General features: G+C 36.6%; 2 protein-coding genes across 2 annotated transcripts; both read right to left on the bottom strand.

Annotated features, from left to right (window-relative positions):
• Nucleotides 1-6,301: 6,301 nt before the first annotated feature.
• Nucleotides 6,302-11,301, bottom strand: SPINK14 (serine peptidase inhibitor Kazal type 14 (putative)). Its single transcript, XM_063084584.1, has 4 exons — nucleotides 11,232-11,301; nucleotides 10,160-10,197; nucleotides 7,242-7,378; nucleotides 6,302-6,347 (listed from the first exon to the last, which is right to left on the bottom strand). The coding sequence occupies exons 1-4, from the start codon at nucleotides 11,299-11,301 to the stop codon at nucleotides 6,302-6,304; spliced, it is 291 nt and encodes a 96-aa protein (XP_062940654.1).
• Nucleotides 11,302-44,724: 33,423 nt separating this feature from the next.
• Nucleotides 44,725-116,607, bottom strand: SPINK5 (serine peptidase inhibitor Kazal type 5). Its single transcript, XM_063087665.1, has 33 exons — nucleotides 116,553-116,607; nucleotides 115,290-115,315; nucleotides 110,741-110,868; nucleotides 109,024-109,096; nucleotides 97,376-97,503; nucleotides 95,822-95,879; nucleotides 94,813-94,940; nucleotides 93,312-93,378; nucleotides 90,309-90,436; nucleotides 88,904-88,991; nucleotides 87,092-87,219; nucleotides 85,611-85,692; nucleotides 84,335-84,462; nucleotides 83,490-83,568; nucleotides 83,028-83,155; nucleotides 81,275-81,317; nucleotides 79,682-79,809; nucleotides 77,710-77,797; nucleotides 74,552-74,679; nucleotides 73,886-73,949; nucleotides 71,380-71,507; nucleotides 69,675-69,771; nucleotides 67,831-67,958; nucleotides 62,949-63,021; nucleotides 61,920-62,047; nucleotides 61,698-61,776; nucleotides 59,327-59,454; nucleotides 58,475-58,547; nucleotides 57,451-57,578; nucleotides 56,543-56,642; nucleotides 50,501-50,631; nucleotides 47,996-48,086; nucleotides 44,725-44,871 (listed from the first exon to the last, which is right to left on the bottom strand). The coding sequence occupies exons 1-33, from the start codon at nucleotides 116,605-116,607 to the stop codon at nucleotides 44,863-44,865; spliced, it is 3,168 nt and encodes a 1,055-aa protein (XP_062943735.1). The 3' UTR covers nucleotides 44,725-44,862.
• Between the last annotated feature and the right edge of the window lie 27,572 nt (nucleotides 116,608-144,179).

The following is a 144,179-nucleotide window of genomic DNA, read 5'->3' as shown; positions in this document are numbered from 1 at the left end:
TCCTGAAATATCTTCACAAACACATATGAGGCATTCCAATCATTCTAAACAAATAGCAAACCATCTGACTTTCCCTTTCAGCTGAAGAAGAATGGGCTCAGTGCCTACCGAAGCACTGAGAATAATTACTGAAATGGTTGAGACTAAATAATATTTTACCAGCTATCTGGGTGTAATTTAGTCAAGTTGACTCCCCAGATCAGTCACCACAACCAATAACTATTAAAAAGACTGAATCACTCATAAAAAGTGTCCCATCCAAGATAAGCCCAGGATGGATGCTTTCAAAGTTGAATTCCAATAAACACTTGAAGAATTAATACTAATCTTTCTCAATATTTTCAAAAAACTTAAAGTCAAGGGTATACTTCCAACTTACTTTATGAGACCAGCAATATTCTGATACCAAAGGCAGACAAGGAAGTTGCTTGGAAGTGGCAGGGGAGAAGAGGGCCATGGTGGCCCCCAGGCCAGGAAGACCACTAATAGGATTCCTGTGGACCCACATAGGAGTGAGCCACGACAACTGAAAAAAAGGAGCCACTCAGAGGCTGGTGAGTCATTGCAAGGGACTGGTGCATGGCGCATCCCATGGGAAGTGTTTGCAGTATGGATGGTAGGTGAAACAGGCCCACCAGGAGACCACTGGGGTGTAGCAAGGACAGCTGATTTGCCTCTCAATCAGCATAGGACCACTCAGAGGAGACTGGTCAGGAATATAGAATTGGATGGGGTGCATTTTGATGAAAAGACTCAGGCCCAGACCAGAGTTTCTACACAACACTCTTGATGGTAATATAAATTAGTACAGCCATTATGTAAAACAGTATGGAGTATTCTGAAAAAACTGAAAATAGAACTACCATATGACCCAGCAATCCCACTCTGGGTATCCAAAGGAAATGAAATTAGCATAGTGAAAAGATGTTTTCACTCTCATGTTCATTGCAGCATTATTCACAATAATAGCCAAGATATGGAATCAGCCTAAGTACCCATCAGCAAATGAACATATTAAAAAAAAAACTGTGGTAAGGGCCAGCCCGTGGCTCACTTGGGAGAGTGTGGTGCTGATAACACCAAGGCCAAGGGTTTGGATCCCTATATGGGGATGTCCGGTTGGCTCACTTGGGAGAGCGTGGTGCTGACAACACCAAGTCAAGGGTTAAGATCCCCTTACCGGTCATCTTTAAAAAAAAATTTTTTTAAATCGGGTATTATATACACAATGGAATACCATGCAGCCTTTAAAAATAAGGAAATTCTGTCATTTGCAACAACAAGGATAAGCCTAGATGTTATTATGTTAAGTGAAATAAGCCAGGCACAGAAAGACAAATACTGCATTATCTCACTTATATGAGAAATCCAAAAAGATTAGACTCATAGAAGTAGACAGTAGTATGCTGGTTACCAGAGACTGGGGTGGGGATTGGGAGAGAATGGAGAGATGTTGGTCAAAGAGTACAAAGTTTAAGTTAGGCAGGAAGAAAAAGTTTATGAAGTCTGTTATTGCACAGCAGGGTGACTTTAGTAAATAACAATGTATTTTATATTTCAAAATAGCTAAAATAGTAAATTTCAAACATCTCAACACAAAACATAAATTAATGAAGTGATGGATGCATTATTTAGGTTAGTTTAATTATTCCATATTATGTACATATGTCAAAACATCACATTGTATCCCATAAGTGCATACAATTACATTTTTTCAAAAATAATATTAATAAAAATAAATAAATAGATAAATAAATGTTAAACTAAAGAAAATTACTGAAGATTTAAATTTGTCTTGTTGTTTTGCACGTAATTTCAGATAACAATAAACTTTTTTGGCTGCCTACACAGGCACACACCCAAGTCATTCCTAATTTATGTTTAGAAAATATACGGAAAATCATTTACTTAAGTCTGTCACTTTGAATTGATTAACTTTCTTGGGATAAAAAGTGTCTAATAAGAAAAAAAAGAATTTTATAGAACTAGAAGAGTAATGTTTAGTCCATTAGTTAGTTAGAAACATTCCATTAGTTAGAAATATTTCCCAACTCTTTCATCCAATATGAGGCCTGAATCAGAGCTCAACCTGAAGTATATTAGGCAATTTCACCTTCCTAGGAAGAAGGATATTTTTAATGTTGTGATGAGAAAGCTGCATCTCACAGAGCATTAGAACCTGCCCCAAATCATATTGTTGGTATATAACAATTTGGACAAAGGTTTTGCCAATCAAATTTGTTGGTCTAAAAGGCAATGCTTTACTGCCACCTCATGGGCAAAGAGAGGTTGCTATAAGCCCTACAAGAATTCATTATGGTTGAAATTGTGCTGTAGAGAGTGTCTGTAGCAGATGACATAAGGTGTTTTATAAGTCATACTAGTATGTTTGTTTCTATTATAACTCACAAGGATAATGATCTTTGACAGGTCATATGTAAATGGTTATAAAATGGTGAAAGAATTATGGTTGGGAGAAAAGAATGCAGGCTGAGCTAACAAGGTGAAACTCAAAATTACCTATTAAAATATGATGAATTGTATTAAATAAATGTTCATGGGTTTAATTAATACTTAAGTTGATATAAGGAAGATACAGAAATTGTACATTGAAATTGAGCGTGAGTGAGAAAGAACTTAGAGAGGGTAATGGCATTAACTTTCATTACATCAGGACATGTGCAGGAGCACATTTAGAAAAAAAACCAGAACCTATATTGGGTCGATTGACTTTAAAGATTCCTTGAGCCAGTGAAATTAAGATGTCCAGTGTCTGATGCTAAGAAAACAGGTACAGTCTCATGATGTGGATATGTGATACATATATAGACAATAGATTCATTGCAGATGTAAGTGGGATTGTCAAGAAGAGGAAGTAAGATGAGTAAGGAGAAGATAGCAACGACAAAAACCTGGGACTGATCAATAACTAGAGGATAAAAACTACGGAGGTTCAGATACAGGGATTTCAAATCACCAGCCAGAGAGACGGAAGGAGGAAGGAAGGGATAAGGGTCAGGGGGAGAGAGAGAATAATCACAGGCAGTGGAGGTCAGAGCTAGGACCATGAATGGGGAAGCTCCTTTTGTATTGGCAGTGATAAGAGATCTGTGGAAATTACCTTTACCGGTTGCTCTGGAAGGAGGCAGTCTTGAATTTAGGTATATGATGACCTCCTTTCCTTGCTCAGCAATGTCTATCAAATTACAGAAGAGAAATATTATCAAAGCCCTTCTTACTGTAATCTTATGCAAATTTAAGTGCTTTTATCCACTAAAAAGATTTGTATTATTATAGAGCACAAGTCTTATTCTTTGGAATTCTTAGGAAAAAAAATAGAATAATGACATTGTACTCTAGTCAAGACTTCAGAAGGTATTAGAGAAAAAAATAAGTACAAGGACATGATAAGGAAAAAGTCAACTTCTGCTTCCATTCATTACGGTGTAAGAGAAACCAGATATACTCTCTTATCTGAAACAACAACAAAAAATCAGACAAAATATGTGAAACAATGACACCAAGGTGTCAGGCACTGAAAAGCATTGATTTCTGAGAGATGGAAAGTAAATAAGTTGAGTCTATTATCGGCCTTGGTTTCTGCTTTATGAGAGATTCTAGGAAGAGGGAAGAGGAACTCAGGTGAAGCAACCCTGAGTTAAGTACACAGAGCTGAGATGAAAGAGAGACCAAAGTGGCTAGTCTGCAGGATCATAACACAGGAGAGCTGGAAAGAGGGCTTGACAGATTACTTATTGGTGCTAGTGTGTGAGGAAACTACTCAAGGCCAAGAAAGAATCTCCGAAGAGTATTAGAGATGACATCTCAGATCTCATACAAAGCTGGTGACAGTGCCTGTTTGAGATGAAAAATCCACTGGATGACATTAATGGAAGATTAATTATTGCAGAAGAAAAAATTGGTGAACATGAACTTAAAGCAATAGTGCTGGAAAACAATCTTCCCTGGAGTTCTGGGTGTTCCTGCACAGCCTAGGACTTGGAGCAATTGAAGTTGACATACTACAAAAACAGAGAGCTATCTTTCCCCAGAGCTATTTGCTCCTCATCTTCTAAAGGTAATAGACTAAAGGTGATTATTTCCTTTTTACTGGAGCCATGTATTCACCATGTAATCAACATGGCAGTGAAGGTCAGAGAACTAACAGAGCATATGCACACTCTGACCACAGCCTTACAGGACATTAAGAAGCAGAATATATACTCTTTTCCAGGCCAGCAGAGAGCAAGCTGCTGAGGGAAAGGGAGCATAGTACTGTATACTAGTCTGCTGTCCATGTTAGGAGTGTGTGTGTGTGTATATATATATCATATATATATATGTGTGTATGTATGAGATATACGTGTGTATATATAATTATATGTACATATATAGTTATATACACTTTTATATACATATACACACACATACATGAAGAGGAAGTATACTGGAGAGAAAAACATGTCCCTATATGTTTCAGAGGTAAAAATGTGACCATAGAATTTAAGAAAAAGAGTTATGACCAATGGGACATTTATGGATACCAACAATGTAGGCTTCCTTCTATGGAGAAAAGTAGGGCCAGTGAGGATGCGGGGCCCTGTTGATCTAAGCTGGACGTGTGTAAATGCCTCTCCCTCAATGCTGCCTAAAAGTGAGGATGTTTAATGAGCAGTTTGCAGAAGCTGGGCTACAGGAATTGGCCAGGCAGAGCACAATGCTCCATTACTCCTATTAATTGGTTTAAAAAATGCCAAAGGATCTGTTTGATTTTTGGTTTGTTTCTATTTGATTTGGGGACCTCGGCTAAGGAGCATACTCCAAACTCTTGGTGTTATCCTCCTGATAGTCAGAATAGTACTCTCTCTGGTGGGCTGTATTCTCTCAAAAGTTTTAAATGTTTGCATGCAGCCATTTGAGGATGTGAAGTGGTCTCTCTTTGAAAGGAATGACAAAAAGTCAAAGAAATGCGTGATCATGGAGACCCCTATAACCTATAAATGATGTGTTGAGACTGAAAGCCTAAAACGATGGTAACTGAGAATAGTGCTAATGCCCTAAGTTTTGGTCACACTCTCACCCAGGTGAGAGTGTGACCAAAAGTGGGGAGTTGTTAAACATAAATTATAGGAGGCCATTGTTTTGGACTGAGCTCCTGCATTAGTCCCCGACAGATCAGACCAAACTAAAATGGAATCACTTATGTTAAGTGCCACATAATCAAACTGAAACTTTAAGAAGCAGATGGATCCCAAAACAGACCATTTTTTTTTCCTCTTGAAAACAGGACATTCAAGCATAATAAGTTTCCTGTGCTCTAACCATTACGAAAAAGTAACCTGATGCTAATCAGTTTTTTTTTTCCTATTGTTCTGTTTCCTTGATCCCACCTTGTAAAATCTACTGTTCTGCTATTTCCCAGTGGAATTTGAGATTAAGTAAGTCCTTTTACAATGGTAACAGAGAGTGATGTCAGTGCCTAAAGTTTTGGTCTATCTCTCAAAATCAAGATGTTGACCAAAAGTGGGAAATTGTTAAATTAAGTTTGGCCCAAAGTTTTCTTTAAACACAGGAACTGTAACCTAATCTGATGTGTAAATAGACTATAGCCTACTCTTATAACAAACAAGTAGGCAAGTGTCAGCCAATGACAGGCAGCCAACTATTCAAGTAAGAAAAACACCCAGCTGTAACCAATCCAGCTGTTTCTGTACCTCTGTTCTGTTTTCTGTATGTCACTTTCCTTTTTCTGCCTCTAAATCTTAGCCGCCCACGTAACAGCCCCAGAGTCTCTCTGAACCTTTTCTGGTTCTGGAGGCTGCACAATTTGTGAATCATTCTTTGCTCAATTAAACTCTGTTAAATTTAAAAAAATAATAATTTAAAAATTAAAAATTAAAAATGCCAAGGGAATATGGAAGAAATTTCTGTTGCGTTCCATGGAAGACAACCTAGAGGGTTTATGTAGATTACTTCAATGTCCACAGTATTAGACAGCTGATTAATCCCAATGTTTGTCTTTGGTCCTTGGCTCAAATGTTCAATTTGTTCTGTTTCTGAAATTTGAGACACAGATCTCAGATCCATGTCAAATCAGACTTTTTAAAAAGTTTATTTATTAGGAAGAATATAGAAGACATTAATCCGTGAGGGGAGAGGTCCATAGAAGGAATCTTGAGCTATCTGCTACAAGCTCAGTAGGGGCAGCCCTCTGTCACCAAGGAGGGCTGAGGGGCAAGAGGAGAATTGTAGTGATGGAAAGAAAAAGAATATATCTTGTTTCCCATCCAAGTCCACTCAGCTAGCATCTTCCATCGTGGAAAAACTTAATTCTGCCACGAGATTTCCTAAAGGAAGAGTTAGAATAAACATTTCATTGAATAATAGAATATCGGAATGACAAAAATACATTTAAAATCATCTCATACAGAATCCTTATTTTATACTTGAAGAAACTAAGATCCAGTGTATAAACAGAATTGACTAAAGACAAAAGACACGTAATTGGATTTCCTACCCAGTTATCTTTCCTTACTTACTTATCTTTCCACAATTACTCATTAGTAGGGCTGACCCTGGTTTTACACATTCCTGTCATTACTCCTTGCACAAAATTACAAAATGATTGTTGGGCTGAGGGCTCCAATCTGATACCATGGGGAAAGTTTTTCTCCTGTAAAACTGTTAAATGCATTGGTTCATATAGGAATCAAAGCCAAAATCATTGTGCTGTGAGATTTCAGGGTCTAATCACTGATGATATGTCATGTAAATTAAAAAAAAAAAAAAAAAACTAAATCCTGACTCTTCGCTGAAGGACCCAAACTTTTCAGTAACCTCATCCTAGTTCAGAGTTTCAGACACATAAGGATTTGAAGATATCCAAGAGAAGACAAGAAGATAAAAACAGATTTCTTTTTTTTAAGTCAAAGAATTTTAGAACTTGAGGAATTTGAGAGCTTGAGAGCTTCAAGTGGAAATCCATCGATTGGCATATAGGAATATGAGGGTTCAGAGAGAAAAACAGACCTGAGGAACACCATTCAGTATAATGAGTCTGCTTTCTACCCCAGTGGGCTTTCTATTACCACATGCTCTTCTGAATGGGGGCTGATTATTATCTATGCAAACTGGAGCAAATTCCTGGTTTCAAGTCTGATGTACTTGATAGGACAGGAAGATAGCCATTGCTATGGACAAACTTATCCATACCTCTCTTCTTTTCCCTAAATAGTACTCACAAGCTCTCAATACACAGGATGCAGGGGTTGTCATAGGTTACAAAATTAGTGCCACAGATGGGTTGATATAAGCCAGGGCAGGGATTCGCTGTTTGATTGTACCAACTCAGATTTACTTTCTTATATGGACATTTCACCTGAAATACAGTTGAAAAGAATGATACAGTTAGAACCACACTCAGACAGGTAGGACACCTTTGGACTTTATTAGAAAGATCAAGTATAGTCAGGATCATATCCTCGTCTCACAAAAGCTCTCACAGACTCCACCTCCACAAAGCAATGGAACTAGATAGAACCTATGTTTATGCCATCTGATAACAATGTTAAATCCTTGTTAATTGTCAGGACCTCCTTAGTAATTGAGAACAGAGACCTTCTATGCTACAGTGGGAAATAGAAGAGCAAATAAATAGAGAATTCATTTGGGAAATTCAGCTTCTCTATCTCCTTTATGCCCAGAGAATTAGGTCTAGAAATTTCTTTTTGAGAGTTTCTATGCCAACTTAGCTATGAAAACTGAAGCTCAATAACTGGATAAGATACTTCACTACAATCCACATGCCTTAATTTAAATGTTTATCACATTTTATCCACTCTCAAAATCCCCAAGCCATCTCCTATTTTGAAGCTGTGAAATGTGAAATCATTTAGAATTATTTCCTGATTTTGTGGGGAAAACTGAAAACAAAGGAAGGGACATGTCTCATCAGGAACTACAACCCAAGTCTGCTTGCTTTCAGGAGTTATTTCCTGGACCATGCTGGTGTCGTTGGCTCCATAAGTGCCATAAGACTATTACAGATAAAGTACCTCAGATGCAAAGTAGGAGAGAGTTTTGACTGGGTATTTCTTCCCTTATCCAGCACCACCATCACGGCCAGGCAGCATTATCACCCAATTCCTCCCCCCACTTCCTTATTCCCCATTTCCTATAGTTTTACAATTTAAATGTCAATTGAATCATTTTATTCCTTTGATTAAGATCTTTTAATTCTGCTTTATTGCATATTTTTTAAAAAGACAACTTTCTTATTATGCACTAAAAGGCCATGTGTGATCTGTACCCTCCCAAATCTTGCAACCTTACCTTACATCACCTAGCTCTTCACTTTTTTAATTTGTTTGTTTGTGATTTTCCCAAATGCTCCATGTTTCCTCCACCTCTAGGTCTTCTGGATTATCATGATCACCCCACCGAACATTATTTTTTCTCAAACTAAACTCATTCTATCTTTAGAGCTCAGGCTATAACCCACTTTCTCAGAGATATTTCTTAAAATGCAGTTATGACTCCCTGTTTCTTTCTTTTTTATATTTTAATCCAGTTTGTAATAAGGCATTTTTGTAATTACCTGACTAATTCCACTCCCCCCAAATACTGTAAGTCTATAAAAGCAGGTTTGTGCCTAATTAGGCTAACCATTTTGTGCCCAGCACATATATTGGCATTTAGTCATTGGTTTATAAATATTTGAAAAACTAATAAATGATATGTAAAATTTCTCAATCTGAATAAATACAGAATTACAAATAAAAGAGTAAGAATAGTCAGCTTCTTTTTCTCTTTCTCTCCTTTGAGCAGGATACAGTCTCATCGGGTGAGAGTCCCCACCTGCTGCTCTAACTGTGACATCTGTCGCATCCCCTCCCTCTCTGTGCTCCAGTCACATGGATTTGTAATCAATGACTCAAGTAGGCAAAGTCTTCCACAGTGGTCTCCACCTCACTAGCTCCTTTCTATCTTTCAGTTCTCAGTTTAGATGTACCTCCGACAGAGAGGTCTTCTTTGATCACGTTGCTTGTAGTATCTCTACCTTCAATAGACATTCTCTATCTTGCCATCCTATTTCTTTTATTTATAGAATTTACCATTAATTATAGCTGCTTTCTTTCCTTTATTCTGGCTGCTTGTAAGTTTCATGAGAGAAAGGAATATATCTGTTTTCCTCAATATTGTATCTTAAGGCACAGCAAAGGTTATTAATAAATATTTCTGAAGAAAATAAATAAAAATGAGTAAGTATATTACTCTTTATGAATTGATGGGCAAGGGAAGGACTACTTCTACAGGCAACCTTCTGGAGAGAAAAATTCTAGAACTGAACCCTATGAGACTGGAATATAAACCCTTGACAGATTCTACAGATGTTTTGCTGGAGTTGTAGCCTCTGACAGATTCTGGACTCTGATCCATGGGTCTCTTGAAGGCCAAGCTGCCTTTAAAATAGCTTTCTCACCAGTTCTCTTAAGGAGAAATAAAAATTTAAATTTATTAATAAGAAAAAGCTTAAACTGCAAATACTTCTGAGGTGAAGGAGCACAGTGATGCAAATCTCAACAAAACGAAAAGAATAATTTCTCATTTATCTTTATTCCAACTTATTAAACATCTGTTGACCTCACAATACATGCAATGCTTAGAGAGGTAGGTGAAAATGTAAAAGGTGTCTTCATTTTTCCGTCATACAAGTTGCAAACATGGTCTGAGGCCCCATTTCCTCCTTTCTCATATTTTCCTCCACCCACATCCCAGAGGTTGCCTTCCCTAGTCACAACTGCACAGGCATTCTCTGCGCATCTCAGGGCATTTGGGAGTGTTCCCTCCAGCCATTTCCTCCACCAAATTGTGAGTGCCTAGAAAGCAGGAGAAACCATGCTATATCCAAGTTTATGGGCTCTTAAGAACCTGTCATGCCCCTGGTAATTGACAGTGTTCATAAATATTTTTCAGGCATTTTGGACAATTCTCTGGTTCCCAATCTGGATCACTTTACTCTGAGCTCCTATGACAACAGTGCGCCTGCCGCACTCACGTGAATAAACATTGAGGAATGCTAAGAATGAATGTGCTACCAAAAGTTTCCAAAATAACAAATCCAAAGAAAACTCAGATTAGAAATCTAGTGGAAGATTACCTTAATAACTCCACGCGGTGGCCACCATTGTCGAGGGGCTGAAACCAGAGAATACACGAAAATAGTTACAGAATGTAATCCCTGGTAAATCATAGCTTAATCTGTTGACAGGTTCTGATATATTACCAAGGAAGTTTGCAACCACCAAAAACATTTCATTTATACATGTATTTATTCATTTAAAAAATAATATGGAATAACTCTACTATTTCTGGTAGATAATCAGCAAAGGACTATATAGGTGCATCACTGCTCTCATAAGAATTGCCAGTCCAGTGTACCAAATAATTTTTTTGATTAACACTAATTAGCTTGGACTTGAGAGAATTCAGAGCTGGTAGCCAATATATGAAAGAAACAGGAAATGCTAGAACTTTAATCTTTTGGCCCAATCCCCACCTATTACAAAGAGGTAATAATCAGAAATTTATGATAGATGTGTTCAAAACAAGATCACAGTCCTTGAGGCTGTTTCTTTATAACTGCCTATATGACTTCTTCTCCAGAATAGGACACAAAAGACAATGATCCACTCAAATAAATGGCAAAACATTTTCAAAAGTTCTGAACTTTCGAGATGTGCTCTGATGTAGGCATTTACTAGCCACTTTTGCACGTTACCTCGCTGAATCTCCCAAGCCTCCTTGCCCCATGAATTAGGTCTCATAATCTGCATGAGATAGATGGGAAAACAAAGGCCCTTGCCCACTGGCCCAGAGTCTTTTGGACTACACTCCATTGTCTTTCTAAACATAGATACAGATATATGTATATATATGAAACACATGTCTTGTATATATAATCTATTTAAAGAAATTCTTTTTAAAAGTTCAAAGCATAGTTTTGTTTTGTACACATTAGTCTACCAAGACTATGCTATCTACCCAAGTGAATCATTGTGTGGTATATGCATGTATTGAAACAATACACTGTACCCCACGAAACATGTACAAGTAAATGTTAAAATTTTAAAAAAAGAACAAAAAAAATTCAAAGCATTCTCTTTTAGATTACAATGTCAAAGCCCACAAATCAACCTCACATGCCTGCCCAAACCAGCCAAATTACTCACCAGAAAGTAACACCAAATGTATCATGATGAAGAACAAAAGGAAACAGAGTATTGGGAAAGATTTGGCCATTTTTTCTCCCGGCGTGACCCTGGAATGATGTTTTGAGATATTATCTCAGGGCGTTGTCCTCTAATACAATTGCCAAAGTAGAGATAGTCAAGATATTAAGACTACTTTTGAAATGAATAGCCATGTCCAGTCTGTGCATTGTATCCTCTGCACACCGCAGTGGGAAAGCCTATTTCACCTTTGTCTAAGAACAAATGCTCAGAAAAGTTAAACCTTAATTAAACATCTTAAAGATTAAAAGCATAGAGCTGAGTGACAGATCTATGAATACCCAGAAGACAGAAGTAAAACAGAAGTTACTCTATGGGCATAATTGTATTATTTTAGTGTGGAGGTATTTTATGTCTTGAAAAGGCAACTCCTTACCTGAAGTTTCACCCAAATTTATTCTTTGAGAGGATACAAAGAAAAAGATGGGGCTACTAGAGGCTTCTAGACAACAAAAGCTTCTCAACAGAGGAAGTAGGTCTGTACTTACTTGTGAAACAGGGAATGGATTAAGAAAAAGATATCTGATGCTGTATTTTAGGCATGCTTGGCTGTGCTGAGAATCTTCTGACTTTGAATGCTAGACTCTTGGGGCATTCTGAGAGACTTCACACAGAAAAACCATTCTGTGCCATCTCATGGGGGGCCCAAAGCTATTTTAATCCAGACACTGAAAGGTTGAAGTTAGTGAGCAAATCCTCCCTCTGGATCCACTTCCCTTGTAGCAGCATTTCTGACCCCAGAGAATGGTACCTGTAGGTTCCAGGGCCTAACCAAGGACCATATTTAACAATTTCTGTGTTCCTAATTTTGCAGTAGTGACCTGGTTCTTTCTGTGTTTTCTAAGCCTTTATCTCTACTCTGTAGCACATGCCAATAGGTAATTTACATAAACTCTGCTTCCATGCTATGGTGTGGCATATGTTACTCAAGACGTTGAAATGTCTTCAGAGTATTCAACTTCCCAGAGTGATTGGACATTCTTGGCACAAGATCCAGGGCTGCCTACTCCACCTGCTGCTGAGGCAATCTGGGGCACCATGTTTTTGCTGAGCATACTCCATCTTATCCTGACATCCTCCCTAGATTCCTCCAGGAATGGAGCAGGAGCAGTAGAAGCTCCAGCTGCAGCCAGAAGCCTAAGCACAATGCCAGAAGCCCACTCTCCCCATCCCCCATGCCACAGTAAACCCACCTTAGAAAGAGAAGAGGAAAAGGCATGTAGTGTACTTTTTTGTGGCTGGTGCCTCTCCTTTAAGGAGCATGTGTTAGGGCCTCAGGAGGGGATAGAGTAGCTGCGTAGGAGAGAGAAGGCACTGAAGCATGGTGTGCTGGGCGGAGCAGGCCCTGGGAGGCCAGCCATCAGGTTGAATCAAGATCAAACCTCAGCAGGGGAAAACTTGAGCAGGGTGGGAACGGATCACTGGAAAGGGCAGCCCTTGGCAGGCAGTCCAAGAAAGGCAATAGTGTGAGCAAACGTACCACAGTAGGAAAGAGCACAGCAGAAAAAGCATAACGTGTTCCACAGAGGTAATTAGTACCTTCAGCCAAAATGAAAAATGCATGGAAAGACCTAAGAAAGAGAAGACCACAACAGGAGATTGCAGTGACAGATGGATGCCATTTAAGGGGGTCCCCTGTAGCAATTCAGAGCCTGTGTAGTGTTAACAGGGAAGATATGTTACCATCGCACAGTTTCTCCTGTTATCTGAATTTCTTGCTTCTACCTTTCTTTCTGCAAAGAACATTGCTTCTTATATAAAAATACATGTTCCCTTAGAAAATTTGGAAAATAGAATTATAAAAAAAATAAATAAAAAGGCATGAAATCTCAGAACTCAGAGGTAACTTTTAAACATATATTGAAGTATATTTTTCTAGTTTTTAAATATATATAAACACACACATATACTCATATACATGTTTTTATTGTAATATTCAATCTTTTTGTAATATATACATTGTAATATACATTGTTTTCTGCTTTTTTTCACTTAGAAATATACTATTAGATTTTTCTAGATCTCTAGTCATATAGAAAATGAATTTAGAGGCCTGGTGTAATATTCCACCACACAGATGGACTTTGATTATATTAATATTCTTCAGCTGTTGTTCGATTAGGGTGATTCCAATTTTTCATTGTAATTAACAATGATGAAATAAATAGATTTTTTTATCTCCCTCAGTTAATTTATCTCTTATTATTTCATTTTAATAAATGCCTGTAAATGCAGGGAACTTCCGGAAAGGATCTAGGTCACCTAGAATATGAAAGAGATGGTTTTCATCCAACTTGTGGATTCTATACATGTAATCTAACATGGAATATCTTCAAAACACTCTGTCGTCTTCCTGAGTGAATCATTTTTTCCCCCCAGTTCAGAAAGGTAGAGGCACTTCATTGTTTAGAAAGGATTCTGTATGCAGAAACAGAAGATCTGGTTATAATGTTTTCTCAGCATGGAAAGTAATTTCTTTTTTCTAGACCACAGAATTCTCCCATCTGCACTATGGGGTAGTCACACCTTCCATATGGTGCTCTTTGGAGATTTCATTGAGCAAACATTTAAACATCTTGAAAGACTGCTTGACCCAGATTAGCTGCCAATAAATGCTATTTTATTTTGGCTTCTTCTTAGCCACTACTATTGATGTGGGTGTTGCAGGGTCAGAGCCAAAGACTCATTTCATTGTATTAAAAAATAATAAGTATGAAATTACTTCCCACCTGAGAATTAACAACTTACAATTTTTTCTACCTTGTTTTATTGCAGATTTTATTAGCAGAGCATCACTGGTTGGGTGAGGTCCCATAAGCCTTCTATAGTCTGGTATTCTGATTTTTCAGGAACTGTGAAATACAGCTGTGGAGAAGGCTGGCATCACCCTTCCCCTAATGGAGCTCATACCAGGGTAGGGGAAAGTCATTAAACAAATTATTACTCATGGAAGGTAGACGTGAGAAAGCAGCTTCCAATATTTGAGTTTTCTGGATCTTGTGACATTCAGGTATTAATGATGGCCTGTGTGCTTTTCATTCATATCAGCATTGAGAAATCAAACAATAAAATTCCACAGATCCAATATATTAACTACATAAGAGTGAAGCAAAATATTCTAAAAAAAAGGGATTGCATATTATCATCATGTAGTTCTATTTAAAAGACACCAAAAAAGAAAATAGAAAGATATCTATAAATATTATTTAATCTTGAAGCACACAGAGGAAAAAGGAAACCTCATAGGAAAGAAATAGTGCTAAAATGTCTTTAGCTTTTCCAACCCCCCCAAATTCTAGTTTAACTAATATTGGGAAAGAAGAATAAGTAAAATTAAAGGATCACATCTGCCTTAGAGAATCCTCAGTCTACGACATTGTTATCATCTGCTGCACTCATGGTCTAATTACAACAACCACAACTTAGAGCTTTCTCACTGGATTCCAGACTTTCTACCTATGAATAATTCAAATTGTATGTTCTGATGTCACCTCAAACCAGTATCTTCAAAAACTAACTCTTCCTCCTATTGTCCCAGCAAATTACCATCACCTTTCTGGAATGCAAAAACCCTTCTAGTATCACAGGATTGATCTGAGGCTCTATTATCCTCCTGCAGAAAGTCTCAACTCCACTGCTCAACTTTATAGAACTTTCATAATCTAGCACATTCTATTGACCAATTATATTTCCATCATAGTACTGAGCTGCCTTCCTTTAGATCCCAACAAATGTTTTCTCCCTCAGAGAAAAGCCACTTGACACCATACAAATTATCGTTCCCACCCAGGCTGGAGGATAAAATCTTTCCTTTCTTGGGGATTTTATGGAAGCCCCAGGACAGCATTAGCCACACTTGCATATTTTCCTGCTCTGGTCTTGACCATAGGTTTAGATAACAGAATTTGTGACCTGTTCTTTGGACTGACCAAGATGGCCTTAATAGCTTTAATCTTCCCCTTAGCTTGACTAAACTATAGACAAGTTCTTCTTGATTCTAGTGCCCTGACCACCTTTTTCTTAGAGCATTTACTTTAGAACTTATAGCTAAATTCTTTTACTGTCCCTTTGAGTTGAAAATCCTTATAGAAATCTCTTGCCAGTTTTACAACCCAGCAATGTTTTTCTCAGGGACCTGGGAGCCATCCCTTTAAAATGTAATCATCAAGAAAAGTAGTATTCCTATCTCCTAGTCCCTGTGGGAGGGAAGTGAGCCTAGGTAGGTACCTTGCTCCAAGATGCAAAACTACCTTCTCTACTAAAAATTTGAGAAGTTTAGTTTTCCTTTGGATAAAGCCAATTAGCAAATACAGACGGTCTATGACTTCCCCCAATACGCTTCACTACTTTTTCTCTAGTTCACTCCAGCGCTTAAAACCCCTCCTCACCTCTTTTGTTTCAGCAAAATGAGTTCAGACTGAGTTCTGCCCTCTTTTATCTACTGCAATAGCCTTGAATAACATCTTTCTTGCCTCTTTAACTTTGTCTGGTACATTTTCTGCTTTGACAGGACTACCTCACATCCTAAATAAGGATTTTTTCTATTTCTTTGAATGTTTTCTTTTTTCTTTTCTTTCTTTCTTTCTATCTTTCTTTCTTTCTCTCTCTCTCTCTCTTCTTTTTACTTTTCCTTTAACTCCTTCCTTACAAGGCCAATATCCCATCTTGTTTAATTCAAGTGTCAGCCTCCCTCCCTTTCAGAGACACAATTCTTCTAGCATAAAATGGAAACACTATCTTTAACCTTACTTCTTTCTGTCCTAAATCTGAACTACTCAGTCACCGCCCTGCTGGTCTTTGCAGGGTAACTTCCTGGTCCCAACTGCCACAATGTTGGAGTGAGCAGAACTGAAGCCATTTTGGGACCTAAAACTACCTGGGATGTGGGGGAGTGGGAGGGGATTTTAAAAAGGACAGTTTTTTTTTTTTCTCCTCTCTTTCTTCCCATTCCCTAACTTTCTTTTCTTTTTTTTTTTTTTTTTTGCTTGCTAAATAGAAATCAAGGCTGAGAAGCTAATCAATACTTTGCAAAGCTAACAGTTCTTTGAGACTTGCAGAGTTTTGAAAAGTGATCGAGGCCAAATATCTAGAAGCTGACCCTGGGCACCAGCCAAGTCAATCAGAGCTCTGTGAAGCTGCACGATAACTTTGCAGAGAAGCGGATTCCACTCCAGAGCAAATCAAAATCCTGCAGGACCCTGAGGTATCAGTGAAGGTGAGAACAGAAACCAGACAAGGTCTTGGAGAGACTTTGCACCTGACTCCTAGACATGGAGCCCTCTTTGTAGTCCATGCCACCTTTCTCTCTTACTTTTTATTTCCCACATTCCATTCCCTCGACCCTCTCCTTAAAAACCCCTCAGTAAATCTAAGTCTTTGAAATGGGATAGCCTACCATCTCCTTCAGCTGAATATATCTGCTTTTCTAAACACAAAGCATTTGACTTATGGGTCACTTGTTTTCTTTCCTTCTTGAGGGGGTGGGAACCTGGACCTGAATTAGGTAACAAATTTTGACAAGCCAAGCCAGGAGCTGAGTGACCTCGGTGGCCTAGCCCCGACACTTCCCCACTAATTTCCTACACTGCTCATGAACTAGCTTGGTGTTTGGAGATAGCTGTAGGACGTAAAAGCCAGCATTTTTTCTGCTTGTTTGGAAGCACTTTGTCTGTTTGTTTAACTTCTCTTTGTGTGTGAGCGTGAAAGTGAAACTAATATCATGGGTAATTTCTCCTCTCTCCCAGCTCAAAGTCCTTTGGGCCATGTTCTGGAAGATTGGGAAGCTTTTAGTTACACATCCATGACTAAGAAAGAAATGGTGTCCTATTGCAATCACGTGTGGCCTGTTAATCTGTTAGACTCTAGAGAACAGTAACCACTAAATGGATCTCTTAATTATCACACCTTGGTACAGTTAGAATTATTTTGCCAAAGACAGGGAAAATGGGATGAAATACCTTATGTTTAGTCTTTTATGTTTTTACATAATCGAGACTCTCTGAAAGGAAAATTGGGGTCCAAATTAATGATGCAATGAGGCAGCTCCTCCAAACTATCTGATAAGCCACCTTGTTATCCCCTTTTGCCAGACAGTGAATATGAGAATGTAATGAAATGGAAGATTAACAGTTGTTAGAGACTTTGAATTCTGTGGGACATGGGGTGTCTGCCGTGGCACCCATTCCTGAGCCACTGCCTGAGGCACCTCAGTCTCAACTGGTGGTCCTGGAGCTTCCTGACGGTGAGTTAGTTGGAGCATCAGTCCCTCTCTAATATGATCAGGACCCTGGGTGGTCTCTCCTTCTAAGACCCTGCAGGATACCCATTTTGGCTCAGATGCATACCTGACCACAAGGGGGCAATTTCTATTCCGCCAGTTCCCAGTTGGTAGACTGAATGCGCACGGCCAACCTGCAAGATTTTACTGGGCATATATGCCTTTCTCTACATCAGCTTGTTAAATTGGAAGCATTCAAATCCTCCATACAGAGATGATCCTTGGAAAATGGCTAACCTCTCTACCAGTGTTTTTAATACTCATCAGCCCACGCGGGCAGAAATGCAGGCCTTAATGAACATTTTATTAACGGCTGATGAGAGGTGACTTGTCACAGACAAGGCAAAAGATGAGGCTCATCACCTCCATCAAGAGGATCCTAATGAAACCCCAGATTCTGCAGGGCCTGTGCCTCTGGTTAACCCTAGCTGGGACCCAAATAATGGTGGAACGGAAAGGCTGGATCACTACAGATGGTGTATACTGGAAAGGGTTAACCTAAAAGGGAGTATACCTAAGCAGAGGAGACTAAATAAAATACAAGATTTACGATTAGCTGTCAATGAAACTCCAGCTCAACTTTTGGAGTTTCTATACCAGGTATATCAAAGTATTCTGAAGTGGATCCAGAGGCCCCAGAGAATATGAAGTTGGTAAATATGTCTTACTGGGCAGAGTGCTCCAGATATCAGCCATAAATTACAGAAGCTTGATGGGGCTGTAGAAATGAATCCTTCACAGTTAGTGGAGGTAGAATATAAGGAGTTTAGTGCCAGAGAAACTCATAACGCTAGGCAAACTACAATATTTGTTGAAACAATGGGAAAGAGAGTGAAAGGAAAAGGTGAAAGAGAACAGAGGTAAGGACAAAAAGAGCCACTAGGGGGTAATCAGTGTGTTTTTTTAGATGTGAAGGACACTGGGTACTTGATTGCCGGAAGCTTACGCTAAAAGTATGCAACTAAAAGGCAAATGATAGAATGAGAAAGTATCTCTGATGATGAATGAGGGGGCTTGGGAGTTCCACTAAACATTTTGGAGCTACTAATTCTTTCCCCACAGGAGCCCAGGGTACAACTGAAAGTAGGGAATAAACTAATTGATTTTTCTGGTGGACACTGTTGCTACTTAGTCTTAAATACTGAATTAGCTCAAAGTGCTGGGAAGACATTTCCCATAATAGGGGTTACAGGTAGACCCCAACAAAAGCCTTTTCTTCAACCTCGGGAGTACCATCTGGGGGACATGATATTAAGACACAGCTTTTTGTATATGCCTGAGTGCCCCATCCCTTTGCTGGGAAAAGACTTGCTATGCAAATTAAATACACATGTGACTTTTTCTCCTAAAAAAATAATATATTCAGATATGAGTGACTCCTGAACAAATCTGACAGATCCAGATGCTCCTTGCCAGAGGCAGACCTCCAAAACGTGAACTGTTTCCACCCGAAGTCTATGAACAAGTGAGTTAAACCATTTGCGTGGACGGGGTCCCTGGCCAAGCCAAAAAGATAACTGCAGTTATCTATAGAACTGAAGATGGGAGTAGAATTTCCTAGGAAAAACCAATATCTCCTGTAAAGGGAAGGTTTAGAAGGTATTTAGCCTGTGCTGCAAAAGTTGTTAAAATATAGACCTATTCGTCCCTGTCGGTCTCCCTATAACACTCCTATATTGCCAGTGAAGAAACCTCATAATAATGAGTACACTTTGTATAAATGAGAAAGTGCAAGATATCCACATCACTGTTCCAAGTCTTTTACTTCATTGACAATCATACTGGGAGATTATGTTTGGTTCTCAGTTTTGGATTTGAAGGATGCATTTTTTTGCATACCAATAGAAGAAGAAGCAAAATTATTGTTTGCCTTTGAATGGCAAGATCTTGACCAAAAGACCATTTTCCAATATTGTTGGACTGTGTTGCCTCAGGGTTTCAAAAATTCTCCAGCAATATTTGGTGAAGCACTAGCTAGAGGCTTAAGACAGCTTCAGCTTGATGGAGGAATATTATTACAATATGTAGATGATTTGCTTATTGCTAACCTTACCTATGACAAGTGCTTAAAGAACACCATTATCACCTTAAATCATTTGGCTGAAAATGGATATAAAGTTTCTTCTTCCAATAGACAAAATGTAAGGAAAAATTTACCTACCCAAGCTTTTCACTGAGTAAAGGAAAACAGTCTTCTCACTGAAAGAAAAAAAGCTATAGCAGCGATCAAGCCCCAAACAAAAGGAGACAATTCTGGAAAGAACAAGGTCTGGAACACCAGCTAACAGAAAAATGGCATGGGCCTTTTGATGTCTTACAACTCATATTGCTTTAAAGCTTGCAGGAGTCAAACTGTGGATATATTACTCCCAAGTGAGGCCGGGTCCTGAAGAAGAGTATGATGACCCAAGTCTGCCAATCAGTGGGCTTGTGAACTAGTTGAAGATTTAAAGCTTTTTCAAGAAAAAGGTTGAGAAAATATTTTTGTGTGTATCTTGTAGCAATGTCCTCCGCCTGGAAGGACAACACTGTTGTTAGGCTCTCACAAAGTCTCATGACTGGGGGGAATGTAACTGACTGTTGGATATGTCATAAATTGCCAAGAGCTATTCAAGACTGATTCATGCCGTTGGTGATGCCCATTATAGAATTTTCTGAAACTCCTAATGCCACTGTATTCTTAAGACAGCCTCCCTCTAACATGACTCTACAATTAGTAGAGGTTAATAATCCTTCTGTTCTCCACCTATTTCAAGCATTCAGAAATTTCCCTGAGATGTATTGTCCATGAGTAGGTGGATCTTCCAAGCTTCCTTTTCTACCCTTGTTGGCAACTGAATGTCCCAAACAGGAAAATCATTCTAGATTATGTCTGCAACTTCCCTTCATAAATTATCATTGCCCCCACTGGGATCCGGCCAGCTTGTAAAAGGGCTGATCCTTGGTTAGATATAATTTTTACGCTACTTTCTATGAATGATCAATTGAATAGAAACACTCTGGGGAGTATAATATGTGCCCTGAGAAGATATATCTTTACTTGTGGTATTGGAACAGATTCACCAACTTAGGGTTGGGATTAAACGTATTTGAATAGCTGGCAAATTGAGGAATGTTGCCTTTTAGGCCACTATATTACCCGCTTATCTGTACATAAAGAAATATACGACAGTACCAGACATAGAGATAAGAGATACTTGCTCCCTGGAGAATACCAGTATATTTGGTGGTAAAACTTTATTAGTACTATCTTTCCCGATTATGGACAATAGATCAGTCGAGGTATGATCTGGAACCTATCAATTACTATGGGTCAAACAGTGGAAGACAAAGCCAGAGCAGTAGTGGCCCAGCAGAAATCATCAAACTCCCTAGCCCGAGTAGTACTGGACAACCACATGGCTTTAGACTTCCTCCTGGCAGAGTAGGGAGGAGTCTGTGCCTTAGGAAACACCACCTGTTGCACTTACATTAATACCTTGAGAGAAGTTGAGACCTGAGTAAACGAAATATTTGCTCATGCAAAATGGTTACAAGAGGCGTGGCCCACTGACAATGGTTTATTTAGTCGGCTACATTTGGGATTAAGAAATTCATTTCAATCTGCATTCCAAATTGTTGTCATTATAATTAGTATCTTTGTGCTCTTCCTTATGCTTCATTGAGCTTTTTATTATGTGTACTACCTCCTATTCTCACTCAACTGCTAAGACAATAGATAAGTAAATGCCTTTGGTCCCTCCACCACACCAGCCAGGTACCAAAAACTAAGTAGACCATCATGTTACAAAATTTCTATCCCAAATTAGCTCCTGTTCACCTTAACTCAACTAAAAGCAGTAAGATGAGTTGGTGGTAAATTCTGTAGAAATGGAAGGAACTATTGACAGTGGAGAAGCAGTGGGAGTGAGCAGAAGTGAAACCATGTTGGGACCATAAACTGCCTGGGCTGCAGGAGGGGGTGTGGTAGGGAAGATTTTTAAAAAGATTTTTTTTTCCTCCTCTCTTTCTTCTCATCCCCTAACTTTCTTATCTTGCTCGCTAAATAGAAAAACAAGGCTGAGAAGCTAATCAATACTTTGCAAAGCTAACAATTCTTTCTTTGAGACTTGCAGAGTTTTGAAAAAAGTAATCAAGGCCAAATGTCTGGAAGCTGACCCTGGTCACCAGCCAAGTCAACCAGAGCTCTGTGAAGCTGCACAAAAACTTTATGGAAAAAACCGATTCCACTCTGGAGCAAATCAAAGTCCTACAGGGCCCAGCAATGATAACAGAAACCAGATGAGGCCTTGGAGAGACCTTACACCTGACTCCTAGACACAGAGCCCTCCCCATAGCTCACATCTACTTCTCTCCTATTTTTCATTTCCCACATTCCATTTCTTCAGTCCCCCTAAAAAAAAAAAAAAAAAAAAAAAAAACCCTTAGTAAATCTAATTCTTTTGAGATGGGATAGCCTACTATCTTCTTCAGCTGTATGTATCTGCTTTTCTAAAGACCAACAATTTAACTTCTGAGTCATTTGTTTTCTTTCCTTCCTGAGGGAGAGAGCAGTTGGACCTGAGTTGGGAAACAATGATGCTTTGCTAATCCCTGTCCACTTGGATTAACCAAGAGGTGGAGAAGAGATGGGCCACCCTTCCCTTTACTGTCCTAACCCTTCATTCTCCCTAAAACCCCCACCCTGTACAAGTGTACACATTTTCTTTATTTAAAGGGTACAAAAAGGGAAATACATACAATAAATAATATATATTTATTATATATTGTAAATAATAAGCAATAATATGAGGGTACTTCAAAAAGTTCATGGAAACATTCTTATTATCTTTTCATTCCATTTCTCCACCAACTCTTTGAAGTCCCTCACATGATAAAATTCTTTAAAGGGAATCATCGGAAAGGGGAAAGTTAAAATGCTGTAACATGGAGATGAGTTTCGTCAAAGATTAGAAGGAAAATAACTAAAAAGTAATCAGTGGAGTTCTGATGGCAAACTCACCCAAGTCTGAACTTCTTTTTCCCTCAAGTTCGTGTCCCTTTTTCAAAGAATTTCTGGCTTCTCTCCACTTCACTTTGGAATGACAAATTCTGCCCATAATACCTTATAGGATGTCAGAGAGGAAAAGCTTCAGCAAACCGGATCTTGATGAGGGCCCAGGTTAGGTGTGAATCTCTGGGTCCACTCTCCTTTGTGAAGTTCTGATCAGGGGGAGTTGAAGATATTTCTGTTTCTTTCACTGTCATACCTGATTCACAAGTATGAGCTCTCGTACAGACATTTGCTTGAGTGAAGCATTAAATTCTCAGGACAGTGAAAAAAGTTTTTGTTTTTAACCTGTAGGTTTTAACTCTTCAGTGGACTGTAAGCTTTGATACCACCACTATTTTTTAAAAAACTGGTAAAACAGAGTAATGTGAAATAGAATAAAAAATATAATGCAAATGTGAAGTGTGCGTGTGTGTCTGTGTGTGTGCGTGGGTGTTTCTAGGTGGTGAAGCAAAATCCTTTCCTCTTTGTTGTTGTGGATCACAGTCAAGACAGTTTAAAGCTCCCTGAACTACACTTACGAGTAATACAACAAAAATTTGCTAGCTGTACATAGCTCTTTCCATGACAAAATAATTTTATTCTCACCACTAGACTAATCTCTCAAGGAAGGAGCTAGAAATTCTCTATCTGCAAGTTGTCCACCTCTTCTAAGGAGAAAATAGATTTATTTTCTTTCAGATTTTCAGAAGGAGCCATGTCATGTCTGCCAGAATTAGAAAAGAGACAAATATCCCCACATAAAATATTTCCTGTTTTATTTTTAAGGTACTTGAAAAGACCCTTTTAGTGAGTACTTAAATTCTTAAATGAGAATCCTTGACTTTCTCAGTCTCCAAAATGAAGAATTAAAGGAGATATTCTGTTCTTCTCTTTGTTTTATTTTCATTTCCTGTTGACAATAATACTACCTTGAATCTAATTCCGTATTTCTTTATCTCCTAGTCTCTCTGTCTGTCTGCTGGGATCTCTCTGTGCTGCTTACCACTAAGACTAATATCCATGAAGGCAGAAATTGTCTTGGGCAATTTCTAGAGCTTTTCTAGAACCTGTATCTCTAGAACCTGCCACAAGGCCTGACAATAGAAGGTGAGAAATAATAATCACTGAAGCTGAGTTTCAGCCTTTCTTTTAATTATTTTTTGGGGTACCAACCTCTCAACGTTTCTCACTAAGACCAACCACTAGCCTAGACTCCCAACCCCTGCAAAATAACAGCTGATGCATATACATCCACAAGAGTTGTATGACTCGCTGAAGTGTATAGAAGACTGTAGCACCTGAGCGAGTGCCCTTGACTCTGGGCATTGCTTGAGAAGACAGCAACACCTAGCTCTCCAATTTTTTTTTTTTCTGTTTCCACTTGGCCATATCCTTCTTCCTAATACATTATTTCTTTGTATATATTGAAATCTGCTGTCATATATGATCTTGGAGCCATTTCTTTTGGTAAAATACTTTTATCTTCTATACATTTCAATAAGCAAGCATCAGTGCCTGATTATCCCGAAATGATAAAAAGTTTTATTCTCAGGTGACAACCGTATTTTATCAACTTCTAAGGTCTTGGGCCATGGCTTCCTAATTGCAGAAATTGAGTGATGGGCACATTAGTATTTATGATTCTATTCTCTGTTCTTTTGTATATGTTGAAATTTTCCATAATAAAGCCCTTAGTAATGCATACGTGACAATGTGAAGAACTAGATAAACAATGGTATGAATCTCATTTATAAAATAAGCATTTCTCACCAACCAAAAAGTAAAGCTTTGAAACAAAAACCAGAGCTTTATTGAGTTGTCATTACTCTTGGAAGCAGCACCTGGGTTTCCATATTCTGTGATCCCAATACCCATGAAATCTTGACTTTCACATACAAAATCCATCCCATCTTACTTTACAAAACCATTCTGAAGCTTAATCAAATAAAGCAACTGAACATGGCAATTGCTACAAACAAGATAACTGAGGGTGGTAAAGCCTGGTGTATCGTATCCTTTAAGTAAAAGTTGCTTTACATTTGGGGCATCCTTGCTTCCTGAGGACAAAACAGCAGAGGAGGCCTAAGGGAACAAGATGAAGACCAAGGGGACGCCCAGGTGGATAAAGGAGTCTTCTACAGCCCGGACCTGGCAGACTGAGCAGCCTTCAACAACTACAATGGAATTGGGTGGGAACCAACCAGGATGGTGTAAACTCTCGGGTGATGTGTGACTACTGCAGTGATGAGGTTGGGATAAGGGCAGCAGCAACTGGTGGCCTGGCAGCAGTGGGGACATGAAGAGGTGGCCATAATAGCCCTGTGAACAGCACTCTTGGTCACCCTGGGGGCCTCCAGGTTGGAGCGGAAGGCGGATCCCATAGGGGGGACGTGTAATGCTTAGACTGTCAGTTCATGGAGGGGAAGGCCTAGACTCACTCCAGAAGCAGAGATTCGACTGTTTAATTTGCAGGGGCTATATATTGGAAATGTATAATAAAAATTGGTTTAATAATAAAAATGTGCAATTAAAATTTTAGTACATTTCTCTGTTCAGTTTTTTGCACACTGACTACCAGTGGTCATGTAACTGTATTGATCATTAGTCCAATTGACAAACCGATAAGTAGGACATTTTTAGTAACTATACATTTTTTTAAAAGTGTTAAAATTGATTTCAGGTTTAACAATTTAGAAGCTGTCTATTCAAGAAATTTAAAAATAAGGAGATATTTGGATACATTTTTTAAAAATGTATTTTTAGTAATGGAAGAAATGCTAAGAAAAATAAGTAAAAACACACACAAAAGTCTAGAGTATTAATGACTTTCTTAAATTTTTAATTTTTGATTTATTCTTTTATCACTAAACAATAGTTTTATGGCTTTAGATTTAAATAATGTTGCCTAGATAATCTTTTTGTTCTCTTGAGATTTGCTTCTCAACTGATGAATGTTGATAAATATTGTCCCAAGAAAATTTTAAGTAATGTGTTTTTGCAATAGAAAATGCTGTTTGACATATAATTAAGATATTATGATTTATTTATATCTATAAGTTGTAGAGTGGATTTGCTTATATAACTGACGTTTTAAAAATATAAATTTATAATACATAATTTTTTACCTATAAATTTTAAAAGTGAGTTTACTTTCATAAGCTTTGTTTTTCTCTAAACAAATTGCTCCCAGTATTTTAATAATGTTTTTTCCTAGAAATGTAGTAAGTATTCTGTTCATTTACTGGCACCACATCTTTCTTATTGTTTTATAAAACATATAATTCCCATCTTTATTTTGCTTACTATATTTGACTTAGAAAGTATTTATTTGATAATTACTTTAAGATCTCTACTTTCTTAATTAAATTGTAAAGGAGTATTCTATGATTATGAATTATTTTACTTATAGCATGTGCTTGTTATGAAATAAAACATGATAAATAGCAAGGTTCATTTAATTAAATAGAAAAGATATAATTACATGTTATAATTGATATTTTTAGTCTGCTATCAGCTTAAGATTTCACTTTACAGATCAGTTTTGTTTTGGTTGCTGTTATGGACTGAAGTCTCTTCCCCTAAAATTCATATGTTGAAGTCCTAACACCCAGTATCTCAGAATGTGGCTGTATTTGGAGACAGGATTTTTAAAGTGGTAATTAAGGTTAAATGAGGTCATTGGGATTGGTCCTAACCCGATATGACTGGTGTTCTTGACCCATTTATATCTCCATGATTTAGAGAAAGAAGGAACACTTTTCAAAAACATTTCATAACTTATGAAAATTTTTAAAAATATTAAAACAGTTATCACTAGTGAGTACTCATTTAATGAATCAAAGAGGACAAGTTAAATTTCCCTTGCATGGTAAAGTCAAATTGTAAGCTTCAGTCTTCCTGCTAGAAATTAACCACAAGCAGGTAACATTGTCATTAGCACCTTGCTCATTAGCTTAACAAAATTATCAACAAGATATAGGAGCTCTTAGAACCACTTTTTTAGTTGGTCATTTTTAAGTATCAATACTTTTAAATACCTTATGAATTTCCATACTTTACACTTTTGTTCACAGACAACATTTTCAGCACAAAATGAATTTGTGGTCTCATTGAATGGATCATTGAATTTTTGACCTGTATTATTACAATTAATGTTGAAAGTTTTCAGTTCAAATACTGTGGCACTTCTGACTTTGGTGGCTTACCTTTCTTTAGTTACTCTCCTCTTTTCAGCTATTCATTTTTCCATATTTGCAGAACCTGAGTTCTCTTTCACATTTTTTCACCTGCTCTTCACTCCTCATCTTCTCTCATATCACTAGATTTTTCTAAGTATATATACGCTCCCAGTTTCTGAATTTCTCAGAGCTCCTTAACTATTCAAATCTCCCATATTCCTCCAATTATTCAAATTCTCTCATTTTTTTAACTTCTTTTGTCCCCAGATCTTTGTTTGAAATGGTCCCTGCAATGAAAATTTTTAATCCTGTCTTTAACATCTGAGTTTTTCTGTTGTTCCACAGAAACTGTAGTGCTATCTTTAGCTGCTTCTAACTTTAGCTGCTTCTCCCTTTTTTGAAGGGAGGAGAGGAGAAAGGAAACAGGTTAGTGGAGCAACGGGAGAAACTTCTTTTGATCTTCCAGGATAAAAAATAAATCTTTTGACTGACCACACTTCAGCCTTCCCAGATCCTTACAAATGTCGCCACTTTTCCCTGTGATCTCATTCATATGCCTTCAGAAACTCATTGCCCTATTGTATGTATCTCTTAAGATTTGTTCTGCATTTGGTTGATACTAAAATTACTCAACTGATTATTTTTGCAGCTGCTCTCTTATCCCATATCGTTCCCATATCTCACAGTAATCCCATATTCTCAGATCTACCACCTCCTCAGTGGTTTTTCTTTTCATTTGTTATTCATATTATTGGCTTTTTCTTCTGTTCCCAGCTTATCATACATATTCCTCCATTCTGCCCTTGTTTCTCTTTTTCCTTAGAAATTGCTCCAATATCATCATTTGTTTACAGCTACCCCATTTCATCAATTGCTTCCTCTAGCTTTTGTCTTCTTGCACACACACACACACACACACACAAAAGAAAAACAGGGCTGGATGAAGTTTTAAAAGCTCTCATACTAATTAAAAATAGTTATTACTTCCCCTGCCTCTGTTTTTCTTCCTCCTGAAGTTTCCTGGAATGCTGCTTCTGCTGAAATTCCTATTCTCCATTTAGATTATTTACTCTACAGGTACTATGAAGACATTGTTTTCTTCTCTCTACTCTTTCTTAAAATTTCCCTCATTCTTGTCCTACTGCCTTCATTTGTATCATGGAACTAGATACAAGTCATTTACCATTTCTTTCTTTTCTGTAAATGCGAAAAATGTTTTGGGATTTGTTTACACAGTTCAGAGGTTGGGACAAATAATCACAAACACATTACTCAGCAACATAACTTGATAGCAAACAAGCAATCAAGACCCTTACTATCACACAAACTCTGAAGATTGCAAGTCTGCTTAACATTATTATATTGGCACACAGAGTGTTCTCTTAAATGTCTTTGCATTTAGGAATTTTCATTTACCCCCCAAAATTCATTTTCCTACACATTTTTTTTTTTTTCTGACTGGTAAGGGGATCGCAACCCTCGGCTCGGTGTGGTCTGCACCACGCTCAGCCAGTGAGCGCCCCGGCCATCCCTATATAGGATCCGAACCCACGGCCTCGGCGCTACCAGCACTGAACTCTCCCGAGTGAGCCATGGGGCCAGCCCTTCCTACACATCTTAATGATCTAGGTAAAATATAACTTACCAAGAAAAATTAAAAATACAATTTTATTCTGTCAATTCAATATTGAAGACAAATAAAAAAAAATCTGTTTACTAATCTTTGCAGAACTGCTGACCGGCTACAGTCTGTATAATAGGCCCAAAGATATAAAGATCCGGAATAAAAAGCCATATACAACATCTAAACTGTGTATTACATTGTGAAAGAGATAATGTGGAGAGTATGTAAAAGGTAGTTCATGCAATCAGATTCATTGGGTTTCTAAATATACCCCTGTTATTCTGCTCAGACCAGTGAGGGAACTGAGGAATCTTGTGGCTTTGTCAGGCAGTTGATCCCAGGCCTCTGTAATTTTTTTCACAGAGCATTAAAGTTGATGGTTGGAAGAGGCAAAATACTCTCTGGACTAGGAAAAAATGAATCCACTCATATTGACAGTCAGGGAGGCTGGCATTGACAAAATAAGGACAGAAGATACTGAGAGCGAGAGGGAAAAACAGAAAAGAGGTCACCTCATGGAAGAGGGAAACAATGAATTAGAGAATGACAAATTGGGGCAGAGGGCTCCAGGTCAAAGGGGACACCCAGTGCAGGCTGAATGTGCTTATTTGGGGCCCAGGTTGGGAGGAGCAGTCAAGAGGATTGTTTCCCACTCGGATTAAGACAGGGGAAGGAGCGTCACAGATACTCAGGAGTGGAAGCGCTGAATGTTTGAGGCAGTGTGTTCACAGAGGCTGAGCTTGGGAAGGAGTCTTGATAGTCCTGGAGCAAGAGGTGTCCCTTAGGGCTGAGAGTACAAGTGGCATTGCAACAAAGATCTCAAAACACCATGGGGCAATATCTAGGGAAGGATCAGAGACCAGGGCTCAAGATCGAAAAGGACTGTATGGATAGGGCAGGAAGGTGCCTATTCACATGTTAAGAAAGTAAGTGGACCTTGAGAGAAATGTTGGCAGGTAATGAAAGAGGCAGGAATTTGCTGATGCACCAAACAAGAGCTGAGCAGAGGGTGAGAAAACGTGAGCTGTCCTTATAGCAACCCCTCCTGCCCCTGCCCCTGCCCCCACCCCCTGCCCACCTTCTGCCATCAGGATGTCAGTTTGGACAGGAATTCAATTTAGAGAAGAATCTCGTCAGATATCTTCAATTGTTTGTCCCAGTCTGAGAAGATTTGAATGACAGGATCCTCTGTGAAAAGAGAGATCATATTAGGCTGGGGACCGAAACAGGGTTGCCCTTTGGTACCCAGAACGAGGAGGAAAAACGTTTCTCTTCAGCCATACCTCTCTACACTTCAGTCCAATTTTGTGGTCCCAAATGCAGTGCTACTTCCTGTTAGCCTAATCCTCCATAATTCTCTCAATGTCCTGAGAAATGCTCAATATTTTGCCTCAGCTTATATACCTACAGAGATGAAGTGCTTACCCCGTAATGCCGAATCCCATCCCTCTATTGACAAGTGTGCTTATTGGAAGTTTATTCCCATTTAGTAAAATTAGGTTTTGAGGGAGATATGCAGAGCCTCTGCCTACCAAGTAACTTACTGGAGGCCTCGTGGTGCTCCAGCTACGCAGCAGGAACACTTTGTCCCTTCACCTTTGTCTCCAGCCCATGTGCATCACCCTTGCCCAAAGTGTCCTCAACCTCTAGTGTGACCTCCCAAAGGAAAGCTATTGTCCAGGTCTTCTTCCCACCACAAATCTCAAGTATAGGATTGGAATCTGTCCAAGGAGGTGACTAAAGAAGCTAGAAAGTACTTATTATTTTCCCTGAATTTAGGATTTAGGTATTCATGATCCAGTTCCCAGCAAACATCATGCCCATACACTCTGGTCTTCCAGACTCAGGCCCCTGCCCCAGACCATTTCCTTTCGATTGTTTGCTTCTCTTCACCTCTATCTGCCCCATTCACCTCACCATTATTCCATCTACCTGTCTTCAAAACTCTTCCTCATTAAACATAATTTCTCACTTGAAAAATAAAATAGAAGCAGATTCCACCTTAATTCCTCTTCACTTCTGCACTGATTGCGTCTTCCTTTCTAACCTTCCCTCCTCACTGCCCATGTTGTCCTTAGGTGCGGATGTTCTTGCTTCCACTGCTGTACTTCTTCTCCAAACCCTGACATCCTGAGTCCCTTCCTTCTCTTACACCACCTAATGCAGGAACACTCTGCTTACCTCCAGGCCCTTGCCCTGTACTCGGTCCTCCCTCTCAACCCCTGTGCTTTTCTTCCTCCCGAAGTTCCCTGGAATGCTGCTGCTGCTGAAATTCCTGTTCTCCATTTAGATTACTCTACAGGTGATCAGAGAGGTTGTTTCTTTTTCTACTCTTTTTAAAACGTTTTTACATGCCAGTCTTCTCACCTAAAGGTCCTGGGCTTTCTGCTGTCACCATCTCTTCCAAGAATCACGCTGGGGTGCTGGTCTAGTATCTGCCAGGTTACATCTCTCCTATCACTAAGATTTGGGCCTGGTCACAGGCCTGTCCTGCTCTAAGTCACTACTGTGTCTGTGTGTATAAACCCAGGATATCTGTTCTAAATTGGAGAGTAAAGACTAGTCCAATAGATCCCTGAGAGGATGCTATTTTTCACATCTGCTGCCAAGCAGCCACTGAGTTTGACTCTTCCACAGAGGACATGGGAAACCCCTGATGTCATCAGCCATTCCAGCTTGAGAACTAAGTTTGAAGAAAAGCTCCTGCGACTGCCCGGGGTGGGTTCTCTTCTTTTAGAGTTCAGGGCCGAATAAAAATCTCAAGACACTGAAACAACCCTAGTTATGCAACAACACTATCTTTAACATCTCACAGTCATCTTTCACTCAGTGATAGCATGATGTCACACTGTCACTATCTGAAACTTGCAACATATTGGATACTCCTGACCTCCTTTCCATTCCCATTTCAGTTCCAGTCTAGTAAAAAGGGGAGTAAAATTAAAAGGATATTTAAAATAACAAAATGTATAAAATTTTGCAAGTGTGAGATAGATATGTTAAACCATCCTAGGTAAATTGACTTACAGGATGAAAAAAAATTCAGACAACTCTATTTAGAAAAATTAGTCTTGTTGATATTTATGAACACTATGTGCAGGGCTTGGATTAGGAAAAAAGACTGTATTCATTGTGAACCCTCAAGAGTCAGGTCTGAGGCATGTTTTGGAAATTAAACCAAAGCTCCTTTGAGAATTTTACGTAAGGATATAGAAAATGAAACATTTAATTACAACACACACATCAAAACTTGTATATAATTTCAGGGAGAGTCTTCTTTCCCTAAATCCTGTCTCTAAATTCAAATTAAGGAACTCTAATCTTTAACAGAAGTTTGAACATATGTATAACAGTTGATCCAGACATTTTACTACGGCAACAAATCCTACATAAATAATATCTTATGTACACAAGATCAAAAGGAATACTGTCTAATTAAATTTAATTCTATTAAAATGGGAGAGGATTCCATGGCAATACAGATTAGAAAAGTATATAACCATCTCAGAATATCATGATATCAGGGAAGCTTCTTCTTGCCCCTTTTAATAATTCTAATTATATTAACCTTTTTCCCTGGATATCTATGTGAAGCTTTTGAACCAATATTTAAACCATGACCAGAAGCACATATATCATTTCTGGCAGTGCCAGATTTTTAGTTGTATTTCTCATGTTAGTTATTTCTAATTTAACCCTTAATAAGCATGAGTAAAGTCAATTAAATCTAAGATACATTAACTGAGTGCTTACTTTGTGAACACTCATTCGTTTTCAGAGTATGATGAGCTCTCAGAGACTCTCTATATAATGTCTGATTTCCTACACAGCACTCCTAATGGTCTCAGCCTATACCAGGATCCATCCACTGGTGGAAAACACAATCCAGCATGAGGAAATATATCCATTGCTGTAGAAGTTTGATTGTTAGCTCCATTTATCTTGAATTCAAATCTGCATTCATGATGCTTTCAACCACCAAAGCCAGTTGGGTTTTTTACAACAAAGGAGATCAGAACATGCCACCCCAAAACATGCCACATTGGTATAAGGATTGGTTTGAACTGAAGAAAATAAAGAAGCAACAAACACATCTTCTTAAAAAGAGCTCTCTCTCCACACCCTATCTGCCTAAAAGCAAGACATAAGTTTTCATTGTGAAATGTTCTCTTCTCTCTTTTGTACCAGAAAGAGAAGAACCATTATCACTGGAGATGAAAAGTTGACATAGAGATGGGTCTACACACAAAAAAAATCTCACAAAAAAAATTCTATTAGTTTTCCACATATATTTACCTCCTCACAATTTACCACCTTTAGGAATCCAAACCCCTTTTCCTTTGTCTTGTCACTTTTTCACAAATTTAGCACGCTTTGTTAAGATAGTATGTAACTACCAAATTCTAACCACCTCTTGGAGTTACTCATCACTGAGTTCTCCCATGTGTACGTGCATTGCATGCATAAATAAACCCTGTTTGTTTATCCTGTTAAACTGCTTTTTGTCAGTTTACTTTGCAGCCTCCAGCTACTGAACCTAAGAGGGTAGATGAAAGTTTGTCCTCCTCTAACAATGATAAAAAAGTTTATTCTCTTTTCTAGTTAATGGGCTTTTAATTATAGATGGCGAGTATTCTATCTTCATTAAAATTCATTTTTTGCAGCAACATGGATGAACCCAGAGGACATTACGTTAAGTAAAATAAACGAGGTACAGAAAGACAAACACCACATGATCTCACTCATATATGGAATATAAAGAAGCTGATTTCATAGAATTAGAGAGCTGAATAGTGATTACCAGAGGCAGGGTAGGAGAAGGGAAAAGGGGGATAGAAAGAGTGGCCAACAAGTACCGAGTTACAATTAGACAGGAGGAAAAACTTCCGGCGTCCTATTGCATAGTAGAATGACTATGGTTAACAATGTTGTGTTGCATTGTATATTTCAAAATAGAAGAGAGGATTTTGAATGTTCTCACCACCTCATACATTTGAAATGATAAATGTATGAGGTGATGGATATGCTAAATACCCTGATTTGCTTATTATACAATGTATATATGTATTGAAATATCACACTGTATCCCATAATTATGTACAATTACATGTCAATTAAAAATAAAATAAATATGTATAAAGAGTTCATAAAACCTGATAATAAGAACACAAAGCAACCTAATTAAAAAATGGGCCAAAAATCTTAATAGACACTTTATGAAAGAAGATGTACAGATGCAAATAAGCGTGTCAAAAGATCCACCACATCATATGTCATCAGGGAAATGAAAATTAAAACAACAATTAGATACCAGTACACATCTACTACAATGACCAAAACCCAGAACACCTGGAACACCAAGTGCTGACAAGGATGTGCAGCCACAAGAACTCTCGTTCATCGCTGGTGGGAATGCAAAGTGATACTGCCACTTTGGAAGACAGTTTGGCAATTTCTTACAAAACTAAGTATACTCTTAGCTTACGTTCCAGAGTTATACTCCTTAGTATCTACTCAAAGGAGCTGATAACGTATGTCCACATAAACACCTGTAGAGATAAATTTATATCAGCTTTATTCATAATTGACAAGCTTGGAAGCAACCAAGATGCCCTTCAGTAGGTGAATGGATAAACAGCAGATTATGAGGACAATGAAACTCTTCTGTATGATTCTGTAATGGTGAATACATGATGTTATTTTTTTTTCTAAAAAAAAAAAAAAAAAAGAGGGAACCCTACTGTAAAATTTCACCACTGTGACAAATGTAACATGTTAATAGGAGAAACTGTGGGGTGGGGGGCAGGTAAGGTGACTATTTGTACTTCTGCTTAATTTCTCTGTAAACCTAAAACTGCTATAAAAAATAGTTTAAAACAGCAACACCAGCACCACCACCGACAACAGCACCTGTGGTACATCAGACAGTGGAATATTATTCAGCAGCATAAGGAAATGATGCTATGAGCAGATGCCCCTCTCACCAGTACAGGTATAATCTCTACCCCCCTGCTTAAATTTAAAATATCGGAAATCTTTCCATGTGACTTCTAGTTTAGGGAAATGCCCATAGATACTCTCCTTAAGAGAAGAATCACATCCACAGAGACAAGTGTGATAGTTTCCTGCTGAAAATCTTTTATTGAAGGATCACATCCATGTTTGTACCAGATCGTTGTTTGCCCTACAGTCATCTTAGAGAAACTGGTTCTCTAAGTGGCATACGTACAAGGGAACTTGGTGTCCCTAAGCATCAGGAATCAGGAAGACTCAGCACGATCCATAATTTGCTGAAGAAATTACACCATGACTCCTCCTACAACAGAAATCATTTTTTAAAAGGAAGGCTTTGAAGACCTTAAATGAAAAGTTTCATATTCTTAGAGTCAGCCAGATGAGTACACAGCACGAAAGGTGAGCAATTAATCACTAATCTTTTCTACATGGTGGAAAAGAGAAATTCTGTGTGGTAGTAAAAGCCAGTGTTAGGAGCTAAAGCATCTGTAAATTATCTTTTAGCTGCCACATAGGAATGTCATGATATTTATCAATCTCTCATTTTCCTAGTGTCAGTGCTTCCTTCTATCTTTTCTTTCTCTCTTTCTCTCTCTTTCTTTTTCTTCCTTTTCTTTGTTTTGTAAAATATTCTGATTATCAGTGAATCATCTTACTCTTTGCTTCATAGTAGCATCTAACCTGTTAGGTAGCTAAGTCGGTTTCCGGCTATTTCTGAGAGAGGCTATTTCTGCAAATAATATGTTAAATTCAGCATTTACACAACAGCATTGCAAAATGGACATTTGCTGGAATACTGTATTCCATCATATCCACAGAGAGGTGTATATTCCAAGGTACAAGCATTAGAATATTTGGTGCACTGAATCTGGCCCGTCAAAAACAAACAAATGAATAACCATTTCCATGTTTTAAATCATTAAATCATAGAAAATGAACGTTTAAAAGGCCTTGAGGGATTATTTAATCCAAAATCCCACACGTGAAGAGGCGTACTCCCTGCAGTTTACATACTCTGACCTAACAGTGATGGGAATCTTGCCACAGCAGGGACAGCTCAGCCCATGTTTACACCCTCCCTCTCACTCATTCCCTGTACATTCCCTGTATCTGTCTAATGATGAACATGCCCTGTGGATTCTACATTGTACTTAATTTCTGAATCAGTCCTCCCTTTGCCACACTGTCATCCACTTTATTCAGGATCTCAACATGTTTTGTCTGAACAGTTGCAATTGTCTCCCAATTTACTGCCCAGCCTCCATGCTTATCTGAGACTTCAATCACCCTACACACTGATGCCAGAGGGACCTCTTAAAAAACAAACAGATCTTGTTCTTCAAATACTTAATGTATTCCCCATCAAAAGATGACCCCCTCGTGACCTGCACCTACCTTTCCAGATGTAGCTTCTATGCCCTTAACCTCTCTCTAGTTAAACTTAAGGACTGAATTCCCAGAGTATGTTTTGTTCCTATGTATCTCTGTGCCTTTGCTTATGATGTTTTTTTGTCTTGCATGACCTTACCCACTTTATCCATAAAGTCAGCTCCTACTATTCCTTTAGACATCATTTTAATTACTTTTAGAACAGTTTCATGAAGGCACTTCTCTCCCTCATCTATCAAATTGGTTTAGGTGTTCCTCCTTAACATTAACTGCCTTTACTACCAACAATCCCATGTTTACAAATCGCTTATATCACATTTCGAACTCTGTTTGAATTATTAACATCCCACTCACATAGCTCTTTACCCCTGAGTCAATTGATTCTACACTTGTTCTTGAACTTCTTTTGTGTTTTATTTATAAATTCCTTTATTGTTAAGAGAATGTTTTTGAGTCTCTAATTTCTCTTGAAATCCTTTTCTGAACTTCTAATTAGTTACAGTGTTAGAAAATAACGATATGTATACCAGTATGTCCCAATTGAGGGCTATGAGTAAGGTTTGTAAATTTCCTCTGCTATAGTTCAAGTCTTCTGTTTAGGCTGGCCAGATTCCTTATCTATGAAGTCATATATATATGTGTGTGTGTGTGTGTATATGTATACACACACACACACACATATATATGTGACTATATAAGTCAATACACACACACACACACACACACATACACATATACATACACAGTCATAGATAACGATTATATATATAGCCATAAATAATTTCCAGAACATGTATTTTAAAATAGTTGTTTCCTATAAAAGTGAGAAATTATTATACCTTTTACACAAAAAATAAATAAAATTGGACCAGCCCGTGGCTCACTCGCGAGAGTGTGGTGCTGATGGCACCAAGGCCACAGGTTTGGATCCTGTATAGGGACGGCCGGTTTGCTCACTGGCTGAGCGTGGTGCTGACAACACCAAGTCAAGTGTTGAGATCCCCTTACCGGTCATCTATAAAAAAAAAAAAAAATTTTAAAAAAAATAAATAAAATAAATAAATAAATAAAATTTCTGTGTATACTTACACTTTCATGATCATAAAGTTTTCTGAGTTGAAATTTTTTATCTCTGGAAAAGAAGATTTTATTGAATGTATAATGCAGTTGAGATTTCATGATCTATGTAATAAAATACAGTCATTTTTTAGCTCTGTGTCATCTGACCTAGACTGAAAATAAGGAATTCTGGTTAAATTAGTACTCTAGTTGGCTAATATTGACCATAAACATCTTTAATAGATGAACATTATTGAAACAGCTAAGAATACAAGAAAATAAAATCAATACTAAAAGGATATCAGGCATTTTTAAAAATAGCACATGAATATTCAGATGACTATCTAGGGCATAATGTGGTGTGAAAACATTCTTAACATTTCAGTTAAGAGAGAAAATGTGCCTAAATCTATTTCTGGCACTTATTATCTGTATGATTTTTTTTTATAGTCATATCTCCTTTTTTAGTTTCCTACCCTCTAAAAACAGGATATAAGATGATATAATCAAAAAGATCACATCATTCTTTAATCTGTTATAGTTGTGTTAGTGCATGAGTTTGCTTGCCCTGAGAGACCTTATTCTGAGTAGCACTTGCTATTATACATGACTGTAAATTTTCAGAAGGGATAGAAAATAGGAGATAAGAGGGAAGAAAAAGATAAGAAGGAAGAGCATATTTCTATGAGCATTTACTCTGTCAGTTGTTTAGTTAGGATTTGATATATTTTATCACAGTGAGTCCTAAATGCCATTATAATATCTATCTTACAGATGAGAACACCGAAGCCTGAAGTAGCTTGGGTATTTGCTTAATGTCGTAGATCTGCTAAGTGCAGTCTGGATTTTAATCCAGATGTCCGACACTAGAACTCAAGATTTTAACCACTAATCAGAAAGTAATGAATCCATACTGCTGGAATGGCTGGTAATTACCATTCTTCCATTCTTCCAGAGGCTCAGATCTTGTTAAAGGTAAAGACTTAATAGTAAATTTGTCGGGCTGGTGGTGGTGGGAATATGATGATTCCAACTATCCATTTGTACCATCATTCTCTTTCCTAGGACTTTCTTGATGGACATGAAAAGCACCATGGATTTTCTCCAGGGCCTAAAGGATAGATCAAAGTCATGTTTCAATATAAGTCCACAAAGTCTGATGAGTCTATGGCTAACAGACTAAACAGAGATAGCTGACTTCTGTGTTCCCATTTTGCAGAAAAAAAAAAGGTGTAACATAGGAGATTCACAGAAATTTGACCAACATACATTGCCTGCCTGAGACCCAATATAATGTGGGCATAAAAATTTCTATATGGAAGAGCTAAGGCCCCAGGAATAGTATATAACGTGAATGAAAATTTGGCTGAATAGAAAAGAAATATATATCCTTAGAGATCCAGTTAAACATTTTTTATTATTATTTTAAAAGAGCAATGTCCAAGGAGTAATTGGAGGAGCATGCCAAAAAGTAGGATTTGTCAAACCATGTTTTAAAAGACCAAGTAAATTTTGGCCCATATGAGTTTTATAATCTTAAAAAAAAAGGAAAAAAGGCTCTAAATCGAGTGTGATACTCACTGGTTTTGCATGTAAAACATGCACTCGTTACTGTAAGTTTTCTGATCTGCACCACATATTGGTCTCCAGTCTCTTGTACCTGCAATCCTTGAGTTTTTAAATCTGTATTTGTAGCAGTTCACCTGTAACTGGGACAAAAAATAATGCCGCACGTTCTCTTCAATTTTGTTGTCATTCTCATATGAAGATGGGGAAAGGAGAAGGGAGTGAAAGGAGTACTAGCCTCTTCAGCTTTTCAGCAAACACATCTGGAAGAACTTCTATGAACCGGGTGTTGCACTAGAGAAATAAATCAAACAAGGACATGCCCTAAATAATATGAGAATTAGCTGCTTAACAAGGAAATATTAATCTCTTTTTTTAGGGTTGTAACGAGAGCCCAATGTAATAATGAATGGGAAAAATACTCAGAAAAATATAAAACACTGCCCAAAGGTAAAAGTTTCCTTTATCTGCTGTTCTCCTTTTGCAAGGAGGTTCCTTTTTCAAACTTTAAAGAAGGAAACACCATCAGGTGACTGAGTGAAAACATTTTTACCTCTTGAGGAATTATTTCAGTTCACTTGAGCCAGTTTATGTCCTTCCACAGCTCCATTATACATGAGCTCTGATTCCATTTTCATAAAAACCACACAGAGAAGGTTGCACTCACCTCTGTCCCTTTTGCTTGATCACCAGAAGAAAGTAGAGTAAGACGCAACGGGAGAGAAGAAATTGGAGAAAGAGAAAACTTCACAATTAGAAGTGCAAAGCTAAATCCATTATTCACAGTAACCAAACCCAATTCCCAACATTCCTTGCCCAGTTCAGTAATAAAAGAGGTCATTTCTTTACTTATGGCCAAATTCAGGATGTGATGACAGAAATGCACCTGGCGCTGATTTAAAAACAAAGCAAAACAAAACAAAACAGAGAGGAAAACCCTGGTCATTGAGAAAGGGCTATCACCGGGGGCCCAGGAGTTCCTGTAGACATGCTCAAAGCAGGATTGGGTTGTGGCCCCAAAGTTACATGGGGTGTTTCTGAAAGGGAAAGTCATCATCCTGAGGGATCCTAATGAGGAACTGAGCAGAGAACAGCATCCTTTTATCCTTCTTCTCAGTCTCTCTTTCTCTCCTTGAAGATCTAACCTACCCTGCTTTGTTAATGAGGCCAATCCAAATAGGTACCTTCTAAATTTCCTTGACTTTAACATTCTATAATTTAACAAAGGCTGAATATACAAGGATATTTCAAAAATGTCATGGAAAAATAGAATAAAAAGATAATTCAAATCCTTCCATGAACTTTTTTAAGCACCCTCATCTTACAGTTAACTTCAAGTCACAGGTATTGGAAAGGAATCCTGACTCACTAGGTGGAGAGGCAGCCCATGTGTTGGCTGCCAGAGAATGGCAGGCAAAAGCAGTGATTCCCATCGTAGTGATGGTCAGTGAAGGTGATGGAGCTGTGCTGCCCCGAGGCCAGGAGTCCAGAGAGAGAGAGAGAGAGAGAGAGAGCAGTCTGCCCAACACATGCATGTGTGCACAAATATATGCAAGGTCCCACCCTCATTAAAAATTGACCTTTTCAGTGATGATTAACTGTTAACCCAAGATACAGCATTTGTTTCTTTTGTCAAGGAAAGTGCCCTTATCATCTTGACTTCTAGACAGTTTAAACAGTTGTAACCTGAAAGTCATCTACCAAAAGATGCTTTACGTTGTGATCCTCCCATTTTTTAGTAAATACGATGACATTGCCATATTTGAGAACAAATTCAATCATAGGTGTAGTAAGAGAAAACAGACTTTGAAATGACATGTATAAAGAGTGTTAATGTTATATCACATACAGGTGAGTTGAAATAGAAAATAGAGGCAATGTGGACATTTCTTTAAAATGTACAGTAGTAGATATAACATTAATAGTTGACACTGATGATATTTTACTTCTAGAGTATAAAAACACTTTGTGGTGTTCTTTGAAGGCACATAATTTACATTAGCTTGTTAAATGATTAAAATAAACTTGTGAAATATGCAGTTTATATTATTGCTATTTAACAGATGGGGCAGCAAACTCAGAAAGATTAAGTGCACTCTATTTAGTTACCGTAGGGAGTTAACCATAGGGAGAGGTAGTTCTCCAACACCCTAGGCCTATATTTCTTTTCTAAAACATATTTTCCCTTTACCAAGACATATCATTTCACAACTAAAATGGATAGTAATAATGAAAAATCCTGGTTTTAGAATACTGTCACTTGTCTCCTAAGGTTATAATCATGATATTATCTAATACAATCCCCTTTATCTGATATACATATTTCTGTTTGTCCACACAACTACTACTTGCACCTTACTTTAATATTTTTTCCATAATACAAGCCCAGTGTTTTCCAGTCTCTCAGCACTTTCACCCATATTATCTCATGTGGTCCTCACATCAGCTCTCCAGAAGATAGAGTTCACACCTCCACTTCACAAATGATAAATCTAGATATTAGATAAGGTAAGCAAATTCCTCAGAGCAGACAGCCACTGACTGATAGAATCTTGACCAAAACCAGATTTTCCAATTTCAGGTCTTGTAATCTCACAGTGAATGATTGCACTGGTTTCTAATTTTTTAAGGTGTGCCTCTCTCATTCACATTTTCTATTTTCCAATGTCACCTCTTTTTCTCAGATAGACTTTTATAATTTTACTTTATGCTATTTTAAAATTTGAACACAATACACCTCATCCATATTTCAATGCCTCATCAACACTTGAACTATGTACACTAAAATGAAGTGCTCCCTAGAAGCTTTTCTGAATGGGACAAATAGGCTGCTTCCCAAGTCATACTGGCGAGCATTGGTGGTTCAGTGGTAGAATTCTCGCCTGCCCAAGTCATACTGAAGCACCTGATGGGACTGTTCATGTTCTACTCGGATGACAGAAGTGGGACAGTGGCTTCCTCATAGCATGTTAGAGTTGCAGAGGCCTCAAACAAGCATCAGCCTTGGTCATAGTCAATCAGCAAGGTCACAGAGAGTAGTAAGTAGAGCATGGTGTATTAGTCTGCTCAGCTGCTGTAACAAAATGCCACAGACTGGGTGGCTTAAACAACAGAAATTTATTTTTTTTCACACACACTTTGGAGGATAAAAGTTCAAGATCAAGGTGCCAGAATATTCAATTTCTGGTGAGGGCTCCCTTTCTGGCTTGCAGATGGCTTTTTGATCACATGACTTTTCCTCTGTGCAGGTGCAGAGAGGATCTCTGTTGTCTCTTCCTCTTCTGAAGTTACCAATCCTGTCAGATTAGAATCTCGCTCTTATGACCTCATTTAGTCTTAATTACCTCACTAAAGACCCTATCTCCAAACACAGTCACATTGGGGGTTAGGGTTTTAACCTATGAATTTTGAGGAAACACAACTCAGTCCATAACACAACACATAGGATTGGGGTACAAATGTGAGCCTTGCCATGTGCTTTTCTGTTACAAGCACATACTAAGTATTCATAAATGACAATTTTTATGATTTTTTCATTATCATTATTATAATCATAGAATGAAGAGTGTGGGTGGTGTTTAAGTGTATAGAAGGGGGCAAAGAGAAGATGTTACAAAGAAGGACAAGAAACAGATACTTGTCCATTACTGAGCTGGTCTACACCAGGGAAACTACAGACCTATAGGCTGAATCTGGCCCACCTCCTACTTTTGTACAGATTTATTAGAACACAGCTGTATGGATTTGTTTGCATAATGTAAATTTATTTATTTACGTTTATTTACACAACAGCAGCATTGAATAGTTGTGACAGAGACTATATATTCCCAAAGCCTAAAACAGTTACTATCTGGCTCTTCACAGAAAAATCTGCCAATCGATAGTTCTAGACAAGTGCTCTCGTTGGGTGTTTATGGAGCCTTGAGAGAGATAGGAAGGCTTCAGGAGAATTCTTTATATGAGGAAATAAGGAGTTTGAAAGAGATAGACCTCTGAAAATTCATATTCTGAAAACAGAGTGTGTAGTATCAAGTATAGAGAAAAGTGTAAGTCTGTGGTAGTGGCCAGGAAGAGGTGATAGATATAGTTTTGTTTTCTTTAGTTCCATCTCAGGATCATTTGTCACTTCCTGGTTTAGAAATTTGGGGCTGATTTGTGGAAGGGTCTGGTTTTCATTTGTATCCTATCCATCAGGATATAGCTCAAGAAGTAACTCAGAATATTCACTTGATATTTAATGTAGCTTTTTTGTTGTGACCATTTTGACACAGAGGACATTTTATATACACCCCTAGTTTGTGTATCCAAGAAGAAAATTAACTTTCAGCTTTTTAAAATCCCAGGTAATGTGTTTAACACATTCACACCTCTCACCACAATCCTTGAGCCTTAATTCATCCTTAACTTTATTTTCCTTGCCCCCATCCTGTTCCTGACCTCGGCACCTCCCACCTTACCCTGACTTTCACTGCTGAGGTCACTGAATCCTTCCCTATCCCTGTGTCTCATCCCATTCCACACTACTGAATCCTCTACCCCACTTCATCCCGAAGCCACATTCTTTCCCTGGTACTCAGAATGATTATCAAGGATTGGTTAAATCTTAAGGGTGGAATAAAACAGTCTTTCGTATATATTACTTGATTATGATGATGTTGATGATGATGATGAAAGAAATATAAAGGGTTTTTTGCTTAGATCTCCATAAAATGTTCAGAATGACATAACAAAATACCTTCCTCTCAAAAAGGCATATGTCTTAGTCATGAAAAGAGAGTTTCTGGATTCCTAGAAAAGAACAGGAAGGAAATACTCTCTCATATGCCGTAGAATCTATAAATCCATACCTGAAATTGCCAGAGAAAATAATTCAACAGGGTTTTCTCATTGTTTTTTGAAATGACTTTATATTTTTCATGCTTGAAAAGTTATTTACAAGCCTTCTTTCATTCTTTTTTTCATGAAGATAGCATAGAAAGAACACAGCACAGGAATTGATTTATTTTCACTCAGTTATAAAATACAATGATCACAAAAGCCTGCTATATAACTGGCCTAGTGTAGACTTATTTAAAAAAAAAAAAAAAGCCAGAGGGAAAACCACAAAATTAACTTTCCAAATCCAAGAAGGTCTGTCACACCAGCCACAGTTCTTCTGTAACTGCAAACACTTTGGGCCATGACAGATTCTCTAAGTGCTTTCACCCTCTGGAGCGTGTTCCACACCAGCCCAGAATTTTCAAGTGAGCAAGGTGACTAGGCATACAGGATACCAGCAGCAAAATTCTGAGAATGACAGTTTCAGCATAAAGGGAGAAGCTTATAAGTTGTTTTATTCCATCCCTAACTAATGCTCAGGTTCTTCCTTGGATTTCCCATGTCCATTAGCTCAGAGTAGAGCTGCATTGTCTTAATATGGTAATTTCTATCCACATGTAGCTATTGAGCACTTGAAATGTGAGTGGTCCAAACTGAGATGAGCTATAAGTGTAAAATATACACAAATTTCAAAGACTTAATAAATAAAAAAAGTTTACACTGATTACATCAATAGTTTTGATATATTGGGGTAAATAAAATGTATGATTATTAAAATTAATTTTACCCATTTCTTATGTAACTACTAGAAAATTTTAAATTGCATATGTGGCTTGTATTACATTTCTGTTGAAGAATGCTGCTCTAGAGACTTGCACACACTTGTAACTCACTATTTTAGTCTTTCCCAGACTGTAGGTAGAAGACCCTGATATAGAAAACTGTCAGGAGGTAACATGATTGGACATGAGAAATTACTGGTGTGTGTCATTGGATGGGGCCTACATAATTGAGAGACAGCTGTGCCATTCATGGAACTATAGAAGCTAGATGGGGTTGCTGGCATGGTGATGGATAGTTAAGGTGAGGCTTATTGAGAGCTGGTTTAGTTTTATAAAGCTGTTGGCTGCCTGGGGGTTCATATCTCCCCACCTCCCTTCTAGACACTCCTTCCCAACTATGACAGGAACTTGAATGTGAAAAAGTGATCAGTCTCTCTCCACCAATGTGCTTAGCAAGACAGAAGGGAAGAGTTTATCTAGCTTCTGTAATAACAAGTTTCTATTATCTAGGCAGTGACAAAGAAATCCCAGAAAGGGTATTCTGCTGAGTTTACTTTTATTGAACAGGCAGTTGGACACACAGCATTGTGATCAGGAGATTTCCAGAACATAGACTGGGTGGAAACATCTCAGTGCTCTCAGATCACAGAGTCTAGAAGGAAAGGGATGGAAAAGACTGAAAATCAGTGAGTCCATTACCAACAGCTCTGTATTGTTTTCTACAGAAAATAAGATAAGCTTTGAAGAATTCTTTGTATGTACAGATGGTGAAGGTAGATGATTCAGAATTAGGGTATGCTTTTTTCCTCGTGACTTTCACCAGTCTTTGCATCATTTGTCCTAGAAGAGAAGATGGGTAGGTTAGATGCTAGAACTCAGGGATACTGCTACTGCAGAGTGTGGGCTATACATTTATAGCTGCAACTTAATCAAAGAAATCCACAGTTTACTGCATTCTGCCATGAACTAACAATTTAAAATTGCTTTCAAATGTTATCCAATTTGATTCAATTGGGCACCTGATATATACTATCTGTTGAGGTGGACACAAAAATGAACAAGCTTAACTCTGCTCTAGTTACATGTAACCCTCATGGTAATGAAGAGAGGGAGGTGTTGCTAACACCAGTTCACAGAGGACAAAATTGAGTTGTAGAGAAGTTTAGTAACTTGCCAAGGTCTCACATTAGGTCATCACTTGAATCCAATTCCTATAATACTAATGCTTTTCCATTATACTTTGTTTTAGGCCATTAGAATATAATCAGCTGTCTTCCTTGCCTGACTCATCCATGTATTCATATACTGTTAAAATCAACATTTAAAACATTAAATTAATGTTTAAAATATTTTAAAAGAGAGCGAGGGCCTTAGGAAATGTACTTCCATACACATCTTCAGCTGGTACCATCTGGGACAGGAGCAACATTGTCACTCTAAACTCAAACCTCCATTTTAGTGCTGGTGTCAACTCCATGAGGTTGCCTTTGGGTTGAAAGTGACAATCTGTAGTCATGTTGAATCCTTGAAAATCTTTGTCATGAAATTGAGAATAATCATTTATTCAACTCACAAAATAATATTGGTATTTTCCTTTACGTAGGAATTTCCTTCCAATACAGCAAATCTTTTCATTGAGATAATGTCTTCCCTAGAGCTCGTGGTTTTCAGAATCTCCTGACAAATAAGGGACAATGGCAGTGCATAGGAAATGAAGTCAGAAGATCTACATTGGACGCAAGATATTATACTTAATAACTTTGATAAATGACCAAATTTTCCTCAGGCTGATTTTCTGTAAAATGGAGACAATGATGACCCCTGTTCTAAACACAGGACTATTGTGAGAATGCAAAAAAAAAAAAAGCACATATAACTCCAAAGAGCTACATAAAGCTTAGTAGTTACTGTAAAATAGTTATTGTGTAATAGAAAGCATTACCTAGCTAATAAGCAAAAGTATGGGTTCCAGGATCTTCAACCTACATTTCCAGGAATGTTGTGAGTACCTGGCCTGTTATTCCATTCTTGGGATTCCAGACTCTCAGAAAATCTTCCACCCAGGAATAAAGCTCAAGCAATAGATTCTAACCCCCAGGATATACATCCACAATTATCACCAGAGCAATGCGGGCCATGACCCATCTGCACCACCTGTACCCAAGATCACACCATGAATCACACAGAGGAAACTGAAATCTCCCCCATGCCCATGTTTTGTTATAATGACCTGTTCCACCAACTAAGCACATAAATAATTCTTATCATTATTAATGCTTGATATACAACTCTAATGGAAAGAAAACACCCAGAAATGAATGGAAGGAACTCCCTTACAAAACCGTGTGTACTAAGCTCTGGCAAAATTCTGTGTTATTCGAAGAAATACATCTTAGCAGTATAACTCTATGCAAGTTCCTCATAAAGTAGTTTTTGTCAAGTTTCCCACACAGGATGAGAATTACAGAGAGATATGGTCTAAGGTGTTGTCTATTGCATTTTTTTTTTTTTATGATGTTCAAGTCAGGATAATTAGTATATTCAACATTCCACAATGTAATCATTTTTTGTGGCCCTTTACCAGTTTGCATAAAGAATTATTTTGAACTCCCTGTTCTGAGATATATGTAACTAGGTGTGTTTGTGAGGAGAGGGAACAGCATATTCTGTCAATAAAACGGGAGTGTGTGTATGTAATAAGGTAGCAAACACAGTATGGGGACTAAAGCAAAAGTTTAAACCTTCTCTTTTTATGGATGTGTAAAGACCCAGAATAGGTAAATGACTTTGTCAGTTCTCAGCCTACACTACCCTGCCTTCCAGCTGCTAGTTTTAAACCAGAAACACCCTAGCTTCTAGCTCTTGTTCTCCCAATTTCCCATATCAAGGCTTTCTGAGTAGTCCTTTTGAACACAGCTTATCTAGTGTTGCTTGACTAAGGCCCCCAAAACTGTCAGAATAGTTTCCTAATACATTATTTCCAAGGCTTTTTGTGGCAGTGGAATGGAGTAAAGATAGTTGCGAATAATAACAAATAATTTTATTAAATATAATTTATTAAAATATTGCTTATTTTATTAAATATAAATATTTATTAAGTATTAAATATAATTTTATTGCAATATAATTAATAAAAAATAATTCACTAAAAATAAGTACTGTGCCAGAGTCTGTTTTTCTAAGTTCATACTTCAGATTCTTCTCTTTCTTTAATTCACTATTTATAATAGTGATGATGATAATAAGATGCCATTCATTTTTCAGACACTGTGCCAAAGGCTTAAAAGTCAGTGTTCAGTGAATATTTTCAATAGTTCGTTAAGATCTTTGGTTTATAGTATTTATGTGATTTACCAAAGGTCTCATATACAAAGAATATCAAAAACTGGAATTTGAACCCATATTTGTCTTATAACAACAATTTCTCTTATTTGAAAATTACTAGTTTTCCAAGTTAATCTTGCCTGAGACAAAGACTCCTCAAACACAGTCAACAGGGAGAATGTCAAACTCAGTAATGTGTGCTGAAACATCCTTGTAGGGTTTAAATGAAATAGGTCAACTTTCAGTGTTGGGCAAAATTTAATGCAGTATAAAGCGTAAGAATACTGGTGTCACATAGAAGTGGGTTAAATCCAGCTCTGTCACTATCTGACCTCTCTTGGTCTCTGTTTCATCTTTTTAATTGTATATCACAAGGAATAAAACCTATCATGAAAAAAGTCATGTTAAATTAGAGACCTTGCTCATAAACAATCTATTAATGAGCCCAGGAAACAGTTTAAAATGTTAACCGCTACATTATCATTCCCACATAGTTCAGTAATTAACTGTCTTCACAGTGAAAATGTGACCTATTCTGGGGTTGCCTTCCGTGGCTAGTGAAATGTCCACCACCCAGTGATAGAGAACAAAAGCAGAACCAACTGCTTCCAGCACCAGTCCCGAAGGCCAGTGTACTTACAGAGGTGGACGTGCCGGCAGGTGTGTTTGCTGGGCTGCTGCTCTCCTCACACCTCCCTTTACTACGTATGTGCGTATTAGTTTGGCGGATCCTAAAACAGAACAAAAGAAACTTAAAACGATGGGAAAATCCGCAGTTACAATGAGGAAAAACAAAACAAGGACTCATGTGGGTGATGTTTGGGCAGCAACCCAAACTGAAATTCGAGGGAAGGCCTGGAGTCTGCATTGAACCATTTTGTAGTAGGCGTCATCCAGGTTTAGTCTCCCAGATCTGCTCCAGATTTGTCCCCTAGCCCTGAACATATTCCATCATATTTTATACACTAATATGCTCGTAGAATTGTGGAATGTTGGAAACAAACTTGGGAATTAGCTAGTCCAAAGTCATTATTTTACAGATGGGAAAATTAGATCCCAGAGAGAAGTTTGACTATATTGAGGACCTGTACTCATAATGTGTCTTGGGGAATATAAATTATAACAAGATACAATAATATAGTCTGATTTTTATAGTTGGAAACAATCTCAAAGAGTTTGAATTTTAATGCCTCTTACTTAAGCAATATAATGAATGAAACGTCTACTTGTTTGCCTCTGCCATCGGGAAACTCATTGTCTATCAAGGCAGTTGAAATTTGCCTTTAGACATTACGTAAGTTAGAATTGTTCCCCTATAACTTTCTCTAAGACCACAGAAACCAATATTGGTTCCTCTTGCAGGGATAACCTAAATCTTCTCTTCTCTATAATATACACTCCCAGCTCCCTTAGCCAAACAATCCATCCTGAAGCATGCTTTATTTATATTTTCATTATTTGGGTTTGTAATTCTAAAGTTCCCTTGAGTAGAGGATCACTTGTTATGGGTCTATACTGTTGACAGAAAGTTTGAAAAAAAATATGGATAATTTAGGACGTGAAATTTATAATAAAGAAGAATTAAAGGATTTCTTGGCTGGAAATAGGAATATATAATAGCTAAATTCCTGGATGGTTATTTCATTCTTTAAACAAGGATTTCTTAATTCTTGAAACTCTAAATGTCCAAGAATACATTTCAAGTAACTCATCAGCCCATAGATATTATGTGTGTGAACAGTTTGTGTCATGTCATTTTTTTTTTCTTTTCTTCAAAGAGATAACTTTTTTCATATTATCAAAGGACTCTTTGGTCCCCACATGTTTAAGAAACTACTGCCTTGAATATAACAGTGGGGGAGAAAGAAAACTGTGTTTAGACCCAAATCAACAAGGATAAAATCCTGTCTGATCTACTTTCTAGCTTTGTGACTTTAAACAAATTACCTGGACTCTCTGAGCTTCAGATTCTCCTTCTGTATAAGGAAGAAAATACCCCTTCGTAACAGGTTTTAGGGATTCAGTGAGTGAATGAGAAAGTGCCTTCCTTGTCTACCATACTTACCCGCAGATGGGAGAACGTATGAAGCACTCATATTCATATTTTACGCTTTGATATATATGACCTGAGGAGTGGCTTTTTCTTTTATGAGTTATTTCATTCAAAAAAAAAAATGTAAATTCAAATATTGTTTCAGGATTGAAAGCAGGATACCAAAGAGTCCTAGTCTCACACACTGGGCTTTGCTAACAGTATCCTAAGAAGGATAGAGTATAACACGGACTGCAGTGGGGTGGGATGGAAAAACCAAGGTTTGTCACCGTGTCTCATTGAAAGTTCATCAAATGGAGGCTGGGAGAGGGTAAGAAATGTGGGAAGAGGCAAAGAGAAATTATTATATAGCATTTGAACAGAAAAGCAACAGCAAAGGTAAAATCTATAATAAAAATATTAAAACGAATCCCTTATATTTAACTTAAAATAAAAATAGTTTCGTATCTTGCAGTTCTTTTTAATAACTTGTGAAGTCAACTGCAAAGAGAACTGTCTCCACTTCCACTTCCAGTGAAGAAATTGAGACTCAGAATGGCGAGATAATATGCCTGGGATACAAAGTTAGTAATATATCTAAGAACAGACCTCAGATCGGCCCTCTATTCTGGTGCACTTTCTTTTGTTTGGTATGACTTTTCTTTTGCATGGTACCACTTCCTTCAAGAGGAAAACTTAAAGAAGATGGGAAGTCAGAGCTTCTCAACTGTTTTTCTGTACTACACACAGGATGGATGATGTTCACATGCCCATGAATGTACACAGGCTTAGAGAGATGTTCTGTGATTGTTGTAACCCCCCCTGTTTTCCTTTCTCTTCTATTCAGTAAAGTGTATGACAATGTAGATAAGCAATTTTGCTAAAGGGTTAATCTAAAATCCTTTCTATTTTAGATTATCTAAGATTATTCTATTTTAGATTATCTTAGATTTATCTAAGAAAGATAATTCACAAATTTTAAAATTTTAACTGATATGATTAATAAATTACTTGGAACACACCTCAAATTGATATCTGTGCAATACCGCAGGTTAACACTAGAGCTGAAAACCTCTACACAGGAAGACATGATGTTACAACTAGTATACTTACAGGTTTTCATGACAGAGCATGCAGGGATTATTATAAGTTTGGCCATCATCACCACAGACAGGCTGTAGATCCTTTGGGCAAAGATAACCTATCCTGGGCAATACTCGGTAGTCTTTGCACATCTCAGAATCCTGAACAAGCAAAACAGAAAGTAGACTTGCTCAGTGGCATTCAAGGGGAGGGATGGGCCTGGGAAACCTTTTTGTTTCCTCCATCACATTTGAGTAAGCAGTGACATAAGCCATACAAACCCACATATTTATTTCATACAATATTAGGTGAATTTAACCTCCTGGATTTGGCAATTTTTAACTAAGGAAGATAAGCATTTAAACAAAGAAACAAAGAAGATCAAAACGATAAGAAATCAGAAACCTTACATAACGTGGGACCCCATAACAAGCGAGGGCATGCCTGCAGGAAAAAAGTGAGGATGATAATCATGCTAGAAATAATGTTCATTTTTTAAAAATGAAGGTACTGATTATTGATAATCTAAAAAGAGAAGGCTCAAAGGCAAATATTAGTTAATTGAATGTGTTTTTGAGTCTTAGCTCTGCCACAAACTAGAGAATTGATTTATCTAACTTTTCTGAATCTTATTTTTCTCATTTGAAAAATGTGAATACCTTTATTATTGTTTTAGGAAATTAAATCAAATACTGCTTTTAAGTGCATGCTTAACACAGTGTATGTCACCTGCTAAGTGTTCAGTAAATGTTAGTTGTCAATATGGTTTCCATGGTAAAATGAAGAAATATTTTCCATGTAAAAGAAGGGACATATTTGTTCCTGGTAGTCTTTTGGAAGGATGAATTCAATAATTAATAATGATAATAATAACAACAACAATCTGATTAATCAGAAAAGAAGGCAAAAAAGTAGGAACAAAGAAAAAGAGCAAATTCAAAAGAAAAGACTTAAATTCAATGGTTTTAATACATTATAATATTACTAGGTAAGTACTCTAGTTAAAAGTCAGATATAGTCAAACTGGAAGAACAAAAAGATTTAACTATATAATGTTTACAAGAAATATACTTTAAATATAAGGAAACTGGCAGGTTGAAGGTAAAAGGAAGAATTATAAATAAATCATGACTCAAGGTAAGCATAATAGAATTTAGAAATGTTTTGAAATAAATGACAATAAAAACATAAGCTATCAAGTTCCAGCAGCTAAAGCAGTGATCTGAGGTAAAGTTATAACTATAAATATGCACATTAGAAAAGAAGAAAGTTCTAAAATTGATGATTTAAACTTCTATCTCAAGAAGCTAGCAAATACTGAGCACATTATTCCCATAAAAAAAAGAAGGAAAAAAAATAATAAAGAGGAGAAATTGAAGAAATAGAAAACAGAACAAGCCCAAAACTTAGCTGCTTGAATAGATTAATAAATTGACAAGCTGTTTGCAAAATTGACTTAAAAAGCAAGAAAACACACATTACCAATATTAGAGATAAAAAAGATATCACTATATAAACTATAGATATTAAAAGGATAATGTGAAAATGTAATGAATAACTATATGCCAATAAATTTGCTAACTTTGATTAAATTAACAAATTCCTTGAAAAGCACTTTCTGATACAGACACAAAGAAGAAATTAAAATGTAATAGTACTATATCTGTTAATATTCCTTTCAGAGGAGTCAAGCAGTATTTGTTTGCTTGGTTTTTTTTAGTTTGCTTTGATGAATAACTCAAACATCTAAATGGATGCTTTAGGTTGTGGTGAGCTCCATATTTATGTAAATATTCAAAGACAATTTTGACAAGCAATTTTTATGAATCCCTGGCAAAGGTAGGACTGAATCATGTTTATCAATCATATTTTTCAGGTAACTGCTGCTACAACATTTAAAAAGTACTAGGGTCTGAAATAAAACAAGGATGCTCACTATTCTCATTCTTACTCAACATAGTACTAGAAGTTCTAGCCAGCCCAATAAAGCAAGAGAAAGCAATAAAGGGCATTCGAATGGGTAAGGAGGAAGTCAAACTATCCCTATTTGCAGATGACATGATCCTATACATAGAAAACCCTAAAGACTCTACTAAAAAAATTACTAGAACTGATAAATGAATGTGGCAGGATACAAAATCAACACACAAAAAATCAATAGCCTTCCTATATGCCAATAACAAAATAACTGAAGAAGAAATCAAGAGAGTAATTTCATTCACAATAGCTACCAAAATAAATAAGTAAAATGACTGGGCTGGCTGGTTAGCTCAGTTGGTTAGAGCACAGTGTTCTAACACCAAAATCAAGGGTTTGGATCCCCGTACAAGCTAGCTGAAAAACAAAAAACAAACAAAAAAACCCCCTAGGAATAAAATTAACTAAGGAGGTGAATCTCTACAATGAAAATTATAAAACACTGGGGAAAAAAAATTGAAGAGAACACAAATAAATAGAAAGATATCCCATGTTCATATGTCAGAAGAATTAGCATCATCCATAATACCCAACATATCCATATTACCCAAAGCAATCTACACATTTAATGCAATCCCTATCAAAATTCCAATGACATTCTTCACAGAAATAGAAAAAAAAAATCATAAAATTTGTGTGGAACCAAAAAAGACCCCATATAGGTAAAGCAATCTTTTGAACTAAAAGAACAAAGTTTGAGACATCACACTTCCTGACTTCAAAATATACTATAAAGCTATAGTAACCCAAACAGAATGATACTGATGTAAGAACAGAAGAGTTTTTCAGTGAAATAGAATAGAGAGCCCTGAAACAAACTCATGAACTTACAACCAACTGATTTTTAACAAAGGTGCCAAGAATATACAGTGGAGAAAGGACAGCCTCTTCAGCAAATAGTGCTGGGAAAGCTGGATAGCCACATGCAGAGGAATGAAACTAGACCCCTTTCTCTCACTATACATAAAAATCAACTCAAAATTTAAGACCTAAAGTATAAAACTACTAGAAGGAAGCGGGAGAAATGCTGTAGGAAATGGAAGTCAGCAGCAGCACTTTTTGAGCAAGACTACAAAGGCACAGGCAACTAAAGCAAAAATACATAAATGAGACTACATAAGACTAAAAAGCTTCTGTACAGCAAGGGATGCTGTCAATGAAGGGAAGAGACAACCTACGGAATGGGAAAATGTCTTTTCAAACTACACATCAGACAAGGGGCTAATGTTGAGAATATAAAGGGAACTAAACTCAACAGTAAAAAAACAAATAACCCAGATAAAAAATGGGCAAAGTACCTGAACAGACATTTCTCAAAGGAAGACATACAAATGGCCAATAAGCATGTGAAGAAATGCTCAACATCACTAATCATCAGGGAAATGCAAATTAAAACCAAATGAAATATCTTCTTACTCCAGTTAGAACAGCTATTACCAACAAGACCAAAAAAAAAAAAAAGTTCTGGTGAGGATGTGGAGAAAAAAGAACTTTCCTACATTGTCGACGGGAGTGTAAATTAGTACAGCTACTGTGGAAAACAGCATGGAGGTTCCTCAGAGAACTAAAAACAGATCTATTTTACAACCCAGCTATCCCACTACTGGGTATATATATCTGCAAACGAAATGAAATCAATACGTCAGAAAGACACCTGCACATTTATCTTCAGCACAGCACTATTTACAATTGCCAAGAGATAGAATCAACTTAAATGATGAATGGGTTAAAAAAATAAAAAACTGTGGTATGTATACACAATGGATTACTACTCAGCTATTAAAAAATATTATATCCTATCATTTGCAGCAACATGGATAGAACTGGAAACCACATGTTAAGTGAAGTAAGCCAGGCACGAAAAGACAAATATCCCATGATATCATTTCTATTTGGAATCTAAGAAAAAAAACAAAGTGGTTCTTATGAAGTAGAGAGGAGAATAATGGTTGCAAGAGGCCAGGAGAGGAGGAGTTTGAGGAGGGGGAGAAGTCATGGAGTAATGGGTACAAAACTATGCTATCTACCCTAACTGAGTCATTTTACAGTATATGCATGTGTTGAGACAACATACTGTATCCCACAAATATGTACAGGTAAATATTAAAATATTTTGAATAAGAATAGCTAAATGAATAAATAAAAATAAAATAGACTAGGTCCAAAAAATAAATTAATTAAAAGTCTGGTTGCCCACTTCCCCTCAGTAAGTACTAGGATAAAGCATTACAGAGAAGAATCAGAGCCAACAAAGACAGAATGTTTTTCTTTTTCTTTCATAGTACATTAACAAATTCTGTTGAGTCCACCTTTAAAATAGACCCAGTATCCAACTGCCTCTCATGAGCTTTACCACCACCGCCTGGTATAATCTTTCCATGGATTACTGCAATAGCTAACTAGCAGTCCACCTTCTGCCCTTGCCTCCCTTCAGTGTATATTCAATACAGCAGGCAGAGTTATTCTTTTACAACATAAATCAGCTAACACCCCTCCTCTTCTCAAAACCTTGATTTAGAATAATAGCCAAAGTCTCTAAAATTGTCTACAAAATCCATTATAACATGGCCTCCCATTACCTTTCTGACTTCCTCCTCTCTTCATGGTTGCTCTACTTTAACTGCACTGGACGTTTTGCTATTCTTTGAATCCTTCCTCAAGACTTTATTGTTTTCTTCCTGGAATGCTCTCCCCTCAGGTATACCTATAGAATCAATCCCCTTAGGCCTTGATGCAAATGTCATCTTCTGAGCAAATTCTTTTCCATACATGCTACTTAAAATGGAAACCCCATCCCTCCCCATCCCAGCATTTACTGTATCATTTTTCTGCTTTATCTTCTCCTTGGCATTGCATGTTATTTATTCATATTATCTATTGTCTCTGTTATTCCAGTATAACATAAACTCCATGCCTGTAGTGAGTTCTGTCTGTTATGTTTATGGCTTTTGGTATAGAACACATAAATAATGCCTGGAAAAATAGTAGGTGCTCAGTAAATATTTGTAGAATGACAAATGGGCTGGTGAATTGATGAAAAGATAAATAATGAATGTGACTTGTTTCTCCAAAAGAAATTTTGCTTAAAACCAAATTGTGGATTAGGGGGCAGCAGGAGGGAGCTTCTGGTCTGCTGGTGATATCTTACTTCTCTACACAGATGCTGGTATCACCAATGTGATCACTCTGTGATATTTCGTTTAGCTATACACTTAGAATATGCACATTTTCTATATGCCCATTATATGCAATAAAATATTTTTTAAAAAGAACAGATTTTGTGAACAGCACCTCTCCAAGCTGAGGGATCCCTGATGTAGAGCTTAATTTACCACAAATATCTAGTTAATGCATATTTCACTTGTGCAACTCATCTAATCCTAGTTAAATTGGGTAAATAATTAGATAATAATTGATTTCTTCCTCCTTTTCTGGATTATCAGCCTAGATGCTAAAATTCTCCTCTTAGGGCCCAGTGTGAGATTCCACTTCATGGATCTACTTCATTCTCTCATGTCCCCTTTCCTTTTTCTGCTCTTTACCTTGTCAAAGCTCTAAAAAGGAAATCCTATTAGGCTAACTTACACTAAGACATACATTACTGGCGACCATAACCTATACTTTAAATAAAAAGTTTTAACTGCTGTGAATTACTGATTGGTGGAAATCCACAAGTGCAAGCCTACTCAGCTCAGAGTTCTAGTCTACTGGGAAAGGATTTGGTTGGGGGAGGGAAGTGAGCAGAAGCTAGGTGATAATTTTTGGACTGCTGAAATTACAGAATTGAGGCACCTGACTATGTATTTGACCACATCTGAGATTAGCCACTCACGACACACCCACTTTTTAAAATTTCAAAATGCACTAAGTTGGAGCAGGGCTAATAATCTCAAAGAGCACAGAATAACCCACTGATGAGTAATCTCAGAACTCTTACAAAGCACGAACTACATTTAGCCCTTGAAGGACTTGAGGCTGCACTGAATTAGCCTCCCCCAGACTCTTCTAGGGAAATGGGATTGAAGGAGGGCAACAGGTCTAAAACTTCAAGCAAATTAAGTCAATAAATAGTTTTTCAGAAATAGCCATTCTTACCAGAGAAGAATTGGGGGAATCTGGGCTGTCTTCCTCTTCAGAAGCTCTAATGTGGGATGGCTTCTCTTGAAGTCGTGCCCTTTCCAAAGCTTCTTTTTGACTAGAGAAGGAAATAAAAGATAATTTCAATAATATTCACAAGGACCAGTGGGAAGTTAAGCACTCATAATAAAATATGATAGAACCACAGAACATGCAATCAGAGAGTGACCAAGATGATATATTATGAAAAGTATACAACTGAGAGCTGGTTTAAGTCTCTCATCACTTAATGGATGTTTGACCTTAGATAAGTGGCTTAAAGTCCTTGAGTTTCAATTTCCTACTGCATAAAAAGAGAGTGGTATTGGTAATTCCTATCTCAAAGAACATACACTGTGAAAAGCTAGAGAAATTCTTGTTGTATTCACAGTGCTTTCCACATCCATTTTTATCATCTACCATGTCTGGTCCTCAAATCTGGTTGTCCACTAGAACAACCTAGAAACACTTTCTAAGAAACAAATTTCCTAGCCCTGGAGATTCCAATTTAGTATATTTATGGGTGAATAAATCCAGGGTTAAAAAAACAAAACAAAACAAAACAAAAAACAGACTTCTCAATTGAGTCTGATCTAGTTGTGAAATAAAGATCTGGAATAACTTCTAACTATGATGCTAAACGTTGAAAAAAAATTGTTTAAATGACACAGCTAGCAAGGATCATGGTTAGAACCCACACCTGGATTTCTTATTTCCAAACCCAAACATTCTTTCTAACAGATCAGGTCCCAACTTAAGGGCTTTGATTCTAAAGACTTATTTCAAGGACCCCATGAGGTTCATGAGCATGCATATTTATTCATTCAGAGCTTTCTAAAAATGCCGTTCCTGTGCTAGCCGAAGGGAAGCAGAATCCTCTTACTCACAGGACAGCTCTGCACTTGTAGCACTTGTTCTTATAGAACTTTCCATCAGCACCGCGCACTGGGTCATTCTCTCGAGTGCAGGTGAGTTCGTCGTTCCTCACATACGCTCGAAACTCACTGCATTCATCCTAGAGAATGAGAATGGGGAAGTGAACATGGCCGTTTCCCTTTTCGGCTTGGTCATTTTCTCAGACTTGGTTTAGGAAGTTCTCTGTTGGCACTAGGCTCAAACTCACTGCATTGATCCTGGCAACACCCCGACTATCTAAACTTTCCATCCTCTGCTTTGTTCTGAATTTCTGTTCTCACTGGTCCCAGAAACGTAGGGAAACGTAAAACAACACTTGGTAAACCTCCTTGTCTCCCTTTCACTTTCACCCACTCTTCCTGGCTCCCGTTTTCCACATGAGGCGTGTTCTTGACCAAAGGACAATTTCACAAAAACCTAACTCTACAAATGTAATTAGCACTGTTAAAGGGCTGAATGAAGATGTCTTTTTTGAAGACTTGAAAAGCAAATAGAAAAGTCAGCAGCGTGCATACACACTTTGTGGATGCTGAGAACATCATCTGGAGAAAACAGAAAAAAGACATCAAGAAGACAAGCTAACGGGGAGGCTTGAGATCAGTTCACATCACCTAAATTATTAAAATCTGTGTCAACAGGCTACCTGAAGCCTCATTTCACACTTGACATGTCAGAAATAAGCACCTAGTTGAGGTGGTAAAGAATTTCACCTTCTGGTTTTCAATCCATATTTCTCCCAAAAGGAAAAATTCTTATTTCTACTAAAGTAGTAATTGACACACATTCTTCTAGGAGAATTTGCTACTAAATCAAGAAAAGCATCAAATGCAAAAATCAGGAAAAAAAAAATCTTATGACACAAAATGACAATATTGGCCAAATCAATTTTCTTTGAAGTAAAAGATTAGTATTTTTATTATACAAAAACTGGAGGAAAATGCAACATTCTGAGGGTGAAAAGTAAAATAGTTATTTTGGTATCTTTTAAGAAATAACCTTTTCATTATTTGAGGGCTTGGCTCTTGAATTTTCTTCCTCATTCTTTTTTCTTTCATTAGCTTCTCGGTCACTGCAAAATAAAAATGCATAGGTTAATTTTGCTGGTTAATATTGAATTGTCTTTAGCCAAGTATTTCTTCAATTCTAAACATAAGGAAATCTAACACTATTTTCTCATACCTAAAAAAAAAAATCTAAAAGTACTTTTTTTACTGATCAGTTCTAATTGTTGGAATTTTTATTTTTGTAGCAATTTTATCAACTTTCATTGATTTAGTTGCTATACTGCCATCCAGAATGATACGACCCTAAAAGGCCAGTACTTTTTTCCTTAATAGATTTGTGGCTCTCATCTAGAGAGTTGTTTCATTTCTAGCTCTTACTTTTCTAATTAAATTATAACTGAACTCTCAGTTTTGATGACATAGCTTTAGTGCTTTGAAGTTTATAAAAATTTTAAAAAATATTATCCTTTGAATCCCCACAAAAACTATATTGCGTAGTTATTGTTCTCTTTATATAAAGGAGGAACTGAGGCTCTACAAAGTGAATTAGCCTGGCCCAGCTTACATAACTGATAAGCTTCCTCTTTAAAAGTCAGTCATTTTGTCACCATATTTGTAAAATAGCTGTCTTCCTACCCCAGAGGCTTCAGGTACAATTATGCTTCTCATCATCGATATAAAAAATTCTTGTGAAAGTGATTTGGAAGCTAACTGTCCTCTTCAAAAGTGAGGAGTTATATCTTCAATGCATCATGCCAAGTGCCTTAGGCTTTAAAGTCACAGGAACTAGTTTCTGGCAAACAGGCACAAAATATCAAATTCATCAATAAACCTCTTCACGTACAAGATGCTCTGACACATAGCACACTTGTTGATGTGCATCTTGCCGTAGGGGCCTCGGACAGGGTTATTTTCTCTGGTACAGACAAGCTTCCCCTCTACCTGCTTGTTCCGGAATTCTTGACACTGATCCTGCCAATAGGAGCAAAAAAAAAAAGAAAGAAAGATGTCACTATGATAATCTACCTTTAAAACCTGAAAAGATGATTTGTTGGTTAGAGCTGAATTCAAAATACTTGAGGGAAAAATAGAGAAAATGAGATTTCAGAGATGAAATGTGTTTTAATGGGACTTTATTCCATATCAGCCTAGATGTGTGAATCCTGTCTATAGAATCCCTCTCTAATGTTGTCTTGCCCCAGCAGAATTTCACTACTGCCTAAGGCAGCTCATTCCATTTTTATACAGTTTTCTATGAGGTTGAGCCCCAGACCTATCTCCCCGCAACTGTACTCTTTACTCCTTAAAATGTCTAATTCAAAAGCCCTGGAATGAATTAAAAGACACTTTTCTGGCAAGACATACAAACGTGTAAACTTTTAGCTTTGTTCCTCTGTAACAAATTTTTTAAAGACTTTTTTTTTAAATCATGCCAGGCACTTTGTTGCAATGCTCTAAGAATTTCCTTTCGTGATCATAAATATCCTAGAAGGTAAAAACTCATTATCCTCCTTTTGTAGATGAGAAAAATAATTCTCAGGGATATTAAGTAAAGTCAATTTTGAATTTGTGACCAAAAACCTGCTAACAGCCAGGCTATAGTTTTTTACTTCTTTGATTTTACACGGCAGAGGATAAAAATCCTATCAATTTGTAAGAAACGGAGCTGCATGACTGGTTCATTAAAAAATAAGAATCTTAAAAAGAAGCCAGTGGAACTGAGTCCACAAGATCTGGCCTCTGTTAAAATCACTGGAGATCTAGAGAAGTTTCTTGAACTTCCTTTAACCCCCAAAAGCCAAAGCAGAGGGATGGAAATATCTTAAAAATAACTGCTAATCACCTAGATTGTAGTTACCCTTCTTTCTCTAAATTGAGGTTTCCATAAACAATTCCAGGCCTACTTTTATCTGCAGCATTTAAAAAATTCTCTGGAATCGAATAACTTATCAACATATTATATGTTTCACACTTGTCATTTTCAGAAGTTAGTAGAATCATTTTCTTTTTCAGGCGCCCACAATGCCACATACATATATGTTTTTGATGGCATCCATCTGCCTGTATTGCAACCCTTGCTTTAAGGGTTTAGTCTCTGGCTCTTCTATTTATTATTTATGTGTAATTAACTTCTCTTGAGTTTGTCCCAATTGGAAAATCTAATTTCACAGAGGCTTTTGGAGTGGTTTAAATATAATAATTTGTAAAGCTTATTTTACTTTGCATGTGTAAATAAGACCATAGCTCTCTTTCTGTCTGTCTCTCACTCACACACACACACACACACACACACACACACACACACACACACACACACTCTCTCTCTCTCTCTCTCTCTCGATATTATCTATATATACATATATATGTGTATGTTTTCTGTATAAACTTTCTAAATAAATATCATGAAATTGAAAGTTGACCAAGATTTTAAATAGATGGCTGGTAGATATCATTTGAAGTGGAACAATAAAGTTCAAAGACATTCATCTACCAAATGCACAACAGATATTTTACAAAATATTTTTAAGTAATCATAATTATCATGAATGTTTCATTTTATTTAGTCAGTATAGGGCTAGTGAAAAGTTTCCTCACGAATGGAAAAATCTTCCTGGGAAAATTGTACTATTCTGCTTTTCTAATTGGAGTCGTTGGTGGATTAGAAGAGCGCGCTGTGTAACATTCTATGTGATGGCAGTGTGAAGTGTTGACATTATGTATAAAGTCCAATATTGAACACTAGGTGGCACTAATAGGCCAGGTCAGGAATTTATCACCTAGCACTCCAAATTTTTGATACTTCATTTCTTGTTTGTAATTTTGGGCACCTCCTTGATTATGTATTTGTTTTAAAACTCCAGAAATTAAATTCACTGGATAACCATAATAATTTGACAATCATCACTGATCCTACAAAATGTGGTAATTGCATCAGGGTTGCTCTTAGGACACTGAGTTGCACGCTATTTCTCTGCAAGATCTGGCCATGACTTTCTTGTTTTATCATTATATCCCCAGTGACTGGGACAGAGTCAGCACTCCACAAACACTTTTTTTTTTTTCACCTTTTCTCAACTTATTGTGCTTTTATTTTTTTAAATTATTTTAATTTATCAATATACGATATAGTTGCTTTTCCACAAAAGCTTTTCAAATGAATTAACCATATAATGAACCAGCCAAATTGAGGTATTAGTATGTCTAACATATATTACCTGCTTGTCATTGTTCTTTTCTCCTTTGTTTCTCCGGTCTTCATCCTCTTTCTTTTTTCTTTCAGCTGCTTCCCTTTCCCTGGAAGAAAAGATGGAGTGAGCAAACACCTAATGAGTTACTAGATGTGATTTTTGAAAGACTATCATCTTCTCAAACTGGTGAGAAGTGACTATTATAGTTTAAGACTCACAATCGAAAACCCAATTTTGAAAAATACTCACAGTCTTTCCTTACACATAGCACACTTATTGCCATGTGTCTTTCCATCTGGACCCCGGACGGGGTCACTTTCTCTAGTGCAGATAAGCTGTCCATTTTTCATCTGACTTCTATACTCATCACATACATCCTGAAAAGAAGGAAAGATTATATTAGAAATGTTGCTTTTACATAGTATTTGATTGATTTTGAGAATCAAAAGATTTCTATCCAAGAGTCAGGTACCATTTGACTTTGCTGTGGTAGGCAGAATAATGGCCCACAGGGTATCTATGTTATAATTCCTGAAACACGTAAGTACAGTGCTTTACATATCAAGGAGACATGATATGGGATATGGGATTAAGGTTCCTAATCAGCTAAATTTGAAATGAAGAGATCCTGGATTATCTGAGTTGTAATCACAAGTGTTCTTACCCATGAAAGTGGGAGGCAGGACAGTCAGTATCAGAATGACACAGATGAGAAAGACCTGACTGGCCATTGCTGGCTTTAAAGGTGTCTACAAGCTAAGAAATGCAGGTAGCCTCAAGAAGTTGGAAAAGGCAAAGGAAAAGATCCTCACCAAGAGCCTCCACAAAGGAAGGCAGTTTCACCGACACCTCAGTTTTAGCACAGTGAGATCCATTTAGAACATCTGAACTCCAGAAATGTAAGAATAAATTTGTGTTGTTGTAAGCTGCCATTTGTAGTAATTTGTTATAGAAGCAATAAAAAACAAACATACTTACAGAATCTTATTTTCCCAATCTATACAATAAGGTTTAAAAGCCTTGTTTAACCAAGCTGTTGAAAGAATTCAATAAACTACTATTTATAAAGGTGTTCTGTAAAGTGTTAGTCTTAAAGTTTTTCATGTGGCATTAGATTTCTATACTCAACAAGTTACCAGTGATATTCATGTTAATGATGGCTCCTGACGTAAGAGCAGCATCTCAGTTGCCCATGTCAATGCCCTCTTTCCATATTTTTGATGGCCGAGTGTTGACTTTCAAAAGACCATTCTTGCCAAAACCTAGTTCATGACTTACCTTTTCTGATGCTGATCCAGTCCCATTTGATCTGACCCCAGAATGCTCATTTTTTCTATCTGCTTCTCTTTCTCTGGAAGAGAAAGGAATCAATAGTCATCTTGTTAACATATACTCAGGGTTAGAGGGGGCCTGAGAGTTTATGTATCCTTAAACACCTCTTTCATAGGGAATCTCTCTTGGCACCTCCCCAAATGGACAGTCAACTCGGTTGTTAAAACCACAGTGCAAGAAGCTCCTTCATCACAAAGTAAATAGTCTAGGTAGATCAGCTCACGTAATTGTAAAGTCTCAATTATTTGTGTGCAAACTTATCTCCTTAGAGCTTCTATTCTTTAGTCTTATTTCATATTCTCAGAATAACACAGAACAAGCCTGCTGAATCCATTACTTCTTACCGGTGTTAATCCTTCACATATTTAAAGGCAAGCTTCAGTTCTCCAAGTCCAGCTTCCTAAGATCCTTCACCTTTTCATCATCATATGTTGTGAGTTTTATTTTTTATTTATCTTTTATTTTATCATTACACAATGTAAACATTTTTTGTGGCCCTTTACCAATTTCTCCCCTCCCTTCCCCTCCCCCTTTCCCACCTCTGGTGTCCTCAGTTCCAATTACTCCTTCTGACAGTTCAAAGAATCACTGTGATTGTTGTTTGTTTCTTTCTTTCTTTTTTCTCAGTTCCCACATACATGTGAGGATATGTGGTATTTCTCTTTCTGCACCTGGCTTATTTCACTTAATACAATTTTCTCTAAGTTCATCTACATTCCTGCCAATGGCTGAATTTCATTCCTTTTTTAAAATTTTAACTTTTCAATATACATTGTTATTGATTTTTGTGACCCTTTACCTGTTCCTCTTCCCCCCTCAGAATTTCATTCCTTTTTATGGTGAATAGTATTCCATGGTGTACATATACCACATTTTCTTTATCCAGTTGTCCATTGGCGGGCATTTAGGTTTGTTCCAACTCTTAGCTATTGTAAATAGAGCTGCAAAAAATATGGGAGTGCAGGTATACATTCAACATGATGATTTCCATTCCTTGAGGTATACGCCCCACAGTGTGATTGCTGGAACTTATAGCAGGTCTATCTGTAGTTGTCTGAGAAACCTCCACACTGTTTTCCAAAATGGCTGCACTAATTTACAGTCCCACCAACATGGAGGACGGTTCCCCTTTCTCCATCTCCTCACCAGCATTTGTTATTCTCTGTCTTTTTGATAATAGCCAGTATAACTGGGGTCAGATGATATCTCACTGTGGTTTTGATTTGCATTTCCATGTTGCTTAGTGATGATGAGTATTTTTTCATGGGTCTGTTGGCCGTTTGTATATCTTCCTTCGAGAAATGCCTGTTCAGCTCCTTTGCCCATTTTTTTAGTGGGTTCCTTGTTTTTTCACTAAGTTGTTTGAGTTCCTCATATATTCTGGATATCAACCCTTTGTAGGATGTATAGTTTGCAAATATTATCTCCCATTCTGTAGGTTGTCTTTTCAGTCTGATAACCGTTTCTCTTTTGCTGTGTAGAAGCTTTTCAGTTTGACATAATCACATTTGTTTATTTTTTTCTTTTGTTGCCTGTGCTTTCAGGGTGTGGTTCATAAAGTCTTTGCCCATTCCTATTTCCTTTCCCCTATGTTTTCTTTTAGTAGTTTTATAGTTTAGGGTCTTATATATAAGTCTTTAATCCATTTTGAGTTGATTTTGGTTTATGGTGAGAGGTACAGGTCTAGTTTAATTCTTCTACATATGGATGTCCAATTTTTCCAGCACCATTTATTGAAGAGGCTGTCCGTTCCCCAGTGTATGTTCCTGTTGCTCTTGTCAAATATCAGTTGGCTATAAGTATGTTAGTTAATTTGGGGTTCTTATGTTCTATTGGCCCAACTGTCTGTTTTTATGTCAGTACCATGCTATTTTGGTTACTACAGCTTTGTAGTATAATTTAAAGTCAGGTAGTATAATGCCTCCAACTTTATTATTTATTTACTTTGCTCAGAATTGCTTTGGCTATTCAGGGCTATTGTTGTTCCATATAAATGGTAGGATTGTTTTTTTCTATCTCTGTGAAGAATGTTACTGGTACTTTGATGAGAATTGCATTGAATCTGTAGATCACTTTGTGTAGTATGGATATTTTCACAATGTTAGTTCTTCCTATCCAAGAGCATAGAATGTCTTTTCATCTTTTTGTGTCCTCTTTAATTTCTTTCAGCAGTAATTTGTAGTTCTCATTGTAGAGATCTTTTACCTCCTTTGTGAAATTGATTCCTAGGGTTTTGTTTGTTTTGGTGACTATTGTAAATAGGCTTGACTTCATGATTTCTTTTTCAAGAAAATAGAAATTATAGGAAATGCCTATAAAAATTAGGCTTGCTCAAAAACCTCCAGTGGCTTCTGATCACACATAGAATAAAATCCAATATCCTTCTCATGGTCTTAAAAAGCCCTGTATAATCTTCCCAAACTCATTTCCTGCAATTATTCCCCTTACTCAATAGTCCTGAAATATAGTAACCTCTTTTCTGTTCCTTGAGCTCGCTAATTTCACACATATCTTTAGGCCTTGCATAAGCTCTTCCTCCATCTGAAACTTCCTTCTTCCAAATATTCAAATGGCTCACTTTGCTTCTGTTTTACAGGTCTTCTTCACATGCCAGGCCTTCCATGAACACCATAAATAAAATAGCAGCACCAGTCCTTTTCTGTTGCCTTACCCTGACTTATGTTTATTACCGTCTGGCCTGGCATTATGTAGTTATTTGCTAATACGTCTATTATCTATCTTCACTACATTAAGTTATAGTTCAATAATGGGAGGAATTTTGTCTTATTCACTTCATGAGTACATGTCCATGAAGAATTCCTGTCACATAGTAGACAGTCAAAAACCATTTACTCTTATTGTAGGATTAACAGTTTCCAAAGATTGTAAAAAAATTTTTTTCTTAATTTATATTATTTTTTGTTAACTACTCCAGGCAACTATCTTATAAAAGCAATTTTTTACCTTAATAATTTTTTGCATTTAAGAATTGCTGTTTGTTCTTTTACAAATTATTCACTATTAAAGTGTGATGCAGAAAGAAAGTAATACGTGAAGAGCCATCTCAATTATGTTCATCTTATCTGCAAAGTGTTAGTTGTGCAAAGTGTCAACACAGTATAGTGTATGAGACCATAATGTTAGTCATTATTTATTACTGTAAATGGTGATACCCAATATTTATTGAGCTCTGATGACAATGCTCCTAGTGACAATTCACATTTACTATGTGCCTACTTTGTGCCAGGCATTGTGCTCAGAGTTTTATATGCTTCATCTTAGCTCTAAAAAGAAACACTATGTGGATACTATGATGATGTTGACCCTCCCCTCATTATAAATATGAAAAGACTGGAGCCTAAGGAATTGAAATAAACTGTCCATGAAAATGGAGCTGAAATAGCCACTGGTGTTAAAAGTCAAGTACTGCTTCATCCTACCATCTTGATTCCATTGAAGAATTATAAAAATGTAGAATAAATATTAGTCTATTATTCAGAAGAAATGGATTTTAGTTTCTGTCGGGCTTTAAAAACTAACGCCACCTTAAGTGACATTACAAGCGGTGCCATTATGGGCCCACAAGGGCGTATTAATGTGGAAGCCTAAGATGGCGCCGGGAGGAAGTAGGGTGGGGATATCTGCAGGAACCTTGCCTTAGCCCTTATTGGCCAAATACGCGCTTCCTGTGCTCGAGGTTGCAATAGCTAGGCATTGAGACAGGATGCATGCTCTCTTGACCTTTAAGCTGATAAGATTATGTAAAAAACCTCCCTTCCCCATTTGCCTTTAAAAGCAAGTACTTGTGTGATAATAAAAGGAACTGCTCGACAGAACCCCCGCTGCGTCTGAGTGTCCTTTGACCGGGCTGTTTTTGGGGCCGGTGGTGTGCTCTCCTCTCTTCACGGCTCTCTTCCCCCATCTCCTTCCAAAGGGGACAGGAGGGAAAGAGGAATCCTGGGCCATTTGCTCGCCCACCAAAAGGAACGAGGCTAGGGCTGTTCGGGTCGGCCGGCGGCGGACCCGACAAGTTTCAGCTCTGAAGCTCACTCCCATAACACCTTGAGTAGAACAATTTCTGTTTTCCTCATTGGTAATATGCAGCATTTGGATTAGATTTTCTCACATGGTCTGTACTACCACAAGATTGCATTTTTTTTTTTTTTTCAGGGACAAAGGTGAAGAATTGGGTGAGGGAAATCATTAAATACTTATTAAATACATATCAATTAAATGCCATAAAAAATTAAAAAGTATTATGATAAGTTTTTGAGCTACAAGTACCTTTCAAGATCACCTAGAACTACCTCAATTTATAGATGGGACTAAGAGCAGTTACGTTACTTTCCCTGATAACACAAATCAAAAGTGGCTGAGCTGGATTAAGGCGCTCCGATTCCATCAAAGGAAAATAAATAGAAGAAAAAAATCCCAAATTATGCCAAAAGGTGTGTCCCGTGCATATGCAAGAAACCAGCTGTCTTAAATTGTGTTGGCCAAGTATTCCAAATGGCCATCACAAAATCTTCCTAGAATTCAGGCACAATATATTCTAAAGAACAATTATCTATCATGATGGCACTTAGAAGTCATAGAATTATAGAAAATAATTAGAATGACAGAAAATAAAGTAGGAAAAAGTCACTTGATTAGCTGCCTTGTTAGAGCTCATTATTTCTTAAAGGATGCAAGAGAAAGAGATGATATTTGGAAAATAACAAAAAGAATAATTTTCACAGATAGAGCCATAAACAAATTAGAAATAGCCATTAATTCAGGACGAATATGTAACTATCCTTTAGACATGCCTGTTGAAAGAAGTACTTACAGTATGTCTTTACACATGACACACTTATTGTTGTATGATTTCCCATCAGCATCACGTACAGGATCACTCTCTCGAGTACAGCTGAGTTTTCCATTTTTCATTTTTTCCCGAAACTCAGCACATTGGTCCTAAAAAGGAAGAAGAGAGCAGGCCTCCTGAATTATTCAGTTTGTTGTATTGTTATTAAGTTTGTTAAGGAATCTGAGTAGGAAAAGTTCTTGTCTACCTCCCCTTATAAGAAATATAACACCAAGGGTTAGTTTCTTCTATGGTTCGAATGTGTCCGCCGACATTTATGTATTAGAAACTTAATCCCCAGTGTGGCAGTGTTGAGAGGTGGGACCCTGAAGAGGTGGTCAGGTCATTAGGATGCTGCCTTCATGAACAGATCGATGCAGTGGGTTTGTTAAAAAAGCGAGTCAGACCCCCTTTTGCTTGCTCGTGCTCTCTTGCCTTCCACCTTCCACCATGTGGGTCCTTGACCTTGGACTTCCCACCCTCCAAAACTGGAAGAAATAAATCTCTCTATAAATTGCCCAGTCTGTGGTATACTGTTATAGCTGCACAAAATGGACTGACACTCTCTATAGAAAAAGAGGGACAAAAATTGGCCATTTTCTAATTATAAGAGCTCAGTTGTCATGGCTAATAATGTTGTTTTTAAGGATCCACATAGGGAAGTTATAAAGCTGGCTGGGTTTGATAGCATAAATCATGAGTCAGCAAACTATGACCCACAGGCCAAATCTGTCCTGCTGCCTGTTCATACACATAAGGTTTTATTGAAATATATCTTCATTCATGTATTTAGATACTTATGGCTGCTTTTCTACAACAATGGCAGAGGTGAATAGCTGCAACAGACACCATAGGACCCACAATGCCTAAAATATTTGCTATCTGGAATTTTACAGGAAAAAAAAAAATGTGCTGACCTCTGGTGTAGGTAAAAGGGAAAGAAAAATTGGGGGAGGAAGGACAAAGTTACACGAAATATCAAGGAAGATAGGCATGACCAAATTATGTCAAAGATAGACAAAAAGTACAAACAGGTCTATTCCTTGAGAGCCAGAACTCAGCCTCCTAAAGCAAAGAAGACTGAAAAACAGCCATGTAAGAGTTTACCAAAGATAAATATCGGGCCTGTGTCAGATCTGGAAGCAAAGAGACAAAATTAATATTTCAAGGTCTTAAGAAGATAAATAAGGTGGCTGTAATCTTATGAAATTGTGTTCACACTTTCAATGAGTGACTTTACATGCAATATTGTCATGTTGACACTTAAAAATGTCTCATAAAATGTGATAAACACTTACCTAAATTATTTTATTTTATCCCTATATGAGTACTGCTATATAAGGGAAACTAGAGTTCAGTGAGATGAAGCAATTTAATCAATAGTTCACAAGTCCAAGCGGTAGTTGCAGGATTGTACCCCAAACTGTTTGACTCCAAAAGCTATGCTCTTTCACCATATTACCTTGCTATAGAACAATTGAAAAGATCCCACAAAAAGTGGCTTCATCCAGAGCAAGAAAGAATAATGAAAGAAAATGGACAGCAGGTGATGCTGATGATGACATGAGGGCTATGTTACTAAAAGAGGAGCCAGGAGACTTGTTAATTATTTCCTGGTTTAAAGAAGTCAAAATGAGCCCTACAGAGGCTACAACTTGCTGATATCTTACCCAGCAGCCCTAAGGGGGAACTCCATTGTTCTTCTAAGGATGCTTTCAGACTCAGCACTTTACATTCACCTTTACGTAGACTATAAGGCTATGTCACAGTCCCCTTGTCAGTGAGTTCAGGCTACTCTGGTTATGGAAATTAGAGGATGCTCTCACCTGAGGTTTCCCTCCTGCACCACCACTGGAACCATGTCCTGCAGCATTTCTCTGATCTTCCTCTTCTTTCCTCTTTCTCTCTTCATCTTCTTTCTGGCTGAAAATTAGAAAATGAAAGATAGGAAATAACAGATTACAGAAAGTTTAGTACATTTCTATGAGTTTCTTATCATATGACCAAATTAGATTTGTATAGAATTCACCTGCACTTGCTTAACATCTACTATGCTGCAGGCCTTTTTCTTTGAAAATAAAAGAGTGCATTATGTGGAGTCCTTTGCCTGGAAGAGCTCTCATTACAGCAAAAGAAAACCAACATATCCATAACCACCACCAAGGCAAGATGAGCAATTAATCAGCATTTTATATGCATTCACTGGGGATCTCCAACTGTATTTCTCATACATACTTCATATTCAAGAGGCCCCAAAATGATTATCTTCTCTACTAAGTATATTCTTCTTCCTGAATTCTCTACTGTAACAAAGAACAAAACACTGGCATCATCTCTAACTGCTCCCTCTCCAGTTTGCACAGCTGTTGCCACATAACATTGATTTCACCTTCACAGTGTCTCCCACCTCGATCTGCTCGCCTCTGTCCCACTTCTCTTGCACCTGCTGCCTCTCACTGGATTGCTGCAACCCCTCCCCCTACTCCAGTAGCATTCTGAATTTCAGTCCCTTCCTTCTATTTTTCTCCTTTTCTTGACATATGAATCTTCTTAAAGGAACCATATTTATGCCATTTACCTCTCCTACCTAAAAAATTTTAGCAGCTTTCAATGCATGTAGAATTGACCTCAAAATCCTTAGTCTGGAATTCATAATTCGTAAAGTTGGTAAGTTCAAAGTAAACTAAATGACTTGACTTGTTCTTTACTATACCTACTACAGTTTTCTTTTCTTTTCTTCTTGGCTGGCTGGTACAGGGACATACTACAGTTTTCTTAATTTTAGAACTTCACCTATGCTGTTCCCTCTTTTCCTCTCATAGTTTCCTGTTGTGTCCATATCTTATCCAAATTATAAGGTCATGTTCTTTCCCCCCATAAAACTTTCTATTAACTATCCCTTCCCTGAAGTACAATAACATATTATATACATAATTTTTCACTTAACATTTCCTCCTTTGTATATAAGCTTATGTCCATATCTAATTCCTATGTGATTTCTGTGAAGAGTATCTGTTTCATTCATCTTTGTATAATCATTATACACATCGTACATTGCAGATGTTCAGCAAATGGCTATTAAATGACACATATTTTAAGTGTACTTCCAAGCACTGTATAAAAAGCTACTTTTCATTTCCCCAAAATTTGATATCTCAAAATTCAGGTAGACACATTAGAGTGCCAGTGAAATCTGTGTGTTTTCTTCCCAATGGGAATTCCAACATAATCCAGAGAAGTAATCCACTTGACAGCAAAGGACTTAGAATATTATCAAGAAAGATATTGTGATCTACTGGTAGGCTCTACTCCAGAACTAACAGAGAATATAATCACTAACAATATGTTATCTCTTTCTAGAACTGTAAGCCTTGGCCTTTTTAATGAAAGATTCATCTCAAAATGCTTTACAGATAATCACTTGTTTATTTTAGATATAAGGAAAGGCCAAACACAATATATATAATCTGCCTGGCTCTTTGCCTCCCCAACTCTGCCATCTCACAGTGGGAGCTTTATCTGTGCACTCACAAGACTGCCTTACACATGGCACACTTGTTGCCATGAGTCTTGCCATCTGGGCCACGCACAGGATCATTTTCTCGTGTGCAGAAAAGTTTTCCATTTTGTAGAAGACTCCGAAATTCGCTGCATCTATCCTAAAAGGAGGAGAAAAAGCAAGAGTTTGGATATTGACTTGGAAATTAGTCATTGGATTCCTACTAAGCACTTCCTTGAAGAAAAAAGAGAAAATGAACTGAGGATTTTTTTTTTTTTCTGGCAATTGTATTGTTTGATTCCTACTAAACACCGAGGGCTTAAAAAGAGATTTGTGTTTCTTTTTCCTTGAGAGTTAGCCCCCAAATCCAGACTGAACTTTCAATCACACACAAATAAGACTTTCTTAATAAATCTGTTGTCTTAGGGCTGGTTGCAGTCCTTGCTTGGGGTCATGTTGTCCATCTCTATTATATTGTAATCCAATAAAAACACTGCACATGGGCTGGCCCCGCGGCGCACTCGGGAGAGTGAGGCGCTTGGGAGTGCTGGAGGCGCACCCACCGCGCGTTCGGATCCTATATAGGGATGGCCGGTGCGCTCACTGGCCGAGCGCGGTGTGGGCGACACCAAGCCAAGGGTTGCGATCCCCTTACTGGTCACTAAAAAAAGACCAAAAGAAAAAAAAAAAAAACACTGCACATGTCATAGAATCAAAAAACTTCTGGTTTGAATATAACCACAAAGAACATCTGGTCCAACCATCCATACTTTCTCTCAATCTTTCAGTCAAGCCTGACAGGAAATCATATAATTTCTGTTGGAACACCTGCAGAGATAAGGACTCCATTACTTTCCAGGCAGTTCATTCCAAAATTCCTGCTAGACAGTTCCCATAAATTCGCAATACTGCTGATTTGGAGAGATCTTGGAAATAACTCTTATAAATTCTATAGAATTCTTACTTTTAGATTGTTTTGTTTTGTTTATTTTTGTCATTAAAAATAGGATGAGTACATTTCTTTAGACCAGCAACAAAGTTGAAGTATTTTACTTCCCTCAAAGAAATCAAGGGTATTTTTCTTCTCCTGCATGAGAGTCCATAAGATATGTGGAGAAAGCGTTCTTATACTTCTCACATACCTTCCTATATTCTCTTCCAAGAGCTAGACATAGACAGATACTTCAGTCGTTCTGTTTATGACATGATTTCAACACCACTTCTCATTCAAATTCATCCCCTTTCCTAAAGAATTTAACATAACATCCCATGTATAGTCTAATAAGCACTAAGATGTTCATAGCTACATTATATTGTTGGTTAGAATTCCAATTCTGCCACCAAGAGATTTTGGGTAAGAGAAGTTGCCTCTCTTTACTTCAGTTATATCATCTATGAAATGGAAATAAAAATAGCATTTATTCCACATGGTTAAAATAATAATAGTCAATATGCATGAATTATTCAACACAAGGGTATTTCAAAAAGTTTGTGGGAAAATAGAATTAAAAGATAATATGCATCTTTCCATGAACTTTTTGAAGTCCCCTGTGTATGTCCCAGATTGTTGTGAGGATAACATGAGATAATATACATAACGTACATGCACAGTGACTAATATCCAGAAAGCACTCAGCAAATGTTAGCTCCAGAGTTACATGAGGAATTGAAAGAGAATAAGCAAATCACTTAAAATCGTAGAGTTAATGACTGATGGCAATTAGGATTGATTTTGAGGGTTTTTTTTTTTCTGGAGTTCAAGTTGAAATTCAATGAGGGTTACAGAGTGAATTTTTCTCCTAGCTCTGCTTCAAAGTTCAATGCCAGAACCCCTAGCAGGTCATATTTAGAAAAAAAAAAAAAAATTACATGACAGGATAGTTTGTCTGGAGTAGCTAATGTGAATTCAGAACTGATCTTATGCTAAAGAATTTTCTCTTGAAGATGTTGCAAAGTGAATTTATTTTAATACAAAATATTCATGTTATTTTTAATTCAGATTTACGATTATATGAAACACAAGTGTGAACAAGCCAATCACACAGAATTCCAAATGTGATACTCCTTCAGAGATCATTTTTAATATTAATGGTCTTTGATTGTGTTAAGGAAATGAGCACAACCTGGAATAACCTACCTGCAGTCAGTCTTTTTGAACCCAGGAAAACATCTCTGGGGATACTACTTTTTAAATTTTTTCCCCAAAATGCTGGCACCTGTGAGCAAAATCTGGCCAATGACCTATTCCTGTAAGTAAGATTTTATGGGAACACAGCCACGCCCACGTGTTTATGTATGATCTACAGCTGCTTTAGAGCTACAGCAGCAGAGGTGAGTAGCTGTGACAAAGACGACAGAGCCACAAAGCCTAAATTATCTACCATCTGGCCCTTTAAGAAAAAGTTAGTCAACCTCTAGACTAAATGGGCCCTGAGTTCCCTCACAGCTAGAGCCTTTAATAATACTGTAAGTTATTTTTACAGAAAAACTGCAAAACTTTATCCTTTCATTGCACTACGAACATTCCAGGACAACTACCGTTTCAGTTTCCCTTTTAACTTTTGCTCTGGATTCAGCTTCTTTTTCTTTTGCTTCTTGCTGGCTGTAAAGAGGGAAAAGAATCATTTTTAGTACCCAATACACATTATCCTAAAAGGAAAATCTCTCTAGATAGACATAGCCCATGATTTCTACACCTCTACCAACTTTGCTCAGGAGTAGAAAGGTAAATACACACCCCTCCCTATCATTGTTCTTGCTTTTAATGTTCCTTAAAGAATAATTATTATTAGATTTCTTTTAGAAAATAAACTGTCCTTCCTGGAAAGCAACTAGGATATTGATTAGATATTAACAATTTTTCAATTTGTTAGCACCCAGTGATCACACCTTTGGATTATTAATGACAGTGACCTATGTACACAGAGAACAGAAGTCCTAGTACTTTTAGGCCATTAACTGCAAAGGAATTGCCCATAGAACATGGTCCTCCTTAGACAGTGACTCAAGTACCTTTCAGAATACTAAACACTAGGAATGAGCATGCTAAGTATGTGGCTTTATAATAGTAAATCCCTGAACTCAACGCAAAGACAGCCTTCATTATCTACCTCCTAGAGGAAACCTTCAATGTCATTCCTCTTGCCCGCCCCAGGCTTATCGTTTTCTACACTCAGCAGCAGCAGTGGCTGCAGCTCTACTCACAAGAAGGCCTCACACATGGAGCAGGTGTTGCCATGGATTTTCCCATCTAGACCCTCGATAGGGTCATTTTCTCTAGTGCAGGCGAGCCGTCCATTCCTCACATAGTTACGGTATTCCCTGCACAGCTCCTGCCAAGTGAAGAAGGATTTAAAAATCAGATAACTAAACATTGGAAACCTCCCTCCACATTACCCCTTTGAAAACTGTGATACAATGCCCCCAAACACGATGGATGCACAAAAAAGGTGATGCAGAAGGTCTATATTAGCCAAGATGCTTTTCAGAGACTTACTTGGTCACACATTATTTGGAACATAAGATTGTTGTTATTTAACTCATTAGAAAATCTTCGATTTAAATATTTGGACTAGATACTGTGAAAGATTTAAAGAAGGATAACTTAGGGTCTTTTTGGTAAGGGAATTTGTGGAAGCAGGATAATATCTCCCCCCCCCCATATGTCTAACACCTAATACTTAGGACCTGTGAATATATTATCTTATGTGGCAAAAGGGGCTTTGCAGATGTGATTAAGTTAAGAATCTTGAGATGGGGAGATTATCTTCCATTGCCCTAATGGGCTCAATGTAATCACAAGGGTCAGTCCTTACAACTGAGTAAGGCAGAAGAGAGAGTGAGAGGGAGGTGTGACTCCAGAAGAACAGTTAGAGAGATGCAACCTTGCAGGCTTTGAAGATGGAGGAAGGGGTCCAAAAGCCAAGGAACAGGGATGGCCTCTAGAAACTAGAAAAAGCAAGAATGTAGCCCTGCCAACCCTTTGATTGTAGCCCAGTGAGATCCCTGCCAGACTTCTAATCTACAGAACCATAAGATACTAAGTTTATGTCGTTTTAAGCCACCAAACTGTGATCATTTGTTACAGCATAGAAAACTAATGCAGAGTTTTTGCTTTCTTTGGAGAAAATACATAGAAGCAACTATAAGTTGTAATAAAACAAATGATATGAGTGGAAAAAATATTGGCATAATAGATAAAAGAGTTATTAAGTATATTGTAGGAATAAGAAAAATCTTTAGGGGGCAGCTATTACTCATTCTGAGCCATGAAAAGTGGCCACAATTTTAACAGATAGAGGGAAGGGAAATTCCTGACTATAAGCAAAGCCATAGAGAAGGTAAATTTCTGTATGTTGAAGAGCTGGTGAATTGTCCAATGTGACACATCCCATTGGACAATAAGATTAGATGAATAATAATATTAACAATAATAAATATGATATTATGTACTGAGTACTTAATATATGTGAGGCGCTGTGCTGTTATATATGGATGAGTTTCTTGGGATTTCATAAAAATAATACACATAATAATAATAATATCCTTATTTCACAAATGAGGAAACTAAGGCACAAGATGTTAACCATTTGAACTTACTGGTAGGAAGACAGATTTGAAATCTGACAGTCTGAGTCCAGAGTTCGATCTTTTAACTGAGTTGAGAAGCCACTGGGTGACATGAGCTGCCTTATGTTTTTAAATAATTACTTTGGCTTAAGAGTCATGAGTAGATTGTAGAGAGCAAATGTAAGAGTAGAGAAAGAAGTAAAAATGAGACCTTCCTGTCAATAGAGAGAGAGAAAGAAAGAAACAAACAACGATCACAATAACATGTTGAACTTTTTGAAGGAGAGAAAAGAATTGTGCTTGCCAGAGGTGGAAAAGGAGAGGGGAGTCGGAGAGGGAGAGGGGTTCACGAGAAATTAACAGACACAAAGGATTACGGTATTGTAATGATGAATAAGCTAACTATCCTGATTTGACCATCACAGACTATATACAACTACTGAAAGTGAACTTTGTACACCGCAAATATGTGTAATAAATTATCTTTAAAAAATTATGAAAGAATTGGGACTGGCCCGTGGCTCACTGGGAAGAGTGTGGTGCTGATAACACCAAGGCCACAGGTTCGGATCCCTATATAGGGATGACCGGTTACCTCACTTGGGAGAGTGTGGTGCTGACAACACCAAGTCAAGGGTTAATTACTGGCCATCTTTTAAAAAAAAAAAAATTATGAAAGAACAAAGGAAAGGGTAATAAAGATCTGAGGCACAGCCTGCAGGAGTATTACAAACAGCAGAAAGGCATAAAATCTAAAGTGCATCATGGGGCCTTGAAGCCAGAATTTGTGGTTCAATTGCTAGCTCTCAAATTACTAACTATATATAACTGTAATTATACTATATATTATATATTATGTATATCATATATTATAATGTTTATAATACATTGATAATAACAAATAATATGTTGTATTATTACTGTATAATATTGTATTACTAATTATATATTTAAAATTTTATATACATTGCTACTTATATAAATTTCTTACCATCTTATCTGACCCTCCAAGTGTTCTTCTATAAAGCACAGATAATAATACATACTTTAAATGGCTACTATAAAGACCAACCATAAAATTTTTATACCGTGAAGCATGTGGTAGCAACTAATTAATAGCCATTATCATTATCATTATCATCGTCATCATCATCATCATCATCACCTGAGATTTTACAGAATGCAAACCCAAGGTTCAGGGATGCTCTCGAGTCATTTCCTTAAAATCTCATACAGAATTAATTAGGACAGAAACCTAATTTTATTTATTTATTTATTTATCTATTTATTTTTAGCTCAATGTTCTTCTTCAAGAAGGTATTTGAGAAAAGTCCAAACACCTGCCTCTATTTGTTTGGATTCAGACAAGATGACAACCTGTATATACTTATTTCTTGGGCAAAAGAACTCACATGGTCAGTGGGAGAAAATGGTGATTGATTTCCTCTCCAATGCACGAGCTACCAGATTTATTTAGTGTGAATAATGTGAATAAGAAGTCCTGCTTTCTATACATGAGGATCCACATACATTTTCTCAGTTTGCAAAGTCACTGAGGATGATCGGATTAGGGAGAGGGAGTAGAAGACATGCCGAGGGAAAAAGATCATTGAATATTTATGTGGCTCTTTTTTATTTTATTTTATTTCTCAATATACATTGTAGTTGATTTTCATGCCCCTTTTTCTGATCCTCTTCACCCCCTCCCCTTCCCCCCACATCATATCTGTTCACTTGACTTAAAAAGTTCAGAGTTTTTTTGATTGTTGTGTCTTATGATCTGAAACAACTACCTGTACTGTTTCTCTCTTTACTTTTTCAGCTTCAACTTTGCCATTTTCTTCTTTGTTATTATTTTCCTTCTCTTCTTCTTCAAGTTTGCTGCAACAGAAAAAGAAGATACAGGCTGAACAAAATTTCACATTCTGTTTAATATTATGTTTTAGGAAAGAATAAGGATCTTCCAAACCAAGCCATATTCAGTCTGCAGTACAAATTTACCCAATCCAAGAAGTGCTATTGCTTTGGCCAATAATGCAGATAAACTCAGTGGTTCACATTTCCCCTTTCAAAAAGAATAATAATAAAACAAGTATGTGTTTTTATCAGTATGTAGCCCTCAGCTGATCTTATTTTCTGTAGGTCAGTGACTTCAATAAGTGATCTAAAAGAAGGCACAATTGTCTTAATTTTTTTTTTAATTGTGAAACTTTCCTTATCCAAATAACTACCATATCAATGATGAAAGCAAGGAATGGCTTGCTTTCAAATGATAGGCTCATAATTACGATGAACAATGCTTCACTATAAAAATAAAAATTTCAAATATTAATTTAACAGAGCTAATGTTCAACTTGAAATTTGAGTTTTGAATTGCCATAATGATTCATGTTCAGTAAGACTCAACAGCTAATTTTTTAAGGTCAATCACAAGCCTGATATTCTGATATTCTTGCCATTTTCTACTAATATGTAGCGTATCAAAGCTGGAAAATCTTTAGCATATACCACATCTAGTCATTATCACAGCACCAGAAAATGTGAACAGGTGAGAGAAAAACCCTGATTTCTTGACTCCCAGGCCACTATTCATTCTACTGCCTTACTCTGTCAATCTATTTTTCTAAGGAACTGTGTGTGATACCTAATGTTGGACATGTGAAAGTAGGACAATAACTTTGAACCTCTTTAAACAGATATTATTTAAATATTTTTTCTCAACATTTATTTTAGGATGAAGCTCAGGCGGGGATTAGGAGACTAAGAAGGAGGAGAATTAGAGGTGGTAATAATAACTTCTATACTGTCTCACACAGTAGAGCTCCAGTCACAGGTTTACCCACACCACTCAGCAAAACAAAGGCCTAGAAGGCCCTGGACTTGGCTTAACAAAAAGACATTTTTGTAAACGTATACATTTTACAGTAGTCTCCCATTATTTGCAAGGGATACATTCCAAGACCATAATGGATACCTGAAACCTCGGATGGTACTGAACCCTACACATACTGTTTTTTTCCTATACATACATATCTATGATAAAGTTTTATCTATCAGTTAGGCCCAGTAAGCGATTAACAGAAATTACTACTAATAAAATAGAACAATTACAACAATATACTGTAATAAAGGTATGTGACTATGGTCTCTCTCTCTCAAAATATCTTAATATTTTCGGATCATGGTTGATGGGAGCGGGGAAGGAGGAGGATACTGTATTACATGAGCCTGACTTGTAGGAGTTTCACTTTACACTAAGCCACTTATCAAAGCATGTGTTTTATCTGTATGCTGTAATGTCCCTGAAAGAACAAATGTAATCCCCTCTATTCTGTCCCTTGTTCAGGTTATTTTAGTAGTCTTTATATACCGGCCCACAGACATCCGTCCCTCTGGCTTTCCCTTTTCCCCTATCTGCATCTACTCACAGCATCGTAAAATGTCAGGGGTGGAGAGAGGTCAAAGAGATCATCCAATCCAGATCACGAAACTTATGCTCTCTCTTTGTTATAAATGGAGATTATCAATTGTTAAACATATATCAGCACTAAATTGAGTCTTTCCCCTTGACTTAATCAGAAGATAGGAAGGTAAGAGGATAACATTACCACTGTATGATTCAATATTACTTAATGTCTTGTCCACTTGCTTTTAAAATTTTCTAGCCTACAGCTCATATATGCTCTACACATGTATGAAGAATCTGAGACTCAGGGACAATCAATGACGAAGACATTCAGTGGCAGAGAAGGGGTGGATACTCACAACACACTCGCACACATGGAACATTTGTTTCCATGCATTTTGCCATCTGGGCCACGGACAGGATCATTCTCCCTGGTGCATACGAGCATTCCATTCCTCACTTGTTTCCGAAATTCACTGCAGGTTTCCTGGAAAAAAAAATTGCTCAGATCAGTTTTCTCCCTTTCCTGCATCTTTTCTTATTATAAGGAGTGAGAAATAAGTAATGCAGAGACAGAAGAAATAGGAAAAGTGATGCCATGTAGAAGTAAGTCAGAAAGTATTTATGAAACTTCCATCACAAACTCAGAATTGTCCTCTCACTATAGTGGATCTGTAAATATTGATCATCACTGTACTCCTGAGGATGCTTATAATCTAGGGCAGAAGGCTGACAAAATTGTTACAGACCAGTATATAAGACATATAAGTCTATGTTGTATTGCATACTGCCATCTATAAAAGCTATGGAAAATAAAAGGTGAGGAGATCCAATAAGCCTAAAAGAAAAGCCTTCCTGGAGGAACTGAGAATATTACTGAGCCTTGGTTTGTCTTTAGGAGGCTGGAAAAGAAGAAAAAAAAAATGTTCAAACTAAGAAGTAAAGATAAATCTTTATGGATGGAAGAGAAAACAAGTACGATCCTTCGAGAAATGGACATCTTTCTGGGAATGAACTGATAAAGTCTAGGAATAGGCGATATGGATTTGAACCAGAAGAGCAACAATAGAAGTGGAGAGAAGAAGGAATGTGTTAGGATCACTGGGAAAATCTGAGAGGACTTGGCAACTGATCCAATATGGTGAATGAAACAAATTTTCAATTCTAGATTACACACACACAAAAGAAAAGATGGTTCCAAGTAACAGAAACATGTTTATTGAGAAAATGAGTCAGTTTAAAGGTAAACTTTTAAACTGTGTCAACTTTCTCCAAATAATGAATAGGCTTGTACCTTTGCAGCTGTTGTTATGGAATAGAATAAATAAAGATAAATCTTGTACATGGCTATTATATGATAATAATACAATATTTAGACTCAGACACATTTGGTTTTTCTACCTGTAAAACTATAAAAGCATGGAGGGTAAACTAAAAATGATTGCAAAGTCAAAGAACCTGTTTAATAATATTAATTGGGGGGGCAAAAAAAACCTAGTACTTCCTCCACAGCTGGGTGGTGACAAAGATCAAATGTGATTACATAAGTATTGTTCATTTTGTTTTGTAAATTGGAATGACTGAAATCTTGTACTCTCTATTTGAAATAATAGAAGTATGAATGATATAAACTAAAATTAGTAAATTTCACAAGTTATTATTAATAATCTGTGCCTAACAACAGAAATCTAATAAAAGCCAAACATGGGAAAGATCCTTTTCAAAAAATTAACACTCCACTTTTTATGAAATGAACCTCAAAATTTGAAAAATCATAAAATAAAATTGGTACTCTGGAAACTTCTAGTAAGACTCTTTTTTTCAAATTTAAAGTTTTCTTTGTCATTCCAGGCATGAAAATTAAACAGGAAACATTTATGCTAATGAGAGAGCTAGAATGGTATTGTAAAAAAAAAGTCAGGGTATAGCATCAGCATTCCTGAGAAAATTACCTTTGCAGCTTCTCTTTTAGCCATTGTTCTTTCTTCTTGCTGACTATAAGAAACAGGAAAAGATAAAAAAAAAAAAAAAAAAAAGAGGGAGAAGAAATGGATCTTAATACAGTGGAGTAGATCTTTGACATTCATAGGTTGATTATTTATTGCTTTGACTATTCTAAATAAGTAACCCCCAAAACCTACCCATAGTAGCTTGTTATTTTATTAGGTTATAAACTAGAATGGTTTGCCTCACCTCACAAGAATAATGTACAAGAGAAAGTTCCTTAACTAATGAGTAAACCTATTTATTTTCCCAGCATATGTATTGCAATAGTACTTTCCTATTTGCTAATTCTTTTACATCTGTGATCACTCTTTATGAAGTGGTAGTATTTGGTTTCTGAGAAGCGGTACAGTGTGGTGGCTAAGAGGAAAGACTCTGGAGCCAGATTGTTCAAGAAAATCAAGAAGTGCCTTAACCTCTCTGTGCCTTCCTCATCTGTAAGTGAGGCAGGAGGAGGAGGAGGAATAAGAGAGGCAATAAGAGTATGGTTCTCAGAGGAATGTTAGGAGCATTAAATGAGTTGATGCACATAAAGCAAATAGAACAGTACATGGTACATAATAAAGTGATTTAGTGATGGAATCTATATCATAATTATAACCATAATACAAAAAATGTAATCATGTTGTATAAACAAAAAACTTACATAATTTGTGGAAATGTTTGTATGTGTTCTAATCAACATAAGACTTGCTCATCAATCAAATTAAAACTTCTTAAAAAGTAGAAAAGACTGTTTTCATGTGGTATGAGAGTGTGCAAGAAATTACTCTATTACAAATCAGCCTTCATGTTGATCCCAAACCTGTCTCTCTATAGCTTTTATCCATTTTAATTTTATTCCTTATGATCACACAGAATGAGTAGGAAAAAACTAGTGAATTAAGAAAAAAAACTCATAAAATTTTCCATGCATTATAATGATATTTTACACCTAATCTCATCTATTTCACATTTCAGCTGACAATGTTTTAGAAAACTATAAGCAATCAGTATGATTATCATGCAGTGTTCTTTCCTCTGGGTTAAAGATTCTAGATGACTTTTGCAATGTTGTAGAAGAAATTATTCTGCATGTTGTTTCTTCTTTAATTTGTATTTTTATTTGACAAATAATAATTGTATATATTTATGAGTTTCAATGTGATGTCTTGATATACGTATACATTGTGGAATGATCAAATCAAGCTAATTAATATAGTCACCTCACTTTTTTGTGTGTGATGAGAACATTTAAAATATACTCTTTCAGCAATTTTGAAATGTATGATATATTATTATTAACTATAACCACCATGCTCTGCAATAGATCTTAAAAATTCATTCCTCCTGTCTCACTGAAACTGTTTTGTTTAATCACCATCTCATTATTCCTAATCCCCAGCCTTACCCCATCCCCACCTCTGATAACCACTATTCTACTCTCTACTATGAGTTTGAGTTTTTTACAACCCAAACATAGGTGAGATCATGCAGTATTTGTTTTTCTGTGTATGGCTTATTCTACATCTCTTTATGTCTCAAGGGTAATAATCTAAAAGCCCTCCACTTGCTTTGTTGTTGTTCATTGTTTGTTTGTTTGTTTTTCCATTTAAATGTGACACTCAAAACTGAATGCATTATTCACAGTTGTCTGAAAACTTCCCCTGGCAATTCCCAATCCCCACTCCCACAGAAGCCCTGGGGCTCTGCTCTACTCACAAGAAGGCCTCACACATGGAGCAGGTGTTGCCATGCATTTTCCCATCTGGGCCCTGGATAGGGTCATTCTCTCTGGTGCACAGAAGATGTCCATTCCTCCTGGATTCACGGTATTCGCTGCACAACTCCTGTGAAATCGAGGAGGGAGGTTGAAAGTATTGAACACTGGTTGGATCAGATTGCAAAAGTAACTGACGTTTAGGCTTTTTATTTCTTAAATGGGGAACAGTAGTAAACTTGTTTCAGAGTAGTTCTTAACTTTGAAGACACAGATATTTTTAAGTGATAAAAGCAATGACCAAAAAATTTTAAAAAGCAGAGAAATAGTTACATATGCATTTGCATACATGCACCTACAAAAACACAAACTGTTTCATACAGTTTTGGTGAATTTACATGTTCCCTGAGTGCTATCTGTGGGTCCTCAAGTTCACATTCCTCAGATTTGTTGGATACCCTCACCTCAAAGGAAGGTGAATTCTCAGATTGTCTTCTATTTCTTGATTCACGTTCCTTCTTTTTCTTTTCCTCTTCTGCTTGGCTAAAAGAGAGTGGATAAAAAAGAGATGAGTAAGAATTATAGAATGTGCAGGTTGGAAGAAATCTCACATATAATTTAATCATTACGATTAACATTTATTATATTCTTACTATGTGCCTAATCCTGTGCTCATACTGTGAAATCTTCACAAATACATGTAGTACAACTGTTATAATAACTCTAATTCACAAATAAAAAAACTGACAGACAGAATGCATAACTTACCCCAAAACACAGCACTAATAAGTGAAAACTAGGGACCTAAACACTAGTCCAGAGGTGACTTTCTAAACTTCCAGAGCTCACTACTATCTATCTGATGACTATTTAGCTTGTGCTTTAATCTGCCAGTAAAGCCTCTACCTACGTCCTCCTTGACGTTCAATGGTAAGTCATTCCATCTTTGAAATCCTCAAAGTGTTAGGAAGTTCTTTCTGGCATTGGGCTGGACTCTGTCTTCCAGAACTTTTACCCATTGTCCACTGGCCGCATTTCCAGTCATGGAGACAACATAGAACTAGTCCTGTTTCCATATTTAAAAACAAAAACTACTTGGATATTTCAAGACTGTGATTCTCCACTTGCCCGAGAGTACCCAAGTCTTAATAATCCTCAAAGGAAATGGTTTTTATAGCCAATCACGCAGTTTCTCTAAATTTGTTTTAATTCTTTTATTTTCCTGCTGAAGTGGTTCTCATAATTGAACACAGAAATGAAGTAGAAAGAACAAAACCCTCCTTCTTTTCCCAGGTACAGTACTACTCACAAGAAGGCTTCACACATGGAGCAGGTGTTGCTGTGCATTTTCCCATCTGGGCCCAGGATGGGGTCCCTCTCTCTTGTACAAGGCAATTTTCCATCCCTCAGAAGCTTTTGGTATTCACTGCAAAGTTCCTGCCAAGACAGAGAAAGTAAGTTACACAAATATTTTATTCATATTCAAAGCAGAAGGTTCAAACATCTATGTGGCAGAAATTGTTATGTCTCTTTGAGCCCATAATTTTACTTATGTTTCTCTCAAATGTAAAATTCAATTCAACAACAAGAAAAAACTTTTGCTAAGAGATGGGAAAAAATAATACATAAAAGCTGTTATTATGTAACAGCATAATAGAAGAGGTACACAAGCAAACTCCACTATAATCTAAACAGAATAAAATAAATGCAAACATACAGATACAAGAAAATCTGAGAACTCAAAAGTCAGGACCATGAAATCTGATTGTGGAAACTAGGGAAGATGTCAGGGAACAAGAATAATTTAGATTAGGCAGTGAAGAGTGAACAAGATTTGACTGAGCAAAAAAAGGACTGGGAAATATGCACACTAGATTGTGAAAATAAAATAAGCTAGGAAACAAGGTAGGAAACTACATGGCACATAGCAGAACACAAATTTCTGAATAGAGCCAAATAAGGAGCCAAATAAGAAGAGGCAAGGAGATTAAAATATATCCTGTAGCTGATGATGAACTACTTGTGGATTTTAAGCAGAGCAGTATTATGATTTGAGTTACATTTTGAGACATTACTCAAGCAGTTTTAGGTAGGATGGTTGGATAAGGGAAAGTGTAGAATCCAGAGGGAAAATTAGGAGACTGTCATTGTCAAACCAATAGGTGGTGATAACTGATCCAAGGCTTTGGAAATGAATATTATAATGTTTATTATGCTTTTTTTTGATGGACCCAAGGCATTTTTATTTCAACTTAGATGCAAAAGTTCAGAAATTTGTATACATGTAAAAGTTCTCTGGAAAGTGGTTAGCAAAAGCTAACATAGTCTTTAAGTGATGAAACAAGAACTAAAACTCAATTTTTTAGACTCCCAATAAGTTCCTTTTTTTTTTTTTTTTACAGGGTTAGTGTCTGAAGTAGCAAGAACGGACCCATCTCCCATAGCATCCTTCTCAATGTCATCTCCAGATGGAAGGGTTAAGATCTTGGGGAAATTTTTGCAGAGCAAAATTCTACCCTTAAGTCTCTTTGAGGTGTGTTCAAATTATAGTGCCAGTTAGAATTTACTGGATGAGTTCCACTCACTGAGTATGAGGATGTCTTCTCAGATTCTCTTCTATTTCTGGCTTGTGCTTCAGCCTTTTTCTTTTCTTCAACTTCTGCTTGGCTGAATGAGAGATAAAATGAAAGGGATCCATTAGAACCAAACACATGCAAAGATTCCTCCATATCCCTGCACTGCTCATCTGTTCTCCCTCCTTAGGGTGGAACAACTTTGTCCTTTTATCTCTCTACAAGAGCTCTTCAAAAGTTCATGGAAAGATCTGTATTATCTTTAAATTCCATTTTCCCACGAAATTGTTGAAGTATCCTTGTATATCAAAGAGAAACAATATAACAGCCTCCAGTATAAAATAATACCATGGTTTCTTCATAGTTTCTGCTTGACATTGAAAAAAAGACAGCAATAGTGAGTCTGGGAAACTTGCTTACTATATACATTATCTTTCTTGCCTGTGGTCAGAAAAGGAGAATCATCAATGTTCACGAAGAAGGTATCAAAATTAAAACAATGTGGACGACACCTGGAGGCTGAAAGGGTCCCTAACACAGCACTTCGGCTAGCCTCCTTGTTCCTCAGGGAGGATGAGACCTTGAGTATACTCTCAGGATATGACTGCAACCAAAGCCTCCTCCCTCAAGTACGTGATGTGTCTACCACACTTGCATACTCTACTTTTCATTGAAACTTAAACATATTGCTTACTGCTGGCTGTTTTACCTAAAAGATAAAATGTGAGATGGGTGAAATAAAGCCAATAATTTCCATACACTGAGAAACTGAATGAGCCTAAATTTGCTTTGTATGATAAAATCACACCATACGTACACTTAACTGATGGTATTTCAACCATTTGGCTGTCAGTCAAAACAAAAATCCATAGATTCCAGGTATAAATCGAATAATCTGAGCTCAACCAAATAAACTGAGAGCTCTTCTAAATTTTGAAAGAAACCTGTCAGTTTTAACTTATTAAGAAATGTCACATTATATAAAATTACATGTATTATAATTTTACAGGAGTTTATGGTTGTGTCATGGGCAATTTGACTCCATTTGATTTCTGCATTAAGTGCTAACTTTGGACCCTAGCCCTCATGGAAGATGAGGTACCAATAAACTGCTAAAACAGGCTTACATATGTCAGAGTACTTAAAAAGGTTTGTGGAAAGATTCATATTATCCTTTAATTCTATTTTTCCACAAACTTTTTGAAGTACCCTGGTAAAACTTCAGGAGTGGGGGATCAAATAATATATGTACTAGTTTATGTTTGTCAGGCTGTTCCAGTGCTAAGAGAGGGAGTGTCAGAGAAAACAAGGCACCTTGAAACAAACAACTCAAGGTACTTACTCCCAGATCTATTACTGATGTTCTCCATGTAATTTGTTCAACTCCTTTCCCTATTTTAAGTCATAGTTTCCTCATTCATGAAACAAGCCAGTTCAATACGATTGTCTGTAAAGTTCCTTCTTTCTTTCATATTCTAATATTCTATACTCACAAGAAGGCTTGACACATGGAACACAAGCTGCCATGCATTTTCCCATCTGGACCACGAACAGGGTCATTTTCTCTGGTACAGAAAAGTATTCCATTCTTTGCTTGATCTTGATATTCACTGCAGAGTTTCTGAATAATGAAAATGGGACAATTTAGAAATAGTTCTGTGTTCTGTATTTGTAAGTTTTAAATGTCATTTTATAAAGAAATAGGAAAAGAGGAATTAAAGATGAAGAAATAAGACTTTTAGGATTTAGTATCATCCAACAATTTTGTGATGTTTCTCTTTTCATAATATTCATCCATCAAAGTAGCCAACCAGTATATTAAATTAAGAGAATATAAATATGAATGTGATTTATTTAGGGCCTTTATCAGTCAAGCAGCAAGGATAAGTAACTGCAATATTAGAAGCTAAGGGATGCAATGCAGGTCTGAATTAAGTGTATGGTACAAGCACAAAGGAAAGAATGACTCATGGAAATTCAGAGAACTGATGTCTGAGTTCTGCCTTTAGGATATATCCAGGAACACAACATGGCAAAAAAGTCCTCCAAGAAGAATTATGATATGCAAAGGAATGGAGACATTAAAGAACATGTTTTCAGATAATCTAACATATGCATGAGTATAGCAGCTAAGGAATTAGTTGAGGAAAAAAGAAAGATTTAGAAAATGGTCAAAAAGGAGACCTTGAAAACTGATCAGAACCAAACCACTAAACTTTGGAATGAATTTGGATTTTATTCTTAGACAATGGGAAAATGATAAACATTTATTACAGAGAACGACAGAATCAAACCTTTGTTTTAGAAAAACTGCCAGCCAGATGCATGGAGAATTTGAGTGAATAGAGATTAAAGTTAGAGAAATTAATTAGATTACAGAAAGAGGAAGGAAGGGAGGGAGGAAAAGAAGGAAAGAAAGGGAGGAAGAAATTGGAAATGAAAGATAAAAGAATAGTTGAGGGACATTTGTGTACTAAAATTAAAAGGACTTGGTAACCCAGGACTGAGGGGAAGAAAGCAGTTGAAAATGAGGCCTGCGCAATAAGACAGGGTTCTATAAATGCAAGAAGTAGCCTGATAGAGTGGGTTACTTTGTAAAACTGTGGACTACACTTATAGAGACTGGATAACTGTATGTAAGAAATAAAGTTAAGTAGGGTTCCTACACAAAGTGAAACGGTCCAAACATACTCTAGGATACCTTCAAACACTGGAATTTTATAATGCCATTGACTCATAAAAATATCTGTTCTGCAAAAATTACATGGAGGATGAATTGAATCTTGAGAATTGAAGAAGATGACGACTACAATTATGTAAACCAAACGGGATGCTAATGCATCAACGCGAGAGAAAACTATTAAGCGTCTGAGCTAAGATGGTAGCAGTAGAAAAATAGGCAGACGACTACTTAAGAGATGTTTATAGAGTAGAGTGCAGTATGCTTTCAAACATAGTAATATTCTGCATTGTATTGCTTTTAAAATGAATACCTCCAAAACAGCTACCACACATTTGAAGAATACAAGTCACACTTTGAATTCAGGTAAAGTTTTGATATATCACCTTCATTTAGGAGTGTGGAACTATTTTAGTAGTATGATAATTTATTCCAAATAGCGCTAGAAATTGTAATGCCATAATTACTCTTCTAAGTCTCACAAAATAATTACTATAAATTAGTTTTCAGAAAACCCATGAGTAGTGGGGAAAATATCAACCAATATTGAAAATGCATACTAGAGTAATATGCACACACATACACACACAAAAGTCATAACTAGACTGATCCAACTAACCCTCACCTCAATTTCTCTTTTAACTTTAACTTTTTCTTCAGCCTTTCTCAGATTTTGATCTGCTGTATTGTTTTCTTCTGAAAAACGGCGCTTGCTGGAAAAAGAAAAAGAAAGAAATGAGGAGAATTACTTCAAATCTTCATGTTACAAAATAGTCTTAGGTACAGATGGAAAAACAGCTAAGTTTTTCTGAGTTCTAGCACAAACACTTTCAAGTCACCTTAAATCCCTAACAAATACTTTCTTTTTACCTTTATATATAGACCATTTTCTTCCACCATAATTTTTCCTCATCTCCCTGTCTTTTAAATCTCTCCACCTTAAATTCTATCATATATGAGAAGGCATCTCAGATCCTAAATAGAAATGAGCTCTACATGTATCGCTGTGTTTTCATATCTGAATACTCCCCTCTTATGGAACAGTTTTTATTGTTTTGCAATGTATGAGGGTACTTCAAAAAGTTCATGGAAAAATAGAATTGAAAGGTAATATGAATCTTTCCATGAACTTTTAAAAATACCCTTATGTAAATAAGTGTGTGCATGTCCATGGCTTATTTCTACTGTTAACCTTAAGCTTCTTAAGAGCAGGGATCTTCATTCATATATTCATTCATTCATTCATTATTTAGTTAATAACTATTTTTTTGGCATGCATTGGCCCAGGCTCTGGGCATGCAATAGTATACAATAAAAACAAATACCCTGTCCTCTTGGAACTTATAGCCTAGTAGAGAATACTGATTGATTTGATTTTGATTAACAAATAGAGAAATAATTATATAGTCAACAATTGTGATGATTGTTATGAAAGATAATTACTAAGGATTATAAGGACTGAATTTTAGTTAGGGACTTTAGAAGGTCGTTTCCAAAGAAGGATAATCTTAAAATGTAATCCACAAAAAGAGGGGACATAAGCTGGCCAAGACTGAGAAGTGGCAGTGGGACAACATATAGGGAAGAGCTTACAGAGTCCAAGGATCTGAAAGAAAGTGTAATGAGACTTGTCTGAGACATTTTCATAAATGCCATAATTTTTATAGGGTGGGATTTGCCCTTCTCCCAAGGTCACATGTTCCAGACAAAAAGATAAAAGTAATCCAATTAACATAAGAACATGAATTTTTTGAGGGTGTCTTTTAACTCTGTCACAAAAAAAAATACTTCTTAACAAAGTTAAGCCTTATTTTTTAAGCAAGTGTTCCAACTAGAAAACAAAATCCATTTGTACCTAGGAAACAGGCATGTGTCATTAGTGATTTCTTACTATGTGGCATTATGATTTGTGGAGGTTCAAATAGTTCTCAACAAGAACTTCCCCCCCCAACATTGTTCCTACTCATCGTTCTGATCAATCCCCACTCCCACCTCTTGAGTCAGTCTGAAGAAACCACATCTATACTCACAAAATTTCAGCACACAGGGCACATTTGTTGCCATGCATCCTGCCATCAGGGCCACGGACTGGGTCACTCTCTCGTGTGCAATAAAGTCTTCCATTCCTCACTTGTTTTTCATATTCCTTGCAAAAATCCTTTAAAAAGACAAGTAATCATATTTACCATTTTTGTACTCTTTAATCTAGAAACTTTACATGACAGATTTATAATCATAAAATGTCAGGTCTACAAGTGTTGGCAAACACCTACAACATATTCATGAGAATTAATGAGAACTAGTAATCATATTATCAATTACTTGGCACTTATATCTATTTAACATATATCTATGAAAAGACAAAACAGCCTAGGAAAGCATAAGGCCGAACAAGTATTCCCTAAAACTAAAACCAGACATTTCTTGTTAACTTCCAAATTCACAGAGGAAAAAAACCAAAAAGATCTTTTATGAGGTTCCAACACAGACACAACAAAATGCAGTTGCCAAAAGAAGACAACAACAGAAATGTTGCCAATAAGTAGAAGACAGAATTTGTGAGATGAGATGTTTAAAAGTTACTTAATATGGATCAAGTCAAGAACAATTCTACCTAGTTTTCAAGAAAAAAGAAACAAGATGGTAGCCAAAATCATTGTGCTTGCTTTAGTTTTGTTTCTCTGTGAATCCATGGGTAGTTTTTGTGTATTTTGCCTTCTTTATCTATGTTCATTTTTTACATTGTAGGTAGAAACCTCAGAGAGTAAATCTAATTTTCCTTCAATTCCCCCATAGAGAGAGAGAGACCATCACCACAGATATTGATTTAGAAAATCCAAAAAGGTTGTGACTTCCCAATAAAAAACCCAAGTGAGATTTGTTCCCAGATTTCCTGATGCTTTAGTTCTGTACTTCCAGATTTCTCTCTGTGCTTTAAAAATTCTATTTGGTGAAGGCTAACCTTAACAAAAAATATACCACAAATTAATCTAGGCTTGGGGATCTCTATGTCAATAAACATATTTGCAATGACATATATTACTTTAACATAACCTACAAAAAAATCCTACTCTATAACTTTCTTTTCAGCTGTGTGACCCTCATCTTCTCATTTCAGTCAACAAAAGATGAGCACAAAGAGCATACCTGGAAATCAGGAGACTTGAGTGCAACCCTGTGGCTCTAACTCCCTGGGAGACCATAGCAAAGTCCTATGACCTTTGGGACCTCAATCTTACCACCTACACAATAGGGTTTTTGAATGAGATGCTCTGTAGGATCCTTTTTAGACCTAGTATTCTCTGATATTTTCTAATACTTCAGATTTTATTAAGACACTTTAAAAGAGAATCGTAATTGCCTCCTAATAAAAAGATATTTGTGTTTGGAGGAGAAATGGGTGTGCTCCAAACTTCCTCATTGTGACAATCTAGGAATACAGACACAGAAGACAGCCACCTGATAATCATAGCATGGTAATAAAGTTAATGCTCAGTGATTCCCATAAGAGAAACAATGATAATTTCAGTTTATAAGTTGTGATTCATCTGAGGAGATTCTGAAGAAACACTTTTGTGAGCAACCCACTGACAGGTTCATTATGGGACACATACTGAGCCATCACTATGAAGCAGTCCCATTCAACACAATCACGCCCGCTGACCCCGCCAAAACAATGACCCCAGCCACAGAGAGGGAGAAGAAAGTGCAGCTGAGACCTGATAAAGAACAAGAGGAAAGAACTCTCAGTGTTTATGGAGTAGTAAAACGCTAACTATCACAGGATGACCCAAATTTTTAGACTAAGTTTTAACAACTACCACAAAAGTATTGCTTTTCAGTCCTTGTTGAGTGATGAACAAATTATAGGCAGTTCTGAATTCATCATTTTTCTTAGTTTAAACTCTGAACACCCTATTTAGGGTGGGAAACTTGCTTTTTAAAAATAGAATTATTTAATTTAGAATTATATTAATCACATTTAACAGAAGGTCAGCTCTTGACTACCAAAAACTGTGCCTGTTTAAAACACAAGCCCTACAATCCACAAAAAATAGTATACTTATGTTAGTACAAAAGGGTGCAGGACACAGAATCACAACCCAACAGGAAGGTCAAATTGAAGTCGGTTCTCCAGCTTCCTTGTTTCACTGACAAGAAAATTGAAGGCCAGAGAGGAGATGATTTGCTCCATGTCACACACCCAGAGCAGAGAGAACAAAGGGTAAAACTCAGGTGTTCTGACTTCCCAACAAAAGGCCTGCCATTTAGCAAAGTAAATGCTATCCCTCTCTTGACAGTAGGGTTTAATAACCTAAGGGATTTAAGAAATGCAGGCTGTATTACCTAACGATGCTTATTCAATGAACAAAAAGAATACATTTTATAATAAATTAAAAAATTAAATTGCCAAATAATTTGAAAAAAAAATAATTTTAAGGTTATTTTTAAAACCACAATCTCAATATTTGTCTGAGATTTTCATTTAAGCAGAAGCAAGAACTTTATAAATTCAGGTCTCGCTGAATGTAATACTAGTCTTAATGAAAAAGTGAATAACTCCAGCTTTTGTCAATGGAATTATATATAAAATGCACCAGTGAATATATTCTTTAAAAGATTCTGGGATTATCTTAAAATTATTCTTATCTAATTTATATTATGTTGCAATTAAAAAATATATATATTCAAAGCAAAATTGGTTGCACTGAGCCAGAGAGAAGTCTGGTGGAAATTAAGCAGAATTTAGTTTGTATAAACTTTCTGTCTTACATTTTGGGGGTGAGGGGTGGGGAGGAGAGAAGCAAGGGTGGAAATTGCACATTTTCAGCCTGAGGTAAGAAATGCTGTTTTAATTCCGAATCTAATGATTAATATATTAAGCATAATAAATTGGGGGAATTTTGATATCAAGAAAAAACTCCACATAATAATAAAGGACAATGACATTACTGCATTACTTCAAAGGTTCAAGCATAAGCATGTTAATATTTATGGCCACAAGAAGCAAATTGTCTTGCTGACTCAGTCACCTTCTCAGCATTTCGTCGTGCTCTTGTTTCACTTTCTCGCTTGGCATTTTCTTCAGCTTCTTTTAAACTGTTAAGAAAAGTGAACAGTTCATCCATTTATGGCTCAATCATATTTTCAGTGTCCAGTTTTGTGCTAAGTACTTTCCTATACTCTGCCATAACTTGTTGAAACTGATCCCCTTACATGAGACAAGTGTTTCCCTGTTCTGAATGCCTGAGCTAAAGAAATTGCCAAAGATAAGGAAGGGTGTGAAACTGACTCACTGGCAGTCAATTAGGAGCTTTGTTCTGTAAAGTGGATGGGTGTGATGCCTTGATTGACAAACAGAAGATAGTCAGGAAAACTCCCTTGAACAAACAGAACCAAGAGCTTTGAACAATGCTGAGACAAGGGTGAGACTAAACTGAGCATTTGAGCTACTGCCATCCACACCCTTTTTATGCTTTGCAAAGAATGTGCCTGCCTTCATGTGAAAGCACGAAGCATGGTTGTTAATAAAAGCTATATTAGAATTGATCTTCTAAAACCTTTCACATCTGTTATCTAATTATAGTCTCGTCCCAAAGATACCTACTGCTATTTCAGTTCTACAGAGAAAAAAAATCTGGAGTTAGCAAGGTCAAATTCTTTTTTTCAGCTAGTGCATGAAAGGATACAGAAAACCGAAGAACTGGGACAGGTTTGAACACTGAAAGCACATGCTTCCGAGGCAAGAAAGTGAAAATCAAGCTGATTTCCTGTCTGGAAACCAGTTATAATCCCTGTTTTGTGAACTTGATAGGACATGCCCTTGAATTCTACAACAGCTAACTTTAATTTTCAAAGGCAGGTGTGAAGTTTACTAATCTGTTAAATCTTCCTCTGTCCTGATTTTAAAGATCCATTCTTGTAAACATAGCACTTAAAGACTTGCTGACACATGGATCAGTGTCTATACCCTGTCTACCAGCCAGAATATAAAAGACCAATTGGATCTTATTCATATCTGGGTCTTCAGAGCCCAGAGCAATGCCAGGCACTTAGAGAAAGATTAACCCAACAGTAGTTCCCTTTCATAACGTTCCACCTTTTACACTAATAATGAATACAGAATTATTATTATTATTATTTTAAACTGTTATTATTAAGTAAGAGTCTCTACCCATGCCCAAATGAAGCAATACATGTCATATCACTGACCCAGATTATCCCATATAAAAGTGCTCTCTAAATTCTAAAATACTATGCCTCATAAAATACTGTGCATTTCCTGGTTATTATAATTTTTAAAAATTAAGAGTATCAAATTTAATAACTAACATAATTACTTTATTCTCTCCTTGTAGGAAACTTCAGTAGATGACATGAAGAAAAAGAAAAGCCATTATGGGAGCAAGGCCTATTCCACATTATAAAAGCTAAGGATTACGTGCTTCCTGAAAAGGACTTTATCTCTCCGTGGAGTGGTTCTCAGAACAGCAACCAAGTGCATCAGGTCCACCTGGGGATGATGATACTTACAACAGCTCAGCACACATTGCACACTTATTGCCGTGAGTCTTCCCATCAGGACCCAGAACCGGATCATTTTCTCTTGTGCATCCAAGTCTCCCATCCTTCACATAGGGCCGAAAAGCACTGCACACATCCTGAAGAATGAGCAAAGAAACTTGGTATTCGCCATCCTGACTGTAATGCTAACAATACTGTTGTCAGAAATTTAATAGAACTCAGTGCCTCTGCCATCACTGTGGGCACTGGCCACCTAGAGCATGCCAGCCATGTAGAAGTAGCTCAGTGAGTACTATATGATTCATACAGTTAAGTATGGAACTCACTCACTTATGTATCCATTTACTCAGTAAACATTGATAACCCACTATGCTCTAGAACTCAGGCAGAGCACAGTCCTTGCCCTCAGGTGACTCATAATCTCCTGGTGATACAGAAAAAGAGACATTTGAAATAGTATGTGCTAAACGACTTGGTGGAGATAAATCATCAGGTGCTCTAGGAGCATATGGAAAGAGCACCAAACCTTGAAAATTAGGAAAATTATTCAGCACAAAAGTTAAGTGTGACATGTAATCTATGCTTCCTTCTTTCCCCTACAATCACAGACTCACAGAATTTTAGCATAGAAAGAAGCTATTTAGTCCAAATCTCATTTTAGGTTAAGTAATTTGTCCAAGGTCTCCTGACAGCAAGTGAGGATGCTGGAGTTTCAACTCAGATTAAGTGACTAAAGTTTTGTGCCCCTTCTACCACCATGCAGTTTCCTTTTGATTTCTTTTTTTTTTTTTTTTTCATAGATAGCAAAAAGAGAGCTGAAAGGTCTAATTTTCAAAGTAACCTGATCCAGTTTCAAGAACATTCAATCACTTTTTCATATTAACAGGCAATATTTAGTATTCCATTTCAAGTAAAGCAAAAATTGCTTTCTTCCACCCAAGGAGGAAGAGGAAAGCAATTGCTTTCTCTTTGAAGTCATCCCCCCAATATTTCCTACCACTCTGACATTTGTCCTTACCTGTGCTGGATTACTGCATTCTCCCTCGCTTTTTACATCAACTTGGGACCTGGTTTTCCTAGAACCAAAAGTTAATGGACACAACAGTTTAATATCACAGAACTTTCCACCATTCAAACCTAACTTCTCCTCATTACATTGTGTTTCTCCTTTGCTCCTGAAAACAGGAGTCATGTTGCATTCTTTACTTACTTTTTCTAGAGAGAGCCTTGACTTAAGGTCAAAGAAATGGAGTTACCTTGGAGGGCTGATAAGATTCAGACTTGTAAATATTATTTTCAGAAATATTTTTTTTTCCATGTGTCTAGCATAGAGATTCACATCAGCAGATGGGGAAAAGTAAGGCTTGTTAGTAGATTATTAGGTGCCCCCAGGAATTTTGTTGTCATTGCTTTTGTTGTTTTAAATAAACAAATTCAAGTCTGTATTATCTAGTGTCTCACTGTACTACCCTGTATTTGGGTTATGCTGACTAGTATTTTATTTTTCATGCAAAGTCCATAAAGTTCTGATATTTAACTTTGTTCAATCTGGTAGAGCTTTAAAGCATACCTGAAAATATAAAACCATAAATGTAAGAGATACTTTCTATTTTCTAAAAAGATAAGTCAGCTTACAATTATATTATCTGTATTACAATAAAAATACAATAAAACAATATAAGTTAAAAAAACGAAGTTTTTAAAAGTGGTAAGAAAAAAGTTATTTCAAAGGATATTGACTGAGGAAAACTATAAAAATTAAATTCCAATATTATTGTCGAGTCTCCTAGCAGCCAGAGCTAAGAAAGAAATACAAGGAACAGTATGATTCTCACTGTATAGTAAAAATAAGTAAAAAGATATTTATAATATCACTTAGTAATCTTCTCAAATATTGGTTGTTATATTAGCAAAAACTGAAGAACAGACAATTCAGGATTGAGGTCACAAGCCAGAACCTGCAAAGCAGGTATATGCCACCTTGTTGGTTGAAGATAATCAATAACCAAATCTAGCATTGAAGGTGGAGAAAGGACAACATGGGGACAAAACTTAGGACAGCAAGATGCTTTAGTTATTTGGCAAAGGTTGAATAGATGGAAAGAAGTTCAATATCAAAAATCTTAATTACCTACTCTAATACTATAATATTTTACTCAATAATATCATCGAGCACTTAATAAATATCATTTGATGATAAAATAATTCTCTATGAAAAAGGATATATAGATAAAAGGATTGATAGATAAATGATAAATAGATAGATGTGTGTGTATATAATATATGTGTATACATATACATGTATAATCTCCCTATCCTGTCTACTTCATAGAGACAGCAATAACCATCTGATAAATTGTACACAAAAGTGCTTTGTAAATTATAAAGTGTTATGATATACACTTTTTGTTTTTTTTGTCTTAGGAGTAGTAAAAGAATTGGTCCCAATAGTTTATGGATGGCTAACTCCCACAAAATAGATTCTTACCTTAAAGACTGTAGATAAAATGATGTCATGTAATTATACAGAGAACATACTTTAGGGAAAAAGCCTGCTTCAGAGAATACTCACGCATTCTCGGCACACAGCACACATCTGTTACTGTATGTTTTCCCATCTGTGCCACAAACAGCTGCGTTATCAAGGGTACAGATAAAATCCCCATCTCTTTCTCCTTTTCTGAAACCATCACAGTTCAGCTGCAAGAGACATGATCAAGGAACACCAAATATAAAAGATAAATATGCCTTAGGAATATGAATAGGTTAACATTTTAAGTCCATAATAATATAACTCACTGGTGCAGATAAACATATTAAGGAGACCATTGTGAGCTAATAAAAATCATGGGTAATAAAACATGGTCCAAGAAGAGAGATATAGTTAGGTTTCAAAAGAAAGGATTTTAGTATAATTTCAGCTACTTGCTGTCTGGGCAAGTTGGGCTAAATCACCTCTCTAAACCTTGGTGTATTGTTTGTCTACCAAATCCTTTCTGCCTTCTCCATGGATTGGTAGTGCTGCCCTGTAGATAATGGATAGGAAAGCTCTCTGTAAATTATAAGCTACAATAAAGTTTCTATTATTATAGGTTAGAATGGTAATTAAGAGCCAGATTGCTGGGTCTATAATTCTAACTCTGCCACTTGCTACCCATGTGACTTGGGCAAAGTTACTTAACCCCTCTGTGTTTTAGCATCCTCATTTGCAAAATGGGTATAATTTCACCAACTTCTCAGGACTATAAATAGATTTAAATGTGTTAATACACGTACAGCACTTTTACAGTGCCTTGCATATAATAAACATTTATTGCTGTTGTCGTTTTAAATGTTTTCTCTACTGACCGGCAAAGGAAACTAAACATCTTTTAGGAATGATGAGAGAAATCTAAACATCTCTACTCTAATAATATGACATATACTCAGGGACAAACCTGTACAGTGAGAAAAGCACCTGTATCAGGTAATGACTGAAGACTTGTGTTCACATCTCAGACCTGCCGCCCGTTCACTTCACCTCTTTGAACTTCACTTTCCCAATCTGAAAATTGAAATTCACACCCTTCCCACATTCCAGATTTGTGGTAAGGATCAAGTGAATACTTCTAAAACACAATTTGGCAACTCATTATTGTGACATAAGCTAGCGAAATAAGATAGTCAGCCAGAATTTAACTTCTATCTAAAACCAAAGAATAAAACTGAAGATTTTTTCACTAGGATATTACATTGCAAAATAAAATTTATGATGTCACAATTTTCATAATAAAAATATTTTAATGATAGATATGGAACTAGAATATAGATCTGTGACGAACTAATATGCCACACAATATAAAGAGCAAAAGTAGGATGGATGCAGATATATAATGAATCTGTGAACCAGAAGATCAGATTGAGGAACTCTCCTACAAGGCAATGAAAAAGAAAAAAGAACTTAAAATAGAAAAGAAAAGCTATAGAGCATTTTCCACTATTTATGTTTGGGAAGAAGTTAAAAATAGAGTGAAACTAAGATATGTAATGTCCACATATGTTATTTCATTCACTCATCTGTTTATTTGTTCCATAAAATTCATTACAGGTTTACTAGGCCTAGGCATTCTACTAGACAGTGAGACTTTCACAGCAAAAAACCCCACAAAAAAACAGAAAAGAGAAATGCATGTTTTAAGAGCTTACATTCTGATAGGAAGAGAAAGACAATATATACTACAATTTTAGATTATAGTAAGTACTATGAAAAATAAACTGAATAATATGATAGTGCCTAGAATGACAATGTTGGGGTCCAATTTTAAATATAGTAGCAAGAAAGGTCTTTCAGCAAAGGTGACATTTGAGGTGAGATAAAACCAATGAGGAGAAGCCAAACGTTAGAGATCTGAGGGAAGAACAATCTAGAAATAGCAAACCGCAATTGCAAAGTATTTGTGATGAGACCCGGTTGTCCTGTTTAAGGGGCAGAAAGAAGAGAAGTGTGGCTGTAGCATAAAGAAAAAGCAGGACAGCTGCTGGTTTTCTCTCAAAAATTATTTCTGGAAAAGCCATAGAAGCATGAGAAAATTATGGACCAAAGTAATTAACTTGGGATAATCACTGCTATCTCCCTTCCCCAGAAAATCAACAGCAACATACTAGGTCAACAGGTGCAGGCAGTGGAATGAGAGGGCAGGTCAAGAGGCCAGCGGGGAGGTGATGAGAACAGGTGCAAGGATTTATGACTTATCTCCTTCCCCTACAAACTCCAAGGGATGAGGATCACAACCTACAGAAAACACCTCTACCTTATGGTGACAATTTCTGAGAGCCTACAGGTGGATTCCTGACCTGGTGGAGTGGCAGCAAACTGCAGAGGCCAACAGTGGTTCCAGAACCTCCAGCTCTGGGCCTTAACCCTTTTCCTATTCCTACACTCCCCAGGAAGGGTACAGATCAAAGCTTGGCCTTGAACATTACCTAACTCACTTTAGCAGAAAAAAATAACTAAGGCCACTATGAAATCTTACAGTAAAAATATCTGTATAGCTGAGAAATAAAACAACGAAAAAGGAATACAATATACTGAACAACATGTATCAGCTGGAGCAGAATTGAGATGGGTAGAAAAATAATTTACCAAAAGTTCAATTATGCGTTAGAGAGGTAAGAGAAGATAACTGGAAAATGAAAGAAGAAAAAAATAAATTATAAAGAAAGAACAAAATGAAAGTTTTAGATATGGAAATGTTCAAATGGTGATAAATAAAACGATACAAAGAATAAAAATGGGACGTGTACAAATAGGTAATGAGTTTGTGAACTAGAAAATCAGATTGAGGAACTCTCCTAGAAGGCAATGAAAATGGAGAACTAATTTACAATAGAAAAGAAAAGCTAAAAGGCACAAAGAATAGAATTAAAAGTTCCCCAAATGAGGGAAACAAATATAGGAAAAAATATCTGAAGAAATAGGAAATTTTTCTAGAATTAAGGAAAAAACAAAAGAACAAGAGAAAGAGAGAAATAGCCATAGCAACTCAAAGTTAAAATCTAGTTAATAACAAAATTGTGGAGGTTTAGGGTGTTTTCAGAAAATGAACGGAGAAAAGGCTAACATACATTAGGGGAGAAGATACAGATGTTAGCAATAGTAATAAATAATTTAAAGTATGTATATTTGGTTAAAAGTAGTCATAATAACAAAAATAGGCATGCTATATTTATATCAGCATCAAAGAAAAGCTGAAAAAAAGAAACTACTTTAAAAATAACTTAAAAAATGTGTTGTAACTAAAAATATAAAATATTGGGAGAACCAAGTAAACCCACAAATTAAAACACAATTAGTGATTGGATTTTAAAAAGGAGGATCAAACTATGTATTGATCACAAGACAAAAAATTAAAATTAAAAGGCACACAAGTATTAGAATAATAAGATAAGAAAATATACACAAGTGGGTGTGTAGTGGTACCTTCTTGTGGCTTTATTTAGATTTCCCTAACGATGATGTTGGGCATCTTGCTATGTACTCCTGGGCATTTATGTATCTTTAATGTAATATCTATTTTTAATTGAGTTGTTTGTCTTATGAGAGGAAACTTCAGAAAGTTTGTGGAAAAATAGAATCGAAATAATATGAATCTACATATTATTCATATACATGTACTTTTGTAATTGAATTGTAAGAGGTCCTTACACAGCGTGGATGTAAGTCCTTTAGATGCCATATGGTTTGTGGATATTTTCTATTTTTCTATTTGTTTTCAATATGCTCTTGTCCTTTTTGCTACTCTATTCTTCTACTACTGCCTTATTTTGAGTTAGATATTTCTAGTGTGCCTTTTTAATTCTTTTGTTAATTTTATGTATTTATTATACATCGTCATACCTTGCAGGTATTGATTCCATTCCAGACCACCACAATAAAGTTAATATTGCAATAAAGCAAGTCACACAAACTTTTTCATTTCCCGGTACATATAAAAGTTATGTTTACACTATACTGTAATCTATTAAGTGTGCAATAGTATTATGTCTAAAGAAATGTACATACCTTAATGAAAAAACACTTTATTGCTACGAGAGGTAACAATCATCTGAGCCTTCAGCAAACAGTAACCTTTTTGCTGGTAAAGGGTCTTGCCTCAATATTGATGGCTGCTAACTGATTAGGGTGGTGGATGCTGAAGGCTGGGATAGCTGTGGCAATTTCTTAAAATAAGGCAATGATAAGTTTTGCTGCTTCAATTGACTATTTCTTTCACAAAATATTTCTCTGGAGCATGCAATGCTGATTCATAGCATTGTATTCATAGTAGAATTTCTCTCAAAATTGGACTCGGTCCTCCCAAACCCTGCCACTGCTTCATCAACTAAGTTTATGTAATATTCTAAATTCTTTGTTATAATTTCAACAGTGTTTACCGTTTCTTCACCAGGAATAAATTTCATATGAAGAAACCACTTTCTTTGCTTATCTATAAAAAGCAATTTCTCATCCCTTCAAGTTTTATCATGAGATTGTAGCAATTCAGTCATCTTCAGGCTTTACTTCTAATTCTAGTCCTTTTGTTGTTTCTGCTACATCTGCAATTACTTCATCCACTGAAGTCTTGAACCTCTGAAAGTCATTTATGAGAATCAGAATCAACTTCTTCCACACTAGTGGTAATGTTGATACTTTAACTTCCTCCCATGAATCACAAATGCTCTTAATGGCATCTAGAATGGTGAATCCTTTCCACAATGTTTTCAATTTACTTTGTCAAGATCAATCAGAGGAATCACTATCTATGGCAGCTATAGCTTTTTACATAATAAGACTTGAAAGTCAAAATGATTCAATCCATGAGCTGCAGAATGGATGTGGTTTTAGCAGGCACAAAAGCATTAATTTCTTTGTACATCTCCATCAGAGCTCTTTGATGACTAGGTACATTGTCAATGAGCAGTAATATTTTGAAAGAAATTTTTTTCTGAGTGCTAGGTCTCAGCAGTGTGTTTAAAATATTCAGCAAATCGTGCTGCAAACAGATTTGCTGTCATCCAGGCTTTGTTCTTCCATTTACAGAACACAAGCAGAGTAGATTTAGCATGATTATTAAGTGCCTAGGATTTTCAGAATGGTAAATGAGCATTGGTTTCAACTTAAAGTCATACGCTGCAGTTGCCATTAACAACATATTCAGCCTGTGCTTTGAAGCTTTGAAGCCAGGTATTGACTCCTCTCTAGCTGTCAAATTCCTAGATGGCATCTTCTTTCAATAGAAGGCTGCTTCAAGGGCTACACTGAAAATCTGTTGTTTAGTGTAGTCACCTTTTTCAATGTTCTCAGCTAGATTTTCTGGATGACTTTCTGCAACTTCTACATTAGCACTTGATACTTCACCTTGCACTTTGGTGTTATGGAGATGGCTTCTTTTCTTAAACCTCATGAACCAACCTCAGTTAGCAACAAACTTTTCATCGGAAGCTTCCTCACTTCTTTCGGACTACACAAAATTGAAGAAAGTTAGAGCCTTGCTCTGGATTAGGCTTCAGCATAAGGAAATATTGTGGCTGGTTTGAACTTCTACCCAGAACACTAATACATTTTTCATGTAAACAATAGGCGTGTTTCATTTTCTTATTTGCACTTTTAATTTTCTTCAGAAACTTTTCCTTTGCATTCACAACTTGACTTGTTTGGCTCAAGAGCCCTATCTTTCAGCCTTTCCAGGCTTTCAACATGCCTTCCTCACTAAGCTTAATCATTTCTAGATTCTCATCTGAAGTGAGAGATGTTTGACTCTTCATTTCACTTGTACACTTAGAGACCATTGCAGGGTTATGAACTGGCCTAATTTCAATATTACTGTGTCTTAGGGACTAGGAAGGCCTGAGGAGAGGAAGAGAGAATGGTGATAGGCTGCTTAGTGGAGCAAAAAGAACACACACATTTATTAATTAAGTTTACCATCTTATATAGGTATGGTTCATGGTGTCCCAAGACAAGAACAATAGTAACATCAAAGGTCACTGATCACAGATCACTGTAACAGATATAATAATAATGAAAACATCTGAAATATTGAAAGATTTACCAAAATGTGACACAGAGACACGAAATGAGCACAAGCTGTGGAAAAATGGTGCTGATAGACTTGCTCAACACAGGGTTGCCACAAGCCTTCGATTTACAAAAAGCACATCATCTGTAAAGCACAATAAAGCAGAGCACAATAAAACGAGATATGCCTGAACATTATTTTCTTGGTGGTTACTTTAGTAATTACAATATGCATCATAATTCATCACAATCTACTTCATATTAATATTTAATTCTGGTAAAATATAGAAAATTTGCCCCAATATAGCTCTATTTCCCTTGTCCTCTTTTGTGCTATTTTGTTGAATAGATCTATACACCCAATAAAATAGCATTACAATTATTGCTATATGGAATATTAAGTCTTTAAAAGAAGTTAGGTGAAACTAAGAAATATATTTACAGAGTAGTTCATATTAATCTGTATTTTCACCATTTCTGCTGCTTTCCATTTCTCTCTGTAGGTTCAAGCTACCATCAGGTAGTCATTTCCATTCAGCTAAAGGACTTTCTTTACTATTACTTGTAAAGCAGTTCTGTTAGCATCAAAGTCTCTCAGATTTCATTGATGTGGGAATATCTTTATTTTGCCTTAAATTTTGTACGATAGTTTTGGGGGATATAGAATCTTGGTTAACTTTCTTCCTTCACCATTGTGATCATGTCATTTCATAGCCTTCTGACATTTATTATTTTAGACAGGAAGCCTGACTTTAATTGTAATCTGTATATAGAATGTGTCATTTTTTTCTTGCCACTTCCAAAATTTTTTCTTTGTCTTCTGACAAAGTGTAGATCCCTTTGTATTTATTCCATTTGGGACTTGTTGAGATTCTTTAATGTTAAGATTACTTTTTTCATCAAATTTGGGACATTTTAGGCCATTGTACATTAAAATAATTGTCCTATTTTTGTTTCTCTCTCCTCTATTTCTGGAATTTCCATTACACATCTGTTGGCTTGCTTGCTGTTATCCCAATGATTCTGTAACTATTGATTTTTCTTTAATTTTTTTTTCTTGCTGTACTTTCATTGTTAGCCTTTGTTTATCTTTTTTGTAGTTTGCTAATTCTTTTTCATGCAATCACAAATCTGCTTTGAGCCTCTCTGTTGATTTTATTTCTGTTATTGTGCTCTTCAACTCCAGATTTACATTTGGTTCTTTTTTTTATAACTTTTATTTCTTCATTTAAAGTCTCTATTTGTTTATTCATTGTTATTATACTTTCTTTTAATTCTCCAAACATGATTTATTTATTTTAGTATTTTGAGCATATTTTTAATAGCTATGGCAAGTCTTTGCCTTACAAATCTAACATCTATAGATGCTCAAAGACAGCTTGTGTTTACTTTTTTTTTCCTGTGTGTGGGCCATATATTCCTGTCACTTTGCATAGTTCATAATTTTTCTTGAAAATTGGACATATTAGGTAATATATTATAGGTACTCAAGATTATGATTTTTCCCCTAAAAATTATTTTTGCTTCATTTTTGTCTCTGATTCTTTGGCTGGCCTAAATATTTGAAATCTTGTTCTCCCATAATTTTCAGCTACTGTTGTATCTCCTAAGAAAATAATTATAGTTTTAATTTTTTAAGCCTGTATTCTTAGGTTTTCCCTCCTATGTCTTTGTAGCTTGGTGATCAGCCAATGACACATAGTTTGTGTTCTAATATCTCAAACTAGTAAGTCTTCCATATGGACCTTTGTGCATAAGAGAGGGCATGCAAAGTTCAGGCTATTTTTACATCTACCTCAGCATTTGCCTTCCCCTGAGACATTTTGTGTCCTCTAAAGGCATGTGAACAGCCTTACAGTCACCAGAAGTTTGTGAATTGCTTGGGTCCTCTTTGGTGTCTCCTGCCCACTTGCAAAGACTTGGCCAGAAATATGTTTGTCTTAACCATGACTACAATCTTTGGTTATCTTTTTTACTCTTGGTGGAGATCATCACTTCCACCAAAAACGCTTCTGGGTATGGTTGTTGCCCTTTACTCCAAATTAGGTAAACCCTTTCAACAGTTGCAGTGCAGTTGCTGATGCTCACAGTCTGAAGTTCATAGAACCTCCATAACAACCTAGCCAGGGATTGAGATGGGAGTATTCCTAAACAAGAACATTCATGGACTCCCTTTTTTCTTATCTCGAGTTCAGCAGTTTTTCTGGCTTAAATGCATTCCAAATTGGCATAGACTGCTGATGAATTTTCAGAGTGCTAAAATAGTTATTTTGGTCAATTTTGTCTAGCTTCATAATTGCTTTTTAGGGAGAGGATTTGCTGACCTCCTTCTTCAGTCATAGCCAGAAGCTCCACCCCACAAGGCAATTTTATTTAGATTCCCAAATCATATAAGAAAAATTAAAAAGAAAAGAGTATAACTTCACTTTACTTATAAACATAATTTTAAATTTCTAAAAAAAGTCATTATCCAAATCAGACAGTGTATTAAAAATATATTATGATCAGGAATGATTTACTCTAAGAAAACAATAGTTGAACATTAAGACACTTATCCAGAAATGTAGTATATTAATAAATTAAAAGAGAAAAATCAGATTATTTCAACAGCTTCAGAGAAGGCACTTGAAAATGATTCAACAGACTAGGAATAGAAGAGCCTTCCAAAACTTGATGAAGTTTATAGGAAAAAACAACAACAACAACCCCCTGGTAAACATTATACTTAATGGAAAAACTTTAGATGTATTCCCTTTAATATGGGGAGAGAGAGGGCAGTTTGATGTTCATTATCATCATTACTGTTTAACTATTGAACTCTAGATCCTTGGCAATTATTCAAGGAAAGAAAGAAATATGAAGGAGTGCTAAGATTAAAAGGGAAATTATAAAACTCTTATTAAATGCAAATGATGTGATCATCTAAAAGGAAAATCAACAAGCTACCAGAGTTAACAGAAGATATCATAAAGTTGTCTGATATAAGACCAACCTGCAGCAATTAATAGAAATACCACAAAAACAAAATACCATTAAACTAGCAATAAAGTTATAAATTTTCTAGGTATTAACGAAAATTATAATAAATCTTCAGAGAATATTTTTTATTTTTATTTTTTTATTTTTTTTTGTGACTGGTAAGGGGATCGTAACCCTTGGCTTGGTGTTGCCCGCACCGCGCTCAGCCAGTGAGTGCACCGGCAATCCCTATATAGGATCCGAACCCAAGGTGGGAATGCCACTGCACTCCCAACGCCGCACTCTCCTGAGTGACCCACGGGGTCGGCCCAAGTATGTAGAAGTTTTATAAGATAATGATAAGCTATTCTATGCTTTTGAGTTGGGCGAGTTAATACTCATACTATAAAAAAGTCAATTTTACCCAATTAATTTACAAATTATTTGTTTCTCTGAACACATTGGGCTTCCATATTCAAACTCAGTAAATTTCTTATTTTCAATATGTATATGAAAACTATACAAGGGTACTTCAAAAAATGCATGGAAAAATTGGGAACTCAAAACCACACACATACATACATATGAACTTAATGTCCTATAAAGCTGGCAATCTAAATCATGAGAAACATTGAATGAATTAATTCATCAATTAAAAAGCAAAAGCCTCCACATGGGCCAAAGACATTAGAAATCAGAAATTATGAATGACTGGACTGGGGTTGTAGAGATGAAAATGATAAAAAACAGTCAACTTTAGGATATACTTTGGAGGCAGTATCAACAAGACCTGATAATGGAATGAATACTAGAGTTGGGAGGTGAAAGGATGACATGCTGACAAAGAAATTGATGATGAAAGAGAGGGAGGATGTCTGTAGGAGGAAAATTCTTGAGCAGATTGAGCATATTCTCAGAGTGAGTAGTGGAGTTGGTTTTGATGGGAGGAATCTAAGCAGAGAAAGTAAGATTATTGTTTTATAGTGGAAAGGAAAACAACAACAACAAATATAGTGTAATGGCATGAATTCACTCAAAAACAGAGAAGTAAAAATCTAGACAGAAATTATTTGAAAGGCACATAGCCAAATATTAACTGCCCTAATTTATACCTAGTTTCCTAAGTAGCAAACCATATAGCCATAAGAATTTTATCTAGAGGCAAAAATATAATTCAGTCATAAATCATTACCAAAGAGGTATGATGTTTTAAAGTTCTTTAATTTTATTTCTTAATACTCCTATTTGATTAAAATTCAATAAAGTTGTTTCTACATGTGGAAATATCTGACTAGTAATATTTTTTAAATAGGAGATTTGTCAAGATTGATGTGTGTGTGTATGTGTGAGTGTGCATTTTGTTTGTTTGTCATTTGCTTGTATTTTACATTTGTAATCACCATTGATGTATCCTTTTTTTTTTTATAAAGGAGACAGAGGAGAATAGATCTTATAGAATGAGCATGTCTCTGAATGTGACAAATAAAGGCAGATTTAAAAGTTGCCACTAAACATTTCTGGCTCCCACAGATTTTGTAGGGTATGGAAGTGAATTCACTTTGCTACAGATAAAGGATTTGCAATTATTGATTGATTGAGTGATGACTGTGTTATTGTTTTAAAAGTGAGATTGGTTGAGCCCAAGCAAAGAATTTAGTCAACTATGTTTACTGTGGAGGATGAGGTTCTCAGACATTCCTAAGTGACACTCCCAAGGAAGATGGCAGCTTGGCTAGACAAGGATGTTATAAGTAGTTAGGGTGTGCCTACCCTGAGTGATCATTTTAATTATGTGTTGGGGCCAGAAGAGGAGGAAGAGAAAGAAGAACTTAGAGAAGAAGCTACATAGAAGACCTGGAGTGATGTGAGTAGTTGCCAGAATAGCTGATCACAGCCCCAGCTTTGTCAGGCCAGAAATTTCCAGCAATATGGGCACAGAATTTTTATTTTTTTAATTTCATTTTTATATTTCTGTATAAATGAAAAATTTGTACGAATAAAAAAATATTTATAAAGTGAGATGGTTGTGAAGTGGGCTAAATCTGTGTGGTTTCTTTCTTCCCCTTTATTTTACTTTTTAATGTTTTATTATTTTACTGCAGAACACTTTTCTCAAACAAAATATTAGCCTGAGTTCCAGTCTGCAAAATATATATAATACAAGAAGAACCCTCTATGTATTAGAAAAGATATGCAGTAGGGAGCAAAAGAGGAAAAGAGAGAGGAAACAGAATGGATCAAATACCCACTAACACATATTAAACACTGTGGCTTTTTTTTTAAACTTAGTTTCCCATTTGGTCCACAACCCATTTCACAGACAAAGAAAATGAGACCCAGAGATACAAAAATTTCCCACGTTACGTAGACAATAAATAAGAATTCTGAGATTTGAACTTAGTTCTATAGTCTCAGGAAGGCTCTTATTAGAGCTAAGACAGGACAGGAGAAATGAGAAATGGCCATGGAAGGCAGACATCAGACTGGCTTACTCCACCTCATAGTGTCTGTGCCCAAAATGTTTCCAGATAGTTGGGTCATGGGTTGGGCTATGAACATGATGTACCAGATATTTAGCCTACCCCTGGACTAAGCCATGTTTCCTCCCTTCTAAGTAGCTGGCTTCACAACAGGTATGACCCAGTAATTAGGAAATAGATAGCTCTAAATAGAGTCAAACATCATCTCGAAAGCAGACATGACAGGTTGGCCCCAGATAGTCTTACCTTTGCTGGGGCAGTGTCCCTGATGGCTCTTGATAAATGCCTGGTCCTTTCCTGGGATTTTGCTTCTTTTTCCCTGAAAGAGAATGAGAAATAGCATAACTTAGACAATGCTTGCCCAACTTTGAGGAATAACAGCTTAGATGGTAAACTTAATTTTGACTGGCCCAAGTAAACATATGTCCAGAAATGTGCACAGTACCACATATTCTCAATGCTGAAAAATTCTCAAATATGGAATTGTTATAAGTAAAATCTTCTGCCTATAACTGTATAACAGACTACTTCCCTTGGATACTTCTAGTAGCTTGGTGTTCACCAACTGTAAAAGCCATCTGTGCCACTGTCTGAATACAATCTTTGAAAGACCATATTTACACTGAACCAAAAGCTGCCTGCCTGTATTGGTCCTGATTTCAATCTCTCAGTACCCACAGAGCAAATCAATATCCTCTTCCACAAGACAGTCCTTCAGCAATTTGAAGAAAGCTTTCAGGCCTTGCACAGTCTCCTTCTTTCCAGGTTAAGAAACCAAGTTTATTACAACATAATTTATATAGGTAATAAAAATAATAATTCAATGACTGACTCTAAAATGATAAACTGTCTTGCAAGTCTTAAGGCGTTTTACTTTTATTTGAACTTATTTTTCAGTAAATTTATTATGTTCATAAATCTGCTCTTCTATTAAAACATCCTACATAAAAATAAGGAAACTTTATAGTAAATAATATACCTGCTGGTTTACATTGAAATTTCAAGAGAATAAGAAAGGATTATTCAACCTGCCCTGGGCCTTCCCCTACCCTGAATCTTGCCCAGCCTTCTTTCGTCTTCCCACGGTCTGTTCACTAGAAGTAGCACATACTTGCACTTCTTCATCCCTATATTATTGAATATGTCAAATTAAATCCCCTGACACGTACCAACCTGTCATTTAAAAAGCCAATTATAGCATAATTATCTTAAATGGGTAAGCTTAGTATTGGCTTGGTACCAGTGTTGAAGTTTTGATAGTGGTTAGAAATTGAGGATGACCTCCTGTTCAAAAACAAATTAGGACATTCTGGCTTGAGGATTTGCAATTGATAACTCAAGACTTTTTCGACCTTTGGGATGTTTTTGGAGAGAAGGAAACAAAGGTAAGAAGCAACAGATGGATGTTGATAAACTTCCAGAATACTAATTCTTTCTGAGCTGCAGTGAGCTGGAAGCTATAATCTACTCTTTATCTATTTCTTCCTAACATAATCCCGGATGTCCTAAGACACTGGCAGCTCACAGAATTAGGGTATATCCAGTTCAAATCTTCTGCTGGTTGGTTGCCACAAGGAGAGTCTAGCAGCATTCTCAAGGGGATCTTCTCAGGCCTTAGGCTACAACAGAATTAGGTCTCAACAGGTTCAAGGAATCTGACTTTCTTTCTTAAAATCCTTTTTCCCCAGTGCCAGGAAGCTCAAAAAGGAACTCCATTGTCAAAAGACTAGAGTGCTACATGAAGTATTAACACCGGGCCCTCTGGAATGCTTTTAAAATTCCATTTGCACTATTATTAAAAGCCTTCCACGTGGGTGGCAATTATCCAACTTTATCTGATGGAAGTTGTCAGAGTGATCTGCTAAGCACTTTTATTTAACCATTCAGGTTTAGAAAAATACATTTACTAGTTCAGAGAATAGCTGGTAACTCAAACACTTGAAAGAAAAGGACCTTTACTTACAATATTATTTTGCAAGTGGCACATTTGTTGATGAGCATTATTCCATTAGGGTTTTGAAAAAGTTCCATATCTTGGGGACAGAACAGTTTTCCATTTTTCATCAATGCCCGAAATCCACTGCATGCTTTCTGAAGAAAAGAAGAAAAAAAAAAAGTGATGTTTACTGAAACTTCATCAAAACAAGCCTTCCTCCTAGGAAGAACTTTCTTGTGCAGTACTATTTAATGGCCACTATCCCCCTTGTACAGAAGCCATTCACTCAGTTGATACAAACAGCACAAACAAAAATAATGTCTCCAGCTTTTCTGTTGGTGCCTGCAAATTCACCTCATAAGCATTCATCTGAAACAGTGAAATAGAAAGAATAAGGGACTGGAGTCATAAGATCTGAGCTTATATTTTAGGGTTCCTATTTATGGCCCCAATATCTTTAGCAAATAAACTTCCCAAAGGCTCTGTTAAGCTACCTAAAATTGAGGGTATAAATATATACATTTCATAGGTTTTGTGAAGATTAAATATTACAAGTATGTAAAGCCTTCAAAGAGTGCTTGATACATAGCAGTTTTTCAATAAGTAGATTTTCTGTCTTTCCTCTTTCTCCTCCTTTATTATTATTATTATTATTATTATTATTATTGTTGTTGTTGTTGTTGTTGTTGTTGTTGTTGTGATGGTGGTGGTTTTCATTATTATTATTGTAAAATGCTAAGATGACACATATAAAATACGTAGTTGGCCAATAGCAATTGCTGTGAAAGGAATATGGAAAGGTTGCTGAAGTACTGGAACAAAGTATGTGAGCACTGAAAACTGTAAGTGTCTCTGCACACATTTCCTGAAGGGTGTTCTGCAAGTGCCAGCTCCTAGAAATTCTAGCAGTTGTTAAGTAAAGAAAAGGATTTCTTCGTCATTTATGTTTGGAAACAAATTTCTAGACTGATTCTTTTTCTGAAAAAAACCTCAGATCCTTTGATATACTATTTGCCTTATCTTAAAGCTAATAAAGCTTAAGATTCAGGGCTCTTCACAATCACATCTTCCTTCCAAGGTCCTGGGAAAGGCTCAGCCATTTTGTACTTTTAAACATGTGTTCTTTTTTTAAAAAGCACCCTCACTCCCACCTCACCGTCACCACCAATGCCACCAATACTATCACTACCATCAGAATCAAACCTCATGAGTCTATGTTCTCAAAACTTGCATCAGTCTCTCTTGTTTTTATTCTTTGTGTGTGCATGACACATTCTCTGGAACTACTATTTTACTGTTCTATGCAGCATTTTTGAGGACATACTGTGCTATAGTTGGTCTAGGCTTTCTTTTTCCAAACACCAATATCTGCACTGTACCAAGTTTAGGAGGGGAGTGGAAACCATTTTAAATAATATAACTGGTGGAGGGAAGGATAGTGAAATGATCTTTAAAGGAGAGGGTTCATTCTTTTCATTTAGTTATTAAATGTATTTTATCTAAAGCCTGCAACATGTCATTAACTCTTTTCTAGAAGTTTAAAATTAGTGGTGCACTGATTGAAAAGTTATATTTCCTATTAATTTAGAAAATTCACTAGGCCTCTAGATCAAGCCTTTTGAATCTAAGTTTTTTGTTTGATAGTTTTGTTTTAACTTTACAAAAAAAAAAAAAAAAAAAAGCCTGCTTCAAAATGCTTGTATTCATAGGTAAGTAAATAAATAGAACTTTTGTTCCAACTCTAACAAACACATCTCTTCTAGAGGACTTATTACACAATTCTATTTAGATTCTGACATCTTTATAATAATCATTTGATCAGTCAACAATCACTTTTTATGAGATTACTAAAATTTGTTAGGAGCCACAGATATAGCAGTAAATAAGACAGAAATATCCTTGCCTGAATAGTGTTTATAGTCTAAAGATGTACCTAATCTAGCCTCTTAAACATGGTAGGTAGTTGGTAGCACCTGCAGAATGGTTAATGGTGTAGAAGAATCACTAAATAATATCAGAGACCAGCCCTGGGAAATTTTTCTAAGGATGACCTGCTAAAATATCTCTAAGATTATCATCAACACCCAGTGATCTTGTTGGAGTAACATAGTAGTAATTTCTGGCAACAGATTAACAACTGGGCATCTTGAGATCTGTGTCTAGTTCGATTCTATACTATCTTGTGCCAACTTTGAAAGTCATTGCTTAGTTTTCAGGATATAACTGATTCTATAGAGCTCTAAAAACCTTATAATAGAATCAGAGAAGAGCCTGGTGTCTTTGCAATAGAAATAAATCTCTTATGAGGTAGATCACAGAGAAAGTATACATAACAGAAACTCATGATAATACTGGAATGAAGCTCTAAGTAATTCTGAATGGTTCACAGTAAAAAATAGCATCAATCAGGATCATTTGTATTGGACTTCTCTGATGTCATAAGTACATGACAGCTTAATTCCTAGAAAGACCTGCTTTCCACTTTTTACAAATGGGCATCAGAGGCCCAGAGAGTAGGTTGAGAAACCTGCTCACAGATGTTAATTCTTTAAGATGGGAGTCAGTGCTATTTTTCTGAGTTATGAAATTATCCAATATACTCTCTTTGGAAACAGAAAAAGACCATAACAGTTGAAAGCAACCATGTAGGTTTTTCTTTAGGGAAAATGGAACATCCTTCCAATTACCATAATACAGAGGATTGAAACACAAGATGTAGAACCAAAAGTCATCCTGAGGTGGGGAGATGACATTTCAGCAACTGCTTACTTTCAGTATAACTTCCAGCTTTTCCATGCTGTTCTGGCTCATGCTATAGCATTCAACATGATTTTATGGTGCTAGAAAGAACCCAAGCTGAACTTGGGAAAATAACAATAATTCCAGCACTGTCAGAAATACTAAAGCCATAGTTTTCCTTTCTGACACACTATCCAAAGACTATAATTAGAAAGATTCCCAGACAAATAATTACTTCTTTGTATTCTTCTTTGCCTTTTAGACCAATATAAAAGGTGTCTAAACCTATGTTTTTAAAACATTTTCTAGTGAAATAGCGTATAATGGTATAAAAAAATATCAGTGCAAACTTGCGATACCTACTAGAAATCACCACTCATTATCATGGACTCTGGAAAAGAAAATGATGGCTTCCTGCACAGTGAGATTTATACAATGTCCTTCTTTTTCCAATGACAAAAGTCCAAGTGAGCATGCTTTCGGATTCCCCAAAATTCAGCCTTTTTTCTTTCTCTACCATGCTTTCTGGACCTCTCCTTAATCAGCAAAACTTAGGTGAAATAATAGAGACTATGATGAAATTTTCTAGAACATTCCTGTAAGAAGTTCTTTTCAAAAAAAAATTGTTGCAATAAAAAACAGCAAGAGAATATTAGAATATTTTAACAGTGGTTTTAAGTGTTTCAGTGTAGAGAATAGTCATTTCACTTTTTAATTCTTAAAATATTCGTGGCTTTTGAGAGACAGCAAATTTTGCTACATATTTAGAAAAACACTTAAAGCACTTAGTGTTTTAAGTGCTGAATTAATAGCATGCGTAGTAGTGTGTGTGTGTAAATATATCAAATGTGTGTTTGTGCCTGCGTGTGAATGAATAATTAGCCCTTTTAACTTGTCTGTCAAATAGATGAAAACATTTAACTTCTGTAGAAAATATTTTTCATTTTTCAAAGGAAATACTTTAAAGAGTTGGTAAAGCGCCTCCTGCATCAGGTCCTCTCCCAGCACAGGTGTTTCTGCCTGTCTGCTGTAAGTTGCAAATACCTTCACAGTTCACTCCCTCATGGCCTTCAGATCCTTATTCTATTACTATCACTGTAGGGAGAATTTCCCAGACTATCCCAATGAGAACAGATGCTACCTCCATTCTCAGGAATTTCTACCCTGCATCCTGCTTTATTTTTCTGCTAGGACTAACTATTATTTAATGCAATATATTTTACTCATTTACTCATTAATTTGACTGTTTTCTTCCACTAAAATGTAAGTTTTAGAAGGGCAGGGTCTTTATCTATTTTATGTACTTTAGAATATCCCCAACATCTCAAACAGGGTCTGGTGCATAATTGATGCTCAATAAATATTTATTGAATGAAATCTATATACTGACTATATACAAGATATGGACACCCCCCTTTTGCATAATGGTTACCAGAAAACTTATTTTAGCTTCCTATGTGGTGTAACATGGCTTGTTTAACTGTTAAACAGAGTGATAGTAGTTCACTGGTTGATGTATTTCTTGTCTGTTTATGGAATTTTAAAGCACTTCTCTAGCATGGTAAATTGCCTTTTGCAGATATTCATCATCATTAACACATTGTGTGTGTGTGTGTGTGTGTGTGTGTGTGACACAGAGAGAGAGAGAGACAGCCAGAGAGAGAGAGAGTGTCATGGCTTGATTCATAAAGACCTGTTTCTGTGTTTTTAACAAAAGCTATCAGTACCTATCAGTATAATAATATGTCTGTATTATTAACATCAAGGCGTAGGCCACAAACCATTTTTCTTTAGGGATCTTGGAATGAATTCAATGAACAGAAAAAGCAGGACTAACCTGATCTTCTTCCTCACTGGTAGCATCTAGGACAAAAATGCAGAAACCAAATTTAAGGGAATGAAAATATTTAATAAATAAACAATTCACTAAATGCAGTGTCTTGATTGCTTTAACAACAATACATTGTAAAACCACAAGTTGTTTTCAAACACATTAAGATTTACCATGGCAAATAAAGTGTGGGCACTACACCACCAGTCAGAATATATACTCACAAATGTTCAATCACTCAGAAAAATTCAACTACTTTGGAAAATAGCTCTCATGTGCTATGTGACCTCCTCAAAATATCTAATTTCCAAAAGGTCCATTCAGTGTAAAGGATGGCAGGTTCCATTTTAAAATTATAACATAACATACATATAAAATATATTATGCCAATTATAATATAATTTAAAAGTATAATGTAGCATGAAGTTTATATCATATATACACACAAATTTCAATTTTCTGAATTCTGGAAACTCTGCCTCCTTATAAAAGATACAAAAATTAGAGATCTGGCAAAAATTAAGATTAGTTAAAATCACAGACTGTTATGCTGTCTCATTAACAAACTCTTTTGTACCTACACATTTATTTTAGGAAAGTGGGCAGCATTTGCGTGTAATGATCTTACTGACTTGCATCTCTGAGGTTCTCTTTCTAAACGTGTCATTGCTTCAGAGCAAAATAAGTCTAGGCAATTCATGTTCTCTTCAAAATCAAATAACAAATGCTACCTTCTAACTTCCACAGAAGTCCCTCATTCTTTAGGAGAAATACTTTCAGTACATTCAGGATTTGAAAACACAAAAATAAAATAAGCTAGAAGGCACTATTGCTTTGAAAAAAGAACAGAAGATTGAATTTGGTCTTTTATCATTTTATTTATACATATAGTATTTAAATACATATATTACATGCACACTTTTAAATGTCTATTTTATATACATATACATACATATTCAGTATGAATTGGTATGCTTAGTGAGGGGAAGATGAAGATGAATCTATTAGTTTTTCAGAACTAATATAGAATTAATGAAAGGATTTTTCATGGGTAAAATTTTAGATTATCTGAAATTACTTGCCATTTCTAAAGATAACAACATAGGTATCAAGCCACATATATAAATCTTCGAAATTCTGTGTCTGGCAAGGTATTTCAGGATTGTGCATACATACATAAATATTTTTTTTGGCAGGGTAGGGGGGAGTTCCCTCTCCAGGGCTTTCACATGTGTAACAAAAGGCTTAAATTACATGTAAATTGCTCACCTTGTATGAAGCAAAGAGCCAGGGTCAGAAGCACTGGCACTGTGGCTGTCTTCATGTTGAAGATGATGTAAGTTGGTTACAAATCTGCTCCGTGCATTGCTCAGCTGGTGCTCTAAGACTGAACTTGTGGAGATGCAGCTTACTTTTATGTATACTGGCAAGTACCGGTGACACCCTCGTAAAACCAGTTGTTCAAGGCTGTGCTAGACTTAATATACCACATTGATTTAGCTTCCATCCTTTAGGATCCTGTCAAGGTGGCCAATTTGAAGAGATAATGTCTATTTCTAAAGTAGCAATGTGTTTTTATACTTTCCCCAGAAGACAATAGATTGAGTCCGAGAACCCTACTCAAACTTTAATACTCCATAATCCTATACAAGAACTGAATTCCTCAGCAACACCAGACATACTACCTCATAGACAAACATGTTTCTAACTGAACTCCTTACCTAAGTGGGAGGGGAGGGGAAAAGAAGGCAGATTGGTTGTTCTACCAGTCAGGTAAAAAGTAGATTTCCACACCTGGAGAAAGCTGCCTATAGTAAGAGAAACTGGGGTTCCTGTTGTTTCTATCCATAGATGTTATGAAGTGTCTGAATTCAGTGTCACAGACTCATATATACATTGAGTTAAATGACCCAAAGAAATAACCTAACAAAACTATAACACTGAATACATGAGGAAACAGAAACTCAGAGAAGGAGAAAAGACTTTCCCCAGCAGTTCAGATGGAAGAGGCAACACTGGGACTCGCCAGCAGACCGCGAGTTCAGCATTCTTCCCATTTCACACACTGCTTCCCCCTCATGCATTAGCAAAGGCTGGAACTTTCTGAAAACAAAGCTTGTATACAACTACTTAAAAAAATTCTCAATCTGAAGGGTATTTCATATCCTAAAGTCCAATCTTATATTCTAACCAATCATCATAACATAATCATAAATATTAGAGATTCAAGGTTTAACTTTTCATAACCCATCACTATCACATTACTGTCTGAAAAATTGGGCTCAATCAGTAAATTGTTTATTCCTGCATTGCCCCATTATTTAGTCTCCCAAAAAGGAAAGATGAAATAAACTATTAAAAATCATAATTATATAAATGTATCATTTTTCTAAAAAAAGTTTCTTTCATCCTATGAGTAATACCTTTATTCTACCAGCATATATTACTCTACCAGCTTAAAATGTCACCTGAAGAACCATGCAAAGAGGACTGAAGCAAGAGCCACGTAGTTTGCTTCTAGTACTTCTCAGTGTCTCCACATCCATAGAAGGGAAGTTTTGGACTTCATGTGATCAAAGGACTTTTGATAATTGTTCCAGAAAACTGATCAAGGCTGGCCAACTTTGGGATCATGTCAATATTATGAGAACCATCAAAGTGAGAGTATGTCCTTTCTTTTTTTTCCCCACGAAATAAGTAATTCTCTATAAAAATATAATGATTGGTTTCAAGGTCTTCACTATTGTAGTAGCTTTGTTACTTTCCAGTGGTTTGGTAAATTAGTGATCATGGAGAGGAAGTTCAAACTGCATTACTGTTTCAGGTTAGGAAATCAAAATCCATCACAGATTAATGGAAAGAGAATGGGACAGGGAGTCAGGAAATCTGCTAAAAGAAACAGAACTGGCTTTGGAGCAAAGTAGATCTGGGTCCAAATCTTGACTCACCAATTACTAGCAATCTTGCCTTGAGCAAGTCATTTATTTTCTCTGAGCCTCAGTTTCCTAATATGTAAAATCAAGATAATAATACCTACTTTGTACAATGGTTGTAAGGTTTAGAAGTAGTGTGTGTGTGTGCGTGTGTGTGTGTGATGCTTACAACAATACCAAGTATATGTTATAAGCTTTATAGCTAATGATAGCTATTCTTCCATTTTTATGACACTATAATGATGTGGTTGTACTAGATAACTTCTAAGATTTAAAGAAAAGTCTATGTCTTGTTAACTTGCTTCTCAACAACAGATTTAAGTCTACTCAGAATAGAATAATTCCCCTAACACATTGCAAAGTGACATTAAACATAAAGGTATATGTTCTCTTTTCACTTTCTAGTTGTATTCTAAACCACAATACCTAAAACAAAATCAAAGTATTAGCTATTTCATAGTTAACAAAATCATTGCTCCATTTCAATCATCAAATCCTTGTCACTATCTATGAAAGCCTCTTCTATGGGCATGCTAATACTAATTTTTTATCTTTCATCTGCCCTGTCAGACCATATGAAATGTCTTCGAACCATACACTCTTGTTTTTGATGGCAGGAAGATTTAATGCCTTATAACAGAACTGGTGATTGTGTAATATGCTCCGATGACTACAAATCTAACCCAAACAGATAGTATTCCCAGGAGTGGAAGTGGAGCTAGGGTTGAACACAAGACACAAATGATGACTGCCTCTCTGAAGAATCTCTGCTATGCGGAAAAGTTGAAGGAGTTGGTTTCCTTCTTACTGGAAGAGAGCTCCTCCCTGACTCCCAGAACCTCCTGAAATAATGAATAAGGTTTGGAACTGATAACCTTTTCCAAGAGGAGAAGGCAGTCAAAAGAATATTGAGTAAGTACACCCAATATTGGAAGCACTCATCACCTGGCTCATGATATCATGGCTTTTCTTCATTCCATTTCAGAAATGTTGTCAATCCAGAGGTGACTCATCACATGCCCTATTAATTGCTCCTTATTTCTAAAAACCACCATGGATATCAAATTCAAATGAATGGGATTGAAGTTTTAGAGACCTGGGGTTTGGGTCAGAGTTAGGTTATCAGAGTATTTTTTCTCAATTTTAAAATTCCATCTTTATTTTCAGCTTTTTCAATCATTTTTCAAACGTGTTGAACCCTCTTCCCTCTCATTAGTAAGAAATGGGGTTAAATAAGAAAAACTATAAACTTTACAATCCTACACATTTATCAAGTGGACCAGTATCTGAACTCACCTGAAGGATATTGACAGAGGGAGGAAATGAGAAAATTATAAAGTAAACAAGACTTTTGTAGACCAGTAATGGTACTGAGACAAAAGTTATTTCCAAAATCCAAAGTTATCATACCATTGTTCAAGTCTTCTCCTTTTCTATGCAGAGAGATCCTTGATGATGATAACAGTTAAGAAAAAAACTACAGTCCCTTATGATTAAATTACCTTCCACGGCTTTCAAAACAATCTGCCATTTACTAGCTCTCTTGATTTGTTTACACAATGTTGTGAGGTAGCAAACTAGGTGTTATTATCCTTTCCTTACCTGACAAAAATAGTAGCATTAAAGAACCTTGGAACAGAAACTAGCATGGATGATCATTTCAGCCTTGTCACTCACCTTTTACACCCTTAATTTCTCTGAGTCCCTGTGCTACCTCACAGACTTTCAAGCAGTTCAAAGGTAATCCAGACATTATAAACCTATACACTAGGCACAGCATTCAACTGCTAATGTAGTTCTTTTCTCTAATCCCCTACTCTTCAACTGCTAATGTAGTTCTTTTCTCTAATCCCCTACTCTCACATACTCATTCATACATTTACCAAAGACCCATAATCACATGGGCAAAAAGAGGGCGTGTTATGACCATGACTAAAAAGACTTGTATCCTTCAAAGAGCTATATCCTAATAGATCTTATAAGATGAAATAATTTCCCTTTTATTTACTTAATTTTTAATTCTCTTTTCTATAATTCTAATATTTTCCCCCATCAGTATGACATGGCTACTTTGTCAAAGATGCTAACTGGAAAATAGCCTCTACCCACTCACCTTTTTATCTCTGTATGCTCCATTAACAACTAGCTTTACTTCCACTGTGAGAATTCCTTTCTGTTTGTCTGGAAAGACTAAGAAACTATAGAGATAAGCATCTGATTATATCTAAGAATAGAATGGGATGGGCATTGTTTGTTTACTGCATATATAGACCGTGCTATTTATAGATGTAATTGTTGTTTTATTAAATTAGAATTAATAAAACAGGCCACTAGAGCTCAGGGGAAGAGGAGGAAAGACCTATGGAGCTCATGAAGGCAGGAGAAGTCAAAATGAGTGAAAGAAAGGACCACTCTGACTCTTTTGAGCCCTGGTTGCTTCAAGGCTGGCCCTGGTGAGCACACGGAGCAAGAGTTGGCAAAAGCCACAGCTGGGCCCTTCATATGAAATTGCTTGGAGGTTGCAGGGGAGAAGAGGGCCTTGGTGGCCCCCGGGACAGCAAGACCACTAACAGGATGCCCGTGGACCCACATAGGAGCAAGGGGCCACAGACAAGTGAATAAAGGAGCCAATCAGAGGCTGGTGAGTTATCTCAAAGGACCAGTGCAGGGTCTACCCCATGGGAAGTGTTTGGAGTGCAGGGGCTGGGAGAGATGGGTCCACTGGGGAAACATCAGGGCACAGCATGGACAGTGAATCTGCCCTCCAATCAGCACAGGACCACTCAGTGAAGACTGGTCAGGAATATAGAACTGTATGGGGTGCAGTTTGCTGAAAAGACTCAGGCCCAGACCAGAGTTTCCACACAACCCAGATGTGCTAGACCTCACAACACCTGGAATTACCTACAAGGTCAATGATTACAACCTGAGCTGCACAAAAAAGCCTTCCCCAGAGAATCAGGAGCAAAGCAGCAATTTAGCTCAACTGCAGGGCTCAAGTGCTGGTTCCCACAGGAAGTTCCCCCATTTTAAAAGTAAGCAAAGGACAACAAATTAGTTCTAGTACAGAGTTTAAGTGGTGAGAATAGTGAATAATCCAACACAGAACTGAAAAAAAAAAAAATTACCCACAGGTTAGAGATAAAGTTCTGCTATTAAGCAGTAAAGGTCTAACACCACCAAAGAACACCTATAAAACCTAGAAGGACTGGAAGCCCCCCAGGCTCCCAAGCTGGGGTGGAAGGAGGACTGACGGCTTCGGCCTTGCCTCCCCAATGTCCACATCCAGTCAAGTGATGACCACCAACCTGCCGCCAGAAGCATGCCAGGCTCCTGAGCTGGGGTGGAGGGAAGTCTGAGGGCCTCAGCCACGTCACTCCAACATCCACATCCAGCACAGCAATAACCATCAGGCCACTCCTAGAATCCGGCTCCCAAGCCAAGGTTAGGGGTTCCAAAGGCCACAGCTATGCCACCCCAGAGTCTGCATGCAGTTTAGCAATGACCGCCAGACTGCCGCTGGAACCACCCCAGGCGCCCAAGCCGGGACAGCAGAGGTCCAAGAGCCTCAGACACACCCCCGCCCACATCCACATCCAGCCCAGCAACGGCCACGGAGCTGCCATCAGAAGTGCCCCAGGCTTCCAAGATGGGACAGTGAGGGGCCGAGGGCCTCAACCATGCCCCTTGACGTCTGTATCCAGCCCAGTGATGACCACCAAGCCACCTCCAGAAGCACCCCGGGCTCCTGGGGTGAGGGGGTGCTATGGACCTCACCCACCCCCATTGAACAGCCAGCTCAGCCGGGACCCTGAGACTGCCGGAAGGAAGACCCCTGGGCTCCCCTGTCAGAATGAGGGAGGTGCCACAGGCCTTGACCATGCCCCCTTCATCCTCCTCCTTTCACTCTAACCCCAGCCCCTTTCCATCTCCCCCTCCTACCAACTGCTCCAGCTCCACAACATCTTAGAATGTAAAACAATTAATAAAAATAATAAATAAATAACTTAAAAAAAGAATTAAGGAAACACAATTTGCAGTGTCTAATTTTTAACTGTATTAAGGGCTACATATGGGATTATATTTGGTTCCTAAATACAACATCTGGTTTCTCTCTATGGTAATGAATGATTCCCACAGGATCAGCCAAAGTGCGAGAGGCCGACTTAGTCCAGGTAATCCTTAAGCTATGTGGGTCAGAGTTCTCACTGCTGTAGGATTGCCAATCACACCTGCAAGATAGAACTTAAAGGAAAGGCTTTCTTTTATTTTGAAGAAGTTGATTAGGAGACAGAAGATAAAGTCCCAACTTCTTCCCCAATAAACTGAGGGTTGGGGTTTATATAGGTAGATGGATTGAAGGAGACAACACAGGGTCTTGAAGCATGGTGGTTAGCTGTTTTCTCACATTATTTTTGGTGCTAAGGTCTTATCTGGTTTCTGTTCTGTGATGCCACCTTTGAGAGATGTATTGGAGAAGACAAGATATAGTGTCTTCAAGCGTAACAGTCAGAAGCTTTCTCACATTATCTGTGGTGCCAAGATCTCGTCTGGTTTCTTTTCTGTGATGCTACCTTTGAGGGCCTAGATGGCTCTATTTTATTTCCTGCTGAGTGGGGAGCTTGCGATTCTACTTGCTATACAATCTTAATCAGTAAGGGATAGCTAGGAAGGGGAAACAGAGTTAGTTCTATAATGTATGCATGAATGTGGGGTTTTTTCTACTTTTGCACCTACAGTTATACTTGAGCTGTATATTACCTGATGCCTCTTTCTATGGCCCCACACTGTCCATCACCTGAAAATTTAGTACATTCTAAAGTCTTCTAGGATTTGTGCTGACTATAGAAAAGGGAGATTTGTAGAGCTACCATCCTTCAAAAATAACATAATGAATACATTTTGAAGCAGCTAAGGGTATACCGAATTGCATCTTTTATATGTGTAATATACATTGGTGTGTGCATACAGTAAGCAAGAACAAAATTGTGAGATTTCTACACAAAATTAATTTTTTTTTCAATTTTATTTTATTTCGTCAATATACAATGTGCTTGATCATTGTGTCCCATTACTGAAACCTCCCTCCTCCCTCTCCCTCCTCCCTCCCAACGACCTCATATCTGTTCACTTGTGTATCAACTTCAAGGAATTGTGATTGTTGTGTCTTCTTCCCTCCCCCACCCCCCGCCCCGGGTTTTTTTTTTGTGTGTGTATTTATTTATTTATTCCCACAAATAAGTGAGAACATGTGATATTTCTCTTTCTGTGCCTGACTTGTTTCACTTAATATAATTCTCTCTAGGTCCATCCATGTCGTTGAGAATGGCAGTATTTCATTCGTTTTTATAGCTGAGTAGTATTCCATTGTGTAGATGTACCACATTTTCCGTATCCACTCATCTGATGATGGACATTTGGGCTGGTTCCAACTCTTAGCTATTGTAAAGAGTGCTCGATGAACATTGGGGAACAGGTATACCTTCGACTTGATGATTTCCATTCCTCTGGGTATATTCCCAGCAGTGGGATAGCTGGGTCGTATGGTAGATCTATCTGCAATTGTTTGAGGAACCTCCATACCATTTTCCATAGAGGCTGCACCATTTTGCAGTCCCACCAACAATGTATGAGAGTTCCCTTTTCTCTGCAACCTCGCCAGCATTTATCATTCACAGTCTTTTGGATATTAGCCATCTTAACTGCGGTGAGATGGTATCTCAGTGTGGTTTTGATTTGCATTTCCTGAATCCTGAGTGATGCTGAGCATTTTTTCATGTGTCTTTTGGCCATTCGTATATCTTCCTTTGAGAAATGCCTGTTTAGCTCTTTTGCCCATTTTTTTAACCGGGTTACTTGTTTTTTTGTTGTAAAGTTGTTTGAGTTCCTTATATATTCTGGATATTAATCCTTTGTCAGATGTATATTTTGCAAATATTTCCTCCCAATCTGTTGGTTGTTAAAAGAGATTTTAAATGCTACTTTATGTGAATGTTATTGAACCATGTTAAGCAGCAGCTCAGTGATCCTTGGAATGTGTCTTCCTTTCTTCTAGGTAATTTTTTTTGTGGGTGGTGGTGACAGAGTTGGTGTAGGGACAGCTGCTTTTCTAGGTCTGGTTTCCTATCTGTTGCTGAGTCCTCATCAGCACCCACCCAGGCCCAGGTTTTGATTGTTGGATAAGCCAGCCCGACTCCATCCCCAGCCCTGACGAGTGCATGCCCAATCGGAGAGGCGCCCAGCTGGAGAGGCCCAGGATCTGTGGAGACCACACGCCCTGTGGTGCCGGCGTGCAACCCAATGGGTGGGTCTTGCCACCACCACCCAACTCCATCACCAGCCCCACTGAGGGCACACCAATCAGAGAGGCGCCCAGCCAGAGAGGCCCAAGATCCTTGGAGACTACGCGCCCTGTGGTGCCAGTGCCCAACCCAGCAGGTAGGCCCTGCTACCACTGCCCGACTCCATCCCCAGCCTGGTCGAGTGCATGCTAACCAGAGAGGCACCTCCTCTGAGAGGCCCAAGATCCAAGGCGACCACATACCCGAGGCACTAGTGGGCAACTGAGCAGACACTGAGGCAGCCATACCAAATTGGCAGCTCCAGCAGCATCCAAGCCAGACAATTGTATCAAACCAGTGGACTGTGAAATCCCCTGCCACAATGACTAAACATCAAAGGAAAGATACCAGAAATATGAAAAATCAAGAAGGTACACCACCAAAGGGTAATACACAAAATTAATTTCTAAACAAAATTAGGAAAAATGGTCTCTATAAGACAATTTTTAAAGAAATATAAAATTTGCTAACATTTATTGTGCACTTAGTGACAGGTACAACAATAAATGTAAAGGGTAAGTATCATGTTATTCTTTTCTTACAGGTAAAAAAATTAAGGTTTAATGGCTTTCTATAATTTTCCCAAGGTCATATAACTTGTAAACAGTGATCTTTGTGAATGATAGCAATCAATTCAATCAAGGCAGTCAAACCTCAGAACCCAAGCTCCTAATCACTACATATTGTAATAACCACATTACCTACACCTATAACTAACTTTTCTCAGGCAGTCACTATTATGTTATGAATCACATCCCCCAAAATTTATATGTTGAGACCCTAAACCCCTATACCTCAGAATATGCCTGTATTTAGAGATAAGGCTGTTAAAGTGATAATTAAGCTAAAGTAAGGCTGTCAGGGTGGGCCTTACTCCAAACTGACTGCTGTCCTAATAAAAGAAAATTTAAACATACAGGAGATATACAAGGGGTGCACACACACAGAAAGACACGTGAGGACACAGCAAGAAGGCAGCCATGGCAAACTAAGGAGAGGCTTCAGAAAAAAAAAGAACCTGATAACACCTTGATCTTAGAATTCCATCCTCCAGAACAGGGAGAATATAAATTTTTAAGTCACCTAGTCTGTGGTATTTTGCTATGGAAGTCCTAGCAAACACACTCACCATAGATACTGACATAGCCACATGTACACTTTGTACACTGCTATACAATTTAGGACTCAGTCTTACATAGGTTTCTTTGCCTTCCAGTAAATATTATATTAAATTTAGAACACTGGTTACCAGAGGCTGAAAAGAGTGGGATGGGGGGAGATGAAGAAAGGTTTGTTAATGGATGCAAAAATGATTAAATAGAAGGAAAGAGTTCTAGTGTTCAACAGCACAGTAAGATGACTATACTTAACAATAATTTATTGTATGTTTCAAAATAACTAGAAGAGAAGATTTGGAATGTTCCCAACACAAAGAAATGAGAAATGTTTGAAATGATGAATATCCCAATCACCCTGATTTGATTATTACACATTGTATACATTTATCAAAATATCACATGTACTCCATAAATATGTATAATTATGTATCAAATAAAAAAATAAAATTTATTTTATGTAGAATAGTGCCACAGAGAAACAGAGCTGAACATTTGTTAAAAGAAGCAAGACATTTTATGCAAGCTATTGCAGTAGGAAAAAGAAACCTCAATATAAAATGAATTCAATTCTGCTAGAACAAAAGGCAGTAGGCGTTTTTAACTCCAGAATGTACTAAAGGAAAAGTACTGAAGGAAGTTGAGGAAGGAAGATAGGTCATTGTGGTTAGGCCATCTGTGTTTACTAATTGGCCCTTATTGATATTAGGCTCCTACCTTCCCAAAGAGACTGGGAAACAGAGGTTCTATCCTTCTTGATAATTGCATTTCAAAGGAATGGCTTCCAGGTCCTTAGGAAAATATGTCTGAATTGGAGAAGATTTATATCGCAAAAGGGCAGAAAAAGGTTTTAAAGTATATGTTTTCTCAAGTAAATGGTCTAAGAAATGAGAGGATAGGGGCCTGTAGTCAGGTTTTGGCTGGAACAGTAAATTCTTTGGATAGCATTTAGCTTTCTTAGGCAGGAACTTAAAAAAATGGCAGCTGGGCCATCTCAGGGACATGTGCTTGAGCTATAAGAAACTATGCTAGTGTTTGTTCAAGTCTCGTAGTGAAGAGGGAGGTAGGCAAAATTATTTGTTCTGAGTGTTTGCAGTTCTCATAGGCTAAGGCTGAGACCTAGTCAAGAAGAGTGCTCAGAGGAGCCTGACCAAAGTCTGGTCAAGGAGAAACTCTCTGTCATTACATAAGGTAAGAAACAAACGGATGTTAATAAACTTTCGCAATGGAGTTTACATTTTTCATTTGTTATTCCCCAACTTGTTTCCTTGTATAAATCTTCTTTGCTACTCCAGAGGGCCCTTGACTGACGTGTTTTAATGTCCTTCAATAAGGTGGATAACTGAGCTAGACAGATTCCCAGACTTCACCTGCTTTAACCCAAACACCATCTACTCACAAAGTTTTCTCAGTGTTCTTTCTCACCTGCAAGACATTTACATATTGCTTCTGTCCCTTTGTGGAATGATCTTTTCCTTCTTCAACTGCCATCTTTTGGTTTGTAGGACTCAGTTTAGACTTTACCTTCCCTGGGACTCCTTCCCAGACCCTTTATAGAGTGTCCCTGCTCTGTATTTCCACAGTACCCAGTGCCTACTTCCACACAGTGCACTAGTGACAGGGTCTTGCAATTGTCAGTTGACTTCTCTGTCTCTCCAATTAGATAAATAATAATATTTTTTTTAAAAAAAATTAATGAATGAATTAGTAAAAAATTATTCCTGAAAGTTGAATTTGGCTTTATAATTTACAACAAACTTACACAATTATTGTTCTATTTGATTTCTTTGCTTTGAAAAAGAAGGCTAGGCTAAAAGGAAGGTATCAAGACAGAGAGAGGCTCAGTGACTGACACCAGGCCACATGGCTTGTAAGTGGAGTCAAGCTGAGACTCACATATGTCTTAAGACTTAAAAATTAAGAATACATTCTGAAGGAATTACATACCAAGATAAATAAGACTAGCCATTGTGTCATACCATAACATTTACTCATTACACAGAAAAGAAAAAAAGAAGAAGGGAATAAATAATAAGTATGAACTCAGGGAATTTTCAGGCATAAGACCAAGTTACTAAAATACGATTTTAAAAAGTCAAAAATATGAGCTCAAAGTTAGAAAAATGTTATGGTATTCCAGATGGATTCCATAATACTCTCCACATGAATACCACAAATATTTACTAAATGCCTACGTTTTCCTGGCACTGTGCACTAGAGCCCAATGTTAAATTTGTGAACAAAACAGATACAATCTCTTACCTCTAAGAGATTATAGTACAGTGGAAGAGCAGGAAAAATAGTGCAAATAGTCCATTGTTCAATCGAATCTTCAGAAGATCTTTTGAGAAGATGTTCATGGAGAAAAGCTAGCACATAATAGAGAGATTTGACCTGTCGAGGGGGTTTCTCAGATGAAATTAGGCTCAATTATAAGAAAGAGAAAAGAGTTGTTATTATTGGTAAAAACCAGTTGAAAGGAAAGTAACAGCATTCCAACCATATGAAGGAAGAAAACATTACATGACAAGAAGTTGAAGTAAGACCAAAGTGGCTAGAGCAAGAAGTGAGGGAGGCGGTGGTATGAACTGTAACTGGACAAGTAAGCAGGGGATGTATATAACCCATGATAAGGACAACTTCATGTTCATCCTAAAAGCAACCTGAAGCCATAAGCAGACTTTGATTGTGGTGTGCAATATGAATAATACTATTGGAAACTTCCCAGAAACTTTGCTTAAATCCTTCTATATCTTTATACTCTACTAATAGATTTTTTTTTCTTCCTGACCCAATAGATAACTTTCAGTTCAACCCACAATCAGGCAGACAAGTAATTCATATAAACCAGTATATGTGGGCAGGGTGAGCAATATACAGGACATGTAAAAAGTTAGTTTGGATGCTTAAAAAGGTTTAGCCTTGTCTATTTGAAAAATTCAACTAATTGGAATGAATCAGTTCTTAAACAATTATGCTAATCAAAGTTTTTGCTCTGGTAATTTCTTCTATCTGATATTTTTAGTTTGCCCATTCTATCACCCACTGCACCACTATATAACCCACTATCACTGATTAGTTATCTAACACTACAGGGAAGGGGGGTAGGAGCTAAAATTAAAGTTAAATTTGAAAATTATTTTTTATTTAGTGGAGTTTTTTGTTTACTATGACAATAAACAAAAATTCCTCCCATGTGATATTAATGCATTCCATCATTAAATTCTTACTGTAAAACTGCTTAAGACAGTTTTTTTCTAGAAAATAATATCAATATTTCTGAGCAAGAAACTACATATAGCAGACATTTATTTACCAGCCACATAGACAGCCTTGAAAAATGCAATAACTACCTTTAGTTTACAGTATAAGATAGAGATTACTTTTTTTCCCTCTCTCCTAAACAGAAGTTGCTAGTTATGCTGTTAGGTAAAGTATTTAAACAGTATATAGAATATTATTTAAGTACTACCTACAGTTACTAGCATTAATAAAGGCATCCCTCTGTTAATTATACTTATAATATTATGGAGCAATTATTTGTAGAATTTATTTTATTATCAAAAAATACATATCTATACAATAACTTATCGTATAATACCAATTTGTATACAATATGTTCATAGAGAAATATTTACATACTGTTTATATTCTATATATTTAATCCTCACAATAGCTTGTTAAGCAGAGAATATGTTATATCCACTTCATGGTTGAGAAGATTGAAGATAAGCATAATTGCACAATTTGCCTCAAATCTATTAGTCATCAGTGAAAGGGCAGAGACAGGAACTCAGGCTTCCTGACTCTTATTCTGGTATATTTTTCCCACTCTCTCATATTCAACAGAGTTCTAAACACCAAGTGATATTAGGATAGGAAAGAAAGAGAAAATATGGACAGAGTACAAAAGAGAGGCATACAATTAAAAGAAATAAAGGGAACAGAAGCACACCAAATGCATCGAAAGAGAAAAGTACACTTAAACCAGTTTTGGCGATGAAGGTAAATTCTAATGTATGTAAAATACTTTACAAATTATAAGTTTTTAACGTATATTTTCATTTGGCCTCAGGATCGACCTGTTGAGTAGGTTGGACACGTATTATTGTGACCATTGCCAATTTACTGAAATTTAAAGAGATACAGTAACTTTCTCAATGAAACAAATAGTAAATGGTAAAGGTCGAAATTAGACAGAAGTCTATTAAATCAAGATTATGCCTTTTTCCTATGCTCTTTGACTTTTCTAACAATGTGAAAGATGCTTAAAGATGTAGCTTTCACAGTTTCATTAGGAAGCAAATGATGAGAAGATGAGAAAATTAAAACACCTGCTTTATATCCTGAAAAGAGAAACAAAATTTAGTGCGTGAGCTAAAGGAAACACCAACTTGTTTTTAAGTGATGAATAAGATTTTTGCTTTTGCCAAGATGGAGTAACAAGGAAAGGATTTATCCTCCCACCTGAAACAGTGAAAACAGACAAATAAGCAAGAACATTAGTTTTCTGACATTGGACAACACATAGTGCTGCTCAGTGACCCTTGGCAGAAGAGAAACAAATCACATTTCCCCTACATAGATACAGCTTACTTCCTGAGAAGAGTTTCCAGGCTCTAGCAGAGAAAGAGAGAACACAGGTAGAACATAGAGCGTAGGATTTTTTCTAAGATGAGGATACAAAACTGAGGGTCTGGGAGACCAAGGGAGGTAAAATTTGCAGAGTGTGTTAACAAGAGGAATGAACTTCAAAGAGAGACTTTCAGAGATCTGTAGCAAATGTTCCATGCAGAGTCATCAACGGAGTACTAATAAGCAAATAAATATAGACTTTAAAAACTACTCACAGCTGGGGAAAGCATCACTCTACGGATTGGAGAGACAATATTCAGAGCTTACACAGAAGAGATAGCTTATGTTCCCACCCATCAGAGAAAATAAATTTGTTGTTTATTTAGAGAACTGAGAAGGGTATTGCCCTAACGGTGCAACAAAATTAACCCCAAAGGATGCTCTGGTTCCACCTAATAAAGCTTAAAAGCAAGGCTTGGAAGGATCAAATTATTTCCAAGCAACTTGGTTGTGTCCCAGAACAAATCGCAAAGACATTTATAGGAATATGAAAATATCCATCATCGGACAAAGTAAGTACACAATGCTTAGCACACAATAAAAGATCACAAGACATCCATAAAAGAGGAAATAAGACCTATAGAAATAGAAAAATCAGTCAAAAGGAACTGAATGGATTCATTCTTCTAGCCAAAATGAAATAATGAGGACTGGAGTCACCCTCCTGCCTGCAGCAAGCAAGCAAACAACCACAAAAACAAAGCATAAAAACAGACAAAATACACTAAACAATGGTTTTCAAGATTGTGGATGTCATTTTTTTTTTTGAGTGAAGATAAGTGATCTGTGACAGTCAGAAAACAAACAGAGTCCTAAAATTGCTCCAGCCTACTGACTTGAGAATATTTCCAAGCTACAGTGTGGAGGAGAAACCCAGGCACATCCACACAGGCTTCCTGTGTTGAGGAGACAGCCCAGATTCCAGGAAGACAAAGGCAGCTAGAGTCCACAGGGCAGAGAACTAGGGATGAGAGAGCCAAACAGAGTGGGAATGCCAGAGGTCTGAACATCCCTTAAGTATTCAGTAAAGTACTGATTATCAAATGCATACAGGGAAACAATTTGAAGCCAGGGAAAGTCTGTCCTGTCTGAAATGATGAGAGAGAACAGTACTCATTGTTCACACAGGACAAGGAATACTGCCTGTTCCTACCACCCAGACTAGACAACTTCAAAATTCATAAGGCATTGGGTAGAGTACTCAGAGGGGCCATGACTCAATAGTAAGGGATAATTCGCCCCAAACTGAATATTTCTGATTTGACCTAATAAAACTTAACAACAACCCCCCCCCCCCAAATTACATGGTTTCCAAGTGACTTAACTGTGTTCCAAGATGAAACTCAAAAAATATTCACTACCCAATAATGTAAAATTAACAATGTCTGGCATTCAATCTAAAATTACTAGACTTACTAAGAAGCAAGAAAATATGACCCATAAGGAAGAGAAAAATCAATCAGTCAGAAATGACTCAAAACTGTTAGATCTAACTGAATGTTAGAGTTATCAGACAGGGACATTAAAACGAATCTTATAACTGTGTTTCATATGTTCAAAAATAGAACTATGAAAGATACAAAAAAGTAGAGATATGAAAGATATAAAAACAAGACATAAATTAAACTTTGAGTCTGAGATGAAAAATACACTAAATGTGATTAACAGTAACTTTGACCTTGTAGAAGAAAAGATTAATTAACTTGACATACAATAGAAACTATTCAAAATAAAACACAAAGAAAAAAGTTTAAAAATAAGAGTATCGGAGAGCTATAGAACAACTATAAGAAGACTAATATAAATGTAATTGTAGTACTTGAAGGTGGACCTGGGGAAGAAGAAAAAATATTTGAAGTAATAACAGACACAATTTTTCTAATTATAAACAGACAGGTCCAAGAATCTCAATTAACCCCAAGCACAAAAAAAAAAAAAAAAAAAAAAAGTGAAAATTTTGAAAAAAGTGAGGTAGAAAATCTTAAGAGCAGTCAGGGTTGGGGGATTCCCATTATATAGAGAGTTATAAAGATTAGGGTAATGCCAGATTTCTTTTTGGGAACAACGTAATTAAAAAGGCAGTGAAGTAACATCTTTAAAGGACAGAAGAAAAAAGAAAAAAAAAAAAAACCTGTTAACCTATACTTCTATGTCCAGTGAAATTATCTTTTGAAAAATAAGGTGAAATTAAGACTTTTTCACATGGAAAAATTGTAAGAATTAATCACTTATTGCACTCCTGCACTAGAAGAAATGTTAAAGAAAGATTTTCAGGGAGAAGAAAAAATATACCAGATGGAAATATGGATCTACACAAATAAAAGAAAATCACTAAAAAGGGTAACTATGTGAATAAATATATAAGAATATTTTTTGTTATTTAAATCTTTAAAAAATAATTGACTGTATAAACAATAACAACAACCAAAGATTTATATTTAGTAAACTAAGGAAAGAGATACAATGATATAAAAAATACTTGCTTCATTCAAAAGAAGACAGAAAAGAGGAAAAGGAAACAAAAAACAGTGGGTACAAATAATATGATTTTAGACTCAAATCTGGCCATATTGATAATCAATGTAATATGTATATCTATATGTTTCCTGTAAATTATATGCATATCAAATGTCAATATATATTATATGTAAATGTGTCACACATAAATATATATATAGTATATGTAAATATGTAAATTAAGAGATTGTCAGATTAGATAAAATAGCAAGACTCAACTATCTGCTGCCTACAACAAGCACACTTTAAATACAAAGACATAACTAGGTTAAAAATGAAAGGATGAGAAAAGATGCTAACATTAATCAAATGAAAGCTTGAGTGGCTATATTAATATCTACAAAGTAGGTTTCAGAGCAAAGAATATCATCAGGGACAAAGTGAATCATTACATGATGACAAAGAATTAATTCACCAGCAGGACATTTTAATTCTAAATGGTTTGTACCTAATAAATGAGAGGTAGCTAAGAGTTATAAAAATTGGATGAGAGAATGCTTTTTTTGTTAAATGAAAAGAAACCTTTCACACAATATATATAAAATTCGTAATATCGTTTATAATTCACTTTAATACAGAATTGTTACTCGTTAGCATTTTAAATACTTTGGAAAGACTTAAAATTCTTCAAGCAAAAAAAAAAAAAAAAAAAAAAAGAACAGTTATATTTACTCCATGTAAGCCAAGAAAGCAAAGCTAAAACCTGATTGAAGTTAGAGGCAGGCATGTCTCCACTGAAAGGAACAGCTCTGTAACAATAAAATCCGACCTGAAACAAAGCGAATATTTATCTTAAAAAGAATGTGTTTTATGCCTCTGGAGATATCAGAAAACCCATAACTGACACTTATGGATCCTGTGAATGGGCTGCTACTATCTGAGCCTATGGTACAATAAGTAGATTTTAAACTATAAAATTTGAATTCCATGTAGAAATTAACTAGAAGTAAAGATGAATACAGTATAGGATTAAGAAGATGTACAACACAGAGATTTGAAATTAAGCTTTTCTCTCTTGTACCCTAATTAGCAAGAATTGATGTCAAACAAAAAATTTAAATAAATATAATTTGTAGGTGTCATGTTGAATTTTATTAATTGAAAGCTTGAAAACTCTAGAAACTGAAGTTAAGGAGAGAAACAATAAAATAAAAAGATTAGTCTGCTGTAAAGAATCTAGCAACCTAGTAAGGAAGATAATACTTGTATCAGAAAAGAAATTATTCGATAGGACATAGTAAATGTCATGAAAGAAGCACATACAGAAGTATCTGGGAAAGATGTATAATTTCTATCTGGGAGATAAGCAATGACATTTTTGGAAGAGGTGACCTTTGAATTGGGACTTGATGCTTGAGGATGTTTCAACATGTGGGAATGGGAATGTAAACTGGTATTTCAGCAGAACAGCCAAAGCAAAGACCAAGGAACAAGATAATGTGGTCCTCTAAGAAAGAATATGGAGCACATTTCAACTGCAATGGACATCTGAGAAGGGAAATAGTAGAAAATAACTTCAGAAGAATAGAACAGCAGAATGACTAAAATTAAAACACCAAATTTCCCATCTGTTTCTGGTGAGAATGTAAGATGTTGCAGCCACTCTGGAAAATAGGCTGCGGTTGCTTAAAAAACTAAACATATAGTTATATCATCCAGAAACTGTACTCCTGGGTATTTATCACAAAGAAGTAAAAACATATATCCACACAAAACCCTGTACATAATTGTTCTCAGTATCTTTATTTGTAATAGCAAAAGTTGGAAACAACCAAAATGTCCCACTGTGCGATGGAATCTTGTTCAGACATAAAAAGCAATGAATTACGTACACATGTAACAACCTGGATGGATCTCAAGGGCATATGCTAAGTGGAAAAAAAATCATCTCCAAAGATAGCATGTATAATTCAATTTATATAACATTCTCAAAATTACAAAATTATACACATGGGAAACAAATTAGTGATTGTCAAGGGATAAGGATGGTGGCAGAGAGGACTGGTGTGACTCTGTAGGGATAGCATGAGAGAGATCTCTGTAGTGATGGAAAATTCTATAATTTGACTGCAGGGGTAATTATACAAATCTATTCATGCAATAAAGTGACATTGAGTATAACACACATTGTATCAAAGTCAAATTCCTGGTTTTTATATTGTACCATAATTATGTGAGATTTAACTATTGGGGGAAACTGGATAAAGAGTACACAGGACCTCTTTGCACCACATTGCAAATTCTTGAGAATCTATAATTATTCCCCCAAAAAGTTTTTAAAAAGTAGATGACAAAAATCCTACATACCATATGACCTAGCAATCTAACTTCTAGGTATTTACCCAAGAGAAATTGAAACATATGTCCATACAAAACCTATAAGAGAATATTGATGGCAACTTTATTCATAAACACTAAAAACTGGAAACAATCCAGATGTACTTCAGCTGATAAATGGGTAAACAAACTGTGGTACATCTAAACAATAGGTTTCTATTTAAGAATAAAAAACAAAAAATTACTACTAGCTGCAGCATGGATGACCCTCAGAAGCATTATTCTAAGCGAAAGAAGCCAGAAATAAAATGTTACATAGTTCATGATTCCATTTCTATGAATTTATTTATTTATTTATGGTTGATTATACGTATTTACGGAGTAGCATTGACTATCAGTATTTGTGTACAGCAGATGATGATCAAATCAATATTATTAGCACGTTCATCATTACAAATCATGATTATCTCTGTGCCCCTTACCCAATTACTCCCTAACCCCTCCCCCTCCCACTTTCCCACCTCTAGTAACTATAGGTCTGTTCTCTCCTTCTGAAAGTTCACCTTTTATTGTGGTCTTCCTTTCTTTGTTTTCTTTCTTTCTTTCTTAGCTCATTTATGAGTGAGGACATTCAGTATTTCTCTTTCTGTGTCTAGCTTATTTAACTTAACATAATTTTCTCCAAGCTTATATGACATTTTTTAAATGTCAAAATTTCAGGGGCAAAAATCAGATCAGTGATTGCCACGGGCTGGGAATCAGAGAAAGGGACTGACTACAAAGGTGCACAGGAGAACTTCTGAAGGTGGTGGAACTACTCTATCTTGATTGTGCTGGAAGTAATTATGTCTACAAAACTCATGTAACTGCATGCCCCAAATTATAAACTTTGCTTTATAAAATTTACCTCAGTAAATCTGACCTTAAAAATATATTCATATTCAATATCATACTACTTTTAAAGCATCTATAGATTTATGTACTAAGAGAGACAAAAACAGATTTTCAAAAAAAAAAAAAATGCTAAAGTTTGTTATCTCTAAATGGTGGGCAGCATAATTTATGAGTTTTTTATGTTTCTCTTTCTACTTTTCTTGCCTAAGTTTTCTGCCAAAGTAGGTATTATCCTTAAGAACCACAATGCTACTTTTAGCAAAGTAATTATTAATAAATTAATTAATAAGTAAGTAATTAATAAAACTAAATAAATTTTTTTTAAGTAAGTAATTAATAAAGATATCTTTTAGCAGAGATATTTTCAGGGCTGGATAGGACATTGAAATTTATCCAGGACAGCCCCCCACTTTAGTTTACAGAGGAAGATGTGAAGGCTAAGATCAACAAAATGACTTTTCCTAATTATTTTAGATTTTTTAATAAGCTACACACGCCCTCAATACTACCTTTCCCTAAGCGTATGATTCAGTTACAAATGTCATGACTTATTTTGACTGGGTTTAGGGGTGATTGTTATACTTCCAAAACTCCCATTCCATAATCATAAAATAAAGTGGTTCAGAATTTTCCTGGACCATCTCCTGCAGGTGGATCCAAACGGTGCCTGGACAGAGAAGATCAGTTTTCCAATCTTCACCATACAAGACCAATGACTTTTTGTAAAAGTGTGACTGGGTAGCATTTTGACATCAGGGAAATCATGATAAGAGTATAATCCACTTGACAGGATTGCTGAGCAGATTAAATGATCATGTGGAAAATCTGAAGCAGCCATTACTATAGGTGACACAAGTCATACATAGTGAAGCCTCCTTGAGAACTTACTTGAATTAGAAGTTAAGTGTTGGGCTTTGGAGCAATATTACCTGGTTTTAAATACTGGCTTCTTCTCTGTGTGGCCATTAGCTAAAATCTGTCTAAACTCTGTCTCAATTTATCCACTACTAAACTGAATTAAATTATAATCATGATTGCCATGAGGATTAAATGAGTTAATTCATGTGAAGCCTTTAGGTGGTACCTGGCATATGGGAAGTGCTCAAGGTTAGCAGATATTATAAGTGTCTTATTGTCAACTTGTTGATGACATTGAATTAGTGACCACAATAGGGAAATCCACCTCTAGGTTTCTGGAAGTACTGAATATTTTGTGGCAAATGCCAAAACCAGTGCCTTATTTTAGGGGAACAATCTAATAGCTTCCAAGGTAGAGGAGTCATTTACTTGTTAATGCTCCTTTCTTTGGACAGATTCTTGTACTCCAGGTGGTGAAGACTTTCCAAGGAATTAGGCAACCCTCAATAAACAATAGCCACACACAGATGGATGGAATGACAGGTCATTCGAGCCATGAAAAATTGACACCTTTACAAATAGGTCAGAAAGTAAAACAGCTAATTCTAAGCTCTTAAGTGTTCAAACATCTCCCTTTCTTTAAAAGAGAGGAAATTTCATATCCTTCAGCTAAGAAAAAAATGCCTTTTTATGCTGTTATCAGTCTCTCTTATGCCTCTAACTCACTAGCAAGGTCATTCATGTAGTCGGAACAATTTTTGATGTGAAATTAGGGAAGTCTGTTTTTAATTCCTGCCCTCATTTGTAGCTGAAACCAAAGTCTGAGCACAGATTAAATTCCTAAATTGCTCATGAGATGAGGCACATTGGGAAATGGAAAAAGGAGACAAAAAGTAGATAAAGTAAACCGTACATATCAGCCAATAGAATAAAAATATTGCATTGGGAAGCAGCAGTACCTGGAATTCACTAGTACTCAATATTTACTGAATTAATTGATGATCTGTTTGACCAAAACATTCCACCATTAAGTTACATAGGGAACAGCTATAAAAAAGAGTGAAAAAAATGGCATCTGATATCAAAAGACTAAGCCCCTCAACTTGTCTGTTTGATTTTAGACATGTTTATTTATACCTCTGAGCCCATTTTCTCATTTATTTATTTATTTATTTTTTGTCTTTTTTGTGACCAGTAAGGGGATCGCAACCCTTGGCGTGGTGTCACCCACACCGCACTCTGCCAGTGAGCGCACCAGCCATCCCTATATAGGATCTGAACCCGCGGGGGGAGCGCCGCTGTGCTCCCAGCGCTGCACTCTCCCGAGTGAGCCATGGGGTTGGCCCCCATTTTCTCATTTATAAAATATAAATAATATGGGCTGACCCCGTGGCTCACTCAGGAGTGTGCGGCGCTGGGAGCGCCGAGGCCACAGGTTCGGATCCTATATAGGGGTGGCCGGTGCGCTCACTGGCTGAGCACGGTGCGGGCGACACCAAGCCAAGGGTTATGATCCCCTTACCAGTCACAAGAAAAAAATAAAATAAATAAATAATATTCCAACCTACATGTCAGTTTTCTTGTAAAGATATAATTAAACACTATAAGTGTGTGGCTATCAGATAAAATTTAGCTAATAGGTCAGAAAGTAAAACAGCCAATTCTAAGCTATAAGGTGCTAAGCAAAAGCTACTCACTGTTCCTGATATTCCTAGGCCTGATGAGTCCAAATTGATATCATATGCATCAAGCCACATCAATGTGTATCTTTATCGGGTATACTCCTGTACAAAGCTAATTCATTACATCTCAAAATCCTTTTAAAAGGAGGGGGACGGCTATGAGAAAAGGGAGAAAAGAGCTGATGCTTTTCGTTTTTTGCCTGTAGATTAATCAATATATGCAATTTTAGTTAAAGTAAGTTCTTAAAAAATACAAATTGTTGTCATCTGGGTGTGGTTGCACTGAAAGATGCCACTGCCCTGTGGATGACTGGCAGCAGCACCAGGTCAAATCCACTGTGGGTGTGGAGACATCTAGAATACAAGTATCACTCCACCCTGTTGTCGTGTTGCCTAATTAGCTGGTGTGTGGAAAACAATCCTTGGGAGTCAGAATAATCTCTCATCTGAGAGGTGTGATGCAATGGAAAAATGGCAGCCTACTTATGGCGGAAATGCTAAGAATCCTCTGATGTCCATTTTCTGGGAAGAGAGGAAGAGAATGCAGAGATCTGGGCTCTACAATTCCCATGGAGTTTCACCTTTGATTCCTTGACCACTTAGCTTACATTTCTGAGGTCAACAGAAAGTACTTGTATAACCTAAACTATTTAACCTGAATGACATTAATTTTAGGGCAAAATAGCTGCCTTTACCAGATCACATGTTCTCCTTCCATTTCCCCTTAAGCAGTGAGGGTGGGTATAGGAATAAGTCCCGTGAGACAAGGAAACGAGAAAGAGGGAAAACCTGTTAGGTTAGGCTCTGACAAGAAAACACTCTCAGCCCTCTTGAGTGTGTAGTCTTTGAGAGAGTTCAGAACCCAAAGAACCAAGTGAAGATTTATGAATGGTCACAAACTTGCCATAGCCTTTATGCTGCAATGGGCCTTAGTGTTTTCTAGTATATTCAAATCCTTTTATTTGATCAATAAGCCCTAACAAGGGGAAGTCACTGATTCAAGTACAAATAGCCAGAAGCGGGCAGAGCTGGAACTCATTCTAGCCCTTCTGACTCCCACTTCTATGTGCTTTTTCCAAACCACAACTTCTTCAGTCACCTACTCACATCTGATGTTGGGATTGACCCTTCTTTACCTGTATTCCAGGGAACAAACCCAGACTTATCTCATATACAGCATTTTGTGTAATGGGTTTAACCTCTAGTTTGTACTTTTATTAGCTTTACTATATTCCCTTAGCTCTCACCTGGTGGCAGTTTTGCCCCTCGGGGGACATTTGGCAATGTCTGCAGACATTTTTGGTTATTGCAACTAGAGTGATGCTATGGTAGATAGTGGCCAAGGATGTTGCCAAACATTCTACAATGCACAGAATGCCCTCCCCCCAACAAAGAATTATCCAGTTCAAAATGCCAACAGAGAGGTTCAGAAACCCTGCTCTATGCTTATTGACAAGAATTAGCTTCAGAGCTGTATTAATTATATTGGTGATTAGATAGTTGATGCTGTAACAACGGACTGTGCTATGACACTCAGAGTGGATATGGGTACTAATCAAAAAGCCAAGTAACACTTATTTTTGAATGATATAATAGATTGACTAGTTTCTCGTCTTTGATTTTAAAAATCAAATCCTCACTCTACTGAGTGCAGAATGCACAAACAAATCTTAAATCCATCAATAATCCATTTTGGCCAGAGATAAGACCACTTTCAAGAGAAGACGTAGAGTGCTGGACTTATTACCTTGGTCTTTCTACCCCTCTTCTCTAAGTTTTCCAATAATTATTCTGTCATCTAGCATCTCCAAGGCTGAACTTCTCTGAGATCTAACTTCCAGACCCTTTCCTTCCAAGGATCTTCTTCGAGTGGATTCTCACCTATGTCAAAACTTTACCAGCCTACCCAGAGACTCAGTTTGTCCCATTTTGAAGCTTTATTTCTATTTCTAACTTTTCAGTCCTATAACCATGGTCTATCTCAAATTTGTATTCCAACACCTACTTTCCTAACTTCCTCTCTACTTGTTCCTTTAGAACCTTTCTAGGTGTCTTTGGTCTTTCTCCCAGACTTGAAATGTTTCTGTCTTTACTGTATATCATTCAGTGCTCAAACTATTTGAAAATATTTGTTCAAATACGGTCTTAAATATAACCATAATATACATAATAAACAGAAGTGTTTTGTTTTCAAGTAGATATGAAGGAACAGGGGGCTTCATCCAGCCTCCTCCTTCACCTTGAGTTCAGTGAACATTTTTAAATAACCAGTGCATATTCAACTTCTAGCACAGTGGGTACATGCAAAGAAGTACATACATATTTATTGAAGTATTGATTTATTGATGAAAATGGAAGAGGACAAAGGTATAAACCGTTTGAAAATCACAATAGTGCCAAGTGCAGACACATTCTCCTTGCCACATTTTCCACAATATCTCAATTGCTCTGAGGTACGACGTATCTTATAACAGCTGAATATTCTTCATGTTACGAAGAATTGTACCTTTCCCCACTGAACACATTATTTAGATGTGCTGCCCCTTTTCTTCATTTTTAAGATCCACTTCTCATTTTCCATTATCTCTATCAAAATTATTTATTCATTCATTGACTCAGTTATTCTTGAGCATCAAAGTTCTATGGAAGTTATTAAAGATGAATCAGATATAAGCCCTGCTTTCAAGGATCTTATAATTTAATATGAAGGCATATTCCCCAATATAGCTCTACTTTGAAATAAAAAGTTATAGCTGCCAAAAGGTAGAATCCCATGGGAATTTGGACTAGGAATTTACTATCAGCTGAAAGATAAAGAAAAAAATGATAGGAGAGATGAAATTTGACAAAATCCTTGAGAGACAAATGATCTACACAGACAGATGTGAGTAAAGCCCAGAAGAAGGCTATTTGGGGATAAAGTGATATTTCAGAGTTTACTTGACTGTTTCACAGGTGAATAGAAATAATGATAGATATGATTAGAAAGAAAGTTGTGTACAAAATGTGAGGGATTTATTTCTCACGGCTTTTTCTACCTGATATTTTCTAATACCAAATCTCTTCTTCATAAGAAGTTAGCATACTGGGTTAATGTTATATTAAAATAACATCTTGGTTACCTATTCTGTTTTAAACATTTGCTAAGTGTGGCCAAATTTTGGCATGCAAAATGTAAGAGCAACCTAATGGACCTTCATAAGTTAGAGAATATAATTAGTAAAAACAGTTATCAATTGTATATAATCAATAAGAATATATTAGTATTAAAAGCTTGGCCAAAGTTAACACAAACAACATTTTAAAAATGCAACTGCATAAACAATTTTACTGGAAATAAGTCAAACTGTATGAATAATACTTTTAAAGAAGTAAAACGAATAATTATCAAAAAATTTTAAAAGAATACTGCAAGTTTATGGTGTCTATATATCTATCTATAATCAATCTATACCTATCTCTCTTTATCTATCTACTCAAACATTCAGTGGTGATAACAGTTACTAAGACAAATGCAATAATTGATACTGCTCAGAGAAAGCATTTGACACAGGCTACTTTTCCTTAACTTTGCTGATTATCATGCTGCTAATACTTGGTATAGGAGAAACATTAGAAGTGGACATCCAGAGACACAGGCTATAAGCTTGGCTACCAATTACAAGTCATCTGGCCTTACATGCATTTCCTCTCAGGACAGAGATTCTTTATTTATGCCATATAGAGCATAGACCAAATGACTCCTATTTTCAAATAATAAAAATAATACTAATTTTGTCTTCTGTGATGCCTGAAAAGTCTATGGGAAATTGCCCCATCTGATTTCACTGAGGGAAAAGAAGCTCTAGGCTGTTCTTTGAGCATGAGGAAGCAGAGCCACTGATTGGACTAGGGTGAACACATGGTCCAAGGGCAGCCTACCCATAGGATGAGGATGCTTAATTGAGAAAATGGATATTATTTTCATCAAACAACCTCTTCCCCCATTCTAGAATTTGAGCAATATGGAGAAAATCAACAAACTGGCAATGAGAAAAGAAATGAGACTCAAAAAGGTAGCTGAGGCCAGGAGAGTAGTAGAGTCAAGAGAACTAGTGAAAGAGATAGCAAGAAAATCCATTGCTCCCAGAGATGAATGCAAGGATTCTAAGTATTGTGATTATATTGGCACACCCTTCTATAAAGTATGGATTTAAAAATTGTAAAATTACTAAACACTGAAATGTATGGACAGCTGTCCGACATACTTGAGTTTTTTTTGACTCTGCACTGATTCTAATACCTTTAAAAAAAATGCTGGTACCTCGGCTTTTGTAGATCCTTAAGCACATTCTCAGTCTTCCTATTGGACCATTTATTTGAGCTGCTTTTGGTCTTGAATTAAAGCCTTTCTGAGTTCCCCTAGGATTCTTCTTTCTTCATCCTCCTCCTCCTCCTCCTTCTTCTTACCCTTTTTTTATTATTGTAGAAAACACAAAATATGAGATGTACCATCAACACATTTTTAAGTCTACAATACATTAGTGTTAAACATAAGCACACTGCTGTACAGCAAATTTCTAGAACTTTTTCATCTTTCATGACTGAAACTCTGTACCCATCAATAGAAACTCTCCATTTTCCCTTCCACTCAGCCCCTGGCAACCACCACTCACCGTTCTGTTTCTATGAGTCTGACTCCTTTAAATGACTTACATAAGTGGAATCATGCAGTATTTGCCTTTCTGTGACTGACTTATTTCACTTTGCGTAATGTCCTCAAAGTTGATTCAATTTGTAGCATGACAGAGTTCCCTTCTTTTTATAGCTGAATTCCATGGTATGCATATATCACATTTATCACATTTCCCCACTAGAACCCTTCTTTCTTATTGCAACACATTATCTCACAATACATTCCCATTGCTAGAAGAAGCTTGAGTAAAACCTCTTCTTGGAACCTAGAGAACTAATTAATAAAGTGTTTTGCACCTGTCATCTGGTTTAATATTTACAGTAAACCTATGAGGTATTGGTACCACTGTTTTAAAATTAGAAACTGAGGCTCAGAGGGGTAAAATTTCTTACTCCAAGTCACAAAACTAGAGAGTGGCACAGATGGGCTTCAAAGCCAGAAAGTTATGCCCACAGGGCCCTGGGACTGTGCTCTCTTCCAGATTTAAAGTTCCAGATGTCTGCTATCCCACATCTCTAACTGAAAACAATAAGATAATATTTTCCCAAATACTATTGTATCTTTATCCTATTAGATAACAAGACTGCTTCTCTTGCTGCTATGTGGGAGATAGATGAGAAAGGTGATATCATTCCCATTTTATAGATGAGGAAACCTAAGATCCCACACAAGCTAGAAACTGTACAAAGCAAATCAGTGTATAGAAAAAGGCACAGAATTTAGAGCCTACCTTCTCCACTTACTAGGGGCATGAATTTCAGCATATGGAGAAATAATGGCATTGTTCTCATAAAATAATGTGAGGATTGAAGTTGAATAGAATTTAGCCTAATTGTCAAATAAGAAGTGCTCAATTAATGATTGTTTTCTCTCCATTATTCCACCCACCCCTTTTTAAAAATTAAACCACGCTGTTCTTAGTATCTAACAAACTCTCCAAGGTCAAATTATAATGTGAATTGCGTGAGG

The sequence above is a fragment of the Cynocephalus volans genome, chromosome 2, assembly GCF_027409185.1.
Source record: "Cynocephalus volans isolate mCynVol1 chromosome 2, mCynVol1.pri, whole genome shotgun sequence".
NCBI classification, from domain to species: domain Eukaryota; kingdom Metazoa; phylum Chordata; class Mammalia; order Dermoptera; family Cynocephalidae; genus Cynocephalus; species Cynocephalus volans.
Note: the sequence above shows the minus strand (reverse complement) of the source record. Positions and strands in the feature narration are given on the sequence as shown.

What these genes read in the sequence shown, in the direction of transcription:
- SPINK14 (XM_063084584.1), bottom strand. Translation starts at nt 11,301, where the DNA reads ATGGCCAAATCTTTCCCAATACTCTGTTTCCTTTTGTTCTTCATCATG. An exon ending in ACATTTGGTGTTACTTTCTG is followed by an intron (nt 10,198 to 11,231) that starts GTGAGTAATTTG and finishes CTCTGGTTTCAG; the next exon opens with CCCCTCGACAATGGTGGCCA. An exon ending in ATCCTGTGTATTGAGAGCTT is followed by an intron (nt 6,348 to 7,241) that starts GTGAGTACTATT and finishes CTCTTCCTTTAG; the next exon opens with GAAATCTCGTGGCAGAATTA.
- SPINK5 (XM_063087665.1), bottom strand. Translation starts at nt 116,607, where the DNA reads ATGAAGACAGCCACAGTGCCAGTGCTTCTGACCCTGGCTCTTTGCTTC. An exon ending in CACGACGAAATGCTGAGAAG is followed by an intron (nt 90,437 to 93,311) that starts GTGACTGAGTCA and finishes GTCTTTTTAAAG; the next exon opens with GATTTTTGCAAGGAATATGA. An exon ending in GCTATGTGTAAGGAAAGACT is followed by an intron (nt 61,777 to 61,919) that starts GTGAGTATTTTT and finishes CTTTTCTTCCAG; the next exon opens with GGAAAGGGAAGCAGCTGAAA.